This window comes from Dipteris shenzhenensis, chromosome 9 (genome assembly GCF_047967505.1).
Source record: "Dipteris shenzhenensis isolate YYH24624 ecotype China chromosome 9, Dip_SZ_1.0, whole genome shotgun sequence".
Taxonomy (NCBI): Eukaryota; Viridiplantae; Streptophyta; class Polypodiopsida; order Gleicheniales; family Dipteridaceae; genus Dipteris; species Dipteris shenzhenensis.
In genome coordinates, this window is record NC_141604.1 from 853,167 (window position 1) to 997,345 (window position 144,179).

The 144,179-nt window shown below is 44.9% G+C and overlaps 1 protein-coding gene across 1 annotated transcript; it reads right to left on the reverse strand.

The window, feature by feature from the left end:
• Positions 1 to 3,591: 3,591 nt before the first annotated feature.
• Positions 3,592 to 119,580, reverse strand: LOC147898048 (pyruvate kinase isozyme A, chloroplastic-like). Its single transcript, XM_087378988.1, has 7 exons — positions 118,660 to 119,580; positions 107,065 to 107,155; positions 63,463 to 63,656; positions 49,774 to 49,895; positions 20,177 to 20,420; positions 19,556 to 19,790; positions 3,592 to 4,216 (listed from the first exon to the last, which is right to left on the reverse strand). Exons 1-7 carry the CDS (start codon positions 119,392 to 119,394, stop codon positions 3,915 to 3,917), a joined length of 1,923 nt encoding a protein of 640 aa, XP_087235114.1. The 5' UTR covers positions 119,395 to 119,580; the 3' UTR covers positions 3,592 to 3,914.
• Positions 119,581 to 144,179: the final 24,599 nt, after the last annotated feature.

Here is a 144,179-nt window from a genome sequence, read left to right on the forward strand (position 1 = left end):
GGATGATATGCTATTGGCTAGCAAGAATACTTATGAGCTAGATGCATTAAAGGCCAAGTTGCATGAGGCCTTTGATATGAAGGATTTGGGATTTGCAGGTCATATTCTTGGTATGCGCATCACGCGTGATCGGAGTAGGAAACTCCTTTGGCTTTCACAAAAAGAGTATGTTACAAAAGTATTGCAGCGTTTCAATATGGAGGGGGGGAAGGCAGTGAGTACTCCATTGCCTCCATATGTGAAACTGAGTCATACAGATAGTCCCAAATCAGAAGAGGAGAGGGCCATGATGGCTAAGGTTCCTTATGCATCAGCGGTTGGGAGTCTTATGTATGCTATGATAGCTACTAGACCAGACATTGCATTTGCAGTGGGAGTTGTTAGCCGGTATATGGCTAATCCAGGAAAGAGGCATTGGGAGGCAGTTAAGTGCATCATGAGGTACATGAAGGGTACCAAGGAGATGTGCATTTGCTTTGGTAAAGGAGACATGCGTGTACTTGGGTACACAGATTCAGACTATGCAGGGCATGTGGATAGTAGGAGATCCACTTCCGGTTATGTGTTCACCTTTGCAGGTGGTGCAGTGTCGTGGATGTCTCGTGCACAGAAGTGCATTGCTTTGTCTACCACAGAGGCTGAGTATGTTGCAGCCACAGAGGGTTGCAAGGAGGCTATATGGCTTGATCGGCTAGTGGGAGATTTGGGGATTCATACAGGTGTACCAACATTGCATAGTGATTCCATGAGTGCTATTCAGCTAGCACGGAATCCGGTCTTTCATGCAAAGACCAAACACATTGAGGTCAGGTACCATTTCATCAGGGAGGTACTTGAGGACAAGCGCATAGAGCTTGTCAAGGTTCATACAGATGATAACCCTGCAGATATGCTGACGAAGAGTCTACCTAGTCAGCGGTTTGAGTATTGTCGTGTATTGATGGGCATTGGATAGTATGCTCACTTGTTATTCTCCCTTAAAGGCACATTGTCCTTTAAGTGGGAGGTTGTGGGGGTTAAAGGTCACTGTGCCTTAACCCCAGTTATGTACAATACTCAAACACATATATAAATGAATGAAAAAGAAGATTAGGGTGGTTCTGCACCCACCAAACTTGTGTGGCTCTCTGTCTCTCTCTCTTGCTCTCTCTCCCTTCTTCCGTTCTTGCTTCCGTTGAGAGCACTCTCATGGAACCACAGGCAAAGGAGAGAATATGATTGTAGGTGATGTGGAAAATGAAATGTGGTAGGTTACATTAGCACTTGCAGGTGATGTGGGACAATGGACAAAGTAGAAAGGATGATTGTAGGTGTACCCCTTGGGGTCTAGCTAGAGGAGCTCAAGTGGCAACATCCTCAAACCCCAAACCTATTACATATTCTTATAGAGACCCATTCTTTTATACATACACCCTTGTAATATATAGCACAAGAAGTCAACAATGATAAAATGGGAGAACTTCACGTGACTATTTTGTGGTAATGGCATTCTATTGTTTAGGAAATCTTATTGCTCCCAAAACAAGTTGTATCATCCTTTATATAGCCTTCATAACATCATTATTCAACCTACGACATGCTCCTACAAGACCCAAGGTTTTGGTTGTGCTTCATATCAAAATTTAAATTTAACTTTGTTTTTGTCATACTATATTTGCACAAAGTAATGTTATGATAGTAGTTACATAAGATGGTTTTATGTAGATTTTTATTAATTTGTATACTCCCATTTTCTCATTTGAATTCTAACCCCTCCCTTACATAAAAATTGAGCAAGTTAACTAAGAAAATTTCTTTTTTCTCCTTTTTTGAGTAATTATGGGATGCTAGAGTTATTAGTCAACAAGGACTGATATAACTTATTATTCTCCTATGGCATAATAGTACAGCAAACTCTTGATCCCTCTTTTGTCATTACTTTTCCAGCAGCACATCACATATCATGCCATTGGATTTACTAAAATTACCATCACATACCCTGCCATTGTATCCTTATTTGATTTATACACACCAACAATTTTTTATTGTAAAATCATTTTAGGACACTAGTATAGTTGTGACATATTTCCTCTTTCGATTTTTAGATAATATCTTTAGAAAAATCTGACATGTTCTATCCTTTGCCCTTCTCATTCTCACTGATCACAGGGATCCATTGTAGATTAGCACTCTACTCTTTATTTGAAAATTTGTTGGGGTAATGAAGATAAATACTTAAGCCAATTGTAAAGCATGTCCAACCTTCTAAACTTGCTAATTGTAAAGCATGTCTGCCCTTCTATCTTTTGCTTTCTCATTGTCACTAATTACTAGAATTCATTGAAGATTAACCCTCTACTCTTTATTTGAATATTTGCTGGGGTCACAAAGATAACAATTTCAGCCAATGTAAAGCATGTCTACCCTTTTAAACTTTTTTTCTTGGGAGGTAGCAAGTGAGTTCGTTCATTCTATAATTGATGTGCACCATGGTCTTTTAGTCAAGATTCCCTAAATGCCATTTTGATTACTTTGTACAGCTTTTTGATATGGGATCTACGAAATGATAGTGTAATTTTGTGGCAGTATTGTAAATTCTATAACGACTTTGTTTCTGATAGATTGTGCTATTATAACCTAGGCTTACTAGCTTGGCAAAAATAAATGGGATATAAATTGATTAGATGCTCTTTTTTTAAAATAGAAATATTGATGACATTCCCAATAGGGAAGACTTGGAGTCAAAAAGGACTTCATAAGGAACGGATTAGGAAATAAGATAAAGAACTAACAAGGCTTGATGATGGGTTCCCATCATCACCTTAACGTACACCTCCCTTCCTTTTCCCAAAAACGATCTCGCATGTAGCACTCCCTCAAAAAAAGTGAATTTTTTGAAAAGTGTCAAAAGGGATTGAAACCCTTCCAAACCTTCCCCTAAACCACTCCTATGCACACAAATCATTTCTAGCCCTAAATCCTTCTTATCCTCAACTTATTACCATGTTCTAATCTCAAATCAACTCCCTCTTCTCGACCTATTGCAATGTTGTAATATGAAATCTTTGCTGCTTTTACTGCCTAACTTCAAATCTATTTCTCACGGTTCCATTTGACCAACAAGAATTGAAAAAACAACTACACATTGAAGTTACACTCGAGTATGCTACAGCTTGTCAATGCAATGCCAATGACAAGGCAAGCTTATTGCAAGAAACTCTATCCCTCAAGCATCAGCTCACTCCATTAGCTACCAAATTGGATAAAACTAAAAGCACGCCACTTGGTTACTAGTGTAAAAATAAGCCTCTGCAACCAACGGAGTGCTTGGTAGCTAGTGGAGGGTGCAAGCTACACCGTTTTGTATCTTCAAAACTATGTATTTTTGTTTGCTTCGAGTTATAAAACAGTTTTATTGTGATTTTTCTATGTCATCATTATGCTTCTGTAGGATCCTTATGTATTGTATAATGTAACGTATTGTGTTGCATTGTATTGCAAATTGCAATGTATGTGTATCAGGAACCACAAGATCGTAGACCCCGCTTCAAGCTTAGAATTGCATACGAAAGAAATACTACATATCACCAACCCATGAACGATAAGAGATAGCCAATGACAGTCCATTCTTGAATTCTACATGTGCTTGCAGTGAAGGCTAAGGAGCATCAAAGTCTTTTAGCACTTGTAAAGTAAGTAGGGTCCAATTTGCATTAACTCAGTGCAAAAAGCAGCTTCTTTTAAAAATTACAGACTTTCTTAATTCTCTCCTCCTTAAATTTAGGTTAAGAAAGAAGTACAACTGGGCCGATACTCATCTCACAACATAATCTATAAATGTCAGTACCTCATCTTCCTCACTGCATTGAAAGATATTAAATATGCAGGAGTGCAAATGGCCCATATCTGAGAAAGAAGATGCTACAGTCCTTATTTTACGGAATTGTCATGACCTGAATTGATTGTAGCATGTCTGAGACGGCAATTACAAGATCTCCTGGGTTAACCATTCCCCTTGCCTTTAATAGTGCAAATGTGCGATTCAGGTTGCTCTCCATATCATCTGTGAAGTCCAATCTGAAAGGAATAAGACCCCATTGTAGATTCAAGCATCTCCTCACATGTGTCGAAGGGGTGAAGGCAAAGATAGGGCAATCTGGGCGACATCGAGACAGAAGAGATGCCATGTCACCTTGTCTTGTGTATACAAATATGGCATCGACTGCAAGATTATTAGCTGCAAAAGGACAAATATTACAGAAATGTCAGCCATAAGTTTGCTTGAAGTTGTGGGACGCAATAACACCCTCTCACTCAGAAAGAACAGTATAAACTAGTTACTACATGCGAGTTAGATACATCAAGGCCTCAACATGAAAGCCCAAATATGACGTGCGTGCTCCTCTCTCCGTACTACAGATATGAATGGTCTCAAGTGTGTTTTGAAGAGGACAGCCACGCCTCCATATCCTCGTACCCCACTGTCTCTCCTCAATTCTCTCCTATGAGTTGACTCCCAGATATATCCTGCCACTGTGGGCAGCCCTCTCTCTGGACTCTCATGTGTCTCGGTGTAGAGGATAATGTCTCTGAAAATCCACCTGGATCTGACCAAATACAGTTCCAAACAGCCATATTACACCACACACACACATACACACACACAGTTGCAAACAGTATCGTCACTATCCTTCGTCTCCAAAAAATGAGTGGAGTGTCAGATTTTTTCAATTGTTTCAGCATGCTTACCTTAATCACTTTTTTACTGTCTCTGAACTTTCAAGGATTTGAAGGGCAATAAGTAGGACCTTCTAATATAGCATGCCTTTGTGCAAGCCACTTTCTTCAGCTTGAGCCTTATCCAAGAGAGTATAATGTTATTTTGGACGATTGTCACCATGGATACGAGTCCACCTACCAGATGCCCAACCGATCTTCATTGCGGTATGCTACTTCCCCCCAGACACATCATCATCATGCTCATGAGGTCACCACAAATGGGCACAGCCCATTTGAGACAATACATGATGACATCGTAGAGTTCTCCAGGCATCTGATTCCACAAGATGAGATCAACCATATCATATAGTTGGACCTACTCCAGCTCCACACGTTGCGGATTTGGGAGGAGGGAGGGGGACAGGAGTTCCCCACCAAGATCCTTTTCTATCGTGATCACTTCCTCAGAGTATCGGTGGATGGAGTGATTATCAGACCCCAATACTTGGAGAACAGAGGAGTCTCACATGCCTTGAGGATCGCCATCAGATAGATGCGGCTCTCGTCCCATCAGTTGAGGATTGAGGTAGAGAGAGCCACAAGTACACCGCGAGAGCAACATATCTGTAGACTATGCACCTTGAAAGACATGGAGACAAAGGAGCACTTCCTGTGTACTTGCCCTGTATACCATGAGATCCGAGGACAATATCATTGCTTATTTCAGTAGGGACACGGGTTTAATCCTCTCTCTTGGTTGATTCACTGCCAGAACCAGGTTCGCATTGGTCTCTATTTGATCGAGATGCGACAGTATAGAGAGACCTTGTTGCGCCGTATCACAGAGCAGGAGGAGACAATGAGATGTGTGACCGAGCTAGATCGAGCCTAGCGACATGTTACAGATATCTACACATTTGAGTCGGCCCCTAGACATAGCGGAGCTTAAGAGGAGGAGATAGATGACACGAGGACTGAGTGGGTCAGTGGGATGAGACGACGACATGGAGAGACGCAGCCAGAGATGCAGGGACAGACCAGGGCACACACGATGGAGGCACGTATGATGGAGGTACAGCCCGTCACAGCAATATTTGGAGGGGACCGGCCGACCAAAGGGGTCACTATTGACATGGCCCACCAGATACAGAGATCACAGAGACCACGCCTCCCACCATCGACAAAGACAACTCGGATACGAGATCTTTTTGCAGCTCGTAGGAGAGCCATCCTAGCACCAGCTATGTATTTTGACCTTGAGTTTAAGTACTAGTTTTGTTGTCTTGTACTTTGTTTTAGCTTAGTAATCAGCAAAGGGTCTTAGTACCCTTTGCCTCAGCCCACAATGGCTTGTATGTGTTACTTTTGTGATTGTATTTTGTCTCTCAGCCTCTCCTCTCAGCCCTCACCTTTCCTGCTACCCCCTGCTACCCCTCTCACTAACCCCTCCGCTACCCCCTGCTACCCCTCTTGCTACCCCCGCCCCCTACCCTCTCAGCCCCCCCCGCTACCCCCTGCTCCCTCTCGCTACCCCCTCCCTACCCCCTACTCCCTCTCTCCCCGCCACTACTGGGAGGCATCTTGCACCTCGCACAACTCCTAGGAGCTGGTGCGACTGAGGCACCTGCCCCCCTAATGAGCTGCTGCTGCCTCGCGACCCCCTTCCGCTACCTCTGCTACCCCCTCCCCTGCTACCTCTGCTAACCCCCCCCGCTACCCCCTCGCTAACCCCCTCCGCTACCCCTCGCTACCCCCCCGCTACCCCCTCCACTACCTACCCCCACGCTACCTCGCTACCCCCCCGCTACCTCGCTACCCCCCCGCTACCTCGCTACCCCTCTCGCTACCCCCTGCTACCCCTCTCGCTACCCCTCTCTACCCCCCGCTACCCCCTCCGCTAGCCCCCCCGCTAGCCCCTCGCTACCCCCGGTTTTTTTTTTTAATAATATAAATTCCCAAAAAACAAAAAAAAACAGCAGCTTCAACCTCCTGCAGTCCCTTCTTTGCCCCCATAATGAAGGGAACAAGGGGATGAGGACAGGAGACTAGGCAGGAGACCCCTCGATCCAAATCTGCATACACGTGGAGATGGGGAAGGGGAACGGTGACAAGGCGAAAACACAAAAGCAACTCATTTGGAGGACTTCAACAAACGCAGCAACCGGAGCGGTTTGACAATGGACAGCACCGCAGCCCAGAAGAAAGGGGCCCACCCAAAGCCCATGCCGCTCACCACATTCTCGACCTCTATGGTTACCACCACTATTTCACCACCATCATCCACTTGGCCGGAAGACCATACAATAGACATAATCCATGATAGCAGCCAACCTAACAGATTTCTTTTTCAGTTTAAGGAGTGCTTTTCTGACTCTCTTCCACAAGAGTTGCCCCCTGAAAGGCCAGAAGACCATACGATAGACATAATCCCTAATAGCAGCCCACCTAATAGACCTCCTTACAAGGTCAACGCAGCCCAGCAAGAGGAAATTATGAATCAGGGTGGATGTGCATTGACTACCAAGCCCTCAATAAAATAACAATTAAGAACAGATTCCCTATACCTAGGATAGATGATATTTTGGATAGGTTACAAGGGTCTGGAATGTTCAGCCGCATTGATCTGAAGAGTGGTTATCACCAGCTCAAAATTCAGCCACAGGATGTGCACAAACAGCATTTCGTATTACATTTGGCCTAATCTTCGCAAGCCTTTCGTTGTCCAAGCAAATGCATGTGGGAACAACGTAGGCGGGATACTTATGCAAGATGGTAGAGTGGTGGCATACAAGAGTAGAGTGCTCCAAGACGCTGAAATGAATTTCGGGATCTATGAGAAAGAGATGTTGGCTGTCATACATGCTCTTTCGACCTGGAAGCACTATCTTTTAGGCGCTGATTTTCATGTTCAGACTGATCACCAGTCCTTGCGGTACTTTCTCACTTAGAGAAAGTTGTCTGAGAAGCATATGAGGTGTGCAAATTTTCTTTCTATGTTTCATTTTCAGATTGTGCATGTGCCTGGGAAGAATGTTGTTGCAGATGCACTTTCACGAAAGCCCACCCCAGATGCAGTATCTGTTAAGCCGCAAGTTTCAGCTGTTACCATTGCATACCATGATTTTGATGATGCATGGCAGACTCTGTGTCATGAAACAATTGAGGCCAAAAGTTTTGACAGAGAGTCATGCCCCACCTTATGCACGACACAGAGGCATTGATGCCACCATTAAGGCTATGGAAGCCGGCTGGACTGCTGCAGCCTTTACCTATTCCTGATCAACCTTGACAAAGCATTGCCATGGACTTTATCTATGATCTTCCTCGTACACCATCGGATATGGACCATTATTTGCAGATTCAGCAAGCAGGCCCATTTTATTCATGTACAAAAGAAGATTACAGCAAACCAGCTGGCGAGACTTTTTAGTTCAAACATCACGGGATGCCTCAATCAATTGTCAGTGATCGAGACCCGCAGATGACAAGTCTTTTCTGGAGGGGCATCTTTGAGAATATGGGTACTACGCTGAATTTCTCATCCTCTTTCCATCCTAAAATCAGAAGAAGCCAACTCCACTGCCCTTGATCTTCTTGAATGTTATGTTTCAGACCAGCAATTGAAATGGGAGCAATTTCTGCCACTTGTTGAATTTGCACACAACAACACTGTACATTCATCCACAGGGAAAGCACCCTTTGAAATTGTGGCAAGAGAATGGAAGGTACCTCCCATCCTGCATATGAAAGAAAATTTTTGAAGCGGACAGCTTTGTGGAAAGTCTGGATATTGCTTACCAAAAGGTTAAAACAGCCCTCCAGAAAAGCCAGCAGAAGCACAAACGGGCAGTAGATAAGCATCGCCGCGAGTTACTCTTGAAAGAGGGTGATTGGGTGCTGCTGCGTTTCCAGAAAGCACGACTCGGGAAGCTGAAAGGCAAGGACAAAGTGAACGCAAAGCTGAAGATGAGATACTAGGTCCTTTTCAGGTTTTTGAACAGACTAATGATGTAGCACCAGGCATGCATGCTGAAAGTTTAGTAATAGTTTGGCCATGAGGAACTGGCTAAAGGAAGTGCAAACTTCCTAGAAGTCCCTAGGGGCAAATTCTAGGTGCACCACGAGGTCCTAGGGGCAAGGAAAAGGCAATAGAGAGGGGTCTAAAAGTTGGGCCCAAGGAATACCATCTCTCTCCCCTCACCCTCCTGGAGCATTCCAGGCCTAGCAGAAGCATTCTGGGCAGATTTTAACGTCAGGCTCAGTTTGTTTCCTGCTCTTTTTGGCTGTTGGCTGCACTCCTCATGTTTTGGCTGGCTTCCTCCCCCTTTTTCACTTCCATACAGGCCGTCAACTGCCGTCAACACCGTTAACACCTTCGTACAGCCGTTGTCACCGCCGTGCAGGACCCGTACCTCCGTACAAGGCCCGTATTGCCTTTCGACTAGGGCATCACTAGTAGCGTCGCCCTCTTTCCTACAAGCCTAGGCTGGGCTGAACCCCTAGCCCAGCTTAGGGGTTATCTTCAACAAGGGGGTTTCTCAGACTTCTGCAGGCCAATATCGAGTTTCCCAAGACTAAGTTGTTTGCGTCTACCCCAACCAACAAGCCTTTGTACTCCTCTGTTGCAGCCACACCTAGCCCCTATGCGTTGACATTCAAAAGAAAGATTGGATCAGATCCACAGGAACAAATTTACTACCTAAAGCAAAGAAGTTAAAGAGCTCAGGCTTATGGTTGCAGCTCTTGGTTGAAGGAGATAAAGAGTAAGGACAAGCAGGAGATCATTGCAGAGGTCATGGAAAAGTGCAGAACCTCTCCGCCAATACCAACACTTGTTTCTACGGTCAAAGAGATTATCAATACTCAGGTTAGCTCAGCCAAGGAAGAGATGGATATTGTGACTAGCAATAAAATTAATAGAGCAGGAAGCAGCAGTAAATAACAAGAAACTATTACACATTGGGGGGCTGCCCAAGGATTGCTTTGGCTGCTCTAGTGAGGATGTAGATTTCACAGAAGATGTGAAGATAATATGCCTCAAGAAGAATAAACCACAAATTGAATGGGATGAAACCCATATTAGCTACATCGCTCAAAAGGGAACACAAGGGCAGGTTTACTTCAATGAAAGGACAGATAGAGTCAATATCCTCCAACACACACAAATAAGTTGAAGGGTACAAAGATATGGATATCTAAGGACCTCACCCCGACTCAACTCAAACAAAGGAATAGTGAACTCACTAAAGTCAAGGATGCACGAAAAGCTGGAAAATGGGCAGTCTACCGAGACGGAATAGCATTAATTCGAGATTTCAAATCTAACTCTAAAGACCCTCAGTCTTAAACTGATGTAATGAAGGCCATTTTGATACAGGACTACAACTTAGATGTGTGCTACAAGCTCGAGCTGAGTTGCCATGTGCACTCCTCGGCCCTCTCTAGTTTATCCAGATGATGTAAGGGTTTTGTTTTGTACTTAATACTTTGTCCCATAAGCCCGTGAGGCTTTCTACGGACGTCTCTCTCTCTCTCTCTCTCTCTCTCTCTCTTCTCGACCGCTTCGCAATCGATCCCAAGGCATTGGAGCGTGCCTACTGGAGGCTTAAGCACCTAGCGGGGAAGTTTGCAGTCTTTCAAGTCGGTATGGCGCTTTTCGAGTGGGACAAGGCTCATGCCAAGTTAATATCTCATCCCTCCGCAGCTCCGTCCACTCCCGCAGCTCCGCCTCTCTCCTGCAGCCCACCCAGCGCTGTTCCTCCCCGCCTGTGAGGCTCATCCCCGCCCGCGCAGCTCCCTCCTCTCTGTTCCTGCTCGCTGCCCCCTGCAGCTCCGCCCCCTCCTCTCCTCTCCTGCTCGCTGCCCCCCCCCCCCCGCTGCAGCTCCGCCCCCTCCTCTCCTCTGCTGCTCGCTGCCCCCCCCCACTACAGCTCCGTCCCCTCCTCTCCTCTTTCACAGCTCCTCCCCACACACGCAGCTCCCTCCTTGCCCGCCCTGCAGCCCCACCTCCCTCCTTGCTTCTCCACCTTCATTCGCCTTCATCCCCACCATTTTCAGCCCTCATCTTCCAGGACTGGGTGTGCCTCCCGCCGCCCGGGGGGGGGGGGGGGGGGGGGCGCTCATGCTCATGCTCATGGTCCCGCTCCTGCACTAAGACCTGCACCGAATGCGGGATTAGCCAAACAAAGAAATGGGGAAAGGTCAGAACACACGCTACAACCGCAGTGGACTCGGAGTTGAAAGCAAAGCAAAGGCGGGGTCCACCTCAGCCTCAACCTCAGCTTCAGCTTCAGCTTCAGTTTCAGCTTCAGTCTCAGCTACATCAGCTTCAGCCTCAGTTCCAGTTTCAGCTCCACTTCCATCCACAACCACTACATCTAAAGTTACAGCTACTGGCACTGATATACCCCTACCCGTGACATCGATTGCTCCACCCTCCCCTAGGATAGAGGAGTTGTCACTGACACCATCTCTCCCTTCTTCTCCCGCTACAATTCTCTCTCCGATTATGACACCTACTTTGGAGGGGTCATAAACTGTTCTGCACTACTCGACCTTTTTCCAGTCATCACCCAACCTCCAGTCTCATCCCCCCACTCTCATGCCACAATCCTTTCAGTTTCCACTAGGGCACGGACGAGCTGGCCCATCAGAGGCTTGGGAGAACTTGCTGATGGAGGTACATAGCATCCGAGAGCGCGAGATGGAGCTGTCACACTTCGCACAGGAGCAAACACGTTTCACCCAAGAGCAGGCGTGTCTCATATAGAAGCAGTCTCAGGCTATCCGAGACCAAGCTGATCTTATTCAAGGGCTCAGACAGGAGATCTCACAGCTCTGACAGGAGGTCACTGCTATACGCACAGTCCCAAGGAGCACCCCAGTTGTGAAGGAACAGATTGCGAGCATGCAATCTGCCATCGAGGAGACGTCCAGATGGGTCGATGTAGCCAAACAGGACTTGCAAGGGTAACCGTTTCGACTACCCTCTTGGAGCAACAGCAGAGAGCCAGTAAGGCTCTCAACATTAGAGTGCGTGGGATCCCACGCACTGAGGCTACACTGATGGCAGATGTGATGGCCTTCGTGGCCACTACTCTAGGGAGAGCACAGGATTGAGAGAGCATGGCGGGTAGGGAGGGACCCCAACCGAGAGCAACCCCTTATCATACGGTTCCATGACGCTCAGGCACGACTTTCGGCTTTATGTCGTAGGTCAGCCTTATAAGACCAGCCAGCGATCTCCATGGATGAGGACCTCACTCCACTACATGTTGAGGAGAGGTGCTTCCTGTTGCAGCAGCGGGATCAAGCCCGCAAGGAGGAGAAGTGGGCAGAAGTACAACATGGACGACTCCTTACAGGCCCCCGTCGGACACCCACCTCCCCTCCCACATAGGGGGGCAGGGTCTATGAGACTTAGATATCCGAGACCCTATCTTACACCATCTGGAACTGTAATGGTACCTTATGGTCAGAACTAGGGAATTTCTTAGAATCCTATACAGGTCACGACATAGTCTTTTATACAGAGACACATCAGAGTCCAGGGCGCCCACTACCAGTAGTCAGCGGGTATACATGGGAGTCTGCCTATAGAGATGAGACGAGGGATACAGGACGGGTTCGAGGGTCAGGCAGAGTCGCAGTCCTTTACAGATCCACACTTTTGAGGGCCATTCCAGGTTTCTTTGGATCCGGATTCGGCACATTGACAGTCGGGATCTGTTTATTGTTGTTTGCTACTTCCCCCTAAGACTTCCCACTTTGCCATAGATATTCGAGAGGAGGATGAGACATCTCCATTTGCTGCTCTTTATCAGTCCATTGTTGACTTCTCCAGCTGCGGAGAAGTCCTCCTAGTTGGGAACTTCAGTGCGAGGACAAGCGCTCGTCAAGCACCACACTCGACAGGGATGATTCCACTCTACTGCCAGACATTGACCTTGAGGAGGCAGGTATACTACAGGTTTCGGCTGACAGACGCGGACCGTTCACATCTTATGGGCAGGCCCTATTAGACCTCGACAGGATGCATGATTTCATCATTTACAATGGTCTTGACAGATGGCCCGCCTCAGGTGGTTTCACGTGCTTTCCACATGAGGGAGGCTCCAGTGTTGTTGACTACATCATGGGATCCCCTGCCTTCACATCTCGCATTACTGACTTTACCATAGCACCTCTCCCTCCAGGGGCTGATCACACCTATCTTTTCTTTAGCATTTCCACTCCCTGTCGCGCAGCACTTTCCACCCCGCTGAGTTCTTACTCCACCTACCATGATATACGCTTTGATCGCAATCACTCATCTACCTACTCCGGGCGAGATCTGGGTGGACAGACGAGATCATGAGCACTATCGGGGTCAAACAAGGGTGTCCATTATCACCTACCTTGTTTGGCCTATACATTGACGAGCTTGAGACAGTGATGCAGACACAGGGGGGGTAGGTTGCTTTCTTGCGGGCACGCTGATCCGGATATTGCTTTACGCAGATGACGTGGCTCTCTTGTCTTCTTCAGCAGAGGGACTCCAGAGACACCTTGACGCACTGGAGTCCTTTTATGAGTCTCACGATTTGAAGGTCAACCTGGGCAAAACCAAGGTTATGATCTTCAATACATCTCGAGCTGTCATGCGCCAGGAGCAGTTCACATTTGAGGAATCACCTGTTGAGGTAGTTTCATCATACACTTATCTTGGGGTCGTCTTTTCCAGACCCACTTTCACTATGAGACCTGCGATGCAGGCACGCTTGAGCAAAGGATATGCTTCATTGGCTAGACTAGAGAGACAGTGCTTCCGCCTCCTATCACATGAGGTCAACCAGGTTATCCGTGAGGATCTATTACAACTACACACATTCCGGACCTCGCGGGCGTTTCTACTGCCTCTTCAGAGACAACTATGGGGTTTTGGCTCAATTCATCTCCTACCCAGACAAGCGATGTTTGGTAGGTTTCCTTCATGAGGCACTCAGACTCCACGAGAGGATACTTTGAGCACGGAGACAGGAGCAGACTTCTTCCTTGGATGATCCCTCTCAGAGTTCTATCACGGAGTTTTTCCAGCCAGATCACATGGACACCCATGGGACGAGGCCTCGACATGACCGGGACCCGGAGCCTGTGACCCGATAGCTCAGACAGGGGGTTGACACACAGATCACACTTGGGGACATCCCCTCCATGTTTAGAGTCGGCGGGTCTCGCCCGACGGGGGTCACAGTAGCCCTAGTTAGATGCAAAGCCATGACCAGGAGACATGCCAAGGCTGCACCTTTGAGTGGTCGACAGCACTCTATCGCCGATTTCATGCCCCCATTGCCACATCCACCCCGATGTCTTGATGGTGATGATGATGATGATGATAATGAGATAGTCGACTACCGACGTGACATGACTATGTTGTATCTAGGATTTAGTATTGACATCCTGCATATTTTGCATTTGCATTGGTGTGGATGCTCATTTAGTAGCTCCACCACCACAGCTCGTTTGTACCAGGTTTTTCACAGTCTCATAGACCCATCGGTCTTCTGAAGACTTTAATAAACTTTATTCCTTTCTTTCTCTCTCTGTGGTCAAGATTGTCTCCTCATATACCTACATAGCTGTCATCTTCTCTGGCTCAATTTTCATGATGAGGCCAATGATGCAAGCCCGTTTGAGCAAGGAGTATGCCTCACTCGCCTGGAGAGACAGTGCTTCCACTCACACTTTCAGAACCCCCGGACCAAGGCTCTTTGCTTTGACTCCTTGGTTCGACCAGCAAACGGTAGCCCTTGTTGGGGGGCCGGATCTCTCAAACACACAGTGGGCTCAGGTAGAGCAACTACAAATCACCTTGCTCTCACGGATAATCTGAGGCAAGCCATCAGTGCCACATCATATCATTCAGGCTGAGTTCGATGCATCTCCACTGCAGCTATCAATAGTCTTCCAAACTCGTGAGACAATTTTTCATGACGCTCTCTTACAGAGAGCATCCTCCCTCATTAACTCAGCTTAATGGTTACCTCATCACTTAAGAAAACCAAAAGGTAGAGTAAGAAGTTATGAAATTGGGATGATACTACATTTATGAAAGCAAAACCAGAAACCCCAATTCAGCCTTAAACCAAAGCACTTTACTTCTTGGTGTCAGCCTGGTAATAGAGATCATCATGATTAAAATGACACAACGGTGTGAATGATGAATAAAGACGTATGGGACATACGTAATGTTTTTCATGTTCCAAGTCTGAAGAAAACCGTTCTATCTCTTAGCGCGATCACTAAGAAGAATAAGAAGATGGAATTTGATGAAGGAAAAATGTCTCATATGAGACAAGGATGATGATCTCATAGCCAAAGGAGTCGAAGAAAACGGCATGTATATCGTCTAATCTAGAAGATGAGGCCTATATCTTTCAATTGAACAAGATGGCATGAAAAGTTTAGCCACTTGAACATGCATAGGCTAGTTCTCATCAACATGAAAGGCTGTCAGTGGCATGTCTCCTATTCTCAAGGAGAAGATAACTATAAACGATGTATCTTCGGAAAGCACGGCCATAAAAAGTTTTCAAAGAAAGGTTCAAGGAAGAAAGGTATTCTAGCTTATGTGATCCTTTGATAAAAGGATCAATAAAAGGTAAGCTCTACTTCTTAACATTCATAGACAATTATTTCAGAGAGACATTGGTGTACTTTTGAAAGTAGTAGTCTGAGACAATAAAATACTTTAAGGATTTGTTGCCATGGTTGAAAACCACACTAGCAAGCTGATTAAAGCTCTCAAATTGGATAAGAAGAAGAATATAAATCTAGGAAATTAATTGGATTCTGTAAAGAGAACGAATATTGAAAGACAACATTGTACTTCTCATAGTCCCCAACAAAACACCGTTGATGAGCGCATGAACCATACTCTATGTGAGAAACCAAGAGCATGCTCAAAGCCCAAAATATCCTAAACTACTTATGGAGTGATAATACAATAGTGTATCTCCATAATCAAAGTACTACAAAAGCCATATTGATCAAGACACCTGAAGAGGCCCTTACATGTGTAAAGCTTAAAATAGATTACTTGAGGATATTTAGCTACGTGACTTATGCTTACATATGTGATAGAAAGAGCATTGATACCAAATCAATTAAATATTTGGTGCTATAGTGATGATCACAAAGCCTACATGATTTGGAATCCTGAAGCACGTAATATAATCACTGGCTACATCATTCTATCCTATCATCAAACAAGTGTTAGAGAGCCAGACTAAACTGCCTAATGCCGAAAAACCTTATTCAAAGGAGTTTCCCCGATCCTTGCAGCCTCGGAGGTAGTATGGACCCATATCCCGGCAATGGTCTCCCCATTTATGGAACCATATCCTGGCATTGGTCTCCCCAAGTATGAGCAACCAGGTGGAGGCGCCTTTCATTGATGAGAAGATTTTGGAGGCTCTCAAGGCCCTCCCTCCGCAAAAGTGCCCTGGGGAGGATCAACGGACATCATCCTTCTTTAAGTGCTTCTGTGAGCTCATTCACATTCACCTTCAATTGGCTTGAGTAGCGGGCTCTCTCGGTGGGTGGATTTGTTTGATCCCAAGCAAAGGGGGAGGGGGGGCAGGTCTGACATCCATTAGTGAAGGCGGATCACTCTGTTGGACACCGCTTACAAGATCTTAGCTAAGGCCTTCAGCCTATGGTTGTGGCACCACCTCACTGAGATCATCCACGACATGCAAACAAGTTTTATTCGGAAACGCAGCACCTTGAACAATAGCTTCACCTTTTGAGAGGCAGTCGATTGGGCTCGAGAGGAGTCTTAACCTATCACAACTTTCTTTTGATTTCAATAAGCGTTATTGCACCATGCAGAGGATGGGTTTTTTAGATAAGTCGATTTAGCCATGTATGCAAGGAGTTCCAGTGAGATGCTTATCCGAGGTCACATGGGGGAGGCCTTTGCACTTTCCCGCTCACTATGGTCGTATCTCTCTTTGTAGCAAAGACTCTGGGCTACTTTCTGCATTCTCAGGCACCAGGCCTCGTGGGACTGCAACTCCCAATTCACTAGGAGGAGCTATTTGACTCAGTGTTTGAAGATGACACAGCACTCTTTATGAGGGCATAGCAAAAGAGCCTAAAGGGGGCCTCGGGAGCCCTAGCGGGTTCACACTTGGCCTCCGAGGCCAAGATCAACTGGACCAAATCGATTGGAATCTTCAAGGCGAAGGAGGTCCAGGAGATCTTGGATTGGAGAGCTGCAGTTAGCTCCTGATTCCACACAAGCATACATCAAGATACCTGGGCTGCCAAGTGGGACATTGACATTTCAGCAAAGCAGCACATTGCATTTGCGCTGGAGAGAGTGCAGCGCAAGCTCATGTATTTGTAGCTCAGCCAAACCCTCTCGCGCAGGAAACACCCTAGTGGCCTACCAGGTTCTCCTGGCTACAGCTTCGTACATAGCTTCTTCTTGGTGTCTTCACAGAGCTGCATGGGACAGCTCAGGCACCTAGTGCGCAATTTCTTGTGGGCAGGTTCAAATGGCCCCAAGAACATAGAGCCACGGTTGCTTGGCAGATGGTGATCTTGCCCTCCTGGCTACAGCTTCGTGGATAGCCTCTTATTGGTGTCTTCACAAAGCTACATGGGACAGCTCAGGCACCTAGTGCGCAATTTCTTGTGGGCAGGTTCAAATGGCCCCAAGAACAATACAGCCACGGTTGCTTGGCAGACGGTGATCTTGCCCCAAGCAGAGGGAGAACTTGGCAACATTGATCGCAAGATTTGGTATGCGGTCTTACCCCACGCTCCGAGCCTTGAAAGCCCTTGCTTCGGCGAGGGCTTTTCAGGAACACACACCGCAGTCCGCATAGAAGGACAATTGCAGCAGTCTCGCAGGTGGATCTCTTCGAAGGCTCCCCTCACTCTTCGAAGGCTCCCCTCACAAGGAAGGGCTCCCCCTGATGAGGAGTCTTCACAAGATATGGTGGCACTGGTTCAAAGAGCTCATTGGATCCAGCCCATTATGTTGTGAGGAGTTTGGCATTCAGAGGTTCAAGGTCATACACATGTCGGATGGGCACAGTGGGATAGTGGCCCTACTAGCCCTTTCAGGGCTTGGACCCCCCTTTGCTAGAGGCATAGGCACGAGTTTGGGCACAAGCATCCGTATGTTGGAGATCAACACTGCAATCTCAGAGTCTTCGTGGGAGAAGCTGCACAGAGCCTCACCCCAGTTCTCCTTGCTCCTATCATTCTAGAGTGTAGAGAGTAAGGCCTAGAGGCGTCCTTCAGCCTGAGACTATGGGTTGACGAGGCACAGGATTTGCTCAAGTGGCAGACGATCAGGGTAGTGGGCCACTTGGGCAAGCATTGAACCATTGGCCCAGTTCCAATCTCGACAGGGATAGGAGGGGGCAGGGTGGTGTCTTTGGTTATAGGAGGGCAAACCTCACCAGAAGATACAATGGGATCCACGTGCGTAATTTTTCGCATGTATGAGTAAGGCACTTGGACAGGGTGCAGCAGGTGCCCCTCTTCTCTATGGAGAAAAGCAGTAAAAGCCAACTTTAGTAAAAAATAGCCTATTATAGGCTAGAAAAGCAGGTCTAGCTTTTGGAAAAGCACAAGCTAGGCCTAGATTATAAAAGACGAGCATCTCAGCTCTAAGTTCTATTGAGAATTGTACTCAGCTTCATGCTCTTCCGTGAGCCAATTGTACAAGTTATTTTATTGTAATAAAGAACTTTGGAGGCCCCAATGCTGTGTCTTCTTTCTCTTCCTCCATCTCCCAGACCCTTCCTTCATTGCAAATTGTGTTCCAGTTACATTGTTGAGTTTTACCGCTGCTGTCCGGAGTTTCCAGCTTCCAAGCGATGACTATGCTGAAGTGCGAACTGATTACCGGTGCTGCAAATTGATTCCTCTTGTTGCCATTTGAATTATACAGCTATGAATTAACTAAAGGAGCTGCATATTGTTTGCTGGTATAGAGCTGGGAGCGCAATTCCATCTAGAGGGCCTCGACTACTATGTTTTCCTTCAATAGATAGTCCCACCCTTGGAGAGCATGGACTGCAAGCTATTGTATTGGAGCTCCGCCAAACTCTTCGTGCATGACGAACATGTAGATAGAGATTCTAGTTGTTCAAGAGAGTATCATCATGATACCACAGCAAGGAAACTTAGTCGCACATCAGAGGACACAGAGAGTCTACAGTCACATACTGCAGGCAATTAAAATGATTGTGTATGTTGGATAACCAAAATGGATGCGTTTTGAGGGATACACATGCTGCCCAAATGGTGGTGGCAATATTATCGTCGACTTCATCATGTGTTATCCTCGCGATTTAGGAATTTCAAAGCCAATCACTCACACTTATTAACAATAAGAACAGTGATTCTCTCTAGGGGAGTAGAGGGAAGACAAACTTGGATCAAAGCATCTGTTTACGGGGTTACAGCCAGATTGGAAAGTTGGTCATTGCTACATAATCATCGACTAATAGATGGTATAAACTTGGCAAACTGGTGGAAAGTGTGAAGCAGCACAGAACAGAGAAATTGATTTTTCAACTTGAACAAATTGTGTTATTCTCTCTTTTCCGCCCAATCAGGAAATATTTGTCCTTCTCTGCACAATCAGGGGATCAAATGGATCGTGCCTGATTGATTATACATATTTTGCAGACCGCTACAGCTGAATGTAAATTCCCCTCATGCAGCCCCCTTTTGTAAGAGTAAATATTCACTTTCTTCTACAAACGAGCACTCACACAGACCATTAGGGCACACCAGGTGATTCATTGGTATCCAGAAGTTAAGAGCAAGATGTAATTGTGTGTGTCCTTACCCATTTGAGCGGCTGAAATGCAAATTTGCTCAGAAATACGATCTGAACTAGACTCAGAAAGTTCCATTAGGTGCATATGTTCATGCCGCTTGGACTGACGCCACCACTTTTCAATACGCAAACTTACAGTGCGAAGCACACTCAATGCCTTCTCTGGATAAAGACCCATAGCTGACTCTCCCGATAACATGAGTGCATCTGCACGTTGCCTCACGGCCTCTGAGACATCAGCTACCTGCTTTGAACCATCCAGCACATCTATGTAAGACTTTAAGAAAAGAACAGAGTTTGGGCCCATCAGCTACCTGCTTTGAACCATCCAGCACATCTATGTAAGACTTTAAGAAAAGAACAGAGTTTGGGCCCAAACACACATGGAGTAGACATGTCCACCAGCTCAATTACAATACAAGAATGTTTGCTATGCTACAATCCATCATATAAAATCCCGTAATCACTGAACTCTGTTTCATAAGCTTTGCAATAATAGAAGTTTCATGGCTTTAATGTGAATTCTTAAGCGTTTGCACCTTGCATCACAAAACCAAAAGGATCCCTCCATATTCATTTATAAAGCCAAGCACATTCTCAGATGCAGTTTGAAACAGAAGCCAAAATCACCTCTGCTCTCGTTGGTGTTGGGTACTCAATCATTGATTCCAAAAGTTGGGAAGCAACAATCACAGGCTTGTTCAATTGGCGGCAAAGTTGCACAATTTGTTGTTGGACAGATGGAACCTGTTCAAGCAGGATTTGTGCCCCAAGGTCACCCCTTGCAACCATTGCTCCATCTGATACTCTCACAATATCTTCCAAATGCTTGAGAGAGTCACTGCTTTCGATCTTTGCAATCACACGAATGGACCTGTAGTACAAAACTCATTAACTACCTCACATGACAAGTTTACAAGAATAAAAAGGCACAGCTTCATGCCATGCAACCATTAAGTCACCCTCTCATTTTAATCTGTCGAATTCCTGTCATCCACAATATTTTTATTTCTACTTGAGAGCAGCACATGTCAACACTTAAGGAAGCAAGAGTATTCCAAATAGACTTTTAATTAGCTAACCAGAACCTGAGGACAGCCATTCTTGTAGTCAAAATAAAGCAAAGCAACAAAACTCAGAAGCATCCCTAAAATTTTCCTGTCAAGAACTGACAATAAATAACAAAAACAGCCTCAATATGCAGAACTCTTCAATGAATAGTATTCGCTATTCCTCTGCTTCAGATCACTTATTAATTTCAAGCTAGATAGAAATGCTTTGTTTTTCAATTACATTCAGATATTAGAATGCTCCAGATTTATACAAATCGGAGAATCACAAGCCTGGCTCCCAGCCCACCATAATTATTGCAAATCTGCAGATTAGCTCAGAGACACCAACATAGACATAACCTGCTAAATTCTCGTTTGACAATGTCCCTTTCAGTTTTTTATCTGGTTTTTGGCCGCATTAAAGGCACCACATAGACAAATGGACACCCAAACAATTTGGGCTTAACATCATACAGGTTTTGGTGTATGTAGCATGTGCAGGTAAAACAAGTGGGACTCAGAAGCAAGGAAGAGCCCTATGAATTACAGTGTGGTACTACATGTGTATATGTTTGAATCAATACAGCACTGAAAATCTATACGTAAAATTATGCACATGAAATTATGTGTCTGTACAGCCATTACATCTATGCATGTGAGGTGTGTGCGTTCTTGCATGCATATGAAACATAAAAATGTATGTCGTATGTATTGTACATATACTATTTACATAAAAACGCTTATGTCATATGTAGATGTGTGCATGTTTGCATGACAGCAAAATTGTTAATGTATGTAAAATGACACCATAAATGAGATGTGTATAGCGCAATAACATAGCATGAATATACATACAGATCATACATAGCACCCCCGTAACTACATGTATAAAGCAAGGGCATTAAAGGGGATGGGTAAAGCAATTATGTTACATGTGTGTACCATCCACCCTTCCCATCAGCATCTCCCTTCCCCACCTTGCCTCTCTGCAAACTGCCTGAGCAGCGCCCAGGTCTGTAGCAGCCCATTCCATCTTTTCCCCTCTTTCAAGCTCCTCCTCTCCCTTCTTCCTCTCTTGCCCTTTCCTTTTGCACTTATCCCCTCCCTTTCGCCCTAATACAGCAAGTGTCGTAGAGTTTTTGTTTGACTCAATGTGTTACGCTCTAGCCGAGGTAGCATGACCTCAGAAGAATCAGTCGACATTTCCCTTAAAGGATCTATCTTTGTAATATATTTGTTTGCGCTTCATGTAAATGATCGGGAGGGATTTAATGTCAAGGTCCTAGGTGAGGGCTGATAGCACCAGACTAGGTAGATCTAAGGCCAAGGGCCTAGTGCAAAGATTGTGCCTAGGGGCAAAGGATTTAATGCATCCCAAGAGAGGGGTGAAATGTTGCATTAGGAAGGCCCTATATGGACGACATGTGGCATCTAGATCTATCTAGGGAATTGGGGCTTGCTGAGGCTAGAGAGAAGAGAGAAGGGAATTATTCACGTGGATTTTTGAACGAAGATCTCTGTCTGCTTGTCAGCCTCAGCGAGATATGGCTGGGTGGTGATTCGTGGTGCTGCTCCCATGATCGAAGTAGAGAACTAGATGAATGATGTGTTTGACAATTGGTATCAGAGCCGAGGCTACGAAGTGGAGCGTTGGTGGCGAGTCGTCAACGGTGGCCTACGTAAACGGGTCGTAGAACGTGAGCGGGGAGATCATGTGGAACGATTGGCGGTGACCTGGGGGTCCCGTAAGGCGCTGACGGACAATTGGCCTACGCACTGGTGGACGCTGGACTACCTTAACGGAAGTCCCATGCGGGCATTCGACGAATAGGGAGGTCGTCTACGATTGACGAAGGCTTCGGAATTGTGGTTGGAGTTTAGGGCTGTTGGCGCTCCCGCGACTACAGCGAAATCAGAAAGGGGTGTGCCGTGATGACGGACAGCGGGAATTCGTGACGGTGCCTGGTGACGCAGTGCAGGCTGACAATTGGTCCGTGGTCTGCTTCGCTGGCGCACGTACGTGCAGTGATCTGCAACGCCAGCAGCTTGTCCGTAACCAGGGACTGGAGCGACGATCCAGCAACCATTGGGAACGCAGATAGAGCACAGGAGGGTCCTGCTACTCGTGACCTCCATGCGACAGACTCCTTCGACGAATTATAGATATATTAATTGGACGAACGACGTGCTCCAGTCAGAGCCATGCATGGTCACGTAAATAATTCGTAGACAGCAGGTTGGAGCGCACCTGTGACAGAGGTAAAAGAAAGGTCTTATTATTCGCGAGCAGGCAGTACGTGAAGGCTGCAGGATTCGGAGACTCGAATTGCATGGAACCAAAAGGGGTTGTGGCTATTCGTGGATGACCAGGGAGCTCTCTTCAACCTCCATTAGTTTCATGTTGTTTTTTTTCTCCTTGATTTAGTCTAGTGATGCTATATTTTCGTAGACAGGATCTCGTGAATAATCAGCCTGCATGAGGCTTTAATGCTGTAGCAAGGACAGATTATGCTTGAGGATATGCCTGTGTGCTTCAGTCAGAGTAAATTGCAGGAATTTCCCTAGTATAGGGAAAAGCGCCATCTATGATATATGCCTATGTTAAATGCCTGATCAGTGTGAATGTGGGATTGTAGGAATTCCCTAGTATAGGGAATTGTGTCAGACTGTTAGTACATTGGATTGTGTCAGCTGGTAAATACAGCTTGCTAGTGGTGTTTTATTATTATTATTATTTTTTTAAAAACCCCCCCAAATCAAAATAAACCAAAACACCCACTGAACAGAATGGAAGCAGAAGAAGGAGCTTCCAGGAGGGACCCTGGTGAATCAGGAGTCCGGCCGACCCAGTAGGGATCGCGCCCAGTAGCTCATACTTTATCTAGCAGGATTGCATTGCTGGAGGATGCCTTGCAACAGTTGTTAGCGCAGCAATTACAGGCCAATGCAGGGCAGTCCGAACTTAGGAGAGCAATACAGAGTATGTCTGCCAAACCTTCTCGAGAAGAGAAGGGAAAGACTCCAATGGAACTGGAGTCTAGTGTCCATACGGTCGAGCCTAGGAAGGCTAAAGTGCCAAATATTTCCAATTACAGACCGGAAAAGTATACTGATCGGATGAACGACCGTAGCTCCGATGTCATTGAGGCCTGGTTACACAAATGGGACGAGGCGTTCGCCATTTGTGAAATCAGAAATTACATCAAAAAGATCCGCGAGGCCACCCACATGTTTAGTGAGGCAGCGGACCAGTGGTGGATTAAACAACAAAAAGATGGGATAGCATCCCTACCTGGGAGGGGTTTAAAAGAGAGTTCAGGAAACACTTCTTACCTCTTGACGAAGCATCCCGATTCCCGAGCTTGGGATCAATATAGGAACCTTCGTCAGAGAAATTTATCAGTGGCAGAATACACTGATAAGTTTCGAGAGAGTGTAATGAAGGTTGACGAACCCCTGCCTCAATCAATCCAAGTGAAAGATTTCATATTTGGATTGAATGATCGAATAAAAATGAAAGTTCGGGCTAAGTACGCGAACACGTTAGATGATGCAATAGCTATAGCCCTAAACACTGAGGATGCCAAGGGCAGCAAACCAAGTGGGTTTGCACAGGTCGGAACCCAGTATGGGTATCCAAAGAAATCTGGGTTTAAGAAGAAGTGGGCTAGTAGAGGGAGTGGTTCGCAGCCGAGTAGTCAAGCCAAGCAGGCGAGACCGGCTGAAACTCCTAAACCAAGTACCACCAATGGAGTGAAAAGGAAAGTAACCCCAATGGCAGCCCGGGCTTGCTCTAAGTCTCCCTTGAACCCAGAACAAAGGGAAAAAGCGAGGAGAGAAGGCTTATGTTTTGGTTGCCTTCAACCTCACCAGTGGAAGGATTGTCCACGTAACAAAGATCGTCAGATGGCTGAGATGGTGATCTCAGAATGCGACGTGGAGATGGAGGGAAGTCCCAGAGCAGAAGAGATGCAGATTCAGCTAGCGGGATCTTCTCAAAGGTTAGTACCTTGTTTGTTATGTGTGTCTATTGCTAAGCTAGTGACGAGTGCACCTGATAACATCCTATCTAAGCCCGTAGCAACGGGATATACAGCCTTTAATGATACGGAGTTAATTAAAATGAAAGGGCAAGTGGCCAATCATGATGTCATTGTGTTGTTTGACTCGGCGTCAACTCACAATGTGATTAACTCCAAGCTCGTGAAGAGGCTGAAATTAAAGACAAGTCCATCTGACTATGCATATACAGTCAGGATGGCAGATGGAAGTTCAACTGAAGTATGGGACCAAAGGGTTACCCAATTGGAGCTTCGGATTCAGGACTATACTGAGAAGCTTGATTTTGAAATGACCAAGCTTGCTCATGCAGATATAGCCCTGGGTATGGCGTGGCATTCTAAGAAGAATCCAGCCATTGATTGGAAAAAGCATGTATATCAATTCAAGATGAATGATGTGCTTTATGTCTTGTGAGGTGAAAAAGATATACCTCAGGGACCGTTGGTTTCCGTGATGGAAATCCGAAAAGCCCAAGCAGAGTTTTTATTCCTTTGCACAGCATCAGTAGAGCCGGTTGATGATTCTTCGGCTAGCACTGATGTTACGCAGAGTGGTGAGATGGCCAAGCTGGCTAATCTTATAACAGAGGAGTTCTCTGAATGTTTTACGGATGAACTACCTTATGGGTTACCTCCAGAGCGGAAAGTTCAACATAAGATTGAACTGATCCCGGGGGCAGAACCTGTAAATAGACCTCCCTATAGAATGAGTTTTACTGAAGAGGCGGAGGTGCGTAGACAACTGGAAGAATACCTCAAGTTGGGGCAGATTCAACCAAGTTTCTCACCTTTTGCTTCGCCAGTGATATTAAAGAAGAAAAAGGATGATACGTTTCGCCTCTGTATAGATTACAGAGCATTGAATAATATCACTGTTAAGCACAGGTATCCGATGGCTCGGATTGATGATTTGCTAGATGCATTACATGGAGCCGTGATTTTCAGTAAGATAGATCTTAAGTGTGGCTACCATCAGATCCAGATTAGAGCCGAGGATGTGCATAAAACCGCTTTCAGAAGCAGGTTTGGTCATTATGAGTTTTTGGTAATGCCCTTTGGACTTACCAATGCTCCAGCGACCTTCGTTATGCTTATGAACAATCTACTACGTCCGTATATCGAAAAGTTCGTAGTACATTTTATTGACGATATCCTGATATTCAGTAAAAGTATTACTGAGCATCGTGAACACTTAAGAGTAGTGTTCAGTACTTTGAGGACCAGCAAAAAGAAATGTTTGAAGATGATAGGGCCTATCTCACATCCAACTTCCCATATCTAACCACTCTCTCTGCCAACCTCATAACCTCACTTACCCTTGCTGCTACCACCCTCTTAACATTCCCCGAGCTACATCCTAACATCTATTCCCTCCATCGTCTCTTTGTTCATGCCTCTTACCATTTCAACTAACCCAATAGTCACAAACTTACGAGCCCCTCACACCTAGATTCTTCCCTTCCCTTGCTAATCCTACCCTTGAGGATTACCAAGCTGCTCAAACCATTTGCCCAATTCTTCCCCCCCTCCCCTCTACCCCCCCTTCCACAACTAACACTCTTCCATATTTCTCCCCCATGTGTCCAAATTCTCTCCCCATGGAGAGAGTCAACCAGACTTTAGAGGATATGCTGAGGGCATATGTGTCATTGAGGCAACATATGTGGGACAAGTGGTTGCCATTGTTGGAGTTTGCCTACAATGATAGAAAACATTCCTCTACCAGGTTCAGTCCGTTTGAGCTGAACTATGGTTATAGACCGGCTAATCCAACTATAGTTGGGGTACCTCAGAAAGTGCCTAGTGCGGCGAACTTTGTAGTTCAGATGCGGGAGATGCTAGCACTTGCGAGAGCTAATATCTGCCAGGCTATGGATAGAGCCAAGGTGTATGCGGATGAAAACCGGTCTATAAGAGGGTGACCTTTTGGTCTAGCCAAAAGAGCTAACATGGCAGCATCTTCAACACGCACTGCTATCAGGATAGCCCTCTCGCTTGAGAAAAAGCAACAAACTCAGTAGGACTATAAGAACTACAAGATAAAGCACTACTAGGACGCATTGTTGCGTAACACCAACCAAAGACCAAGTTCGAGACTACAAGCAAGCTTATTACTGGAGGGTCACCATATTCAAGAGGTCACCATCCATGGGAGAGGATCTTATCACTCGAGGGGTCACCACATTCAAGAGGTGACCACCTATGAAAGAGGAATCTTCCTCATCCAACTTGCTTCCTCACAAGTCACTCGAGCAGTTGTTGGTGAGCAGAGCCCAGTACTTTTGGGTACTCATGTGGTTTCTTCACCCTAAGGTACCAAGGTTTCATTATGAATCGCATGGATCATGTGCCCCACTATCTATTTTCCAAGTCTCCCGAAGGACATCGTGTGGGCCCATAGCGACTTAGAGGCATACCAAGTCTTGTCCCATGGAGCTTCTAGAAAAGCTTGAAAATGTTGTGTTAAGACAGCCAAAGATTATAAACTACACTCCTATAATTTACAAGATCACCCAACATTGGAGATTGAGAAACAATGCATAGTCGAGAAATCATTCAATGCATTAGGCAAAAAGATAAATTTGACATTGTCAAGAAAGAGTGAGAGCAACCACAAATGAAGAAAGAGACATAGATATTATACACTGCAATGGCCAACATAGAAATTGTTGGTGTCGGTGTGGTCACCTCCCCATCTATAAACCCCCATCTGAAAGCATGGGGGGGTGAACCAAGGAGTGGTGTGGCTGCCACATGGGCAGCACCTTGGCTGTCATGTGGGCAGCATACAAACAACAAAACATGGAAGCATGGGGCTGCCACATGGGCGGCACATGGGCTGCCATGTGGCAGCACAACAAAGGTCATACCTAGCAAGCCAGGAGCAGTATGGATCTGCCAGGCAAGCAACTGCAGCAGTACGGCAGGTTATTGGGCAGATCTACGAGCCTGGGTCAACGCCTGTGGATCACAGGACCCTATCACACAAGTACGGACCTGTACATGGCTTCCTTTACCAAGAAGTCTCTTCTCATTCTCAGGAAGTTGGGAGAGCGTTGACTCACACTCCCGGCATGTTGCGGATGGACCTCTTGTTGGGGGAACCTAGGGAGGAGGGGGGAAGGAAGGGACTTGGAGGGGGGACATGCAACAGTTGGAGAGGATAAGCGGAGAGGAGGGAGAGGAAAGAGCAGGGACCGATTGGGACTAGGGGAGGTGTGGGGGGGAGGGGGTATTTGAGCTTACTTTAGGGGAAGTAGCCAAGAGGGGGTGTGGAGGAGGTGGTGGCGAGGGAAGGGGAATGTGCAAGAATTAGGATCAAGTAGCAAAGAAACCACCAGAATGGACCTTGATAGCGGTTGAGCCTGTGGTATGGGATTTGGCATGAGACATGTCGCAAACTATCTGAAGGGAGGTCAAAGAAGGCCTCCCTCTTTGGAGAGGTCAAGCGCTCGCGAGGAGCCTCAACTATTTGCTTGTCTTGTGAGGAGAGCATAGCTTGAGGTCTTGTCCTCACTTGTTGGTTGTGTCCGGCACATCGTTTCGCGTTCTTAGCCGCTCTTTTTTTTTTTCTTGCATTCTACTTTACGATGGAGCAACCCAGGAAGTTTGAGACTAAGGAAATTCGGAGGTTGACTTGGGGTGGGTCAGGGCCTTTACCCACCCGGTTGTACTAGTGAACTGGCTTGTCCTGAGGTCAAGAGGATGGGTGGCTCGCACAACATGTGCATGCCTTTGCCAGGCGGCTCATCTGTTTGCAACGGAGGCATTGCCTTGGTTAGGCTTGAAACCTCTGCTTGCTGCTGAAAAACCCCTCCATCCAAGGTCTGCAGCCTCGGGAAGTGTATTTGGGTCATCCAGGATTAATGCGTACCTTTTGGACTTCATCGATAAAAAATACTAAGGCTGTTGACAATAAGTACTCAAGTACTGCAATAGGCCCCATGGATGAGTTCGCAATCATCATGCAAATGGAACTGTACACCACTATTGGCTCATCCTCACTTGCATGTAGTTCTCTTTGCATCATATTTCCCCTTTGATGCAATTTCTGTTAGAAATGAACCAAACAGAGGGTATTTGCAGTGGAAGACTGATAGATGGGCCCGGTAATTCATGCAGAAGTGTTTAACTACGGAATCCAAAACTTCTTTACTTGTACGTACTTAACATGCATGCGTGCAAGCCAGTAACTAGACAATGATCCAAGAGAGAGATAGAACCATCCAAATGTTTGCGCCTCAATATTGCTTTGGATCAAAAGGACATGCTGTATTGCCAGGGCAGAAAGAAAGGAAAAAAATTGTGAGGGAGGGGACTATTTTGAGTGTGTGTGCCTTACCCTTCCAACTTTAATCCTTACCTTCTAGCCTTACCCTTCCAACGCTCTCTGACCCCGCTCTTTCTCAGAGCCTAGCCCTAGCTTCTTCAATTTCACCATCTCCGCGGTTTCTAGTCAATTCTAGTCTCAAGGATCAACCCAGCACACAGGTGAAAGTCTTGCCCAAGCTAGCCTATTACTGAGGAGTACCCTATTGCTTGGAGGTTTTAATGTTGATCTTCCAACCCTTAAAAGGGATCCCTATTGGAGCAGCAGCTAGCCCCTCCTGTCCTTTCTAGGGATTTAAGGACAAGCTAGCACATAGCCACACTACCACTTTCCAAGGATGATGTGTAGTGGCATTGATTGGTTTGGACGCGGGCAAGAAGCTTTGTTAACCTCAAACACTTGCATAAAGGTGGATTTGCATGATCACGAAAGGGAGTGACCCTATAGATATTCACCAGGAAGCCCAAATACCATGCTAAATACCACCCACAAGTACCCTGCTAAATACCACCCACAAGGTCTTAGCCAAGGTATTTAGCTTGCGGCTCTGCCCTCACCTCTCCAATATTATCCATGACACTCAAAGAGGTTGTGTTCAAGAGAGAAGCATCTTAGAAAGAAAGAAAGAAGTTGATTAAAGTCTGTGAAAGACTGAAGGGCCTCTAAGTGTTTCGTCCACGACTGGACCAACTAGGGTATAGGCTTTGATAAGCCTTTACCATAGTTAGTCCAGTTGTGGACATTTCCTAGATCTCAGGTTATTCAGGCCTAGGCTTTGATAAGGCTATACCCTCGTTAGTCCAGTCGTGGATACAACATAAGACTGCAAAAACTAGAAACAACATGAAAACTTGAATGGGTGGGGCCACTAAGCGTGCATCCACACCGAAGAAGGATACTCTAATACCTTTTAAATGCATTTAGAAAAGATAGATATACAATGTGATAACATTGATCATCCAATGCTAGAATGGAAGCCTTAGGAGGAAAGAAAGAGTCTAGAATCGCTATCCCAACCAAGTTACAATATCGGGACTGCTGAATATGAGCATTCGATGGAGGTCGGCATCAGTGAGAAATTAAAATCCCTGATGTAGCATTGCTAATGATCGACTTGCATGGTTTTCTATGGTCACCTCGCAGAACCTCTCCGTCGCACAAGTGCCATTGTCACCCCAATTGGCATCACCCCAGTCGGCTATGTCCTCGGGCCATTCAATGGAAACCATTCTTTTAATGTGAAGCATTACCAGACTTTGTGGAATACAAAGTTGAAAACAAGGGGAGCGTTTGAAACTAACTTTTGCTTCATTGTGACTTTATGATTGTTGATGTATGCCATGATTGCATAATATGTCATACCACGCAACCGCACCACAAGATGATGGATCAGTAAAAGCGTTTCAAAGCTTGAGATTGTATTGCAGCTTTGTGATATGCATCATTTGAATGCTCTGTAACTTCATATTTACTACTAGCAAATTTGATTTTTCAATTAGTTTTAGGATTCAGTCCGTATTATCGTGTGCGATTTATTCTCTCCATAACTTCCACCACGGAACAATAAGGCATCTTGCATTCAGGTAGACTCTTGTTTTAACATGATACACAAGTACTTAGAATACGTCAGAATGAATTTTACCAACAGGCATTTACCTCAAAAATCACAAAAAGATGTTAAAACTCTTCTTCTTGTGCATTCACCTTTTTTTTTTTTAAAGTGAAAACTTTGTTGCTTTATATTACAAGAGAGATTCCTAGAAAGGGAAAGCTTACAATACATCAATAGAAAATCTCAGTGTAGGAAAAATATACATCAGAATCTATGTAGTGAGTTTGCAGACAATCAAAGAGAGATTGTTGCAAATATCTGCGGAAAAACAAGAAAAATGATAACTTAGGATCACCAAAGACTCTATGATTGCGATCTATCCATAGGGTCCAAAGTGTCCAGTATCTAACCCAAGTAAAAAACAAATCAAACTTTGGTCGCCGTGGATGAATGCCAAAGAGCCAAAAGAATTTCCAAAAACATTTGGAAAACGAGCTCTCAGATACTGTCCAATGATACCCAGAAAAAATCAGTTGTTATGCATTCACACACACTTTTTTTTTAAGTGAAATCTTATATTTCTCTATGGGAAACCTCAGAAGAGGTGAAAACCCACCATGAAGTACAAAAGTAAAAAGATTACAAATAGGCCCTTGGGAAAAGCCAGGAGGCAACAGTAAAAAAGTTTACAAGTCACTAGGGGGGGCATCTGGTAGAATATCCTGCATAGTGAGATTGTTTGCGTGCAAAAACTGTTGTAAAGGAACCACATCACCATCAATTAAATGAAGGTGTTTTTTACCCTTGTGATTCTTCTTAAGATAAGCAGGCACCCGAAATTTTTGAATCACAGGGTCAAAAACCTATTGCAACCAGAGAAAATGGAGAGGCGGGTGCCAAATCCGACAATGGTGGGGCATCTGTATTCAGTCTTGCACAAGCATCCATAGTATCAACCCCATTCTGAGTATCTTAGTCTTGCAAATCCACATCTGTTGCCACTTCACGATCATGAACTATATCCAAAGGAGAGAGATCCACTTGCAATTCAATCGACTCCGTCCCATCAACTGGTAAGGCCCGCTGAGAGTCAATTCCAACCAAAGAGGATTCTTGAGCTGAAGAGGACTCTTGAGAATCGGAAGCATTAACACCAGAAGATTGCCGTGTTTCAAGCATAAGTGTATCCGGCATTGACAGAGCTTGGAATGGATTTGACCAAGGAACCGAAAGAGACGGCGAGATGATCTCTTTTCCTGGGAGGTGTACCCGTCTCCATTCTTTTCTTGTTGTGTTCAACTGTTGCATCTTGTCTAAATAAAGAGTAGTAGCCTGAGGAACAACATGAGTAGATTGACATGATTGTGAAGGGCAGCTCCGAGTAAAATGACCAATTTGTCTACACTTGTAACACGCATTTGGCACAAAAGAGAAAGATAAGGTAATGCGAACAGGATGCTCGAAACCATAATCAATATCTAAACATGAAGGTACGGGTTGCTCCATATCCCACAAAATGCAAATTCAGATATCTCTGCTGAAGACCAAAAAATCCCCCTTCGAAAGATGCAATACTCTCCCCAAAAGAGCTGCAATAGAGGATATGTGCGGGAGGAGAGATACTGGCAAGGCTTTTAGGGTGACCCATACAGGACAATAATGCATGAGATTCTTTTTAAAAGAAAAAGTGATATATTCCATTCAAAACGAATTATACAACAGGTGGGAGAGAAAGTACTCTATCCCTAGCCTCAACAATGTGGCAAAAAAGCCATGGTGGTGGTCTAAAATGCCACGACATCCCAAAAGGGGTCAAATGAAAAAATGAGCAGTCCCATGTCCTCATGAAGGATAAAAGTCTCCCACGACCTGCCAAAGAGGTGCTTGTACACCGCTCCCACTGACTCTTGAGAGTGAAGATAATCTCCACCCAAATGGAAGCGAGAGTGTCAGCCTCCGTGCATAAATGGCCCCCAAGGACAAAAGAACATCGCGAACACCAAATCCGCCATAGGGTAATGCTGGAAATCACCTCCCAGGCTGACCCTGCAGCTGAAGTAGGCATGGAATCCTGAGCTGGTACAGGTACCAAAAGTAAATCCTGCGGCTCCATGATGCTAGCCTCTGTGGGACCCCGTCTCTGGCGACGCTGCATGAAGAAACCGTGGTCTCTTGGCTCTGACTCAAAGAGAGCAAAGGCTCCAGATCCTCTCCCCCAAAGGGCAACGCCCCATGTCATAAAAAAGGACTCGGATGTAACATGTGAGAACAACCTGAAGATACCTGTCCATACCACTCTAGAGCTGGGGCAGCTCCATAAACAATGCTTGCTAGATTCCTCTGCAAGCTGACAACGCATACACAAGGAGGGTGTACCCATCTGCTGAAGCCAAGTGCCCACAGGTACGCCCCTATGTATAGTGAGCCAAAGAAAGTAGGAGACTTTCCTGGCTCTACTGATGCCCCAAAAGTGAGTCCAGTAGCTCAGCAAGAGCTCTGCAGTAAGTCCCTGTGCGTGCCAATGCTGTGAGGAAAATGGTAGGTGATGAGAGTCTCTCTGCTGAAGCCTGTAACCTGCCCTCGTCGAGTACTGGAAAAAAGAAAGAGGACGAACTCCTGCCACCGGAGCAGGCCACGCCCACTCACCTGGGTCCCAATCGAGCTCCACAAGAGGTCGACCCTAAAAAATCCAAAGTCTCCATTTAGGATCCTCTGCAATGGTCAACCTGGAAGGATCTGTGGCCCATTCCTTACCCAGGCAACCAATGACCCTGACTCTCTGCCAAAGGAGCTCTTGTCGATCCAGGGGCTGAGTGGGATACAATCTGTGAGAGGAGTCCGTCTCAAAATAAGTAAACGGTGCCGGTCCTAAACGAACTCCAATGCATAGCCCAGCCTCACTAAAACAACCTGACCAAGTAGAGATGGGATGAACATAGGCTGGATCTGTAAGCATATCCCTCCACTCCTGAGGAATAGCTCTCATGATCAGTAATCCGGTGACAGCAATCTGTCCAAGTGGCCCGTGTCTATCTCTGATCTCCTCCTCTGACATCTCCGCACCTCCTCTGAACCAATCTCCGACTGTCACAACCCCCTGAGCATGCCATCTGGCCAAGGGAGTCCTAAGTTCTGTACCAGGGAAAGATCCCTGATATCGAACCAGGGGGTTATGATAGAGTGGCTGTCGGGCGATTTCCTCTTTGGAGGAGGGAACTGCTCTGATGAGTTGTTGTCGAAAGTGATCCCACATCTGAATAAGCCTTTTCACAAGTGGTGAGGAAGGCTGAGAATGCTGGTCCGCCAGGAAGATCCAACTGACTCTACCTGCCCACTGGCCTGCTGCTCTGGGGGTGCACTGGTGAATCTAATGCAGTAGGAACTGCTTCCACGGCTGATCTCCTGGAGTCAAACCTCTAGCAAGAAGTTTGACTAAAAGGGCTCTGCTCTGCATCTCAGGATCAAGAACCCCAAGTCCTCCCTGCGAGGAGGGTAAAGTGATAGTATCCCATGAAACCCTGGCCCTAGTGTCCTCAGAACCGTCGCCACCACTCCACAAGAAGTTCCAGAGCAATCTCCTCACCTGACGGATCGAGTCAGCATGAAAGCACCAACATGACGCAATGTACCACATAGTCGCTAGTAGAACCTGGTTGAGTACCAGCGCTCTTCCGGCCAAAGAAAGTCTAGCCGTGCTCCAGTAGGCTAGCTTTCTCCGGATGCTCTCAAGAACTGGGGCAAATTGTTGCGTCGGGGACACCTCAATGCCAACCTGGAAGCCTAGATATCTCGTGGAGGTGCCTCTGGGAATCCATACAAAGCCTCTGTCTCCTCCCCATGCTAGGGTATCCAGCTGAGCTCCTGTCCAGATGCCGTCAATTGGGATTTGTTCCAATTGACAAGTCCCCCTGAGGCTAGGCAGAACTTGTCAATTGAATCCGCAGCAGTGGCGAGACTATATGCATCTCCTCTGATTGTCAGTGCCGTGTCGTCAACAAACTCAGTGTCCAGAAGCTCCTACTCCTTCCCGATAGGCAGATGGAGGCCCAAAGTGCCATGACTGGTAGCCTGCATAAAGTATCCCATAGCCTCCGCTACGAAAAGGAAAAGGTAAGGTGCAAGAGGGCATCCCTGTCGTACCGATCTGGATAGCTGAAAAGCCGGTCCTCCGGTCCTCTGCCTCCACAAACCACCATCCTGCTAGAAGAGTGGGAGTAAATTGACGAGACCCAAGAAATCCATCTATCACTGAAGCCTAGCCTCCTCATAGTGCCCTCCAAGAAACCCCAGTCCACCCTATCATAAGCCTTCTCAAAATCGAGAAGAAGAACTGTAATCTCCTGCTGACTCTCCTTCGCCCAGTGAGTGGCCTCCCAAAAAGTGAAGATGTTATCCAAGATACTCCGATCTTGGACAAATCCTGTCTGAGTAGCTCTAATCATATCTGGCAGCATAGGCTTTAGGCGAAGAGCCAAGGTCTTCGCTAGGATCTTGTAGGCTGTCCCTAGAAGTGTAATGGGTCTCCAATTACGTAGGACTGTCTTGTCTCCCCCTTTCGGGATGAGACAAATCATACCTGTGCATAATGTCTCGCCCAAAGATCCTGTATCGAGAGCCTCTGAAAAGGCAGAGAGTAGATGAGGCCCAATCGTATCCCAAAGAGCTCTAAAAAGAAGTGGCGACAAACCGTCCTCCCCCGGACATCTGTCTTTGGGCAGCTCATGTAACGCGTCCGTGATCTCAAGAAGTGATAGTGGGCTATCCAAAACACGACTCATCCTGTCTGAGACCATCAGGGGGACATGATTCCAGATCTCCTCTCTGGCTCTGATCATCTCCTCGGTGACTGGATCGGCGGTGTAAAGAGTGGAATAGAAATCAGAAGTGATCTCAACAAGACGGTGAGGGTCCGTCTGAAGAGACCCGGCCTCATCCACAAGTCTAGAAAGACTGTCCGAAGAGTATCTCTGACCCACTGCCCTGAAGAACTCTCTAGAGCATCTATCCCCCTTCTGAATCCAGAAAGTCTGCTGGGAGTAAAACCTGAACTGGGCCCTCCTGCCATGAATCTCCTCTAGTCTCTCCTGAGCCTCCGAAAGCTGCCCTCTGATGAAAAGAGAGTGAGGAAAACTCTGAATCAATCTCTGAAGTCTGGATACCTCCGCTCTTGCATTCCGATCTCTGATTCTGAGCTTTTCCTTCTCCTCTTTTTCCCTTAATTGGCAGGCCATGTTGGCTCTAGCCAAAGCCCCCTCTACCCACATCAACCAGCCCTGATCCACAGGAGTGTCCACTGACAACCAAGTCTCTCTCAACCGTTCCACGAACTCTGTATCCTGAAAAACAAAGTCCGGAACTCTCACAGAGCCTGTGCTCTCCAATCGAGAGGTAGGAAGAATCTGTAATAGGACTCGAGCATGGTTAGATAAAACATAACCCGGGTGGATCCCAATCTGTCCTCCTCTTGCCTGACCCCATTGGCCAATATAAAACCTATCAAGTCTGACCAAAGAAAGAGAGTCATGGAAAACCCCGGACCAAGAGAACTGAACACTGTCAGCCAAGTGACGAAAGTCGTCCAATCGAGCTGCATCATGAAGTCCAGCATGCAAAACAAAACTATCCGACTCCACTCTCTCCCTATCAGAAAGGCCACCCTCTGTCTGACCCGACTTGTCTTCAGCGAATTCAACCATGTTGAAATCTCCTCCAACAATCCAGGTGTCTACCTGAGGAAGGGACTCTCTGAGTTGTCTCCAAAAAGCGCGTCTGTGGGAGCATACACATTGAGAACACCAACTGCTGTGCTCTCAATATGAAGAATAACATAGCATGCTCTACTCTCCACTAGTGTACCCTCTTAGGTGATCTCTGAGGCCCACCTAGCTGAAACTGAAATGCAAACTCCTCCCCTCGTGCCATCCGCTGGGCTCCAATATGTCCGGCTCTGTCCTCTGAGTAAGGATCTGCATCTGTCAATCCTATCCTGGGAGAGCTTATGCTCCTAGATAAGCACAATGTCTGGAGGGGACCCTGAGGAAATAAACCGAAGGGAGTCCTTAAGCAACTGCAATTTAGGAACTCCCAATCTACGACCATCTGCATCTGAGGTAAATCTGCGGCCGTTCAGTCCTCTCACATTCCAAGAAATGATGGACAACCTAGACATCGGATGGAAGTGAGGGTGTGCCAGTGGCAACGGCACAAAACTCTCTCTCTGACGGCGCAATCCAAAGTCGGTCTCTAATCAAACTCCAAATCTGCCCCAACTCATGTAAAATGGCTCCATCCAAGGGAATAGTACTCTGGCGTGAACCGAGGAGCTGAAAGTCAAACCAACCAGCACTCCTGGGCAAATCAAAGTCTCCCTGAATCTCAAAAAACAAAAAAATAGAAAGGCCCTGCCACCGAAGCCAGGTCGAAGAGTCCTAGGGCAAGAATGACTCTGCGAGCCGACAATACGGTGAACCGATGAAAACTGAGTCATGCTCATAAGTTGTCTAGCAATCTCGCTGTCAACTACCTCAGCTAACCAGCTTTCGCTCCCCCGAGATCGAAAGCTACCTGCGGAGAAACGAAGAACGTGCCCCTCTCTGGAGAGAGTAACAGATCCCAAGTACAGGCGCATGAGATCCTGGGAACCTTGTACAGGCGCATGAGATCCTGGGACGGGCTCTGACTCTGACCTGTGTCGTAAAAAACCACTCTCTCAACGGACTGCTGGGGAGAGGCATCCATCCCAGTAACTGCAGCCTGAGCAATCTCCTGCTGAATAACTGTCTCCGTAACCAATATCTAAACCTCCGGGGTAGTAGTGTCTAGAGTCATCAAATCCTGAGCTACTGTCTCCTGCACAGTGTGAAGACCTGCCTGTGGATGGTCCTCCCTCTCTCCCCTTTCCGGGGTCTCTTGCACATGTGTCTCAACTCCCTGAGCTACCGTCTCCTGCACACTGTCAAGACCTGCCTGCGGATGGTCCTCTGCATCTCCCCTTTCCGGGGTCTCCTGCACATGTGACTCGACTCCCTGAGCTACCGTCTCCTGCACAATGTCAAGACCTGCCTGCGGATGGTCCTCTGCATCTCCCCTTTCCAGGGTCTCCTGCACATATGTCTCAACTCTCTGCCATCTGTGAGCTCGTACCTGGGGCTGCTCGTACTGCTGGCTCTCCCTCTGTCTCCGTCTCCTCCGAGCTCTCCGTGAAAGCTGTTCCACTGGAGGCACCTCTAGGTCCTCTGATTCCACTGGAGGCTCCCCTAGAGGAGTCTCCTCTCGTTCTGCTGAATGAGTCGAAGCAGGCTCAGAGACCCCTGGAGGCTGAACTGAAGGCTCTGGGTCACTCGTAGGATGAGAAGGATCCGGAGTCTCTGATCGAGGCTGACGACTGGGGCAATCCCTAATAAAGTGACCTCTCTTCCGACAGAAAACACATTGATCAGGAAGCCCCTCGTACAAAACCCTCTGATGCATCTGGACCCCATCTCCCGTAGAGTACGATATCAAAGTAGGCAAAGGTCGAGGAGGGGGGAACTCTGAAGTGAGTCTGACCCTCGTAACACCTATACCAGCAGGTGACTGAGCATAGGAAAGTCTAGCACCTGATGGGATGACTGTACCTGCCACGCTAGCCATATGCTCCACAGCTCTGCGACAAGAGCTGACCTCATCAGGAAGTCCAGGGAAAAGCATCCAAAAAGAGACCTGACGTGGTCCCGGGGAAGTAGTACCGAAGTGCTTCCGCCAAGGCCACAAATGGATGACTCTGCTCTGAAACTGAATCGGTGAGCTCATAAGTACTCTTTGAGCCTGCTCTGCATACTGAAGGCCAAAAGAAAAGTACCCTCTACCAAGAAATCGGAAAACCGTAACTGAGACACCCAATGAGGCCATGCTGGTGTACACCCAATCACGTAACTGTTGGCCTCACCGGGTAGAAAGCCAATGATGTGCGTCAAACGAAAACCCTCCTCTGCTACCTCAATCATCTGCACAATGTCAGGAGGAAAAGAAAATGTGGCTTCAATCTCCTCAGGTTCAGCGACGGGAGTGGCATTAGTGTCCTCCATTGTCTCAGCTTGCGCTGTCCTGAGGGGAGGAGCTACCTCTGCTGAAAATACCCACCAAGAACTCGCAACCAACCTCTAGAATCCCCAAAAAACCCCTGGTTAAAGAATGCCCCAAACTTCAGCCTGTGTGGAATGAAAACAGGCCGCTCAATGCAGAAGCAGAAAGCTCCGCCAATGCCTGGAAGCAGCCCAGGAACTCAGCTCCCCAGAACACGAGCAGAACTGTCCCGGAGAGGGCCCTGAAGCAGCCCAGCCTGAAGCACAAGGGAGGGGCAGACAGCAGCTATTGGCGGCCTGAAGGGCGGCCTAGATGGCAGCCTGGAGGGGCGACCTGAAGGGGCAAGGGGAGCTCGACCAGCAGGGCGCCACCAGCAGCAGCCAGACGGGCTGAAGGGGGGGCGCAACACGAGCGGGCTGAAAGGGGGGCTCGACCACCAGGGCACACCTGCAGCAGCCAGACCGGCTGAAGGGGGGCGCGATGCGAGAGGGCAAGGGGGGGCGACCTGAGCAGGGGGCGCTGCCAAGGGAGCCTGCGCTGTCAAGGCAGCAGGGCGCTGCCAAGGGAGCAGGTCGCGGCCAAGGGGCAGGGCGCTGCCAAGGGCTGGGTGATGGCGACGGACGGTGGCGGGGGGCGGCAGCAGACGGAGCTCCTCCAAGTTTTTGATTTGTATAATATAAAATTTTTATGCATGAGATTCTGGGCCGGGTCGAGAAGAGGGTCCCAAGGCATGACATAAGCAAAATACCCACCTCCGTGTACTCCTGACATATTAACTAGCTGATAAACTGTCTCCACATTGACACAATCAGCATAATAAAAACCCCTACCAAGAAAAACAAAGGAGTTGATTTTATTTGCTCCAACGGCTGCTGTCGACCATGCATGTAGCATAGGTGCTGTCATAACTCGTCCCATAAAATAAAGACAAATACCGAGTTGTTGGCCCTGAGAAAGAATCTGGAGAAAGGATTTAGAGAAAAGAACCCGACACATAGATGAACCCAAGACTTGCAACTGAATGACGGACTCCTTACATAAACAATGAAGGAGATCCAATTGCGTAGACGTAGAAGGAAAACTGCCAGAAGTAAATCGCTGAGTCTTCTCATGCTGAGCAGATGTACAAAAGTCAGCAGGCCGCTTTAGAGTCCGAGAACATTGTCGTGAAGCAGATTGTACCGCAACAGGAGATTGGAAAATGAACGGGGCCTCTGAAGCAAGAGCGAAGATTTCAATCGGGTTGGAGGCTAGAGGCAAAAAATCAAAAGAAGCGACGGTGACAATACCAAGCGTGACGATAGAGTGGGTTGGAGACGAAGGACTAGAAACTAAACAAGGCGATGAAGGGCCAGGCTGAAACACAGAAGCAACGACAGGCTGAGACGTATCACGCTTGACTGGAGATGAAGGACCAGATGGAAACTTGACTAGAGACGAAGGATCATACAGATTAGGAAACGAAGGCATGGAGGTCTATTGCGCCATCTCGAACCTCTCACACACACTTTTTTAGTGAAAATTGATTATATTACAAGAGTAGTGACCTCAAAATGAGGCAGCCAAAATTACATCAGCTGAAAATCTCGGTGTATGCTAGATATACATCATGATCTATGCAACGCGTCTGCAAGCAATCAAAGAAGGATTGTTGCAGAGAACGCTTTAAAAGGCCAAACAAGGAAAATATAGGATCACTAAAAACTTTACAGTTCCTGTCTGTCCATAAATTCCAGAGTGCCCAATAGCGAACCCAAACAAAGGAAAGATGAAACTCCGGTTTGGATGGATGAAAACCAAAGAGCCAAAAAGACTTCCCAAAAGGAACAGTCGGGAATCTCGCTCTCATGCGCTGCCGAAGAAGATCAATTAACTTCACACACACTTTTTTTTTTAGTAATATCCAGTGCTGTATTTATATGCTCTTAAATTTACAAGATAGGAAGTCTCCAAAATGGAGAGTATCCCAAAGATCAGAAACATAAAAAGAAAAGCTCTATGCAAGAAGCATCTATATCACCCTCATGGCAGGCATCATATAAGGATTGCCACAATGAGGCTCGGAAAGATTCATATGACTTGTGAATCTGCCGACCCAAGTATGCCAAATTATGCTCACTCCAGATTGTCCAAAGAGCCCAATATCCCACCCAAGAGAGAAATAGTGAGTATTGAGACAAAGACCTCATAAATCTGCCAAATAACCAAAAATGTTTCCCAAATCTGTGACTCGGGAAACAGAGCCAAAGATGATCTGAAATTCTCCCGAGGAGGTTCCTAGAGCACTGGCAATGCCAAAGCAAATGAGGGACAGTCTCTGAAGGAGCCTAATATCATAAACATGTGGATGGTGCAATGCGACGTTTGGCAAGTGTGACTCCCACTGACAATGTGCCTGTCATGCATCTCCAAAGAAAAAGTCTTTGTTTCAAAGGCATTTTACACTTCCATAATATCCGGAGATTCTTCCGCCACCATGAGAGAGGCTTCCTGATATGCCACAGAGTATTAGCATATTGCTGAATCCATGGAGCAGGCTGAAGAAGCCTGTAGGCTTTGATGGAGGTCAAGGCAGGCAGAGGAACAGGATGAGAGCATGTAGCAGAGGGTTGCAATTGCCAATCCATAAGCCTCTCTGTGTCAACCACAGGGGGAACAGGTAGAAAAGGATGTAACAAATCAGCAATTTTCTTCCATATCGACCTATGGTGCATTCCCAATGCATAGGAAGCAGTGGCCTGAGGAAAAGATAAAACATAGCCCTGATTATCTACCACATCATGTATGTATCTAATTCCCAAATTCATGAGATTGTATGCCCGAACAGGTTCCTGTAAAGCAAGTGGAATGTCAAAGATGGCACTCCAATGAATACTTTCTTGCCTCATTGAGTTAGCCCCCGAGCAATTATCAGGAGCCCATTTGACCTTAGAAAGGACTTGTTTCCAATCAAGTATCAGAGCAGTAGAGAAAGGACAGCCAAGTATCTTCCCTACAAATCTCCCAATGACAACCTCCCAATGATCAGTAGTCCAATGACCATAAGCAGAAGTCCTCATGTTGACACACATGGATGCTATCATACAAGTCCATGGCTGTTGTTAGCGGAAAAAAGCATGGAGCATAGTCGCCGTCCTTGCAAGTACATGATATCTTATGTTGAGGATATTAAGTCCACCATGCATCCTAGGAGAGCACACCATTTCCATCTTCATCAGTCTCAATGCTTTCACAGCAGTTTTTGTCCTCCATAACATCTCCATAGCTTGAGACATAAAGGCTGAAATATCTCTGGAGGACCAATGCAGCAAAGGCAAAAAGAACTGGGCATAGGACATTACAATGGAATGTACTATTCTGAGCCTGACATGAAGTGGCCAAGTAGAAATTTTCCAGTATTCCAGTTTATGTTGAAGTCTTTGAAAAATCCATTTTAACTGCTGCTTCCTGGTGATATGCCATCCTATAGGATATCCCAAATGCCTGACTACATCATTGGAATGCACCACCTGACCTGGCCAGAGAATAGAATGCCAATCACATTGTTTCAGAGGAAGCAATTTAGATTTGTCAAAATTGACATGCAATCCCGCTGCCAATCCATACAATGATAGAGTCATCATAAGCATGTGAACTTCTCGGGGAGAATTCTATGGCATAAAGAAGGAATTTATTAGCATATGCTTGTGCCAAAAAAGATGCAGCCCCAGGGATTTTAAGACCAGTCATCTGTCTTGTGTTTGTAAGATGATCAAGATACATTAAAAGGGGATGGGTCGCAATGGCATAGAAGAGAGCACTAAGAGGGCAGCCCTGTCTAACTGATCTACCCAATGTCCATGACCGAGATAGATGACCCCTAAGAATGCACTGAGAAGTAGAGCCAGAATAAAGCCAGTAAACTGTATTTGCTATCTTTGGACCAAAGCTCAATTTGGTCATGATTTGAGAGAGAAAGTCCCATTGAACAGTGTCAAATGCCTTAGCAATATCTACCTGCAATATGAGCACATCTTGATGCGAGTACTTACCATATTCAATTGCAGTCAATGCATTGGAGATATTGTCATGGATTTGTCTTCGCGGCACAAACCCATACTGATGAGGATGAAGGCCCGCATTCAGTATCACACAGATGTTTTTTGGGCACAAGTTTGACTATGCCATGCTTCCAAGAGTGCGGTAACTGATTTTCTTGCCAGGCAACATTGATCATTTGCAAGAGGACATCTTTCAAATCATCTCAAAAAGAAATATAAAATTCCAACGTAAGGCCATCCCAGCCAGGGGACTTGTATTTGCTAAGGTGGAACAATGCATTATCAAGTTCTGTATCAGTAAAAGGTCTCTCCAAGTAAGAGCATCATCCATTTCCACTATTTCAGAAACATATTGGAGGAATTCAGTCCTCGCATCAGTCATTTGATTTGATGGGGAACCAGGAGCAGAGAACAATTTCTGGAAATAATTTTGGCATTCATCTTGGAGATCAGAGAAAGAGTGCCTCCAAGAGCCATCTAGCTTCCCTACCATGAGACATGAGTTTTTCTTTCGAGTAGCATGCAGGCCCTGGAAAAAGGTTTTTGATGAGCAGCCCTTATCCATGAGGGGCTTCATTCTTGCTCTAATCTGCCATTTGTGCAATTTCCTCTGATCATTAGCAGTCAATTTAATCCGGGCATGTGAAAGGGAATCATTTTCTGATTCAGAGAGAGGCCTTAAATGTGAAAATTCAGTCAATTGTTGTGCTGTCCTTTTTGCCCATTTAACCTCATTCCTCCATTTAGTCATATGCCAGTTTCCATACTCCCTAATGATATTCTGTATACGAGAGAAAAAGCTGTCCCAAGCATAATCTATGTCCTCCTGGGCATGCAAAGGCCAGGGATGAATTGCAAATCTGATCATTTGCTGGAAATAGTGATGTCGGAGATAAGCCTGATTAACATGCAACAATCTACTGGAAAGGGGTGGCAAATCATCCAGTGGCATACCAAGGTGCAGATTCATCCATAATGGGGCATGATCTGACAAGCTCAATGAGAAGTCTATGAGGAGATGAGGGCTAAAATCTGCATATTGTTGTGGGTAAAACAAATACCATCTGTCAAGCCTTGCCCAATATGTAGTAAGTGCATTATGATGAAAAGTATATCCAAGCACTGACCCTTGGAGAAGCAGCCATAAATCTTCAGCTTGCACAGAAAGAAGCATGCTATCCCATTTTTGCCTTTCCAATGATAGCATATGAGATCTTGAAGTGGTGTTATCTCTTGGGAGAGGGGAATTATTAAAATCTCCATAGATGAATGCATTAGATCTCCAGGGATATTTGCTTAAAGAATCCCATAGAGAAGCCCTCATGGCAGAGGTTTGGGAGGCATAGACTGATGCAAACTCAAGATTATCACCATTGACATTACATTGTATGACCACTATCTGCCACTGCTGTCATTGAAGGCTAACTGAGGCTCTAGCTCATGCCTAACCATTATGCATACACCTGAGTAGGTAGTGGTACCAGCATAGTATATGTCATAGCCGCCAAAATAATCATGATGACCAACCTTAGAGTGTTGATTATGCTCTTGCAAACAAACAATATCTGGCTGCATTTTATGTACATAATTCCAAAAAAGCCTCCACTTTGAGACATTGCAGAGGCTCTGTACATTGTATGTAAAGCACTTAAGTGTTTGATGCATGAAAGAGGTATATACAATAAAGTATAAGTATAGAACAAGATGTCAGAGAGGTAAAGCCTCTGCCTGCATGGGCTGCGTTTCCTCATGATCCATGAAAGAAATAGCATTCTCCCCTTCTTCAGAGTCACATATAGGGATGCCTTTCTTCAAAACCCCCACCCAATTTTAAAAAACAGGAGCTGAAGTAGAAGTCTATCCTGGTGAGGGAGAAGAAGCATCCCATTGACGAGATTGAAAGGGGCGTTGCTTCAATACAACTACCTTCTTAGGCTGTTAAAAACCATCCCGATCAGTTCCCGGAGATTCCTTCATCTTCTCTTTTTCTTTATCTTTTCCTTTTCCAGCAAGTGATTGCACCTGATTAATTGGTTTGGCATTCTTTGCTCCATTTCTATTTGCTGTCTTAGCTTGCAAATTCTCATTCTTTTCCCGTGTCTGGGGCGGCAAGGCATTGGGAGGGGGCTGATGCAGAACCATTGGGCATTCAGAGGCTAGATGCCCAAACTTGTGGCAGGTAAAACAAGCTCCTGCAAACACACCCCATTTCAATTCAAAAAACTTTTTTCCCAATTGCACTCCCTCAACTTCCACTGCAATAGAAGGAGGGGTAGGTGTGTCAGTGTCCCAGAGAATGCAGAACCTGTTACGGTTTCCCATAGGGCGTGGAGGACAAATGACCTGTCCCAAAGAAGCAGCCAGGCCAGGCAATTCTTCATGCATATAATCCGGGAAGTTAACAACCTCAACCCATATAGGACAATGATGTCGTATAAGACTTTGATAATCCTTGTTCGGGGACCAGGGCATCGCATGTACCATCTGCTTCCCGTAAAAGAGGGGAGAAAGCTCAAGTAGCCTTTGCTTGCACAAAGCATCTGATAAATGCACCTCATAAAAACCTCTAGATGCAAAATATACTCCCTCTACAAAGCATCCTCCAAGGATGGACTTAATCCACTGTGCAACATCACTGGCTGCTGGGATTCTTCCTGGAAAGAAAATTATAACCGCGGTTTGAGATAACTTCCTGAGAGGATTCACAAGGGATGGCAATTTCAATTTGTATGTGACCTCTGGAACTGGTTTGCCCCATTCCTGTCGTGACTGCTGAAAGTCATCCTTCAGGGTATCAAACACGTATTGAGCTTCCATAGTAAGTTCATCATCTTGTGTTGCAGGCTGTGAAGGACGTCGCTTAGCATCTCCAAGATAAAGGCCTATCCAAATTCCAAAGAGTGTTGGCATGCTTATCAATCCATGGCGGTGGAAGAAGAAATCTGTAGACCATCGAGGAGGCCAAATTATGCATTGAAAGTGAACAAGTAGCGGGAGATAAGGAAGTCGGATTCCAGTCCAGTAATCTGTCCTGTACAAACAGTGGAGGAACAGGAACAAATGGCTGCAACATAGTTGTAAGTATTCTCCAAATGGGCCTATGATGCACACCCAAGGGGAATGTCCTGCAAGCTTGTGGAAATGAAAGCACATAACCATGTTGATCCACAACATCTCCGACAAATCTTATGCCCAATTTCATAAGATTATATGCTTTAATAGGTGCCTGTAAAGCAAGAGGCGATTCAAACACCTTGCTCCAATGGATGCTTTCCAAGCGAAGAGAATTACCATGATGGGAAGAAGCACCTGACCATTTAGCATAAGAGAGAATTCTCTTCCAATCATGAATAAAAGCAGTAGAAACAGGACAACCATGAATTTTTCCCTGAAATGTGCTTCCCAGTGATCTGTAATCCAATGCCCATATGCATGGGACGTCATGTTTCCACACATAGCTGCTAACATAATAGCCCATGGCTGTTTTTGCTGAAAAAAATCAGCAATCATAGTGCTCTTTCTTGCCAACATATGAAACTGAAGATTGAGAATATTCAGTCCCCCATGAGTCTTAGGAGAACAAACAGACTACATGGGAAGTAGTCGCAAAGCTTTTTTGTGAGATTTGCTTTTCCAAAATATCTCCATAGCCTGGGACATATAGGAAGCCAAGGGCAACCCTGTCTCACTGAGCGGGTCATAGTCCATGTTCTTGACAACCCACCACCAAGCAAACACTGCGCAATGGCATGAGAATAGAACTTGTAAATAATATGGACCAGCCGAGGGCCAAATCCCAATTTATGCATAGTCTGAGAAATAAAATCCCAATGGACAGTATCAAATGCTTTCGCAATGTCCACTTGCAGAATGAGAACATCTTGTTTAGAATATTCGGCATACTCAATTGCAAGCAAAGCATTGGAGATATTGTCAGTAATCTGTCTTCTGGGAACAAACCCATACTGCCTGGGATGAAGTCCTGCTTGCAAGATAAATCGAACCCTGAGGACAATCATTTTGGCAATGAGTTTGTAAATGACTGGCATAAGAGATATGGGCCGCCAATCAGCCATTGTCTCACACAACCTTTTTTTGGGGATCAATTTGACAAGGCCATGTTTCCAAGAAGGAGGAAGAGATTGTTTTGCCCAAGCATGATTGATCATAAGAAGAAGAGTGTTCTTGAGATCACCCCAAAATGCACGAAAAAATTCAACAGTCAATCCATCCCAACCAGGAGAGCTGCCTTTACGTAAATGACTCAAAACATCATCCAGCTCATTAAGCATAAAGGGCTGCTCCAATGCATGAGCCTGTTCCCAAGACAATATAGGCTGAACATGCATAAGAAATTGAGACCTAGCTGCATTCACTTGCATTGAATGATCAGGCTGAGGAGAAAAGAGATGCTGGAAATGACTAGAGCATTGCGATTCCAATTCTGATTTGGAGGTGGTCCAGGTGCCATCATCTTGCCTGATCCTGCAAATATCCTCCTTTCGCCTATCCGCATGCAGGCTTTTAAAGAAGGCTTTAGAGGAGCAGCCCTTATCCAAAAGGGGTTTCATGCGAGCTTGGATTTGCCACTTCTTTAATTTGCGAAGATCATTTTGATGGATGATATGAACCGCATAAGCACAAGAATCCTGTTCAGAGGAGGTGAGCTGCCTATAAGAGCTTATTACATCCATTTGTTGCTTGTGAGATTGAGCCCATTTCAGCTTAAGCCTGAGGTTTCCCATGTAACTCCGTCCATAATCTTGAATAACAGCCTGTAAGCGATGGGCAAGACTGATCCAAGCGAAATCCATGTCCTCCTGAGCATGCCAGAGGAGGGGGCGGACAGCCACTCTCACCATGTTCTGAAATTGTTGATGAAGCAAATAAGCACTATTAACATGGAGTAGGCGATGACCAAAAAAAGGCATATCATCTGTCAAACGTGCTATAGATAATGTCAAGCATACTGGAAAGTGATCAGATAGCAAGAGGGAATGATCAACCCATAGTGCACATGTGAAACTAGCATACTGTTGAGCATGCAACAAATATCATCTGTCAAGTCGAGCCCAGTAATGAGTAAAGGCATTGTGATGGTATGTAAACCCATGTCTCTATCCCTTGTTGAGAGCCATAAATCTTCTGCATGCAAGAAAGAAAGCATATCCTCCCAATGTCGAAGCTCAGTGGGGATCATGTGAGAACGATGAGTGGTGTTGTCTTGGATGGCACACGAGTTATTAAAGTCTCCACACAAAAAGGCATTAGACAGCCAGGGATATTGTTTGAGGGAGGCCCACACTCGAGCTCTTGTCGCAGAAGTTTGAGAGGCATAAACAGATGCTATTTCATAAAGATCAGCATGACAGATGCATCTGATCACCATCCATCAACCCTGGGGGTCATTGTAAGCAACCGTGGGCTGCATATCATGTTTCACCAGCATGCATACCCCCGAAAAGTGCATTGTACCAGCATAAAAGATGTCATAACCAGCAAAGTGGCCTTGCTGGCCAGCCAAGAAGTGTTGGTTGTGTTCCTGTAAAGAAATTACATCGGGGTGCATTCTATGTACATAGTGTCAAAAAAGTATCCACTTATTGACATTGCAAAGACCTTGAACATTGTATGTAATGCAAGTAATTGAAGTAGACATAGAAGATATGTACAGCCGAACCAAAAAGCATAGTAAAGGTATAAGCTGTCAGGCCTCAGCCATGACATCGACGTCCACCTGGCCCCTGGATCATTAGCTCTATAATCCTCATCATTGTCACATACAGGGATGCCCCTCTTGAGCACATCAACCCACAGTTGAGAAGTGAGGCTATCAGCAGGGGTAGAGGCCTGACCAGGGGTGGAAGTAGAGGCATCCCAATGGCGAGATTGTAACGGTCATGGCTTGAGCGCAAATACCTTTTTGGGTTGCTGCCAGGTACTCTGGGGAAAGGCATGAGATTCTGAAATTTGCCCTTTCCCTTATCCTTTTGCTTGGCTGAAACTTGAACCACATTTTCTTTGGGAGGGACAGATTTAGATGCCACATCACCTAACTTGCTAGGCATAGCCTTAGGCCCCAGACCATAAGTTGGAGGGGAAGTATTTTCTGGAGCAATAGCTGTAGGTGGGAGCTGATGCAGGACTGCAGGACACTGTGAGGCTAGGTGGCCAAACTTATGACATGTGAAACAAGCACCTCCAAATACTCCCCATTTCAAGTCAAAATATTTTTCGCCCAAGGGAACATCCTCCACCTCTACCGCAATGGAAGGAGGGGTTGGGTGATCTCAGCTTCAGCTTATACTTAAGGGCCGGGGGAGGTTTGGCCCACTCCTTCCGGCTGTGGTGAAATTCATCCTTGAGCATGTCGAAAACATAGTGAGCATCTACAAAGGCTGAGGTAGAGAAATCGACTTGCTATCTTTTGGAGTCCCGGGACAAGTCTTTCCCAGAATAACTTTTAAGATGGTCCTCCATGGAGGTAAGCAGGGCACGATTGATGAAGTGGCAAAAAAAACCAGAACTGTACGGCAGGGTTTGTACATGGCAAACAGTACGGGAAAAGTACAGGGCAAATAGTACGGGCAAGACGGGACTGTAAGGACTGTATGGGGTGCTGACAGGGCACGCGGAGACTGTACGGAAGAAGAAGAACTGGACGGATATGCTGACGGGGCACGGGGGGACTAGACTGTATGGAAAAGGGCAGGGGTGTACGGACGTACGGAAGGGGCTTCAGAAAAGGTACAGCGATGGCGATGCCAACAGGAACGGGATTGCTCCGGGCTGCGCAGGGATGAGGCGGGCCTGTTCGTACGGCCGTACGGTAAACGTATGGCGACCATACAGGTGTACGGACAGGAGGGGGAGCTGTACGGGACCCTCTCTCTCTCGACCTCCTCTCTCTCACGCTCTCGAGCTCTCCTCTACACACACACACACACACACACACACTTTTTTTCACACACACACACGAACACACACACGCACACACACACACACACATGTACACAACAACTTGGAATACTTCAAAGAATTAGAATGCAATTAACCAACACGGCATATTGGCTGAAAACTCAAAAAAAATTCCAAGTAAAGGCGAGGAATCTTATACACAATACATACCCTTCTAAAGACCTAGCAGCAATGTAGCTCTTTAGGTGCTTGATTACTTCGGCTGATTTCACAAAAGATATCGCAATAAAATCCACTCCTTCAGATATTCCAAAATCAATGTCAAGCCAATCCTGAGAGTTCAAATAAGAGAGTTAGGCGTTGTCCTCCACAACAACATCAACTTACATCCTTCAAGAAATAGGATCAGGGTTCACAAATTAAAATCTGTTACATATTAAACTAAGCAAACCCAATGTGCCAACCAGCTTTCAAACAATGGGTTCTAATGCAACACAGTTATCAAAGGCACCTCTGTTTTGTATAAAAGAATCAGCTTTCCAAACAAGAGGTCTTGTAAAACACAATCCCTTCGTAGCAACGACGTTTGGAAAGTAAAACCATACTTAAACACACTCTATTTTCACAAGGACAGGTTTTCCAAACAAAAAACTAGCATATTATAAAGTACACTCACACTACGGCAAATATTGGTATGCATTTATACCATTCCAATGCAACCCTTTCGCCACAAAGGACTATATCAGATGTTCTACATATCAATTCTCATCTTTTTACAGACATTTTGAACATGTCTCAATTCAATGCTTTAGGAATATGAGAAAGAAAGATATATTAACTTCCGCGGGAGGCCTCGTGGGCCTATGGGACAACGTGACAAGGAAAAACTCACACAAGCCACAAAGGGCTGAGGCAAAGGGCACGCTAAGACCCTTTCCTGAGTATTGTGCTGAAATAAAAAGAGCTCAATGGCTCAAGCAAATCAAGTACAAAAGTATTATCATATCATATCATATCATGTGCTGTGAAAATGTCTCGAATCTGAGTCTGTCTGGCTGTCTCATGCTGTGGTGTCGGAGGGGGTGCGGTCTCCTTGATCTTCAAACCCATTGAGCTATGTTCAAAGTGACCCCTCATCTCGGGCGGTCCCCTCCAAGGAAAGCTGTGATAGGGCGAACCTCAATCAAGTGTGCTATGGGCGCTCTCCATGTTGTGGATGGCCTTTGCAATCCTCTCTCGGTAATCCAGACTGCCCGCATAGCAGCTAGCTCCTCCTCCTCCACCCCACTGTGTCATGGATTTCACTCAAATGCATAAAAATCTGTGACGTGCCATTGTGTGTGGTCAGCCTCTGTATCCTGTGGTGTGATCGCCTCCTGTTGGGGGGGGGGGGCTGTCCATCTGAATCCCATGTCTGGTAAACCATGTGGATCTACGTGCATACCATGTGTCGGGCCCACCCTTAGTGAGTCGTCTGGGTGACTCCAGAGCCAACCTTGGTAGTCTCCAATGAGGTAAGTCCCAGACGTAGTGGTGTCATGGCGAACTCTGCCTGTACTATCTCATGCAGGATTGAGGGCTTGCTCCGAATCATCCTAGATCCCATGGTCACCTATAGCCGGTCAAATCTCTTCCACACTGCTATCAGTAGATCGCATCCCCAGAAGGGTGCTGCATACATGGCAGTCGGTCGCACCAGCATATCAAAAAGCCAACACTTCATCGGTGGATCCTAAAAGTGTGCCTGGAAACATTGTCCCTCCAATCGGGCCAGAGCACCCCGTCCCTGTGTGAGTCGTGCCTGAGCTGCATGTGTCATAGTGAAAAGGGGTCCTATGAAGGCTGCCTCGATAAGTGGTTATGATTTCAATTTGGCAATGTTTTACTATTGCTAGGATGGTAACTTTTAATAATGCTCCAAGATTGCAAAAGCTTATATAACATACGTACACTTGTCTCTACTACATTTTTGGATCATTGGATATCCTAATCCCATTTATTATGATCATACGTTTACTGATCACATGTTTGAGTTTTCTTTGTGTGAGTTCTTGTGACAGGACTTCACACCTTGGCCGGCTATCTTTTACAAATCCTACATGCATGGTATTCACAATTCAAAGCTCTTATCATGACTGATCACCATGTGTGCTATCTTCAGTATAGCTTTTGTTACCTTCAAAGTGACCACATTATCTACAGTACTAGCATATGACACCTACAATGCGTCCATGTCATCTTCATTCAATGTGACTTATCGCCTTCAAAATGATCTATCACTTGTCATCTTAAGTATGACTTGGCCATCTTCAATATGGTTTACTTTTGCCGTCTTCAGTACGGTCTTGTTTACAGGCCTTGCTCCTGAGTTGCGGTCGATAGTCAGGGACCTGGGTTCCCACTTACCATCTACAACATGGTGATGGATCTTCAATATCCATGATAGGTGGACTTCACATCAGTGAAGTTACAAAATGTTTGACTATTTCCTACCATATCACCCTCCACCTGGTATTTTATTATCAACATGTTGTAAGAGACTGATGATGCTTCGCACATCCACAAGCAGTCTTTGGTCTCCAGTACCCATGGTTTATTCCTAACACCTTCAGACTAGCTTCAGGGGTGAGTCTTGGTGTGTTGAGCAATGATGCTTAGCTTAATGAGGGCAGATCAAGATCACGTAGTGTTTAACCGTGAGGTGGATGTGATCTTCAAATTCTTCAAGCGTTAGGTGTAGCACCATGATCGCTCACATGCACATTAGATAGGGCAGCTGGTGCCCCTTGCTTTGATCATTTGTTGCCTCCCGGAGGTGTTACAGCCTCGAATTGAGTCCTTGGGAGCTGGTTGAGTGGGTTTGAGCTCATTTGCTTCTGTTTCATGACTCTCTCGTGGTTCAAGGTCATATGTGCGTTGCTGGGGGCCTGGACAGAGTATAGGTGCGAGTCCGAAGATCGCCCCTCTTCCATGAACAGTGGGTACAGTCGTTCTAACCTTCATTTGGATTCTTTTGATCACTTTTGAAGCTTGTTGTTGCTCCTTTATCGTTCGAATTTTTTCTCTTGGCCAAATTGGTCTGTGAATAGAGACCCAGATACAGAGGATGTGCCTAGATTGGTGCCAGAGGGTTAGTATTGTGAGTTACATCTTGCCTTGAGGCCACTTGTGCATTTTGGGATTTGTTGTTGCATGCTCAACATTGGATCGTGGGACTGCCAAACACTCTTTAGCAAGCTAGATGCCTTGTGGAATGCATTGTCAGCTTTCATTTGGTCACAAACACTGCGAAATGCCTTAGCCTTGCCTTGGCAGTTGGGTGCTAGTTTGTGCTTGGAATTGGATTCCTACTGAAGCAAGAAATTGACTTGGACAGTGGAAATTGCCAGTGAAGCAAAGTGCAAGGGTGAGCCCTTGTTGTAAAAGCATATTCCATTGACAGAAGAAATAAACAAATACCGAAAGGGGCGCCAAAGAATTTGGGGCCAATCTTCGTCTCTTGTGTAAGGTGTTTTGAGCAGGCGCATTCTAGCCTCCCTTCTAGTTTGTTTCACAGTGGTATTTAACTTATAGAGGTGGCTAAAATTGATGCATAGAGATTGTGATTAATGTGGATGTCTAGTTAGTTATGGATTACTGCTCTTTAGCTTGCTAGAGGCCGGTTTCAGGTACACACACGTACAACAAGGGAGCTTGAGGTGGCCTTATTATGTGGCCTAGATCTCCGTTATGGGGCTTTTGACTGCACCCTCAGGTCTGATAGAAGAAGTCATGGCAATAGAGGAACGATGGTAGGGGATGGTATGGTTAGCTGCAGCCCATTTTGGTCGCTATAGACTTAGTTGCCCATGGTCTAAGAGTAGATGACTTGCTGTATATTTTGTTCAAATGGTTAGGAAGGTGCTTCTTGGCTCCTTTATGGGTTTAAACAAGGCTTGTCAAGTTGGAATATTGATTGAAGTAACTTGATTTACCTTCCAGTTTTTGCATTTTCATGTAGATGACAGTATCTTAACAATGTCAAAGTTATATAATGAGACTGATGAAAGTAAAACCTTGCGTGTGAATAAAACAATTCATTGTTCTATATGCTTTTTATGTGACACAGTCTTCTGAAAATGGGTCTTCTTAATATATTTTGGGATACTCAAAACAAACCTGTTTTTGGCCTTCCAAAACTTGTAATCATTTCACTTGCTGATGAAAGTAAAACCTTGCCTGTGAATAAAACAATTTATTGTTCCCATTGTTACATCTATATGCTTTTTATGTGACAGTGTCTTCTGAAAATAGGTCTTGCTGCATCTTCAGCTATCGGCACTCGTTCACTTGTTGAATTTATTGTCTGGCATAGGCACAAATCGCTGTGAAATTAATATAATTTGGATACTCAAAACAAATATACCTTTGTAAGACTAGAATAAGTCCAATCATACAAATTTAGATTTTTTGTTGTTCTAAAGATAAGTTTAGCTGTTGGGGCTTCTGCACCTATGTAAGATAAAACGATGTAGTCGAACAGCTGATCACCTTCAAAGAATTTGCATGTCCGCTAAGGTGATAGAAAAATATACCTTTGTAAGACTAGAATAAGTACAATCATACAAATTTAGATTTTTTGTTGTTCTAAAGATAAGTTTAGCTATTGGGGCTTCTGCACCCGCGTAAGATAAAACCATGTAGTCGAACAGCTGATCACCACTTGGACGAAAATTCAAAGAATTTGCATGTCCGCTAAGGTGATAGAAAAATATACCTTTGTAAGACTAAAATAAGTCCAATCATACAAATTTAGATTTTTTGTTGTTCTAAAGATAAGTTTAGCTGTTGGGGCTTCTGCACCCATGTAAGATAAAACGATGTAGTCGGTCGAACAGCTGATCACCACTTGGACGAAAATTCAAAGAATTTGCATGTCCGCTAAGGTGATAGAAAAATATACCTTTGTAAGACTAGAATAAGTCCAATCATACAAATTTAGATTTTTTGTTGTTCTAAAGATAAGTTTAGCTGTTGGGGCTTCAGCACCCGCGTAAGATAAAACGATGTAGTCGAACAGCTGATCACCACTTGGACGAAAATTCAAAGAATTTGCATGTCCGCTAAGGTGAGAAAAATATACCTTTGTAAGACTAGAATAAGTCCAATCATACAAATTTAGATTTTTTTTTGTTCTAAAGATAAGTTTAGCTATTGGGACTTCTGCACCCGCGTAAGATAAAACGATGTAGTCGAACAGCTGATCACCACTTGGACGAAAATTCAAAGAATTTGCATGTCCGCTAAGGTGATAGAAAAATATACATTTGTAAGACTAGAATAAGTCCAATCATACAAATTTAGATTTTTTGTTGTTCTAAAGATAAGTTTAGTTGTTGGGGCTTCTGCACCCGTGTAAGATAAAACGATGTAGTTGAATAGTTGATCACCACTTGGACGAAAATTCAAAGAATTTGCATGTCCGCTAAGGTGATAGAAAAATATACCTTTGTAAGACTAGAATAAGTCCAACCATACAAATTTGGATTTTTGGTTGTTCTAAAGATAAGTTTAGCTGTTGGGGCTTCTGCACCCGCGTAAGATAAAACCATGTAGTCGAACAGCTGATCACCACTTGGACGAAAATTCAAAGAATTTGCATGTCCGCTAAGGTGATAGAAAAATATACCTTTGTAAGACTAGAATAAGTCCAATCATACAAATTTAGATTTTTTGTTGTTCTAAAGATAAGTTTAGCTGTTGGGGCTTTTGCACCTGCGTAAGATAAAACGATGTAGTCGAACAGTTGATCACCACTTGGACGAAAATTCAAAGAATTTGCATGTCCGCTAGAGTGATAGAAAAATGTACCTTTGTAAGACTAGAATAAGTCCAATCATACAAATTTAGATTTTTTGTTGTTCTAAAGATAAGTTTTTCGCTTCCCAAAACTTGTAATCATTTCACTTGCTCACTTTCAGTTTGGCAAGCGAAGGAGCCATTCACAGATACAGAAGTAGAATGCTTGGAAAATTAGACAAGGCATCACCTTACCATATGCTCTTAGCATATCATAATAGCATCGGATACATCAAGACACTTACCATGAAACATCAAAGCAAGATGAGGTTACTAAAGTGGATCAAGTTAAAAGAAAAAGAGTTAATTGCTGATAGGAGCTTGGACTTTAGTCGTAGGGCTAATCCTGACAAACAAAGTTTGGCAGATGTACTTTTCGTCTCAATTGTTGTAAACTATTCACTTGCATGGGTACTCTCAATCTTATTGTATCATACTATTTATTCGCAATCGCCCCCACATTTTAACCACCACGTGAAAGTTAAAGCCTGATGAGGCTTCTGCTGAGATTCAAATACAAACCAAGGAAGAGTTAATTGATCATTGTAGCATGGACTTCATGCATGTCTTCTCCCAACAAGTGAACCTTGCAAAGGAATTCTCAGTCTTGATAGACAGCATTATGAGCAGATTTGAGAACTGTAAGGAGCAGCATCACGTCAATATTTAAGAAAGGGTGCCAACCAATCGCTATGGGCTTGTCTCAGGAAAACCCCCTTCCTGAGGACAAGCATAGATAATCAGCCCAAAGATACAATATATATAGCCCTCCCCCAAGTAGAATGCTCAACCAGCAGTCACAAGGCCAATTATGAGTCGAAGGGTAGTAAATCAGAAGTACACTTATGGCACAAACCAGACACGAAGCAGGAACTCCATAGCCTGTAAGAAGAAACAGCAGGTTCGCAGCCAATCTTTTAGGCAAGCTGGTAGAATTTCCTGTATTTAGCTCAATCTAGGTCTGCATCAGGTTATTCCAAGGAGAAAAGTACCAAACGGACTTGCAGCCAAGGCAGCACTCCAGCTAACCAAGGGCCAAATTTCCTGAGCCCATAATAGCGTAACTTGGACAGAACCATCGAGGTGAGGAAAAGAGCATGTGTAGTAAGTCTCAGTACCTTGATGTACAAATTTCCTTAAAAGGTAGGATTGTGGATGAATGATAACATGATCCTTTATCGACCACATACTTTGCACTAAGTGAAATATTGCAGCACAGTTTCAGCACATAAAAAAGTCATGCTATCATTTCACTTGATAATTACAGCACCTTGATGGGTACAACAGTACTTCATCAGATGTAAGTCCTAGCTTTAAAGAAACTAGAAAGATAACTCCGCCATTGGTATACCCATTTTAATATTAAAAGTGACTTCAGCTTAGCAGCATGAATCAGCTCTTCCAAAAGCCGTTGGAGTTGTGTGTCACCTCCCCACCTGTGAGCCCCCAAATGAGGAGAGCATGGGGGAGGTGCACCAACAAAGACTCAGAGATGCCAAGGGAGAAAAAAATGAGAAAAAATGCAGGGCTGCCACGTGGGCAGCATGCAAGCTGCCATGTAGGCAGATAGGCAGCATTACCAGGCTGCCATTGGAGGGCTGGACAAGCACGGAAGACGGGCCCACACCTGGGTCAATACCTGTGACCAGGACCAGCAGCAAAGGCTGCTCAGAGAAAGGAAGAGATGGACCTGCAATGGAGGCTGCAACAAGCAGCAGCAGACTGCACAGCACCCAGGGATTGGTTGGAGCAGTAAAAGAGTAAAATAGAGGCATCTGGAGCTTGAAAATGGCGACGCAGCAGCAACTGCACAGTGCTGCAGACAGGACAGGTGACTGGAGTAGCAGCAAATGTCTGCACAGACGGAAGGCAAGGAGGCGTGAACCTGCAGACAAGGGTGCGACCAGTAGCAAGAGTCTGTGCATAATCCAGGGGCAACTTGGGGTAGAGAAGCTGGTCGGAGGGCTGCACAGACAAGCAAGACAAGCAGGATTGACACGTGTCACAAGGGCACTTGTGCTGGGGCCATTTGTAGGCCTGGTCCAAGTCAGTTGGCTGCAAATGAACCACAGACTAGGTCAGCCCAGATGGTGAGATAGTCAGGCATTTTTCTAGCCCTCCAGCCCTATATAAAGGGCCCCAAGGGAGGCACTTTACATTCCACTTTGCCAGGTCTTTGGTGTCACATTTGGCTGCCAACACAGCAACAGGGAGGTCCAGAACACTAGCAGCAGGTCTTCAACTTGGGCTGCCTACACAGCAGCAAGGAGGACAGGATTCGCAGGAAACTTGTGCCTCACCATTTGCTGAAGACGGAGGCAGCAAGGAGGTCAAGGATCAAGCAGCAAACACTGCCTTATGATTCGCTGTCCAAGGGCAGGAAGGTGTGTTTGCCGGGCACCACTACGAAGCCCACAGAAGCTGTAGGAGAACAGCGTGGGCTTAAGTGTTTTGAAGGTCACAAGGAGCTAGGAGAACAGATTTTGGGAGTCACTGGGGTCCACATCTGGATAGCCACCCCACTGATAGATGGTGCCACATTGTGCCCACATTTGTATATGATTTGGTCCATCCTTGGAAAAATATATATTATTATAGTTACTCTCTTTCTTCAGCATTGTTCAATTGCTGTTTCCACATCTCTCTCTTTCTTTCTGTCAATGCGTTGCCACTGCCTTTTTTTCAATGCTTTAGCACCGCTTTTATTTGTGACTGTTTTGTTTGTACTTTGCATGTGCTTTGGCACTTCTTTATCCATGCTTTGTCAATGCCTGATCAATGGATGCTTTGACTCTGCATGAGACTGCTATAGCACTGCTTTCTACCTGCTTTGTGATATGCCACTGCATTGTGCCTGCTTTGTATGTCCCTCTGTGATTCCCTAGTGTGTGGAATGTGATTGCTTTGTCAATGCTTTAGCACTACTTTGTCTGTGCTTTGGCACTTCTTTTTCAATGCTTTCGCACTGCTTTCTATTTATGACTTCTTTGTTTGTCCTTTGCATGTGTGGAATGCGATTGCTTTGTCAATGCTTTGGCACTACTTTGTCTGTGCTTTGGCACTGCTTTTTCAATGCTTTGGCACTGCTTTCTATTTATGACTTCTTTGTTTGTTCTTGGCATGTGCTTTGGCATTGCTTTGTCAATGATTTGTCAATGCTTTGGCACTGTTTGTGAATGCTTTGGCACTGCCTTGGAGTCATCCAGAAGATTAGTTGAGAGCGGGGCGGACACGTGGTATGCACGTGTATCCACATGGTTTGCCAAACACGGGATTCAGATGGACAGGCTCCCTCCCCTTTAGTACAATATGGATGCACCCCCTGAGTCGATCCCGCGAGATGAGATTAACCATATCATACGGTTAGATCTCCTTCAGCTCCACACATCTCGGACTTGGGGGGGGGGGGGGGGGATCACAAGCTCCCCACCAAGACCCAGTTTTACCGCGATCATTTCTTGAGAGTCTCGGAGGAGGGGTTCATCATCAGACCCCAGTATCTCGAAGACAAAGGAGTCTCACATGCACTGAGGATCGCTATTGGGCAGATGCTGGTTTCTACCTATCAGCTGAGGATTGAGACAGGGAGAGCAGCACGTTTACCCAGAGGTCAGCGGATCTGCATGCTATACACATTGGGAGTGATTGAGATAGAGGAGCACATTCTTTGCACCTGCCCAACCTATTACGAGATCCGAGGGCGATACCACTCTCTCTACAAGGATGGGAGTGGCTTCGGTCCACTATCATGATTGATCCACTTCCATGACCACGTCTGCCTTGGGCTCTTTTTGCTTGAGATGCGCCGACACACGAAGACCCTGCTACGACAGATCAGAGAGCAGCAAGGAGTGACCAGACCATAGGATACAAAGGCTGCCATCGATGGGCTACCTAGTGCAAGCTGTTCTCGGCTTCTCTTTCTGTCTAGTTCACAGATTTTCGACCACCAGGTTCAACGGGATGCTGGGTGCTGTGTGTTGAGGTGTTCTTCTGTCGACTGTAGTTTGTTTGTGCGTTGATCGTCTGTTTATGGTTCAAGTTTGAAGCAAGTGCGATGCTCAGCAGGTTTGCAGCTGGACGGCAACTTCCACAGAGGCGGCAGTGAGGCGGGCTCGCAAAACAGAGCAACCAACTTCACAACTGCGCCAACGTTGCTCCCTGCCGGTTGTGACCCGTTTCGAGCAACAAAATCGATCATTCACTTGCTTACAGCATGCGTGGAGCTTCCTGATCTTCACCTCTTTCTACTCAGAGGAAACGGAGGGCTCCCCAATTTCCTCGATCTCCACTATAATGGCTTTCAGCAGCGCCGTCAAGTGGTAAAGCTCATCCTCTCTCCGGGTCACACATTTCTATGTCTTTGAGTCCAGCCACAGGACACAGTGGGATGGAGGAGGAGGAGCTAGTTGATATGCGGACAGTCTGGATTTCTGAGAGAGGGGTGCAGAGGCCACTCGCGACACGAAGAGCGACCACAGCACCCTCTATTGAGGTCAGACCTATTACAGTTTTCCTCAAAGGAGGCTGCCCGAGACGAGGGGTCACTCTGAACATAGCTCAACGAGCTCAGAGATCGAGGAGACCACGTCCTCCTCTGCCACCAAAGCAGATCCGAGACATTTTTACCGCTCGTAGGCGTGCCATCACGTTGCTGGGTTTCTGAGTTCCAACCCCAGTCTCAACCTACCTCAGATAGCATGTGACATATTTTGTACTTGATTTCGCTTGAGCTATTGAGCTATTGAGCTTCTTTATTTTATTTTCAGCATCGTACTCAGCAAGAGCCTTAGCACGCCCTTCGCTCCAGCCCTTTGTGGCTTGTATGAGCTCTTTTCCCTTTTTGGTGTGTTTTGCACTCTGTCCCTTAGGCCCGCGAGGCTTTCTGACGATCACCACCTGCACATATATATTGTATCTCCCCCCTCTGCCCGATTTTTGGTGCCCCCCCCTTCTTTTTTGTATCATCTGGAGGTAGACACATATTTTTTGTATCAGGACTAGACACACCGTCCTTCATAACCTCTTTTTTGTAGAAACAGTTGGCTGGCCCGTTTTGAGACCGCCACCGTTATGCTCATTGTATCAGTTATCTTTAGTCTCATAGACCTTCACGGTCTCCCGAAGACTTTAATAAACTCTCTCTCTCTCTCTCTCTCTCTCTCTCTCTCTTTGTAGATCGTCTAAGTGGAGAGGGTTCACTTCTGGCTGACCCGATGGTGCAGATACTGCTGTTCGCAGATGACATTGTCCTCATATCATCCTTAGCAAAGGGATTGCAGAAACATCTAGAGGCTCTGGAGATGTTCTGCAGAGAGCGAGACTTCACATTTAACCTTGGAAAGACCAAGGTTATGATCTTCAACACCTCGCAAGCAGTCTCTCGTTGCCATAGTTTCACATATAGAGGTGAGCCAGTGGAGATAGTGCACTCTTACACCTATTTGGGGGTAGTGTTCACCGAGCCAGGTTTCACGATGACCCATGCAAACCTCGCAAGCAGTCTCTCGTTGTCATAGCTTCACATATAGAGGTGAGCCAATGGAGATAGTGCACTCTTGCACCTATTTGGGGGTAGTGTTCACCGAGCCAGGTTTCACGATGACCCATGCAGCCACAGCATGACTCACACGAGGGCGGGGTGCTCTAGCCTGATTGGAGATTAACAATCATGTGAGGATTCGCACCTCGGGACAGAGTTGTATAACATGCACATGAATGAGGCGGACTCAATTCAGAAGCACGTCACCAAGATGAAGGTGGTGAGGGATCAACTCTCCACAATTAGTCAAAAAACGGATTCATCACGGATTGCTAGGCTCTTGGGCATGCTCCCTAGGAGCTACAATGGGTTTTTTACAACCAAGGTGGCAGGGCAGCGGCCAGCACCAATGACTTTCGAAGAGCTAGTGCCTCTGCTTCTGCAGAAGGAAGCCCGCCAGATGAAGTATGAACAGATCCGAAAAGGAATCCATTAATGTTCAAGACAAGAGTAAAGGCACAAGTAAGGGCAAGCAATGGCAAGCTCAACAACAACAAAAAAAGGAATGAAAAGACTGACGATGATGATGATGAAGACTCTTCTTCCAATGGGAGCAAGAAGTAAAAATGCTTCCACTTCGACCAGCCAAGGCATTTTGCCAAGGACTATAGAAAGAAGAAGGCTGAAGAAGTCCAATCAAGAAACAAAAGAGTCTAAACCAGCAGCAAATCTGGTGATAACTAAGGAGCTTTTCTTTATAACAATTCCAAGTGTTGTTGAGGTAAGATGTTGAGGTAAGATACGCAGATCTTGGTGTACAGGTATGTATGTCTGACATTAAAAGGTGGTCTGGAGAGGAGCCAACCACCTTTGTGGAGGTGAAGGACAGCAAAGTGTGCTCGGATTGCTGTGAGTGCAAAGCTGATATCATTGGCATGAAGGAAGTATCTTTGAAAGGACCTCGAGTCGAAGTCATATGGAAGCTGGGACACTCAAAAAAGCACTAAAAGATTACCTACCGAAGCTGTAGGTTCCTCCATGAGGTACATGGCTTGTTTTCAAAGCAAGCACACAAATGGGTGGATCTACTAGTACGTATACTCTTTAATTGTTCATTCAGACCTTAATAGCATGCCTTGCTTCATGTTTCTCAAGTGATGAGAGATTGGAGGGTGAAAGCCTTCCAGGGAGGCAGAGAGGGAAGACTTGGTACTTCTTCAAAGCTCGGTTGCAGGTTACTGGAAGGTGAACTTATAAACCTATTGAAGCCTTGGTGGTGGAGGCAGGGACATCTACAGGTGAAAAGAGTATGCTGAGATCAAAGAATAACCTACTTGAGAGTTCATCTGGACTGCCATGGACTTGTGGTACTGCTGGCATTGTACCAGTGTACTAAGATAGTTCTGACCGACCTGGAGGAGCAAGAACCAGGTTGAAAGAACTAAACAAGGTATGTCTCCTAGTTGTTCCAGAGGGCTTCTCCTCCATGGGAAAATCTGCATCAACATATGGGGATTGGCCCACAGTGGGTCAGTGAGAGGGGATGTTGGAGTCATATAGGTCACCTCCCCACCTGTGAGCCCCCAAATGAGGAGAGCATGGGGGAAGTGCACCAACATGGACTCAGAAATGCCAGGGGGGGGAAATAGAAAGAATGTGGGGAAGCGATATAGGCAGCATGCAAGATGCCATGTGGGCAGCATAGTATAAAGGGCCCCAAGGGAGGCATTCTACATTCCACTTTGCCAGTCTTTGGTGCCTCACATTGGGCTGCCAACACAGCAACAGGGAGGTCCAGAACACCAGTAGCATGCCTTCAACTTGGGCTGCCTACACAGCAGCAAGGAGGACAGGATTCACAGAAGACTTGTGCCTCACCACTGGCTGCAGACAGAGAAAGCAAGTACGTCAAGGATCAAGCAGCAAACACTGCCTTACAATTGGCTGTCCAAGGGAGCAGCAGCAAGTTGTGTTTGCAGGGCACCACTACGAAGCCCACAGAAGCTATAGGAGAACAACACAGGCCGTACGTTTTTTAAGGTGCCACAAGGAGGTAGGAGCACAGATTTTCAGAGCCACAAGAGTCCCATCTATGCAGCACCTCGCTAATTGGTGGTGGCACACTGTGTCCATATTTTGCATATGATTTGGTCCATCCTTGGACAAATATATATTATTGTTTTTACTCTCTCTCTCTTCAGCATTGTTCAATTATTGTTTGCACATATCTCTCTCTCTCTCTTCAGACTAGTACACACTAAGCAAAGAAGTTCAATTTGAAATTACACCATGTGATTCCTGGGCGCTATCTTTTAATTTACCTTCCGCCGCGGGGAGCATTGGCTGTAGCAAGCAACCTCCACCTCTGTTTTCTAACAAAAGCAACTAAGGCAATACACCACTTTGCTGTTGTAGATAACCTATTCCAGCAGCTATCAATTTCAAATCCTTGCAAAGTTACTTCATTAACAAAATATATAATCTACACAAAATATGAATCGATCTACAGGCTGTCCTTTCCCAAGCAAATTTATTTCACATTCAAAGCTAATTTAAAAAAGTTTTGGCAATGTGCGCACCTTGGATGAAATTGTTGGCAGCATTGCATTGCGCTCTCGAACAACACGTCCTTCTCTCCAAAATGTCAAGTTGGCTCGAGGTAACAATAGTCCAGGGTCAGTGCACTTACACTTCACATCAGGACCAATTTTTTCCATGACTTCAAATCGCACCATACCACCATCTACCATCAACTCATCTCCCACTCTGACATCTGTTTCACAATTCTATATCAGAGGAGGTCACATCAACAGCAGAACTTCTTCCCTTCGCTCTATCAACCAACCCAAATGTAATGAAAGCTTCTTATTCGGATCCCTACTAATACTGTAATTTGTAACTGCTTTGAAGTGAGATGGATCAACCTAATGAGAAGTTCCTCCAAAATGGGCAAAAACCCACCAACCAGCAAACACATTTTGAAAATGCTTGTAGATCAGTTGCTTTAGTGCAAAGAATTAAAAGCAAGTTCATGAGCAAACTTTATCAGCCTTTTCATAAAGTATAAAAACTAGGGCGGTTTGACAATACAAGTAGAGAACAGACAGCCAGGAACACGACCAGAAAAGTGACCAAATATCATATCAGAAATAGCCGGAACCCAATGGCCAAAAGCATCCATACGCAAAGAGGTAAGTAAACAAGACAACATAAGGTTCCAAGGCTGACACTACTCCAAAAAGATGGGCAAGAGTGTGGCCTTGCAGGTGAGCAAATGAGCGTGAAGATCAAGAATGTTCAAAACCCCATGAAGCCTGGGCGAACGGACATAATTGCCTTTGAGAAGGCGGAGAGCCTTACAATCATGCTTGGTGCGCCAAAAGCATTCCATAACCTTAGTGATAAACTTCTGAATATCCCCCACACACACATTTTTTTTGGGTGAAATCCATTGAAGATTATATTACAAGGAACTGTCCCAAAAGCTGGGACCTCCAGTTACAAGCATTACACACAGTTTTTTTTTTTTTTTGGGTGAAAATTTTTTATACTTTATATTACTGAGTAACTATCGCAAAAAGGGATGTGCCAAAGTACAGCAGCAAAGGATTCGGTTCGGAGGAGGAGCTCCCGTCTGCAGCTGCTCACCACCGCCCGTCGCCATCACCCAGCCCCTTGGCAGCACCCTACTCCCTTGGACGCGCCCTGCTCCCTTGGCCGCGCAGGCTCCCTTGGCCGCGCCCTGCTCAGGTCGCCCCCCTTCAGCCCGGGCCGCGCCCTGCTGGTCGCGCCCCCCTTGCCCTTCAGGTCGCCCCTTCAGGCTGCCATCTAGGTCGCCTTTCAGGCCGCCAGTCGCTGTTGTCCGCCCATCCCTTGCGCTTCAGGCTGGGCTGCTTCAGGGCCCTCTCCGAGGCTGTTCTGCTCGTGTTCCGGGGAGCTCAGTTCCTGGGCTGTTTCCAGGCATTGGCGGAGCTTTCTGCTTCAGCATTGAGGGGCCTGTTTTCATCCCACGCAGGCTGAAGTTTGGGGCATTCTTTAACCAGGTTTTTGGGGATTGACTAGTGGTTGGTTGGTGGGTATTTTCAGCAGAGTTAGCTCCTCCCCTCAGGACAGCGCAAGCTGAGACAATGGAGGACACTAATGCCACTCCCGTCGCCGAACCTGAGGAGATTGAAGTCACAGTTTCTTTTCCTCCCGACATTGTGCAGATGATTGAGGTAGCAGAGGAGGGTTTTCGTTTGATGCACATCATTGGCTTTCTACCCGGTAGAGGCCAACAGTTACGTGATTGGGTGTACACCAACATGGCCTCATTGGGTGTCTCAATTACGGTTTTCCGATTGCTTGGCAGAGGGTGCTTTTCTTTTGGCCTTCAGTCTGCAGAGCAAGCTCAAAGAGTACTTATGAGCTCACCGATTCAGTTTCAGAGCAGAGTCATCCATTTGTGGCCTTGGCGGAAGCACTTCAGTACTACTTCCCCGGGACCGCGGCAGGTCTCTTTTTGGATGCTTTTCCTTGGACTTCCTGATGAGGTCAGCTCTTGTCGCAGAGCTGTGGAGCATATGGCTAGTGTGGCAGGTACAGTCATCCCATCAAGTGCTAGACTTTCCTATGCTCAGTCACTTGCTGGTACAGGTGTTACGAGGGTCAGACTCACTTCAGAGTTCCTGTAAGAAATGCTAGATTTACTATATTTAGAAATGTGCTAAGGAACAGAAAGGAGACTGAGATAGCAGAGAACAAGGAATAATTGTATTGCTTGAATGTCTGTAGGGTAGATGTAGTGTCATCCATACAATTGGGCCTCTCTTATATAGAGAGTGATACGATTGGGCCTCATCTACTCTCTGCCTTTTCAGAGGCTCTCGATATAGGATCTTTGGGCGAGACATTATGCACAGGTATGATTTGTCTCATCCCGAAAGGGGGAGACAAGACAGTCCTACGTAATTGGAGACCTATTACACTTCTAGGGACAGCCTACAAGATCCTAGCGAAGACCTTGGCTCTTCGCTTAAAGCCTATGCTGCAAGATATCATTAGAGCTACTCAGACAGGATTTGTCCAAGATCGGAGTATCTTGGATAACATCTTCACTTTTTGGGAGGCCACTCACTAGGCGAAGGAGAGTCAGCAAGAGATTGCAGATCTTCTTCTCGATTTTGAGAAGGCTTATGATAGGGTGGATTGGGGTTTCTTGGAGGGCACTATGAGGAGGCTAGGCTTCAGTGATAGATGGATTTCATGGGTCTCCTCACTTTACTCTCACTCTTCTAGCAGGATGGTGGTCTGTGGAGGCAGAGGACAGGCTTTTCAGCTATCCAGATCGGTACGACAGGGATGCCCGCTTGCACCTTACCTTTTCCTTTTCGTAGCGGAGGCTATGGGATACTTTATGCAGGCTACCAGTCATGGCACTTTGGGCCTTCATCTGCCTATCCGATAGGAGCAAGAGCTTCTAGACACTGAGTTTGCTGATGACACGGCACTGACAGTCAGAGGAGATGCATATAGTCTTGCTACTGCTGCGGATTCAATTGACAAGTTCTGCCTAGCCTCAAGGGGACTTGTCAATTGGAACAAATCAAAAGGCATCTAGACTGGAGCTCAGCAGGATACCCCAGCATGGGGAGGAGACAGAGGCTTTGTATGGATTCCCAGAGGCACCTCCACAAGATATCTAGGCTTCCAGGTTGGCATGGAGGTGTCCCCGACGCAACAGTTTGCCCCAGTTCTTGAGAGTATTCGGAGAAAGCTAGCCTACTAGAGTACCGCTAGACTTTCTTTGGTCGGAAGAGCGCTGGTACTCAACCAGGTTCTACTAGCGACTATGCGGTACGTTGCGTCATGTTGGTGCTTTCATGCTGACTCGATCCGTCAGCTTACGAGATTGCTTCGGAACTTTCTGTGGAGTGGTGGTGATGGTTCTGAGGACACTAGGGCCAGAGTTTCATGGGATACTATCACTTTACCCTCCTCGCAGGGAGGACTTGGGGTTCTTGATCCGGAGATGCAGAGTAGAGCCCTTTTAGTCAAACTTCTTGTTAGAGGTTTGACTCCAGGAGATCAGCCGTGGAAGCAGTTCCTACTGCATGGGATTCACCAGTACACCCCCAGAGCAACAGGCCAGTGGGCAGGTAGAGTCAATTGGATCTTCCTGACGGACCAGCATTCTCAGCCTTCCTCACCACTTGTGAAAAGGCTTATTCAGATATGGGATCATTTTCAACAGCACCTCATCAGAGCAGTTCCCTCCTCCAAAGAGGAAATTGCCCCACAGCCTCTTTACCATAACCCCCTAGTTCGGTATCAGGGATCTTCCCCTGGTACAGAACTTAGGACTCCCTTGGCCAGATGGCATGCTCAGGGGGTTGTGACAATCGGAGATTGGTTCAGGGGAGGTATGGAGATGTCAGAGGAGGTGATCAGAGATAGACACGGGCCACTTGGACAGATTGTTGCCACCAGATTACTGATCATGAGAGCTATTCCTCACGAGTGGAGGGATATACTTACAGATCCAACCTATGTTCATCCCATCTCTACTTGGTCAGGTTGTTTTAGTGAGGCTGGGCTATGCATCGGAGTTCGTTTAGGACCGGCACCATTTATTTATTTTGAGACGGATTCCTCTCACAGATTGTATCCCACTCAGCCCCCGGATCGACAGGAGCTCCTTTGGCAGAGAGTCAGCGTCATTGGTTGCCTGGGTAAGGAATGGGCCACAGATCCTTCCAGGTTGACCATTGCAGAGGATACTAGATGGAGACTTTGGATTTTTCAGGGTCGACCTCTTGCGGAGCTTGACTGGGGCCCAGGTGAGTGGGCATGGCCTGCTCCGGCGGCAGGCAATCGTCCTCTTCCCTTTTTCCAGTACTCGACGAGGGCAGGTTACAGGCTTCAGCAGAGAGACTCTCATCACCTACCATCTGCCTCCCAACATTGGCACGCACTGGGACTTATTGCAGAGCTCTTGCTGAGCTACTGGACTCACTTTTGGGGCATCAGTAGAGCCAGGAAAGTCTCCTACTTTCTTTGGCTCACTATACATAGGGGCGTACCTGTGGGCACTTGGCTTCAGCAGATGGGTACACCCTCCTTGTGTATGCGTTGTCAGCTTGCAGAGGAATCTAGCAAGCATTGTTTATGGAGCTGCCCCAGCTCTAGAGTGGTATGGACAGGTATCTTCAGGTTGTTCTCACATGTTACATCCGAGTCCTTTTTTATGACATGGGGCGTTGCCCTTTGGGGGAGAGGATCTGGAGCCTTTGCTCTCTTTGAGTCAGAGCCAGGAGACCACGGTTTCTTCATGCAGCGTCGCCAGAGACGGGGTCCCACAGAGGCCAGCATCATGGAGCCGCAGGATTTACTTTTGGTACCTGTACCAACTCAGGATTCCATGCCTACTTCAGCTGCAGGGTCAGCCTAGGAGGTGATTTCCAGCATTACCCTATGGCGGATTTGGTGTTCGCGATGTTCTTTTGTCCTTGGGCGCCATTTATGCACGGAGGCTGACACTCTCGCTTCCATTTGGGCGGAGATTATCTTCACTCTCAGGAGTCAGTGGGAGCAGTGTACAGGCACCTCTTTGGCAGCTCGTGGGAGACTTTTATCCTTCATGAGGACATGGGACTGCTCATTATTTTTTCATTTGACCCCTTTTGGGATGTCGTGGCATTTTAGACCACCACCATGGCTTTTTTGCCACATTGTTGAGACTAGGGATAGAGTACTTTCTCTCCCACCTGTTGTATGATTCGTTTTAAATGGAATATATCACTCTTTTATCAAAGTACATCAACAGAAGATGTCACTATATGACAAGTACACGCGCACACACACGCTGTTACACTCAAGATGAGGCAACATGACCTCGGAAGGGTCAGTCGACCTTTTCCTTTAAAGGATCAATGTTTGTATTATATTTGTTTGGGCTTCACGTAAATGATCAGAAAGAAATCAAGGTCAAGGTCCTTGGTGAGGGTGACATGGCACAAGACTAGATGGATCTAAGGCTAAGGGGTCTAAATGCATTAAATGTGCCAAGAGGCAAATGATTTTATCCCAAGAGAGGGGTAAATGGTGCATTAAGGAGATGCCCTCAAATGTAGACATGTGGCATACTAGATCCATCTAGGAAATTGTGGGCTTTGGTATTCAGCATGCAGGTACTTCTCACATGGTAGATTGTAATGAGCTTGCTGAACCAGAGAATGGCTGGGTGGTTATTCATCGTGCCATCACCTGTTAATTTGTATTCGTCTAATCAATGGTCTTGGCTGAGCATATAGTTTTGGCTGTGATAATTTGGTATCAAAGCGATCAGGCTAGATCGTGGGTTCATCGTAAGGCCTTCCTGACAACACAGATTGCATCGCCTTGCATACTGCCTTTGAAGATATTGGCTATAACAAGAAAATTGTCTTGGATATAATTTGGATATCATCTGCCACCGTAACCAACCGCAGCATCATAGCATCCGTGAGACTTACCTCGAGAAATATGAAGAAGACCTTCTGCAACACTTGCGATCAGAACTACATGCCAAGCTCGAGAAAGCAGCTCTGCTCCGGATGTCTGATCCGGCCGAGAGTGACGCAATGATCATCAAGGAGGCTTTAAAAGGTTGGAGTAAAGACGACCTTGTGCTTGCAAAAGTCATATGTTCGCGACGTCATCGTAGTTGCAGGATATCACGCTCGCGTACAGTCGTAGGTTCATGACTCGTTGCATTCAGGGCTCTTTGGCATCGTAGGGGGCTAGCTATTGCACATAGATTGATTAGCTGGCATTGTGACGGGCTAGCGGAACTTTGGTTAACACCAAAGGCTGGAGCAGAACATCATATGGTTGCGAGAGGATATTGGAATACAGTTGGCGTTCGAATCGTGGGCTCGGCTATTGGGCCTGGTAGCCTGCAGAGTTACGTGCATTTGCGGTGAACTTTGAATTCAGCTCTCCTTGGAGACCCCTATGGTAGGTTCGCATCAGCTTGTACTATCCTGGAGTGCGCTGGAGGTTCGTTGTGATCAGCTGGGTCAGCTGTAGCTGTCTCATATGTACCTGGGGCAAGTCTGCAACCTGCAGGTGGTTCCACGTAAGGGCCTGGAGTAAACCAGCTATCTCTTGAGTTGTGGGTTGATATGCGATGGGCTAATTGGACCTCGATGTGTTGCAAGTAGCCTTGGAAAAGTTGATCGATATATTTTGGGCAGAGTTGATCGTTGTAAAGAGTTCTGTACGATTGCAGTTAGCATATGACGCACCATCCATGACACCAGTCTAGCGTGTGTTGATCACGTGGAGATACCAGGGGGCTTTTGATTTCTTTTTTCCCTTCATTTTATTTTGTGGCTAAATTTCTAAAGTTTCAAGGTGTGTGAACTAGATTGGGAGCGAGATTATGCTCTTTAATTTATGAATTTGGAAAGGATTTGAGGTTTCTGAGATTGCAAGAGTTTCCCTAGCATAGGGAAAAGCGGTTTTGGTTGGTAGTTGATATATGTTTGGTCAACTGTAATTTTGAGAGTTAGACTTTCGATTGTAGATACAATTCAGGTGTGAAAAAAAAAAAAAAAACCCCATATATACACCCATCGACCTAAATGGAAGTAGAAGAAGAAGCTTCTAGGCTGGATCCCGTAGAGTCAGGAGTCCGGCCGGCCCCGCAGGTGTCGCGCCCAGCAGGTCATACACTATCTGGTAGAATTGCATTATTGGAGGATGCCTTGCAACAGATTTTAGCGCAACAGTTACAAGCAAATGTAGGGCAATCCGAGCTCAGGAAAATGGTTCATAGCATGTTTGCTAGACCAGCTCATGAAGAGAAAGGTAAATCTCCAATGGAGCCTAAGTCCAGTGTTCATACGGTCGAGCCTAGGAGGGCTAAGGTGCCTCATATTGCCAATTATAGGCCAAAAAAGTATTTTGGTCGGATGTCTGACCGTAGTTCCGATATCATAGAGACTTGGTTGCACAAATGGAACAAGGCCTTCACCATTTGTGAAATCAGGAATGATATGAGAAAATCCGTGAGGCCACCCATATGTTTAATGAGGCAGTGGATAGGTGGTGGATAAAACAGCAGAAAGATGGAATGACATCCACTACTTGGGAGGGGTTTAAAAAAGAATTTAGAAAACACTTCTTACCTCCTGACGAAGCATCTCGAGCTTGGGATCAGTATCGAAACCTTCGTCAGAGAAATTTATCAGTGGCGGAATATACTGATAAGTTCAGAGAAAGTGTAATGAAAGTTTATGAACCTCTATCTCAGTCAATCCAGGTAAAAGATTTTATCTTTGGACTGAATGATCGGATCAAGATGGAAGTTCCGGCTAAGTATGCGAACACGCTAGATGAAGCAATTGCCATAGCCCTGAACTATGAAGATGCAAAAGGAAACAAACCAAGTGGGTTTGTGCAGGTTGGGACTCGGTATGAGTACCCGAAGAAAATTGGGTTTAAGAAGAAGTGGATTAGCAAAGAGAGTGCCTCACAGCCTAGTGGTCCAGTCAAGCAGGCGAAGCCAGTTGAGACTCCTAAACCAAGTACCACCATTGGAATGAAAAGAAAAGTAACACCAATGGCAGCATGGGCTTGGTCGAAGTCTTCTTTGAACCCAGAGCAAAGAGAAAAAGAGAGGAGAGAAGGCTTGTGTTTTGGATGCCTTCAGCCTCATCAGTGGAAAGATTGTCCACGAAACAAGGATCGTCGGATGGCTGAGAAGGTGATCTCAAAATGCGACGTGGAAATGAAGGAAAGTCCCAAAGCAGAACAGATGCAGATTCAGCTAGCGGGATCTTCTCAAAGGTCAGTACCTGTTTTGTTATGTGTGTCTGTTGCTAAGCTAGTGCACCTGATAATGTCCTATCAAAGCCTGCAGCAACAGGATATACATCCTTTAACGATACGGAGTTAATTAAGATGAAAGGACAAGTAGCCAATCATGATGTCATTGTGTTGTTTGACTCAACGTCAACGCACAATGTAATTAACTCCAAGCTTGTAAAGAGGCTAAAACTAAAAACTAGCCCATTTGACTATGCATATACAGTCAGAATGGCAGACGGCAGTTCAACTGAAGTATGGGACCAAAGGGTTACCCAATTGGAACTTCGAATTCAGGACTATGCTGAGAAGCTTGATTTTGAAATAACAAAGCTTGCTCACGTTGACATAGCCCTGGGTAAGGCTTGGCATTCTAGGAAGAATCCAACCATAGATTGAAAAAAGCACATTTATCAATTCAAGATGAATGCTATGATGTATGTCTTACGAGGTGAAAAAGATATACCTCAAGGACTTCCATAATGGAAGTTCGAAAAGCTCAAGAAGAGTTTTTGTTTCTTTGTACAGCATCGGTAGAGCCGATTGATGGTTCTTCGGCTAGCACTGATGTTACCCAAAATGGAGAGATTGCCAAGTTGGCTAATCAAATAGCAGAGGAGTTATCTGATTGTTTTAGGGATGAGTTACCTTATGGGTTATCTCCACATCGGAATGTTCAGCTGATCAAATAGCAGAGGAGTTCTCTGATTGTTATAGGGATGAGTTATCTTATGGGTCGGAATGTTCAGCATAAGATTGAACTAATCCCGAGGGTAGAACCTGTAAATAGACCTCCCTATAGGTTAAGTTTTACCGAAGAAGCGGAGGTACGAAGACAACTGAAAGAATACCTCAAGCTGGGATAGATTCAACCCAATTTCTCACCTTTTGCTTCGCCAGTGATATTTAAAAAAAAGAAAGATGATACCTTTCGCCTTTATATAGATTACAGAAAGAAAGAAAGAAAGAAAGAAATTTTTTTAGAGTCTTCGGAAGACCGATGGGTCTATGAGACTGAAAGAAAACCTGACACAAATCACAGTAAGGGTGGAGCTACTGAAACGAGCATCATCACCCGTGCTGAATCCTAAGTCTGATCATACATAATCAAATACATCTGGATGTAACAATAAAAAGAAAAGGACTGGAGCGGAGCGGAATCCTCCGTATGTCATGTCCCCCTGGCTGGTGCATAGCCAATGATGGAACGCTAGTGCCCGTCAAGGGGTGCCCTGCGTCTCGGTCTCCTGGACGAGGCTCGACGCAAGACCAGAGCCACCGTGACTCCCGCGGGACGTATCCCGGGTCTAAACAATGACGGGAGGTCCCCCAGAGTGATCTCTATGTCCCATCGATGTCTCGTGTGTCGTGCTGCGATCATCAAGTCGGGGTCTCTGTCACATGGACGGCTAGAGATTGGACGGTCAATGTCACTCGATGGGAAAAACTCTGTGATCCTGCTCTGAGAGGTGTCTGATGATGTGGCAAAGCCCCATCGCCTGAGTAAGTACTCTCTATGTCGGATTCCCTCGTGAATGAAGGCCGCGAGGCATCTCTGATCTGGGTAGGTGAGGAATCTAGAAAGGAGTCCGGAGCCGTCTCTGAAGAGGCAATGGTAGCGACCTCGGATCTCGTAGTACACTGGGCACCTAAAAATAAAATGCTCCTCCGACTCAACCTCCTGACAGTCGCACAATATGCATAAGCGATGCCTCCCTAGGAATCCCCTCTGCTCTGTCACTCTCTATGCAGAGGCGGTGTGATGATACCCGAAACTGTCCGATGGAGATCCGTAGTGAGTGAGGCATATGAACCTCAGTGTACCCCGGTGGTGCGATGAATCCCTCCTCTGAAATGCATTAATAATATCACTATTAAGCACAGGCATCCGATGGCTCAGATCGAAAATTTGCTAGATGCGTTACATGGAGCCGTAATTTTCAATAAGATAGATTTTAAATGTGGCTACCATCAGATCCGTATTAGAGCCGAAGATGTGCATAAAACCGCTTTTAGAAGCAGGTTTGGACATTATGAGTTTTTTGTAATACCGTTTGGACTTACCAATGCTCCAACTACATTCGTCATGCTTATGAACGATTTACTACGTCCGTATATCGGGAAGTTTGTAGTACATTTTATTGACGATATTCTTGTGTTCAGCAAAAGTATTGCTGAGCATCAAGAACACTTAAGAATAGTGTTCAATACTTTGAGGAAAGCCAGCCTTTATGTAAATAAAAAGAAAACTGTACTATGTATGGTAAGACTTGAATATTTAGGATTCATTATTACTCCTGAGGGAGTAGAAATGGATCCAAAGAAAGTGGCTGCGATACTGACTTCGCCTATCCCTCAGAGTTTGACCGCTTTGCGATCATTCTTGGGATTTGTCCAATTATATTGAAGGCATATCAAAGGATATTCCGAAATAGTATCGCCATTGATTGATCTAACCTCTGAAAAAGTATCTTTTATATGGGGACAGAATCAACAAGAGATTTTTAACACCATAAAACAAACGGTAATCTCAGGACCGGTGTTAAAAATAGTTGATCCCCAAAAACCATTTTTTCTTGAAACCGATGCAAGTGGCATTGCGGTAGAAGCACTTCTCCTCCAAGAGGGAAGGCCAGTAACCTTTGAAAGCAAGAAGCTTTCTCCCTCTCAAAGAAATTGGCCAACTCATGAATTAGAGTTGTATGCTGTTATCCATGCTCTGAAAACATGGAGACATTATTTATATGGGTCAGAGTTTTATGTTGATGTTGATCATGATACTCTGAAACGTTTTTGTAAACAACCTGACTTGAGAGGCCGCCAAGCTAGGTGGGCAGAACTCATGCAGGAGCTTAACTTAACGATTCGGTACCGAAGAGGGAAGGATAATAAAGTTGCTGATGCATTGTCACGCATTATGCATAATATGAGTTTCACGGTATTAGAAAGTACTCTAATGACCGAGATAAGGGAAACTCAAAAGGTGGACGAGTTCATCTAGAGCCTTTGGCCAGCCGTGCCTTGTACATGTCAATAGACCCATCTGGTTTCCTTTTTACCTTGAAAACCCACTTGGTACCAATGGCATGCTTACTTGGTGGCAAATCCACAACATCCCAAGTCTGATTTTTCTCTATGGACTGCAACTCATTCTGCATGGCTTGCATCCAATGCACATTATCCTTTGCTTCTTCAAAAGAGTCAGGCTTCTCTTCATCAAGAAGAGTCCCTGCATAAGCTGTCTCAAGTGAAAGAGACCCCCCTGCGTGCCTTACTGCACTACGAGTCCTGCTAGGCAATGGAGCCTCAAGCCTACTCTCTCTGAGAGTCTGAAGCAACCAATTCAGGACTGTTTTGGCTGCGTGTATCTCTTGAGTCTCTTGCCTGACAACTTCATCCACACCCTGAGGTGGTACAAAATCAGCCGGTGGCTGAATCGGGGCACGTGGATCTAGAGGAGGTTTCTGTGAATTCTGAGTTTCAGCGAGGGAACCAAATGCTATAGGAAGCATGGTTGTAAGACACGTTAGACACGCTTCAAACACGAGTGTCTAAAGTGTCTTAAAGATAAGACACGTCATTGTGGTTATAATAATAAATATTTAATTAATATACGTATAAGTATACAAATGTACAACTTGCTAGCGTAGCTAGCTGCTAGATTCTAGAAGTACAATAAGCTACACTTAAATAATGCAAGAAGAAACAATGCACTTGTACAATGTAGTTAAGAGTCAAGACTTGTCACTCAAGTCTTAAAAGTTAAAGTTAAGACTCATGGCTGAAGAGCTCGCAAGTTTTGAGTACTTACAGGTTTAAACTAATAATTGAATCTTGTCACATGTGACATGAATGAAAACTGCATCTCGATACATATAATTGAAAGGAAGCTTTCGACTCTCAAGACTTAAATCTCTAAAGATTCATCCTAATCTGAATCTATGAGGTCACCGCCACCGCTAGATCCAAAGTCACCATCAATGATAGCATGGCTAAGTCAAACTCAATGTGTGTTGTTACTCCCCACCCACCCAAAAAAAAAAAAAAACACGAGTGTCTTAAGGTGTCTCAAGGTAAGACACGTGTCTTAAGTGTCTTATCATAAGACACGAGTGTCTTAACAACCATGATAGGAAGCATCCCCTCAAACACATCGTATGAAGAAGCTGGAATCGGAAATTCAGCATGTGTATATGCTGAATTTTCAGAGAAGATAACATCTCTACTAACAAAAATCTTGCGTGTATCACGATTGTAGAGACGATAGCCTTTGCTTTGTGAACTATATCCCATAAAAATGCATTTGAGTGCCTTATCTGACAACTTGTGTCTAAACTCCACAAGCACGTGGGCATATGCAACACAACCAAAAACTCTGAAATGGTCCACTGAAGGCTTTCTCCCATGCCATGCCTCATAGGGAGTGATTGTCTTCAAAGCCTTTGTAGGAGCCCGATTCAAAATATAGTTGGCACACATGAGGCCTTCAAGCCGAAACCTGTGAGGCAACTTCTTACTTGTGAGCATGCATCTATCCATCTCCATGGCAGTGCGATTCCTCCGCTCAGCTCTGCCATTCTGCTGAGGTGTAAGCCTCACTGTAAGCTGATGCATCATGGCTTTCTCCTTCAAAAATGCCTCAAATTCATGAGACATATACTCTCCCCCTCGATTTGTGCGAAGTGTCTGCAGCTTGAGTCCTGTCTCATTCTCAACCATAGCCACAAAGTGTTTGAAATGCATAAACACTTTTGATTTTGCCTTGAGACCATAGACCCAAGTGTAGTTGGTGAAGTCATCTATGAATGTAACAAAATAGAGATAACCCCCAAAAGTAGGTGTCCTCATGAGACCGCAGACATCACTGTGAATAAGTTGTAATTTCCGTGTAGCTTTCACTGCACCATCCTTCTTGAATGGAAGTCTATGCACCTTGCCAAGGATGCCACCTTCACATGCATGAGGAGCAGGCGACTCCAAAGGAGGCAATGCATCAACAATATCATGCCTCTGAAGTGTCATTAAGCTGCCATAGCTCATGTGCCCATACCTGGCATGCCATAACTCCACATTCTGCATCGCAGCAGTGGGAGTGCTAACTGATAATGCAAGATCAGATCTCAATACTTTGCACACACCTTCAACTAGGTGGAATTGAATTACATGCAAAGTGGCATTCCCATCGCATGAGTACTTAATCGGATAACACACCTAGCAAGGTAAAAATGGTATTTAATGCTCGATCGACGATGCAAAGCATATCTGATGGGCACAATACTTTTCCTAGACCTTAAACTAGGTGGTATAGAAGTGTTCTCAAAGAGGCACACCCATCTGATAAGTACTTGGTCAGATAACATACCTTAGGGCATGTTTTTTTGCAAATGTGCATATCACTACGGGAAAAACGTTGTATAATGCGTAATCGACCATGCAGAGCATATCCGATGGTGAATATAGTCATTCTCTTTGTCTCTGACTGCGCACTTGTCATCATAAAAAACAACCTAAAATCCTCCTCTATTGAGTAAGGACACTTAAAGCAAATTCTTCTTTATGCCTGGCACATAGAGAACATCTGAGTTGTTCTAGTGAGATCAGTGCATGGGAAGGCGGTGATTGCAAGCGGTTGCAGCTCTACATACTTGCTGGCGACGCTTCTCTATGCCTTTTTGTCGAGGCCACGGGCCTGCTGTGTCTACAGCTGCTAGTAGGTGTCGTAGGCAGATTTGTAAGGCAGAGCTCGGTAGAGATGAGCTGCCCAAATCCCTGTGTCATAGTTTGATTGTCTTTAGAGTTATATTCATGAAATATGTTTCGTCATTTCATGTGGGTTTCTTATAAGTTCTTTACTCAAATAAATACGTGATAATTAAGAGTCAAAATCTACATTTGATATCAGAGCAAGAACGGTTTGTCTTGTGAAGTAGTTCGTCATGGATTCTATGAAGAAGGACAAAGTGGGTTCAGGAGCAATTGTGCAGTTCAATGGACGTAATTTTCCTTCCTGGCAGTTAGCATCACATCTTTATCTTATGCAAAAAGGACTCTGGGGCATGGCAGCCAGTACAGAGAAGAAACCTAAAGGTGGAGGAAATGAAGCTGAGAAGGTTCCAGTCTGGGAAAATAAGAATGAGAAAGCCATCAGGATTATAGGACAGACACTGGGGTCAGAATACTTTCATCATATTGATGCTGGAAAGACTGCAGCAGAGAACTGGGTTATTCTTGAGACACTGTTCGATGTACGTATGAAACATTCGAAAGCCTTACTGAAGCAAGAACTTTTTGATTTGAAAATGGAGGAAGGAGAGAATTTGGGTGTCATTCTAAATCGCATGCAGACTCTCCTGAAGCAAATCAGCAATGTTGGGTCCAAAGTAGAAGATGAAGATAAGAAGGCCATCCTTCTAAAGAGCCTACCTCCAAAATACCACGACACTAAGAAGATACTTCGTGTAGATGACGATGTAGGGTATCTCGATTGTGTAGCCATGCTATTGAGTGAAGAGAAGCGTGAAGAAACATCTTCTTTGCCTGGTGAACATGCATATTTTGCAAGTGACGAGAAAAATTTCGAGAGACGCCAAGGAAGAAAGCCGTTTATGCTACTACTGTGGGAAGCCGGGACATGTTGAGAGGTTTTGCTTCAAGAAACAAAAAGACGAGGAGCAGAAGAGCTTACGAGATAAAGCTTGTATTGCGGCTGAGTCTCCTTCAAAATTTGTTGGTTTAGTTTTAGAGAATGTCTCAGATAAAGACTGGGCGTTTTAGTGTGTTGAGGAGTTACCTATGTGGTAACTGTGCCAGATGATCGAGGAGGTCATGTATTAGATGCTCTTGGTAGGTTCAGTTTATTTCTCTGATTGTTTGTGTTGTCAGCTCCCCATTTCGGTTGTGGGGGGGGATTGTTGGCATTATTGGTGTATGCACTCCCTTTGGGTCAACTGAATAGAAGTCGAGGGGATGTCACCAGGCTGCAAATATTCCAAAGTCAAAGCATAAGTTGACGATTTATTGATCATAATTAACAAGTTCTTCATTTATTTTAATTATTTGAAAGAGCTACTTTTATTTGGTCAAAGTCTTGACTAAGATACTTAACCTCGGTTAAGTAAGCCTAACCCCTGTTAGGAAGATCTAGCTTCGTCGAAGATGGTTAACCACTATTAACCAAGCAATTAAAGTGCTGACTTCGGTCAGAGAGTGTTGACTTCGGTGAACGAGACTTGGCTCACGCTAAGAGGGTTAACCTCGTTAACCAAGATGTGCCAACTTCGGTTGGAGAGACTTGGTTGTAATTAAGGCGCTTTGATTGTCGGTCAATGCTCTTAATTACGACCAAGAGGGTTGACCTCGGTTGACCAAAGAATTTCTTCTATGTTATGTGCACATGTTTACTTGGTGGGGACGCCCACAGTGACTAGGATTAGTCCACAGATTCTTATTTGCATGCAAAGCGCTAACCATTAACGGGTGCCATGGTTGTGCGCTTTAGTTAATTATTGCAGGTACCAAGCGGGGTTGAAAACCCAAGCGCTATGAAGCTCAACGCGCAGCCAGAAGGTGTCCAAGTAACCAAGGGCTACGAAGCCCCTAGAGCTTTGCCCTTTGTGGCATGTAACTAGATTTTAGTTAGTTGAATTGACAAGTGGCATGTTGCCAAATGATGAGCCTTGAGCTCTTTGTAAATTCATACATGTCTTGATTTTTGTAACACAGCTTCCACGCTGAACTCTCTGTACTCACGCCTTTCAAGTAATAAAAATACCTTCGAGGGGGGCCCAGCCAGACGATTGTCTTGGCCCTAAGTGTGTTTGCAGAGAGAGAGAGAGAGAGAGAGAGAGTTGGTCTGCAGAATGAATGATGGTAGAGAGGTGTGAATCGTCGCAGGGAATCTCTAGGAAGGTTTCAGCAGGAGCCCCAAGAATCTGCTCAGCACGCCACAAGGCAAACTGGAGTCATCCTCTCCGCCTGAAAGAGCTGGCTGTAGAAAACCGTTGTCAACTCTAAAATCTCCAATTGCCCTAAGGGCCTTTGCGTACAGTATGGTACACAATCTACTCTAGCTGAGGGACCTCCTCCAACTCATCCACTTCTGGTGGATCCTCTATTATTGGCTCTGTAGGCTCTGGCCCCTGGAATTTCTTTAGAAGACTCACATGGAAAGCATTGTGAATCCTCCAATGCTCTGACAATGCTAACCTGTATGCAACCTCATTAATCTTTTATGTAACCCTGAAAGGGCCAAAATATCTGGGAGAGAACTTTGCATTCACTTTCTGTTTGCATTTAAACTTGCGGAGCCTAGCTTTCTCGAACTTCAAAAGTACCCAATCCCCTTCCTTGAGATCTAACTGTCTCATATGCTTATCTGCAACTCTTTTATGCTTTTCTTGACACCTTTCAATTGCTGTCCAGACTTGGCTAAAAGCCGTCTAGATGTCACTCATAGATGACCTCAAAAGGGGCTTTCCCTGTGGAGCTGTGAACTGTATTATTGTAAGCAAACTCCACCAATGGTAGGTACTTTTCCCAGTTTGGACCTTGGTCACCCACGTAGCATTTCAGCATATCCAATGCTGCAAAATTTGCTACTTCACTTTGACCGTCTGGGATGGAAGGAAGAAGAAAAATTCAGATTCGTCCCCATATTATCAAATAAAGCTCTCCAGAATAGACCGGTCATTTTGGGATCTCCATCACTGACAATGGACTTAGGCATACCATGGTGCTTAAAGATATGTGCCATGAAAAGCTTAGCTGCCTTTATGGTTTTGTGAACCAGAATGAAATGAGTTTGCTTGCTGAATCTATCAATGATAGTCCAAATCCCATCATTCCCTGACTTAGATCTTGGCAAATCAAAAATGAAGTCCATTGCAATACTTTCCCACGGTGCTTGAGGCATGGGAAGAGGCATAAGTAGGCCAGGTGCCTTCCGTCTATCATACTTCACTTTCTAACAGGTAAGGCATTCGGTTAAAAACTGATGTATATCTTTCCGCATCCCCTGGCCAAAAGAAATACCTCTCTAGTGCTTGAGTTGTTGCTGTAATTCCTCTATGCCTAGCATAGGGAGGTGCATGGCATTCTCCCAAAAACTTTTTCTTCATCTCGTGGGTGATGCATAGGGTCATCTTTCATTAGATACCCATCTTTCAAGGAATAGTGACTGGTGGACTTCCCTCTTGCATTTGCTGTAAAATCTCACCAAAATCTGCATCATTAGCATATTGCTCCCTCATGTCTTCCAAGTCCTGATCATAAGCAATAGTCACATTGTTGACCTGAGGTCTTCGGGACAAGGCATCTACCACTCTGTTCCGAACTCCTGGAGTATGGACAATCTGAAAATGGTACATTGACAGCATATTTGCCCATTTCATATGCTTCTTGGAGAGCTTTGTCTGAGTCAGCAAGGATCTCAAACTTTGGTCATCTGTTTTAATAGTAAAATCTGCACCCAAAAGATAATGCTTCCATGTATAGATGGCATGAATTACGGCCAGCAACTCTTTCTCATAGATTCCCAGATATCTCTCTACATCCCGGAGTCTCCTACTCTCACAGGCCACTACATGACCATTCTGATGCAATGCAGCTCCAACACATTCCCCACAAGCATCACAATCCACATCGAATGACTGATAAAAATCTGGAACTATCAAGATTGGCTCTGTGGTCAGCCTCTCTTTGAGGGTGGTGAATGCTTTCTTTTGAGGAATTCCCCATCTGAAAGCTGCATTTTTCTTAGTAAGATCGTGGAGTGGAGCGGCTATATCCGCAAAATGCCTCATAAATCTCCTATAGTAAGAACACAGGCCTAGGAAACTTCGGACTTCATGCACAGTTTTCAGCTCTGGCCATTCTTGAATGGCTCGAATCTTTGCCGGATCCATGCGTATCCCATCTTTGGATATTATATGCCCCAAGTAATGGATCTCTTCCAGGAAGAATTCACTTTTCTTGTTTTTTGCATAGAGCTGGTGATTTCTCAATTCTTGAAATACTGTAGCAAGATGTTCCTTGTGCTCTTCTTCAGACTTAGAAAAGACAATTATGTCATCGAAGAAGGTACCAGTGAACTCTCAGTAGGGTCGGAAGATACAATCCATCATCCTATTGAAAGTAGCTAGGGCATTAGTCAATCCAAAAGGCATCACCAAATACTCATACAACCCAAAAGTAGTGCGTAACGCTGTCTTATGCACATCCTGAGGCTGTATCCTCACTTGGTGATAGCCACTCTTTAAGTCTATCCTGCTGAAAACTGAAGCCCCATTTAACTGATCAAGCACATCATCAATGCACGGAATCTATTCTTGATGGTATTTTTATTTAGGGTGCGGTAATCGACGCACATACGGAATGAACCATCTTTCTTATGTACCAACAGTACAGGGGAGCAAAAAGGAGAAGAACTGGGCTGAATCAGCCCCTTGGACAACAAGTCCTACACCTGAGCCATAATCTCCTCTCGCTGAGTTGCACTAACTCTGTATGGGAGCCTATTGGGTGGCTCACTAGTGGCCAGGAATGATTTCTATGCCATGATCTTCAGGTCTCTCAGGGGATAACTTGTCATGTGCACGGATTAGTATCTGACGTGTACTGGGGTACACAAGACTAGCTCGGGTAGCCTGGGGAGGCTTAGGGTTAGGCAAGCTTGATTCTCGGGTTGAGTAGCAAGGGTACGAACCAGTTATAGGTCTTTGCTACTTTTGGTGCATGGGGCCCGAGTCTATACAAGGTACCTAGAGGTTCAGTTCTTAGAGAGCCGATGGGAGCAAGTTGTTAGAAATGACCCAACAGAGGATACACACAGCGGAAGACTTATAGTAATGCCCAGGAGCTCACACAGTGTGGTGTGGGTATGGAATCACAAACTTCTTTATTTAATGTCCATACAATAGGTGTGCAGACTCATCAATAGACAATGAACCAGCCAGATAGAGAAACCACCAAAATATATATTTTCGTCCAAAACTATGGACACAATACAAAAGAGATAGATCCAGAGTCCCACCAATGGTGTGGTCCTCTCATCTTACCACAAGGTCCTTCTCCTATCTGCTGGCTATCTCTAGACTCGAGCCCGCGTGCTCCACCTCAAGCTTATGTGGACTCTCCGTCCTTTGACCTCAGCTCCTTGCTGCCCTAGAAGACAGCCAAAGTCTCAGCCTCACACTTGAGCTAAGTCTGCAGCAACACTGGTACTCCTTCAGCTTCTGGATGTAGGCCCCAAGGGTTGTGCTCTGCTGCTCCTTTCTGCTCTGCTGGAAGCTGCACTGCTGGATGCGAAATGAGGCCTGTGGCCTCTGCTTTTATAGGCCCCCAAGGGCCCCTTGAAGTAACGGACCAGCCAGCCCTAAATGGGCCGACTGGCTGGTCTGTTTGGGCCAACCAGTCTGCCCCAAAACCAGCCCTTTAAGGGCTCCAAAACTAGGGCCCTTTGGCCCACACTTCTAGGGCTTTTGGCCCTCCAATCTAGGCAGGGGCCCAGCCTATATAAGGCATGCCACTGCCCACTGTCAGCCCCGTTTGCTGCTCCACCAGGCCTGCTGGTTCTGCCCTCTGCCAGGTTCTCTCCAGCCACCTGTACAGCGCCGTACACTGCTGATGTCATCGCGCCCTGCCAGGTCAGATCTAGGGCTTGCTGTCCCCACCATCTGCACTGTAATTCACGCCATCTGTTGCAGCCTTCTTCTCTTGTGAGGTGCTGCCCATGTGGCAGCCCCCTCTCTCTCTCTCTTCTCTGGGCATCTTTTGCCCTAGGTCTCCGTCCCCCACGCTCTCCTCATTTGGGAGCTTACAGATGGGGAGGTGACCTTTCCAACACAAGTCTCGTTCCCAGGTACTAGGTCTGATCTTGGATTGAGTCGCGAACACGCACCTACATGATAGCGTAGCCCAAGGCCCAGCAGCAGATCCCAAGCTTCACAGCACCACCTGGTGGTATGGGACACCAAACTGATAAGGGATTTGGTTGGGAGTTCGTGACAGTAGCTCAGCTTGTGGCTCCGAGGGGACATCTCTTGATTCCGGATCATATCCCGTAGATGTCATGGTTGGGTGGTGAGCAGCCTGCTCAGATTCCTCACGTTTGGTGTGTTCTTGTGTTTGCTTGCAGATCAAAGGTTTCAGGAGTGCTAGGGACATGTCAATTAGTATCAAAGCCAACTCCTGAGGTAGGAATCTCTGTTATGCGAAATTTGGGCGAGATTTTCTCCAGGTATGCCTCAATTTCGAAATTCATGTTCATGCCCTGCAAGTGTGAGCTGGTTCATCGTTTAAGGGTAGTGGTTCTGGATTGGAAAAGAAGGAAGGAGAGAGAGAGTAAGAAGGGTGAATTCGTTTAAGATGAGAAGGGGCTAAGAGAGGGAGAGAGAGGTGTAGTTAGGAGGAGGTAATGAGGTCCAGGTAGAGGAGTGTGAAGGGAGTCGTGAGGGAGCGTGAAGCTGATGCGAACCAAGGGGATCTCGCATACGGCTGGCTGCTCAAGGGACACGATGGCACGTAGAAGAGGAGTGCAGGAAGGTGCGCAGTAGAATGGGGCTAGATCGCGATCTGGGCCGGGTGCTTTTCGGAGGGGCCTAGAGGCTTAAAAAAGCACCACCCCTCCAAACTTGGAGAGTGGGCTTTTGAAAAGCAAGGCTTTACTAGAAGCCTGCTTACCCATCTATAACTCAGCCACTTTGCCTTCTACTCCAACCTGTGGACTGCGCATGCTCCAATCTCCTCTATGCCCTCACGTTCAGGAGCCAGACACGTGGTACGGCCTGCTACAGACGTCCGTACGGCACAGCCAAGAGCGGGGGTTCCGAGTCCTGTGATTCAAGCTGATTGTCAGCTCGGACCAGCCTATCTTCTTCATCGGCCAGCCTTTCCCTTCTTCTGTCATCTCCTCACTAGCCAGCTTTCACTTCGTCCCTACCTCCTAGCTCCGAGGCCACCTGATTGTTTCTCTTCTCTGGCCTATCTTCCTCTTCAGATCAGATTTCAGTCATGGCTGATTCCGTAGACCCCGGGCTTGCGATGGGAGACCAGGATATGAATTACCATGCAGATGATGACCAGGGCCTCTACGATGATCTGATTACGAAGACTGCCTTTAGTGAATTTGCCACCACTCTCGATGAAAAGTTTGAGCGCATCAATGCGAATCAAACGGGGTTGACACAGCAACTCTAAGGGATTCAGACTTCACTCTCACTTTTGACTAGCACTGTTCAAGCCCTCACGCATGTGGATGCTTTGGCTTCAGTGTTACGTCCGAATATCACTCTAGATCCTTATCCCGGTGATCAGAAGTCTCGTACCAAGGAAGTGGTAACACTTGGTTGCACAAGTGGCAAGTACACTTCCAGTTTCACCCACCCAAATGACAAGAAGATGTGGATTGCAGCAGGGTATATGTCAGGGAAGGCTTTATTGTGGTGGAAGGAACTCTGACCCAAGCCTGCAACATGGATAAAATTCGAAGAGGTCTTCGGGAAAGAGTTTCTGAAAGAGGAGGAAGATTACGATATCATAGGCAAGCTCAAGGCCCTCGATATGTCCAAGCTAAATTTGACTTTTGAGGTCTATCTTCAGAGGTTTTGTGATTTGCAGACCAGAGCTACAAAGATGGATCCAATTACCTTGTTAGTTTCTTTGTGGATGGTTTGTCTGACTCGTACAAGCTTTAGATTAAGAAGAACAAGTGTACCACTTTGCAAGAGGCCATGAACTATGTGCGCATCTATGATAATACCATGGCCAGCGCAAAGGGAACCACCATTGCCGACACAAGTGGGAAGAACAAGAGGAAGTTCTTCCAGTCTACCACTGGTACCGGGCGGTTGAAGTCTATAGAATACGCCTCCAAGAAGAACTCAACTCAGACGAAGAATGGTCATGCCCATTTCCTACGCATGTTGAAGTTAAAGAAAGAAGGATGTTGCTTCATATGCAAGGAGCGGGGCCACACTCGGAATGATTGTCCTAAGCACAAGAACCAGATGCAAGTGTCGGGACCGAGGCTCCATGCGGAACAAGGTACCAAAGCTAAGGGAGCTTGCCAAGTTTCGATGACAGGTATTTCTGTAAATGTTATTTCCCGCCCACTTTCTTGTAATTGCACTTTTAATAATTTATTATTTGGCCTCCACGACCTTTTCCAAGTTTATGGAGACGTAAGGGACCAAAGAGTTCACATTCTCTTTGACCCAGGCAGCTCCCACAAATATTATTACAAACTTGTGTAGAGGATGTGGCTGTCCACGATACCTAGCGATCACACCTACGAGGTGCAGCTTCCAACTGGGAAACAGTTTTGGGATCACAAGGTCGATGCACTTTCTATCCGGATTCAAGACTACACAGCTGCTGTTACGTGCTATGTCATGCACTTGGAACATGTGGACTTCTTAATCGGAATAGAGTGGTTTAAAACCCAGAATATTCGGATTGGATGGAAAGAGCATACACTCTCTTTTTTGGATAAGGACACCGAATTTTGTATTCAGTGTGATAATATCCCCTCTTCTCAAGGACCTATTGTATCTGCGATGCAGCTTCGGAATATAATAAACGCTTCTCATTATGATGAGTATTAGTGTGTTTTGCTTCCGCTTTCTTCATTTGTTGTTTCTGTTGATAACGAAAATGATTTAAGCGTGCTTGAACACCGTGAATTGAGAACACTGTTGGACGATTTCATGGATGTATTCCTGTTAGAATTATTGTTATAATTTAGCAGTGACCAATGTAATGTAATAAGTAGGTTAGGGACACTTTTCCCTCATTTAGAGGTTTTTTCCCCTAACCACGGTTAGTTCACTAACTACGGTTAGTTAAGGATAAGGTTTTGTCACTTAGAAAAAACCTATCACTCTCTTCAGTTGTAACACACTCTTCTATTTGCAACTATCATTTTCAGCTCTCACTCTCCTGCTCTCTCACTCTGCTCTCTCTCTCCCTCTACAACTCACATTTGGTATCAGAGCGGGTTGACCCTGCTCCCTGCTTCCTTGCTCGCAATCTCCCTGCTCCAAGCTCAACAGCTTGCTGCCTATCCGTACCAGCTCCTGCACCGTGCAGCTTCCGTCCCGTACAGCCATACATTTCGTACGATATCCGTACAGATCGTCGTGCAGCCGTACAAAGCTGCCAATTCCGTACATCGCCGTACATTCCGTCGGCCCGTACAATCCTCGTACATTCCATCAGCCCGTACAACCGTCGCACGCTTGTCCGTACATGCGCGTGTCAGATCCGTACATCGCCTATACAGCTCGTCGTCCGTACAAGCTGCCAGTCAGATCCGTACAGCTCGTCGTACATCGCTGTCAGATCTGTACATCTGTACAGATCCGTACATCCGTACAGATCTGTGCACTGTACCGTATGCCCGTATCCTTCCATACAGCAAGAGAGCTACTGGTTGGTAAATTAAATTCGAGGCAGATTTTTACTTTGCAGGCCATTTTGTGGGCAGATTTGGACACATTTTGTGTATTGGGAATTTTGTCAAATTTCGGGGCTTTTGCATTTGTTGCAGAGATTGCAAAAATTTGGGGCTTTTGCAATCACATTGCAATTTTGCAGTGAAATTTGGGGCTTTTGCAGGCAGAGAGCAATTTGTGCAACATTTGGGGCTTTCAGACCATTTGCCCCTTTCTGGTTGCAATTTCAAGCCGCAAATTGGGGCTTTTGTGTTGGGAGAGCAATTTTGCAGGTTTCAATTCACACTACCTTTCTATAAGTGTTTTGAAGCACTTTTGGCAGGTTTTGGGAGAGATTGGATGCTCTGGCAGATTTCTGACAGAGACATTAGGGAGATTTGAGTTGCATTTTTTAGCCGGTATTTGGCTGTATTTTTTGGGAATTGCGCACTCCATTCCCAGCAAGGGAATTCAGATTTGCATTTGCTGTATTTTCTTTCTCAGACATGGCCCAACAAAATCAGAATGATTTCCAGTTTAGTGGTCTCTCACAAGAGGATAAGCTGGATGGTACCAACTTACTCCCTCTGGAGTTTTATGGTACGCAATATTCTGATTTCCCGTAATTTGTGGGACTATGTAAATGGGGATGAGATCCGGCCAGCAAATGTGGCACCTAATACCCCTCCCCAGCAAGGAGGAGGCAGAGGTCGTGCACAGAGTACAACTGCAGCACAAGTTATTGGTGCAGTTATACCTACCACTCCAGAGTGCGGTTGTTTTGCAGATCAGGGGTTTCAGGAGTGCTGGGATGTGTCAGTTGGTATCAGAGCCAACTCCTGAGGTAGAAACTTCTGATGCGAGAATTTTTGACGGATTTCTCTTCCAGGTATGCCCTAAATTTCGAAATTTCTTGCTGCGTTTTCGCTGGCTACCTCGGATAGAAGGGGTGGAGAGATATCTGGAAAAGAAAGAAGAATAGGAGAGAGAGAAAATCGAGATTTCTGAAGGCCTCTGAGAGAAGTTTAGAGGGAGGAGAAATAGAGCAGAAAAGTAGGAGAGATGGGCAGGAAAAAGGCAGCAAGGGAGGCGGGGATGCAGTGCTCAGGAAGGTACGGAGTAGGCGGGGCAAGTAGAGGCTTGACAGCCTGCGCAACAGGCTGTCAACAGCCTGCGCAACAGGCTGCGAACAGCCTGCGCATAGGGCTGCGTGCAGCCTGCGCAGGGGGGTGCTTTTTCTCCAAAGCTGGAGGGGCTTGGCCTTTTTTGGAAGCTCAGCTTCCAAATAAGGCTGCCCTGCACCCTATATAGGTGAGGGCAGGGTGCTAGTCTACCCACAAGCAGCCTAGATCTTCGAGCCTTCACCTCGAATCCTGCGCCAGCCAGTCAGCCTCGTCCGTACCCTGCCTGCGCCAGCATCGCCCTGCCTCGTGCAGTCTTATGCATCCGCCCCCTGCTTGCGTCAGCCTGCGCAGCCATCGAAGGCCCTGCAGCAGCCCGTACAGCCTGTACGGACTACTTTCGCCAGCCCCTGCACCTGCTGCTGCTTCAAAATTCGATTGCGCCTGTACCTGCAGCACTGTACGGATGCCGTACAGTTACGTCAGCACTGTACGGCCTCCGTCAGCCTTTGTACGGCCTGCGTCAGCAGCCGTACAGCCACGTCAGCGACCGTACGGCCTGCGTCAGCAGACCGTACAGCTACTACAGCAGCACGCACATCCGGGTTGCGGGTTCGGGGAGGCCTCGGGATTCGTGGGCTTCCGATTCGCCAGATTTCAGCATCTCTTTCCGTCAGCATTTTTCGGGACGGTTTTCTTCTGCTCCATCCTCCTCTGTACTTTGTTGCAGTCAGTTATTTCTCTCAGTTTGTATTCAAATCAGATTTCAGCCATGTCTGATGCTCAAAATCCCGAGTTCACCATGGGAGAGCAGGACTTGGATTACACTCCTGTGGGAGAGGACGATCAGGGTCTCTATGACGACCTGATAACTAAAAAAGCCTTCAGTGAATTTACGACTGCTCTTGATGGCAAATTCGAGCAGGTCAATGCTAATCAATCGGGGTTGACACAGCAACTCCAGGGGATACAAGCAACTCTCACTCTTCTGGCTAGCACTGTACACGCACTCACGCATGTGGATGCCATGGCTTCAGTGCTAGGCCCGAATATAACTCCAGATCCTTTTCCGAGTGACCAAAAGTCAAGAACAAAGGAGGTAGTTGACACTTGGTTGCACAAGTGGCAAGTACACTTCCAATTCCACCCCTATCCAGATGAGAAAAAGATTCAGCTTGCAGCAGGGTTTATGTCAGGTAAAGCCTTGCTATGGTTGAAAGAACTCCAGCCTAAGCCTGATACTTGGACAGATTTTGAGGGCATCTTCAGGAAGGAGTTCCTGAAGAAGGAGGATGACTACGATATCGTTGGCAAGCTCAAGGCCCTCGATATGTCAAAATTGAACTTGACCTTTGAAGTTTATCTTCAAAGATTTAGGGATCTGCAAACCAGGGCCACTAAAATGGATCCAGTAACCTTGTTAGGTTTCTTCGTGGATGGTTTGCCAGACTCCTACAAGTTGCAGATAAAGAACAACAAGTGCACAACGTTGCAGGAGGCCATGACATATGCGCGCATATATGATGATACCATGGCCGGTACCAAGGCAACCACAGTTACCGATACCAGTGGAAAGAACAAACGCAAGTTCTTTCAGCATACGACTGGTATTGCGGAGACGAAGTCTACGGACAACGCCTCCAGGAAAAGCTTAACTCCAGCAAAGAATGGTAAGGCCCGTTTCCTTCGCACTCTCAGGCTCAAGAAAGAAGGCCGATGTTTCTATTGCGAGGAGCGGGGCCACACAAAGAATGAGTGTCCTAAGCGGAAGAACCAAAAGTTGGTGCTAGGACCGAAGCTCCAGGCGGGTCCACGTACCGCAGCCAAGGGAGCAAACCAAGTCACGATGACAGGTATTTCAGTAAATGTCATTACCTGCCCCCTTTCGTGTAATTGTACTTTCAATACTTCGTTGTTTGGTTCCCATGATCTTTTCCGAGTTTATGGAGAAGTTAGGGACCAACAGGTTCACATTCTCTTTGATCCGGGCAGCTCTCACAATTTTGTTAATTACAAATTTGTGCAGAAGATGGGGCTGTCCACAGTACCTAGCGACCACACCTATGAGGTGCAGCTTCCAGCTGGGAAGCAGTTTTGGGATCGCAAGGTTGAAGCGCTTCCTATCCGGATTCAGGCCTACACGGGAGCTCTCAAACGTTATGTTATGCATCTAGAGCATGTAGACTTGTTGATCGGAATAGAGTGGTTTAAAACCCACAATATTCAGATCGGATGGATGGAGCATACGCTTTCTTTTGTAGATAAGGACACCCAATTTTGTATTCAGTGTGATAAAATTCCCCCTTCTCAGGGGCCTATTGTATCTGCGATGCAGCTTCGGAATATATTAAACAATTCTCATTATGATGTCTATCAGTGTGTTTTGATTCCACTTTCTTCATTTGTTGTTTCAGTAATTAACAAGAATGAATTAAGTGTATTTGAACACCGAGAATTGAGAATGTTGTTAGATAATTTTAAAGACGTATTCCCAGCTCAACTACCGGAACGTTTACCTCCAGAACGGGCAGTAGATCATCGCATAGACTTAGTCCCAGGGGCTCAACCTATCAGTGTACCACCTTATAGGATGAGCCAGGTAGAGGAGGATGAGTTAGCTATCCAGCTTCAGGATTACCTGAATATGGGCTATATCCGCCCAAGTAAATCACCTTGGGGTGCACCTGTCGTCTTAAGAAAGAAGAAAGATTCTTCCTAGAGAATGTGTATAGATTATAAACGATTAAATAAAGTCACAATTAAGAACCGCTATCCTTTACCTCGTTCCGATGATTTGATAGACCGTTTGGCCGGAGCGAAGTATTTCACTAAGATTGATTTGCGTACGGGTTATCATCAAATCCGTATCTATGCTAAACACATAGATAGGACCGCATTCCGGACTAGGTATGGTCATTACGAGTTCCTCGTATTACCTTTTGGTTTGACCAATGCTCCTGGTACTTTTCAGCAGATGATGAACGATTTGTTCAGGGATTTTCTGGGCAAATTTGTTGTAGTGTTCTTAGATGATATCTTGGTATATAGTAAAACGCTTGAGGATCACATAGGACACCTCCGAGTTGTCTTAGTTGTTCTAAGACAGCATAAGCTTTATGCCAAGATGAGTAAATGTGACTTCTTTATGAAAGAGATCATTTACTTAAGACACAAGATTTCTTCTGAAGGTATTAGCATTGATCTGGATCGTATCCAGAAGGTTTTAGAATGGCCTATCCCTCAGACTGTGAAACAACTTCGTTCTTTCCTAAGATTTACGGTATTTCTTCGGAAGTCAGTGCGTGATTATTCACATATCACGGCAGGTCTACCCAACCGATCTCTTGGAATGATGCAATGAACAAGGCTTTTGAAACCTTGAAGTTTTCTATCAAGGAAGCACCCGTTCTTGCATTACCCGATCCTACCCGGCCTTATGTTTTGGAGGCCGATGCGAGTGATTATGCGATTGGGGCAGCTCTATTCCAAGAGGGCAGACCTGTAGCTTTTGAGAGTAAGAAGCTAGACGACACTCAATATCGTTGGCCCACACTCGAAAAGAAACTTTATGCTGTAGTGTATGCTCTTAAGGTTTGGAGACACTACTTGTATGGTTCAAAGTTCCTTGTATTGACTGATCACCAGTCAATTAAGTATGTGTGTGATGGCTCAGAATTGAGAGGAAGGAAAGCTAGATGGGCAGAGCTAATGCAGGATTTTGATTTCGAAATACGTTATCGTAAGGGTTCGTTGAATAGTGTGGCGGATGCCTTAAGTCGAGTTAAGTTTGTAAATGCTTTGTCATTTACGGAAATATCCTCAGACCTATTTCAATCCTTGAGAGGGCTATACGCAACTGATAGTCATTTCAGTTCTTATTGGCAGAGAGTCCAGGATGGGAGCTCCATGGTTGACCAGGACTCAGGGATTGTGCCACCTAGGATACAGGCGGCGGGAGGTCAGTGGATGATTAGGAACGGCTTGCTGTTCCGGAATGAAAAGATTTGTGTGCCTGATGTTCTGGACCTTAAATCCAAGATTCTCTGGGAGTGTCATTGATGCTCCTAGTGCGGGACATCCAGGTATACATAGGACTCTGTCTCTTGTAAAGCATACCTTTTATTGGCCTAAGATGCGTGCATTTATTGAGAACTATGTAGTAGGTTGCCGAGTTTGTCAGGTTACTAAGGCTGAACGCCTTAGAAGCGCGGGCTTTACAGCCTTTACAGATTCCAGGTAATAAATGGGACAGTATTTCCATGGATTTTATTACTGGTTTACCTCGAACGCGCAAGGGTCATGACTCTATTTGGGTCATAGTCGACCGTTTGACAAAAATGGCTAGATTCTTACCTACAAGAACAACTATTTCAGCTGTTCAGTTGGCTCACGAGTTTGTGGACCACTTGTTCAAGCTGTATGGTTTGCCATCTGACATAGTCAGTGACAGGGACTCAAAGTTTACAAGTAACTTCTGGACACTTGTATTTGAGAAGTTGGAAACTACTCTAAGCATGAGTTCCTCGGATCATCAAAATCCGATGGCAGTACAGAAAAGGTCAACCAGTTGGTTGAAGACATGCTTCGGGCATATGTATCTAAGAGACAGTCTTCATGGGAAGATTATCTACCCATGATTGAATTTGCTTACAACAGTGCAAAGCATTCTAGTACAGGTTACAGTCCTTTTATGCTTATGTACGGGTTTCAACCTAAGTCACCAGTTATGGTAGGATTAAAAGGGATTCAAAATGATGATGCTAAGAACTTCTTGCTAGATATGCAGGAAATGTTGCAGTTTGCCAAGGAGTCTATTAGAAGTGCCCAAGATCGGGACAGATTTTATGCTAATAGACATCGTTCACCCAGAGAGTTCTCTGAAGGAACGATGGTATATTTGCGAATTCCTAAGGAATCCAAGAGCCTAAGTACTGGTTTGGTTCCGAAATTATCCCCCAGATACTGTGGCCCATTCAAGGTCATTAAAAGAATTGGACCAGTTGCATATCGACTAGAATTGCCTCCTGATGTTAAAGTACATCCAGTCTTTCATGTCAGTAGACTGAAAGAAGTATTGGGTGTAGATGATCAACTTGTTTCTCCTCATGAGATTATAGAAGTTACAGATTTGACTTTTATTCCTCACGAACCTGAATCTATTCTTGAATTTCGTGAAAGACAGATTCGAAATCGTACTATCATGGAATACAAGATTAAGTGGAAGGATCGTGTTGAGGAGGATGCAACATGGGAGACATTACAAATCCTCCAAAGAACATTTCCAGATTTCTTAGCGAACTCAGGAGTGAGTTCTTAGAGGAGGGGGAGTATGTCATGTGCACGGATTGGTATCTGACGTGTACTAGGTACACAGAACTAGCTCAGGTTAGCCTGGGGAGGCTTAGAGCTACGCAAGCTTGATTCTCGGGTTGAGTGGCAAGGGTACGAACTATTTATAGGTCTTCGCTATTTTTGGCGCCGGGGCCCGAGTCTATAAAAGAGGCCCAGGGGGTTCAGTTCTCAGTGTACAGTTGGGAGCAAGTCTCGTTCCCAGGTGCTAGGTCTGATCCTGGATTGAGTCGCGGACGCGCGCCTACATCTTAGCGTAGCCCAAGGCCCAGTGGCAGATCCAAGGCTTCACAGCGCCACCTGGTGGTATGGGACACCAGGCTGGTTTGGATCTGATTGGGAGTTCGTGCCAGTAGCTCAGCTCGTGGCTCGGAGGGGACATCTTCTGATTCGGGATCACATCCCGTAGATGTCATGGTTGGGTGGTGAGCAGCCTGCTCAGATCTGATGTTGTGTGTGGTTGTTTTGCAGATCAAGGGTTTCAGGAGTGCTGGGATGTGTCATTGGGTGCTTCATCGTGCGGCATATACTCTGAGCGCCGAGCGGGTGAAGCCACCCGGACTTTTACAGCCCTTGGAAATACCACTAAGTAAGTGGGAGAGCATTTCCATGGATTTTATTGTAGGGCTACCTGTAACACAAGGAGGATATAATTCTATCCTTGTGGTGGTTGATCGTCTAACCAAGATGGCTCACTTCATTCCGACTAGAGAGTCTGTTAGTGCCCCGCAAGACATAAAGCACATCATTCATCTTGAATTGATATACGTGCTTTTTCCAATCAATGGCTGGATTCTTTCTAGAATGCCACGCCATACCCAGAGCTATATCCGCATGGTACTGACACATCCCAGCACTCCTGAAACCCCTGATCTGCAAAACAACCACACACAACATCAGATCTGAGCAGGCTGCTCACCACCCAACCATGACATCTACGGGATGTGATCCCGAATCAGAAGATGTCCCCTCCGAGCCGCGAGCTGAGCTACTGGCACGAACTCCCAATCAGATCCAAACCAGCCTGGTGTCCCATACCACCAGGTGGCGCTGTGAAGCCCTGGATCTGCCACTGGGCCTTGGGCTACGCTAAGATACAGGCGCGCGTCCGCGACTCAATCCAGGATCAGACCTAGTACCTGGGAACGAGACTTGCTCCCAACTGCACACTGAGAACTGAACCCCCTGGGCCTCTTTTATAGACTCGGGCCCCGGCGCCAAAAATAGCGAAGACCTATAAATAGTTCGTACCCTTGCCACTCAACCCGAGAATCAAGCCTGCCTAGCTCTAAGCCTCCCCAGGCTAACCTGAGCTAGTTCTGTGTACCTAGTACACGTCAGATACCAATCCGTGCACATGACAATTTCAGACTCTCAGTTGGCTGCTCCGGATAGTACAGCCACTTGTAATGATGACTCTTATGCTTTTGTGACATGCAGTTATGATTCTTCCAAGGATGCATCAGCTTTCAGTGTCAATGAGACACAAAATACATGGTATTTTGATAGCGGTGCCTCAAAGCATATCACTTCCAGGAAGTGTCTTTTCACATCTCTGCATCCATCACCCGTTGGTAAAAAGGTCACATGTGCCAACAACTCCTCCTATTCAGTTCGTGGTACAGGAGAAGTTGAACTTACAGCCATTGATGGCTCAATATTCAAAATTTCTGATGTCTTGTATGTGCCTGGTATCACAAAAAATCTACTTTCAGTGTCCACTCTTAACAGAGCTGGATTTCAGGTCATTTTTGAAGATGACAAGTGTGCAGTCCATGACAGAGAGCATGACTATGCCTTGAGATTGTCTGGCACTTTGTTACGTGGTCTTTTTCAGCTTGACATGTATGAGAAAAGACCAGCACATGCTCTTGCAGTTTCTACTCCCACTGCTGCTATGCAGAATGCGGAGTTATGGCATGCCAGATATGGACACATGCATTATGGCAGCTTGATGACGCTTCAAAAACATGCTATGGTTGATGCCTTGCCTCCTCTTGAAACACCTCCTCCACATGCCTGTGAAGGGTGCATTCTTGGTAAAATGCATAGATTTCCTTTCAAGAAGGATGGATCAGTAAGAGCTGTTCGAAAATTACAGCTTATCCATAGTGATGTCTATGGTCCCATAAGGACTCCATCATTGGGTTGTCATCTTTACTTTGTCACTTTTATAGATGACTACTCCAACTACACTTGGGTTTATGGGCTGAAATGCAAATCAGAAGTGTTTATGGTTTTCAAACACTTTGCAGCCATGGTTGAGAATGAATCAGGACTCAAGATACAGACATTATGCACAGATAGAGGAGGGGAGCATTTGTCTGCAGATTTTGATGCTTTTTTGAAAGACAAGGGCACTGCACATCAGCTTACAGTGAGGCTAACCCCTCAGCAAAATGGCAAAGCTAAGAGGAAAAATAGTACTCTTATGGAGATGGATAGATGCATGCTAAAAAGCAAAAAATTGCCTCACAAATTTTGGCTTGAAGGTCTCATGTGTGCCAATTATGTTTTGAATCGGGCACCCACAAAAGCTTTGAAGACCAAGACTGCCTATGAAGTTTGGCAAGGGAGAAAGCCTTCTGTGGATCATTTTCGCGTTTTTGGATGCCTTGCATATGCTCATGTGCCCGTTGAGTTTCGGCATAAGTTGTCTGATAAGGCAATCAAATGCATTTTTGTTGGGTACAGTGCAGAGAGCAAGGGCTACTGTCTCTACAATCCTGTCACACGCAAGATTATTGTCAGTAGAGATGTTATATTTTCAGAAAATTCAGCTCACACTCAAGCTGAATTTGATTTGCCTACTTCTTCCGATGATGTCTTTGAGGGATTACTACCCATTGCCTTGGGTTCCCCTACTGATATATCTGATGCAAATCAAAATTTTCAGATACCTCCACACGCACCGATTCAGCCACAGGATGTCTTACCACCTCCACAAGCAGTGGAAGAGGTTGTTCAGCAAGAAATTGCAGATATACATGCAGCAAAAACAGTCCCAAATTGGCTGTTACAAACTCTCACGGAGAGTAAAATTGATGCTCCATTACCTGGCAAAACTTGGAGTGCAGTAAGGCATGGGGGGGAGCTCTTTCAGTTGAATCAGCTTATGCAGGTACTCTTCTTGATGAGGAGGAGCCTGAGACATTTGAAGAGGCACAGGATAATGTGCAGTGGATGAATGCCATGCACGATGAGTTGCAGTCCATTCAAAAAAATCAAACATGGAAAGTTGTCGATATGCCACCAGGTAAACATGCCATAGGTACACGGTGGGTTTTCAAAGTTAAAAGAAAGCCAGATGCGACCATTGATCGGTACAAGGCAATGTAACTATATATAAATTTGCAGGAAATCATGGCAAAGTCTGTGGCTCCCAAGGTCATTAACAAGGAAATCACGGCACAATCTGTGGCTCCCAAGGTCAATCATGTGTGGGCAAAAGCTATTTTTTTCTTATGGAAAGTGTTGCAACACTGGATTCCCATTAGAGGGAGGCTATCTACGGTTGTAAAAGGATATGCTCAGAAAAAGGGCATAGACTATGAGGAGACTTTTGCTCCTACATCTAGAATGACAACCATCCGGTCAGTTATAGCCATGGCTGCAAATTTTCAATGGAATGTTCATCAGTTGGACATTAAAACAGCCTTCCTTAATGAAGACTTGTTGGAAGAGGTTTATGTCAAACAACCTCCAGGCTTTGAAATTTCAGGACATGCACTTCAGGTATGCAAGCTGAATAAAGCTTTGTATGGGCTGACACAAGCCCCACGTGCATGGTATGCTAAAATTCATGCCTTTCTGACCAGCAAGGGGCTGCACAATAGTCCAACTGAGAGCACCCTCTACATCAAGAAGGATGGGGGGGATATTTTAGTCATCATTCTTTATGTAGATGACTTACTGCTCACAGGGTCAAATGAAGATAATATAAAGCTGAATTGCAAACCACTTTTGACATGTCAAATTAAGGGCTGCTACACTTTTATTTGGGGATCCAGTTCACTCAAGAGAAAAGTGGCATCGTTATGTCTCAATCCAAGTATGTGTAGAAACTCTTGGACAGATTCAACATGCAGGATTGTAGCCCATAGCTACTCCCATGGAGCCGGGGCTGAAGCTTACAATGCATGATGCAGGTGAATCAATTGATGTCACACTCTACAGTCAGGCTGTTGGATGCCTCATTTATCTCTGCAATACACGACCTGATATTCAGTTTGCAGTTTCTCAGGTGAGCAGATATATGCACAGCCCAAAGACTATGCATTGGCAGGCTGTAAAACGCATCTTCCGTTATTTGCAAGGTACCAAGTCTTTTGGCTTGATGTTTCCCAGGGGGGGTGACTTGCAGATGCATGCCTACAGTGACTCAGATTGGGTTGGAGACTATGACACTAGGCAGTCCACAAGTGGCAATTGTTTCTTTTTGGGCAAAGCTTGTATTTCTTGGTTGAGCAAGAAACAATCTACAGTGGCTACCTCTTCATGTGAAGCTGAGTACAGGGCAGCTTTCACAGCGACAGTTGAATGTGTTTGGCTGCGTCGTTTAATTGCTGATCTTCATCTTTCATTGGAGGTTCCTTCTCCAATTCTCACTGATAGTCAGAGTGCTATTGCAGTGGCAAAGAATCATGTGTTTCATGCTCGCACGAAGCACATTGTAGAGGTTTTTTCCCCTAACCACAGTTAGTTCACTAACTACGGTTAGTGAAGGATAAGGTTTTGTCACTTAGACAAAACCTATCACTCTCTTCAGTTGTAACACACTCTTCTATTTGCAACTATCGTTTTCAGCTCTCACTCTCCTGCTCTCTCACTCTGCTCTCTCTCTCCCTCTACAACTCACAATTCCTTGCTCAACTACCAAAAGGGTTACCTCTAGAACGAGCAGTAGACCATCGCATAGATTGAGTATCTGGGGCTCAACCTATTAGTATTCCACCTTATAGGATGAGCCAACTTAAGAAGGATGAGTTAGCTTCACAACTACAAGATTATCTGAATATGGGCTATATTCGCCCAAGTAAATCACCTTGGGGAGCACCTGTCCTCTTAACAAAGAAGAAAGATGGTTCATGGAGAATGTGTATAGATTATAAACAATTGAATACAGTGACAATTAAGAATCGATACCCTCTTCCTCGTTCTAATGATTTGATAGACCGTTTGGCCAGAGCGAAGTATTTCACTAAGATTGGTTTGCGTATGGGTTATCACCAAATCCGTATCTATGCTAAACACATAGATAGAACCGCATTCTGAACTAGCTATGGCCACTGCGAGTTTCTCGTATTACCTTTTGGTTTGACCAATGCTCCTGCTACCTTCCAGCAAATGATGAGCAATTTGTTCCGAGATTTTTTGGGCAAATTCGTTGTCGTGTTCTTAGATGACATCTTGGTATATAGCCGAACGCTAGAGGATCACATTGGACACCTCCGGATTGTCTTGGTTATATGGACACCTCCGGATTGTCTTGGTTATACTAAGACAGCATAAGCTCCATGCCAAGATGAGTAAATGTGACTTCTTTATGAAGGAGATCATTTACTTAGGACACAAGATTTCTTCTGAAGGTATTAGCATTGATCTAGATCGTAACCAGAAGGTTTTGGAATGGCCCATCCCTCAAAGAGTGAAACAACTTTGTCCTTTCCTAGTATTCACGATTTTTCTACGGAGGTTTGTTCGTGATTATTCGAACATCATGCACCCCTGACCAACATATTGAAAGGCCGTGGACGCAGGTCTACGCAGCCGATCTCTTGGAATGATGCATTGAACAAGGCTTTTAAAACCTCGAAGTTAACTATCAAGAAAGCACCCGTTCTTGCATTACCCGATCCTACCCGACCTTATGTTTGAGAGGCCGACGCAAGTGATTTTGTGATCGGGGCAGCTTTATTCCAAGAAGGCAGACCTATGCTTTTGAGAGTAAGAAGCTAGACGACACCCAATATCGTTGGCCCACACTAGAAAAAGAACTCTATGCAGTTGTGTATGCTCTAAAGGTTTGGAGACACTACTTGTATGGTTCGAAGTTTCTTGTATTGACAGATCATCAGTCAATCAAGTAGGCGGATACCTTAAGTCGAGTCAAGTTTGTAAATGCTATGTCATTTACGGAAATATCCTCAGACCTATTTCAATCCTTGAGGGGGCTTTGCGCAACTGATAGTCATTTTAGTTCTTATTGGCAGAATGTCCAAGATGGGAGCTCCATGGTTGGCCAAGACTCGGGGATTGTGCCACCTACGGTACAGGCGGCGAGAGGTTAGTGGATGATTAGGAACGGCTTGCTGTTCCGAAATGGAAAGATATGTGTGCCAGATGTTATCGGATCTTCGATCCAAGATTCTTTAGGAGTGTCATGATGCTCCTAGTGCTGGACATCCAGGTATACATTGGACTCAGTCTCTTGTGAAACATACCCTTTATTGGCCTAAGATGCGTGCATTTATTGAAAACTATGTGGTAGGTTGCCGGGTTTGTCAGGTTACTAAGGCAAAACGTCTTAGAAGTGCGGGTTTATTACAGCCATTGCAAATCCTGAGTAATAAATGGGAAAATATATCCATGAATTTTATTACCGGGTTGCCTAGAACGCGCAAGGGTCATGACTCCATTTGGGTCATCGTAAACCGTCTAACAAAAATGGCTAGATTCTTACCTACTAGAACAACCAACTCAACTGTTCAGATGGCTCACGAGTTTATGGACCACTTGTTTAAGCTGTATGGTTTGCCTTCTGACATAGTCAGCAATAGGGACTCAGTTTACAAGTAACTTCTGGACACTTGTTTTTGAGAAGTTGGAAACTACTCTAATTATGAGTTCCTCAAATCATGCACAATATGATGGCAGTATAGAGAAGGTCAACCAATTGGTTGAAGATATGCTTTGGGCATATGTTTGTCTTCATGGGAAGATTATCGTAATCTTCCCATGATAGAATTTTCTTATAACAATGCAAAGCATTCGAGTACTGGTTATAGTCCTTTTATGCTTATGTACGGGTTTCAACCTAAGTCGCCAATTATGCTTGGGTTAAAGGGAATTCAAAATGATGCCGCAAAGACATTATTGCAAGACATGCAAGAAGTGTTGCAGTTTGCCAAAGAGTCTATTAGAAGTGCCCAAGATCGGGACAAATCTTATGCTAATAGACATTGTTCACCCAGCGAGTTCTCTAAAGGAACGATGGTATATTTGCGTATTCCCAAGGAATCCAAGAGCCTAAGTACTGGTTTGGTTCTGAAATTATCCCCCAGATACTGTGGTCCGTTCAAGGTTGTTAAAAGAATTGGACCAGTTGCATATAAACTAGAATTGCCTCCTGATGTTAAAGTACATCCAGTGTTTCATGTCAGCAAACTAAAAGAGTTACTAGGTGCGGATGATCAACTTGTTTCTCAAAAAATAATAGAAGTTACAAATTCGACTTTTATTCCACACAAACCTGAGAGTATTCTTGAATTTCGTGAAAGACAGATTCGTAATAAATTTATCACAGAATACAAGATCAAGTGGAAGGATCGTGTTAAGGAGGATGCAACATGAGAGACATTAGAGAACCTCCAGAGGACATTCCCTGGTTTTTTAGCAAACTCAGGAGTGAGTTCTTGGAGGAGGGGAAGTATGTCATGTGCACGGATTGGTATCTGACGTGTACTAGAGTACACAAGACTACCTCAGGTAGCCTGGGGAGGCTTAGGTTAGGCAGGCTTGATTCTCAGGTTGAGTGGCAAGGGTACGAACCAGTTATAGGTCTTCGCTATTTTTGGCGCATGGGGCTCGAGTCTATATAAGGGGCCCAGATGTTCAGTTCTCAGAGAGCCAATGGGAGCAATTCTCGTTCCCAGGTGCTAGGTCTGATCCTGGATTGAGTCGCGGACACGCGCCTGCATCATAGCGTAGCCCAAGGCCCAACGGCAGATCCCAAGCTTCACAGCACCACCTGGTGGTATGGGACACCAGGCTGGTTAGGATCTGGTTGGGAGTTCGTGCCAATAGCTCAGCTCGTGGCTCGGAGGGGACATCTCTTGATTCGGAATCGCATCCCGTAGATGTCATGGTTGGTTGGTGAGCAGCCTGCTCAGATTCCTCAAGTTTGGTGTGTTCTTGTGTTTGCTTGCAGATCAAAGGTTTTAGGAGTGCTGGGGATGTGTCACAACTCCCCTAGCAAAGCGTCAAAAAAGCAATCTTAAAATTTTCAAGAAATTGAAATTTATTCTGATCTGCCTCACTTATTTCTTGACGGGCGCCAGCGTCCCATCACTGGCTATGCACCAGCCAGGGCGACATGACATACGGAGGATTCCGCTCCACTCCAATCCTTTTCTATTCATTGTTACATCCAGATGTATTTGATTATGTATAATCAAACTTAGGATTCAACACAGGTGATGATGCTCGTTTCAGTAGCTCCACCCTTACTGTGATTTGTATCAGGTTTTCTTTCAGTCTCATAGACCCATTGGTCTTCCGAAGACTCTAATAAAATTTCATTCTTTCTTTCTTTCTTTCTCTTTTACAAAAACCATGTAAGCTGAAACTACAGACTTTATTTCTTTTCCAACAGAACTATTTAATACAAAAGGAATAGTTTCCCCTTTATTTCTAGCAATGACACGATTTACTTTGCCCCTATGTACAAACTCCAACACTCTCTCAGGAAGAGTCAACTTCACTGCCTTGCGATGGAACTAAGGCATACCCAAGACTACATCACGGTGTTTCAGTGAAAAAATGAAGAAGTCTTCCTGATCCACATAATTCTGTACATGAAGACGGAGCTTCCCTATCAAGGGAGTGACTGGCACAAGGTTCCCACAAAACATCTGATCAACATTTAGAGCCCTGCCCAACTCCTCCATCTTTATTCCCAGCCTCAAGGCTAAATCCTCTTATATAAAGTTATATGTAGCCCCTAGATCCTCTGACTTTGCCCCATGATAGCAGCAGGTCTCGTTCCTCTAGGTTTGAAACATGACCCAGTATATCAGAAATTCCTCCCGCCATTGGCTTATGCGGTCCTTGTGGCTTCTCTGCCTCTTTTCCCTTCGGAGTTGAAGGCTTTTTTGGGCACTGGGCAGCCACATGCCCCTCTTTGCCGCATCTGAAGCATTTACCCTCTTTTCTATATGTTCAGGGGTAAATTGTGGTCTTCCCTTATAGGGCCTTTGTACCTAGTTTCCCCTCGGCTTCTGAGGCTGAAATCCCCTCTTCCGAGCCTTGGGAAACTCTCTCTTGTTTCAAACTTGGGGGCGCTGGCTTTTTATCCCCCAGTATCCCTGCCTGTAGTGAAGGCACACTAGTAGGATCCTGCATGTATACAAGACTAGCCACATAGGCTGAATGCATAAGATCTGAAATTTCTTTGATATCCTTAGTGTTCACTTGGGCATGTATCTTTGGAGTGAGTCATGCCTGATACTTCCTGAGTTGAGTCTTGTTAGAGATTTTCTTGAAAGGTGAAACCTGCAAGTAGGAGTCCCTTGTAAGACTCAACTGTATCTTGTGCTTCCTGGTATGTGCCTTGTAGGCCTAGTTATAGTCAGTTAGGACTAATGGTACAGTTAGTACATGTACCACCTAGGTCAGTTAGGACACTAAGTCCAGTTAGGACAGTTAGCCCTAGGGTTTTGTTATGTTGGCTCCCCCTTGAGCCTCCACACTTAAACTTACAGCATTTTCAATACAGCAGCTCGTTTTTTGCCTTCTATCACTCTTTTTCTGAGTTTCCATAGGGTTCCACCCTCTAGCCATTGGCAGCCTCCCCGAGCTTTTGTACTCATCTTTGGAGCTGTTTTGGTAGTCTTTGGAGCTGTACAGAAGCTTTTCGTCACACGTGTGGGCATTGAATGCTGTTTCGTACAGTTCTGTCACCAAAAATCACTTCTTTCAGGCTGCTGCTGCATTTTCGACTGCCACAAGTGATCTGTCGTCATTTGAGCATTTTCGGTGCATTTGAGCCTACACGTGTGGTATACAGCCTCTCGTACATCCTGCACGGACTGCTGTCAGTGTTCTCCAGCATTGGCTATGTCTACCATCTTCAGTATGTTCTTTTGTTACCATCTTCAGCACGGTCTCTCTCTTTGCCATCTTCAGCATGGCCATGGATCTTCAATATCCATCATAGTCACATCCAATGACAGGATGTCGGAAGCTAGTGCATGGGGTGGACTTCACACTAGTGAAGTTACGAGTCGATTGACTACCTTACCGGATCACCCTGCACCTGGTATTAAATTACCAACATGCCATATGAGACTGATGACGCTTCGCACATCCACAAGGGTTCTCAATACCCCACCATTCCTCCCTGACACCTTCAACAGCCTTGGGGGTGAGCCTTGGTGTGTTGGGCTATGATGCTCGAGAGGGGATTTTGTCCAAAAATCTGTACTACCATTGTAGTGAGGCTAAGCATCATTGAATACATAAAAAATGCAACTAGGTTTACCCAGTTGGGGGGAGCAGCCTCATTCTCACCCAGTCGGATGCCGGTATACTTGTCTCTATCTCTTTTATTTTTCCCGTTGTTATGTGGTGTGAATTCATTTAAAATTGTGGTATTTTTTTTTATGGAATGTATAAAAGTTCTAAAATTCTAATTTTATTAAGTTATTTGACTCGAAATCATGTTTCTATGTAAGCACGACTCTGACATCAACCATACACCATCCATGCTAACTCGGTAAAGTCTGGAGGTTGTTCTACATAAATCTCTTCCTTCACATCACCATTAAGAAAGGCGGATTTGACATCCATCTAGTAAATCGGCCATTGCTCATGAGCAGCAACTGCTAAGGCTGTCCAAAGAGTGGCCATCTTGGCAATAGGAGATTATCCACAGTACCATCGAATGAGTACTTGGTCTTGTAGACCCACTTGACACCAATTATCAAACAACGCTTAGGTGTGGAACCACTCCAGGTCCCATTTCTTTCGATGGATTCTAACTCCACTTGTTCCAGTGCTCCTGAGAGAGCGCTTCCTGGATGATCGAGTGTTCTTTGTCTTTGAGAATGCGGGACATCAAGGAGTGGTTGAACTGTAGTGGGCCTGATTCCAGAACCTTCTCCTTATTCCGGTGAGAGCTACATGGACCGTGCTCTTCTCGAAGCCATGAAGAAGGAATATATGTTACGCCTGAGCCATGGAGAGTTTCATTCAACCATCACGGTACTTTCTAAGAGCCTGACCCTAAACTTTCCCCTGCTGCCTAAGGAGGTAGGGAATCATCTAGATCACCATCGGTGACTCTCTATGTAAGTATCTAGAACAGCTAGTGGTACCTAAGGAGGCTCAAGAATAGGATCGTCACCACTATAATCATCATCAAATGGCTCTGTAATAAGGAGTGGCTCTGCTTCAATCATGGGAGATGGAATCTCTTCATCAAAGACAGCATCCATGCTAAGGACAATCTCCCGCCTCAAAGAGTCATACAACCTGTTCACCTATCGACTGAGAGTTTGTAACCCACATATATCATCTGAGTGGACTTAACATCTGTCTTCCCCCTCTATTTCTTAGGAATGTCCAACAGAGGATGCCAAAGAATCAAGAATGTCAATATGGACAAAGGCAGGAGTAATGGCTGCAAAGAAAGAACCAGTACCCTTATTGGCTGTCTGTAGAGGGCACCTCGTCCTTTCTAGCCACAGTGATTGCACGAACACTCCGCCATCAGTGCTTCCTTCCCTACATCTGTCCTCGTATCAAGGGTCCATCGTCCTTGATTCTTTCCCTAAAGCGGAGCTGCCAAGGCTTCTGAGCCACCGCCGTGGGAGGAACTCTGAAATCTCTCCTCTTGCTCAGTACCAATTCTTCCAAAGTCAATGTGTTCATCTTGCCACTAGTAATTAATGACAAATAGAGTACTGAGAAAGTGAGAGAGCAGTGGAACGGCCATATCCTCACAGGAAATCTCCTTCCCCGCCTAAAGAATCTCCTGTTGAAGCTCTTGGAGCTTGTTGATATGCTCCCGCATTGATGAAGACTTTGCAGGATCCAACACCCGCATCTGAACTTCGAGAGAAACCCTCTTCATAGGGGAAGTCCTATTATACAAGGATGCCAGGTGATCCCAAATGCTTTTTGGCTACCATCATATGCTTTACATGATTTGTAATTTGAGGAGTACAGTTTAGAAAGATGAAAGAATGTACCCTTGCATTGACTCTATCCCAGAGCTGAGCCAAATTCTCGCTCCTGATGATCGAGGATCCCTAAGTTTTTTGCAAGGGGGTCTGGCCTTTTGACACCCACCAAAATGAGGTCTGCTAAGTCATATGATTGCAAAACAGACTCCATCATAACATAACAAACCCATCTCAGACAAGGTAGCCATTTTGAACAGAAGAGGAAATAGAACTGAAGTAGAAGATTGGAGGGAAGGATAAGAGAAAGAGATATGAAGGAGAAAGAGAGGAGAGGGCTGTTAGCAAGAGACAAGAAAGAAAACTTGCAGCAAACACTACCTGCAAGCTCCTACAGTCTGGCCCTTACAAACACCACCTCTCAGATCTAAAAACACCTTTCAAAGTAATCACCCCTTTGCTGTACTCCCAAACCGTACCTCATTCTCCTTCTCTTTGAAACAGCTCCAAACAGCACCCAAAAATCCTTCACAGCTTGCTGGTTTAAGGCCCATCAACAGCACAGGTCTCTAGCCAGCCTTTGGCTCTGATACCATGTGAGAAGTGCAGTGGACTGAACAACAATGGAGAAAGAAAGAAAGAAAGTCTATTAACATCCACGGGAGACCAGCAGGTCTACGGGACAACGTGAAAACCAACTAGTACATCCGCTTAGGGAGGGAACAGGGCAGCTCCCAAGGAGTGCAAAGGAAGCTCCATTTTATTTAAAGATTGTTTAGTCGATCCACCCTTTCAGCTTGTTTGTATCTGGTTTCTCACAGTCTCATAGACCCATCAGTCTTCCAAAGACTTATAAACTCTCTCTCTCTCTCTCTCTCTCTCTCTCTCTCTCTCTCTCTCTCTCGTATGCTTCCGCACTCACAACTCTCACATATGGTTAGCACCACAAAAGAGAAGGACATTTTATACTTTCATACACAAAGTCAACTCCAGGGCTAAAACTAAAATACAAAAGCTGCAAGATTAATTGTAGTAGTGTTTTCTCAAAGTTCTACTACTTTAGAAGAACTTCGCGAATAGAAGCTTATGACTGAATCACCCTCTCGATAAACCCTAAATCAGGCCTACTAAAATCCAAGCCAATTGTAAATACCACTAAAAAAGCCATCTTACTAATGCACAGTAATGGGCCTTGACAAGTCTAGTATACAATCATTAAATGTCTAACATGCAAAAGAATGTGAAATCTAGAACATCCTTCGTTGTAATCAAATCACTCTACAAGCCACAAGTGGGTCTAGATTTAGGGCCAAGGGTTAACAAATGCTCACCCTCTGTGAAGCCATCATAGTTGACTTGGATAGTATGGTACGGTAGAGGCCCTTCAAAAGCACGGACTGTGAAAGTCCAAATCTCGCCATCCTATTGCAAAACAATAGTAAATGCTTACATTGAGGTTCAACAAAACTCAAAACCACCAAACAGCTTAAATACTATGCGCAAAATGGACATGCAACGTTTAAGTAAAAATCCAATGCAAAAACCTGATTGGATTAGTATGATTCAATGGTTGTTCTTGTGATACTTATTGTAGATTTTCTTATATATAACTTCTTAAGACTCGAATATATTCAATCTTGCAAATTTTAAAAAATATATATAGAGAAACCTAAAGACAAAGGAACGAAAGGAGTTTGTAAGCGACTTTAAACAAAATTATGAGTAAATGAATAATTTAAAAAATATAATGACTTAGTAAGCAAAGCTATGCTTATGTTCTCATCAGTATCCAAGCATAAACTACCATCTGGGTTTCAAAAGATTTTGGACTCTCTTGGGTGAACCCATTACTAAGCTTTGAAATCACTACCAAACAACCAAAACTTTGAAAGCAAAAAGGAGAAAATAAAGCAGCAGAAAATTGGAAGAAATGTGAAGAGAGAGAAAGAAAGAAAGAAAGAAAGTTTATTAAAGTCTTCAGAAGACCGATGGGTCTATGAGACTGTGAAAAACCTGATACAATGAGTTGTGGTAGTGGAGCTACTAAACGAGCATCCACACCAATACAGAATGCAAAAAAATGCAAAATGGCAGTACTAAGTCCAAAGTACAACATAGTCATATCTGGACTATATATATCAATCTCAGCATCATCGTCGGCATCATCATAACCATCATCATCATCAACAGCAGCAGCAGGACATCACGATGGATGAGGCTGTGGAAGTGGAGGCATGAGGTCAGCAATAGAACGATGTTGCCCCCTCAAGGGTGCAGTCCTGGTACGTCTCCTGGTCGTAGCTCTGCGTCTAACCAGGGCCACTGTGACCCCCGTTGGTCGGGCTCCGACCCTAAACAAGGAGGGGATGTCCCCAAGTATGATCTATGAGTCAACCCTCTGTCTGAGCTGTCGGGTCACAGGCTCGGGGTCACGGTCTTGTCGAGGTCTCGCCTCGTGGGGGTCTATGTGATCTGGTTGAAAGAACTTCGTGATAGAGCTCTGAGAGGTATCAGTCGAGAGAAAGAAAGAAATATATATTAACGTCTTCAAAAGCCCTCAAGGGACTTTGAGACAAAGCGCACACATCAAAAAGGGGTAAACACCAAACATCAGTTATAGACTGAGAGCCTCTTTGGAAGTGCATATACCACTCCCAAAGTTATTATAGATTAGCTACATTGTACTAGGTAAGATAATCAGCCTGTATTACATCAGTTTAAGACTAACAGTCCTTGGGTTTGGATTTAAAGTCTTCGGTAAGTGCTTTTCCATCTCTATAGACAGCACATTTTCCTTCTTTGCGAGCATCCTTCACTTTGTTCAGTTCTGTGGACTTCATCTTGAGCTCAATTGGGGTGAGCTCCTCTGATATCCATACCTTGGTACCTCTCAAATTATTTGTTTGCATAAGAATCTTGGTTCTTGCCTTCCTGTCATTGAGCACCACTTTAGCTTGTGTTCCAATAGGAGCCACAATGGTTATGTCCTTTAAGTCCCTACTCAATATGAGGGGTTGCTGCTTCGATATTATCATTTTTTCCTGCTCTTGTACCTCTCCATATACTTCACTCTTGTTGATTTTATTGTCCATTGTTGCTGAGATTTCCTCTTTGATCGATTTGACCTCATTGGTAACCATGTCTTGGACTTTGGTTACCAACTGTGGTGTAGGTGCTGCTTCCCTGTGTATAAATAGTGCTTCCTGTATGATGTCTTGCTTGCAATTGTTCTCCATCTCCTTCACTTTCTTCCCGAGAGCTGCAACCATAAGAGCTCCCTTACATCCTGCTGTAGAAAGTATATCTGCTCTTGTGGGTCTGAGCTAACCCTCCGCTTGTAATGCAATGTGTATGGGCTGGGTGTTGCTGTGATGTCGGAGTAGGAAGGTTTACTAATAGGGGTTGTAACAAAGTTCTTCACCTTTGGGAGCTCCATGGTGGCCTATGAATAGCTAGGGGCCATTTTGTTGTCTCTTACACCCCAGACTAAGCCCAGGGCTCAACTCAGCATGGGAGCTAAAGATAGGTTGTTCTTGTGCCTCTCTTAGGCTGATGACCTGCAAAAAAAGAACTGCCCCCTCCCGCGTGACCTAGACTTCAAAAATGGGCTGCTGTTGAGCCGCCGCCACCTGGTCCTGGGCACCACCCTTTGCTGGTGTGCCGCTGCTGTGCTGTGCTGCTGTTACTACAGCAGACGGGAGGAGCGGAAGAATATAGGCGGGAGGAGTGGGAAAAGAAACAGGGCCGGGAGAAGCTGGGCACTAGGTGGGGGCGCACATGGAGGAAGAGCGAGAGGGGAGGGCGGAGCAGACGGGGACAGAAGGGAGGAGCAGATGGAGAGAGAGAGAGAGAAGAAGAAGAAGAAGAAGAAGAAGAAGAAGAAGAATGTATTATTGTCCTCTGGGGGCCGAAATACCGACCCATGGGACCCATAAAAGTCACGATACAAGTGTCTCCTTCCTTTTATGGAAGGGGGGGAGAACAATTATTTTGAAATACATTGAGTAATACAACATTCACAATATTTAAGAACCTTGGCAATAGTTACCAAGAGTGGCTATATGGCTATGTGAGAGCAAGCTTGCTAGGGTGTCGTGTTCCTCTGTAAATTGTTAAAGTCCCTCTTTATGCAGGCATACCGTGTGCATGTAAGGAGGACATGTGCTTCTGTCTCTACTTGTTCTTGGTCACACAGCTTGCAAAATCTTTGTTCCCTTGAGACATCTCCCCAAACGCCTTTCTCTATCTCCAGAGTGTGATCGGGTGCGGATGAGTGCAATGCTTCTCCTTGCATTTGCAGGTATGGGCATAGTTATGTATTTTTGTGCATTTTCTTCCTCCTTGGAGTAGGTGTCCCAATAAATGGGATTGACATGCGTACAATAGTACTCATACTTATACCTAGATGAATCCAGGAACATTCCCAAACTCATCCTCTAAAAACACAACATAGTGCAGTTTCAATCTCATGAGAGTCACTCACAAGGTTGAAAACCATAAACTCCATCATGCATAGCAGGGACTAGCTACTATGACATCCCCACTGACGTCATCAGCGCCCAACAGTGGGTATAGACCATAGTATAAAAATATGCTCTCACACATACAAATCCACACACCCACACATACTTGAGCATCCATTTATACAAAGTCTTCGTACTGAGTTTCTGTCGGCACTCCGGAGGTGAAGGGCATTTTTGCTGATTGCCATTTTTGCTGCAATATTCCCGACAAAGCTTTATGAAATGCCTTCTCATCCATTTCCCCGGATGACATCTCCAGGTAGGATGTTACTCTCCATCTTTGGAACCATCTCTGAATGTCTTGCCACCAACTAGATGATAGCGTCTTGCTTTTGTTTGTCTTTTGAGGCCTTTTGAGAGAGAGAGAGAGAGAGAGAGAGAGAGAGATGATATGATATGATATACCTTTGTAAGACTAGAATCATACAAATTTAGATTTTTTGTTGTTCTAAAGACCAAAAATCTACATAGAAAATAAAAGAGAAAATCAAAGAGAAGAAAAAATAAACCCATGAAGTTCTTCATCTTCATGAATATAAAGTGCATGCATGAAGTAAGATAATTAGAGTCATTTCCCTTTATAATGCATTGATGCAGATCAAGAATATTAAAAAGAAAAGGATGGCAAGAGAAAGTAAGAAAATTCAATTGGAATTGCCCTGTACAGGAAGTTCAACTCACACAGAATTCTTCATATGTCTGCCATCTTGGACATACTTCACCAAATCCAGGTTCAATTTCTCCCCAGAAAAGTTGCATTCCGAAGGGAAATCAAACAAGTTGTATACAAGTTGATATGATATGATATGCTTGTAGCCCACTGTGAGACCCTTCAGGATATATGGGACTGGCGATCACTATCAACTAATAGTGCTCCCTTACAACCAATGAAAAATATATTACAAAGTGAGTCCTTGTTGGGCTGGCTTGTGTGCTAGACCCAGTACCTTGTTTCGATGTTCCAACACCTCTTTCAAGTAGCTTCCTAGGTTTTTGGTTAAATTTCCATCACAAAATTTAAATTGTAGAAGCAGAAGAGACAACTAATGTGCTGACACAAAGGAACAAAGATAAACCAATGTACATATAAGAAAACAAATGAAACACCAATGCCTACACAAGGAAACAATTGTTATCATTATCTTTTAATTGGTTCATTATTTATTTATTTATTTCAAATTTAAAATAGATTATTTGTTTATTATCATTATTTTTTAATTAGTTCATTTTTATTTGTTTATTCCAAATCAGATTTTCTTCTCCTGAAGCCGTGTCCTTAAAGTTATGTAAATGTCTTCTGCACATAAATGCCACATCAGACATGATGCACACATACATGTACCTTTGTAAGAAATATTTTGCACAGATCACATATGAAAAGTATTGTTTTGATTTAAGCTGCTACAAGGCACTTCCAAACAGCCAGAAGTCTCCTCCATGGAGCAATGTCAACAGTTCATTTGATCACATCAATGCTAATCATGGTATCAATCTCGCCTTCCACCTGCAGCCTGCCACTTCGACAAGCCTGAGGTCTAGATCACCCCTGAAGCTAGTCCTTTATTTGATCCTAGGTTCTTAAGTAGTTCATTGGGTACTGGGTGAACAATTGTTGGGCTGCTTTGCATACGGTACACAATAAGTAATTAATATACTCCTCATTGGTATTGTACTCATTCACCAACACTTGATAAAAGCTATGTATGCGGCTCAAGGGATCCTAATGCTCCATGGTGTATTTCTTGGTAGTCAAGCTTCTTGATCTCTGACTCGCGATTCTGGCCTCCTCGTTGGCAGACCGGGGTAAGAAATCTTCTCTTTGGCTCCTCTAGAGTCTTTTCCCAGTCATTCTTCACAGGGCTCCTGCGTCCTCAACATGCTCGCATCTTGAGCCAGTAAATAACCAGAAAACTCAGTAGGGACTTGTGGGGACACTCCATTTTTGGCCAGCTCCTCCTCCCTGGGTCTTCTCTTGCATTCTTTTGGGGCCTCTATAGTGCCTGCATCCATTACTCCTTACAAGATGTCCGACTCAATGCAGACTACATCCAATGGAATCGCCTTCAAGTTCAGGCTCCATGGTTGCTCAGCCGTGCTCCAAGAACGTTCTTGACACATTGAAAAGCTTACTGCAGTCTTTCTTTCATTTATAGACCATCTGCGAGGCATACCAACTTCACAATGGCTGACTAGTGATCAATGGTGCATTCTATTCTTCCCATTGCATAATGAGCGAACTGCAGAATTACTAATTCTACATTGGGCAAGAACCTCACAAAGGATTGGGTAATTCCGAGGACTTGTGTACGTCCTTCCTTGGAAGCACCATACGTGTCAATTCTGCAGGTCCCAACTTAGTGGTTGACTCTTCTTTCTTACTCACCACTGAGATGCACAATAATTTGCCGATGCCCATATAGTTACTTGGATGATCAATGCCTCTACTCGGGAGAGTGAGTTCATTCAAGAAATTACAGGGGGAATAGTTGTGGATGTGCATATGTTGCCAAGATCCTATGCACCATGATTCATTCTACCGCGTCAAGTGCCACTTGCTTAGTTGGTAGCAAATGCTTTGTGCCAAGGATTAAGTTACTCTCCCATAATGTTGTTCGGGCATTGTATTCGTAATTCACCTTCATGTATTGAAACAAGGGCACATTCCACTGTACCACTTACAAACACCTTCATGCTACTCAATGTTAGAGATTCACTGTTCCCACCTGTGAGCCCCCGTTTTGTGGGGACAAGGGGCAGTGAGAGTAAGGAGGGATGGGAAAGAGAGACTCAGCAAACAGCAGAGATTTTGGGGGGGGCTCCTTGCCTTCCTAGAAGCAAGGACTGGCTGCACAGGGCACCCTTTTATAGGGGCCTGTGGCAGGGCCAGTCGGCCCAACCAGGGCCACCGACCAGGGCCGACCCTGGTCGATTTTCCAGACTGATCTGGTCGGTCACCAGTCAGGGGACCGACCCTGCTGGTCGGCCATACCAGCAGGCCTGGGCAGTGCCTATAAAAGGCCCACACTTCCCTTCATTTTGCCATCCAGTGCAGGACAGAAAGCCTCAGTTTCAGGCTGTGCTGTGCACTCAGATTTGGCATCTTCTGACAGAGAGAGTTCCTTCAGTTTGTCTCAGCACTTGGCTGAGTTTTGTATAGCTCTCCTGGAGCCAGTTTTCTGCCCACCATCCGGTGGATGAATATATTCTCTCTCTGTCTAAGTTTTCTCTGAGTGAGTATTGTATCTGTGATCAATTATCTGAGTTGAGTGTTGCTAGAGCGGGAGAGATCTTGGCTGGAGGTTGGAGTGATTCTTTCCTTCTGTTTTTCTAATATGGTATCAAAGCTTCTCCCAGGAAGAATCATTGGAATGCAGGTTTACGAGTGCTGAGGTATCTGAAGGGTACTTGCACTTTTGGGATCAGCTACACCAAAGGCATTGAACTAGGCGGGTTCTGTGACAGTGATTGGGCAGGTGATGTTGACACCAGAAGATCGACGACTAGATATTGTTTCTTACTTGCATCTGGAGCCATCTCTTGGCTAAGTAAGAAGCAACCCACAGTGTCCCTTTCATCTACAGAGGCAGAGTACAGAGCCGCGTGTACAGCAGCTTGTCAGACATTGTGGCTGAGATGGATTCTGGAGGACATGGACATGTGTCAGGAGAATGCGACAGTGCTGATGTGCGACAATCAGAGTTGCATAGCTATTGCCAAGAATCCAGTGTACCATGCGCGGACCAAACACATCGAAGTTCATTACCATTTTGTTCGAGAGCTCATCATCGACGACGTGATCGAGCTTACCTACTGCCCGACCGCCGACAATTTGTCCGACCTTTTCAGTAAGGCACTCCCTCGAGAACAGATGGAGCACCTCATCAAACGCATGGGGATTGGCCCACAGTTGTGACATTGAGGGGGGGTGTTAGAGATTCACTGTTCCCACCTGTGAGCCCCCGTTTTGTGGGGACAAGGGGCAGTGAGAGTAAGGAGGGATGGGAAAGAGAGACTCAGCAAACAGCAGAGATTTTGGGGGGGGCTCCTTGCCTTCCTAGAAGCAAGGACTGGCTGCACAGGGCACCCTTTTATAGGGGCCTGTGGCAGGGCCAGTCGGCCCAACCAGGGCCACCGACCAGGGCCGACCCTGGTCGGTTTTCCAGACTGATCTGGTCGGTCACCAGTCAGGGGACCGACCCTGCTGGTCGGCCATACCAGCAGGCCTGGGCAGTGCCTATAAAAGGCCCACACTTCCCTTCATTTTGCCATCCAGTGCAGGACAGAAAGCCTCAGTTTCAGGCTGTGCTGTGCACTCAGATTTGGCATCTTCTGACCGAGAGAGTTCCTTCAGTTTGTCTCAGCACTTGGCTGAGTTTTGTATAGCTCTCCTGGAGCCAGTTTTCTGCCCACCATCCGGTGGATGAATATATTCTCTCTCTGTCTAAGTTTTCTCTGAGTGAGTATTGTATCTGTGATCAATTATCTGAGTTGAGTGTTGCTAGAGCGGGAGAGATCTTGGCTGGAGGTTGGAGTGATTCTTTCCTTCTGTTTTTCTAACATGGTATCAGAGCTTCTCCCAGGAAGAATCATTGGAATGCAGGTTTACGAGTGCTGAGGTATCTGAAGGGTACTTGCACTTTTGGGATCAGCTACACCAAAGGCATTGAACTAGGCGGGTTCTGTGACAGTGATTGGGCAGGTGATGTTGACACCAGAAGATCGACGACTAGATATTGTTTCTTACTTGCATCTGGAGCCATCTCTTGGCTAAGTAAGAAGCAACCCACAGTGTCCCTTTCATCTACAGAGGCAGAGTACAGAGCCGCGTGTACAGCAGCTTGTGAGACATTGTGGCTGAGATGGATTCTGGAGGACATGGACGTGTGTCAGGAGAATGCGACATTGCTGATGTGCGACAATCAGAGTTGCATAGCTATTGCCAAGAATCCAGTGTACCATGCGCGGACCAAACACATCGAAGTTCATTACCATTTTGTTCGAGAGCTCATCATCGACGACGTGATCGAGCTTACCTACTGCCCGACCGCCGACAATTTGTCCGACCTTTTCACGAAGGCACTCCCTCGAGAACAGATGGAGCACCTCATCAAACGCATGGGGATTGGCCCATAGTTGTGACATTGAGGGGGGGTGTTAGAGATTCACTGTTCCCACCTGTGAGCCCCCGTTTTGTGGGGACAAGGGGCAGTGAGAGTAAGGAGGGATGGGAAAGAGAGACTCAGCAAACAGCAGAGATTTTGGGGGGGGCTCCTTGCCTTCCTAGAAGCAAGGACTGGCTGCACAGGGCACCCTTTTATAGGGGCCTGTGGCAGGGCCAGTCGGCCCAACCAGGGCCACCGACCAGGGCCGACCCTGGTCGGTTTTCCAGACTGATCTGGTCGGTCACCAGTCAGGGGACCGACCCTGCTGGTCGGCCATACCAGCAGGCCTGGGCAGTGCCTATAAAAGGCCCACACTTCCCTTCATTTTGCCATCCAGTGCAGGACAGAAAGCCTCAGTTTCAGGCTGTGCTGTGCACTCAGATTTGGCATCTTCTGACAGAGAGAGTTCCTTCAGTTTGTCTCAGCACTTGGCTGAGTTTTGTATAGCTCTCCTGGAGCCAGTTTTCTGCCCACCATCCGGTGGATGAATATATTCTCTCTCTGTCTAAGTTTTCTCTGAGTGAGTATTGTATCTGTGATCAATTATCTGAGTTGAGTGTTGCTAGAGCGGGAGAGATCTTGGCTGGAGGTTGGAGTGATTCTTTCCTCCTGTTTTTCTAACACTCAATACCAACGTGTAACAACATGAATACAGTGTACACGAAGTGTGAGCTAGAGAAGGAAAACAAGTTCTGTGCCAAATAAAATATCCATCCTAGTCTTCAAAACAAAATTCTCACAAGCTGGACACGACAGTCTGCATAACCACAAAGTTCACAACCCATGGGCAAGACTTAACCAAATCTGCCTTCCAAGAGACAACAAAAGCTTCTTTATCTCACCGAGTGCATACTTAGCTAAGAACAAGACATTGCAGACTCCAGAAAGTTTACAGAACCGGGTTCCTGTATGAGCAACCCACATGGCACGTAAGGTGCCCAACATTTCCTTGCCAGCTAACACCACTTACTGTCAGCAGGATTCCAAGTTGCAAGTATACCTTCGTGGCCTACTAAAGGCTTGTGCTAGGCTGAAAGGGGCCAAAAAGTATCCAAGAATGCCTAAAAACGTCTCAGAAAGGGCTTCTTTTTTGGGCAGTGCCTTGGTCAATATGTATGCCAAAGGTGGCTGGCTTGTGACAGCATGGGAAGCTAACCACAAATCTGAACATAAATGCAATGAAAAGATTGATGTGACCAAGATGAAAGATAAACCTAACACAAGGTTGAACACTATGGAATAAACAACAGAGTACAAGTACTCATTATCACTGCCCTTAGAGGGATAAGTTGATTGGGAGGGATGAGAGAGAGAGGGGGGACGAGTTGATTTGGGAAGGGGGAGGAAAGAGGGAGGGGGAGAGAGAGAGAGAAAGAGAGAGACAGAGAAAGAGAGAGAGAGAGAGAGAACTCGTGAGAATAGGAAGTGGCCAAACTGGCCTAAAATAAGTGGAGAGAGACTTTTGAAAAAAAGGCTCACAACCACAAAGTTGAACATGAATGCAATGAAAAAGTTGATGTGGATGAGAGAAACGGATCAACTTAATGCAAGGCAAGGGCCAGTTCTCAAGTTTTATGATTTTGACACAGAGGAAGCATGCCAGGTCGCCCAAGCCTGTCGGTTAGTTTATTCCTTTCTTTTTATCCCGTTGGACTTTGGGTCTCCATCTGCATCCACTATCCATCCTCAAGCCTTTTCTTTCCTCTTCAAGCTGCCCCTGCCCCTTACGCTTCCTCTTCCTCCTGCCAATGCAATGCCCACATTTTCCTTCCCTGCCTCCCTTTGGCTCTCCCCTGCTCCCCGCACCCATCAGCAAGTACTTTCACTACATGCTGACGCGGGTTTCTCTCAAATGACATGTATGAACCTGAACAAAATAATCTCAGCAACTACTAAACAATGAGCTTTTGAGTAAACACCCAGGCATTTGAGGCTCATTTTGTTTACTTGGTTACCACCTTGAATGAATTGCACATAAAAGCAACCACTGCAAAGTTTAGCATTGAAGAACTTCATCTTGTGAGTACTCACACTTTTACACCTTTATGCATTTGATTCACCTCGATATTGATTACAAGAGTGTGAATACTCTTGCACTACTATCTGTTTGATTCAAGTAAATATTGATTGCAAGAGTGGACAATGAAAGACGCTTCACTACAAACATTTAGGAGAAAGAAACGAAAAACAATCGCTTCAGCCAGGTCGTGGCCTTTTTCATAGCCACTACTCTTCATGATGGGGAACTGTGGGTGCGAGCTTTATTATAAAGCTCGATTACTTATCATTTTCTGGCAAGACTGACCTCTATGTTGACTGAGCATCAAACTTGAAAGACGTAGAGAACAGTCAATAGAAGCCCTCTACTGTCTCATGAACACAATCATCAGTGTGTACATAGCAACCAATACCTGGAGTGTATGTCTTGCTTGCAGCAGACATTTTACAGAGCATACTATGTGCTCTATGCACCGAATCATGATCGAGCCTGCTGCCTGTACAACACGAGTTTCCTCTAATCTGATACTGTCGTTGGTCCCATAAGTCAGTTTGGTTCTACAGTAGATGTTAAAATCATAATCTCTCTCTCTCTCTCTCTCTCTCTCTCTCTCTCTCGTCCCCTACCCACTGCTATCCTATCCCCCTTCCCCAGGGCCCACACGTTCCCCTTGCTCCTCACTTAATTCACGGCCCCCTCCCCCCTTCAAATTTTCTAGAAAATAGCATGGCTGCAAGAAGCTCTCTCCAATAAAGCACCCGATCTCAAAGTCTTATATCGAAGATAAACAGAATGAACCCCTCCGTCTACCTTACCTACTCTTAAATCTCCACATCATTAACAGTTGATGTAGCAGAGATATCCTACAAGGGGAAGGATACGTATTTACATGGCCCGAAAGGGACTTGGAAGCAAACAAGAAGCATCACAGGACGATGATGCACGTTTTGCCGACTACTTACAAAGTTTGCATTGTACTACAGCTGGGAAGTTCATCAAAGAAGAGGTTTTTAACAGGAGGTGGGCAGGTGAACTGGTCTAAAGGAAAGCTGCAAGCATGCGCATTAAATATCCCTTTGATATCCTGGTCATGCAAGCGGAGACGGACATAAAATTTCGGGCGGAAGGAGAGACTAAATGTCTCAAGAGATTCGGTTTTTCGCAATTGCACCCCACAGGCTTCACATTGTAGCACCCCTTAATTGATACAGCCCGCCACCAGCTTATTATTCGAGAGATTACCTCAGCTTTGGCCGACGGAGCTCCTCCCAGATCCCCCATATGAATTTCGCTGCCTTCGGTGTCCATCATGATTGCAACAGCGTAACCCTTTTCCATGTTCAATTTGCGGACGTTTCTTATCACAGTGCGGTGCCATTCTCTTGTCCCATGGCACATGTTAAGTCTAGCAACGTTCATTCCCCCGCTAGCCAGGGCTTCCAGCTGATCGAACTGGCAAGAAGCTGGTCCAATTGTGCACACCAGCTTTGTTCTTCTCGTACTCCTAAAACCATTCTCCTTCAATTCTGCCTCAGAAACAGCATCCACTTCGATTCCTGAGGAAGACGCACTTCCGTTTCCCGAGTCCTTCGTCTCCTGTACCGCGACTCCCAGCTTTGTAGATGATCCGTTCGCGGAAAACGGCTTCCCGTTACCTGCTTTCGAAGACTGCGGGAAAGCAACCTCTGTCGTTGCGTCATCCGTCTGCAAAATGTCACCTGTGCTTTTCTCGAACTCGAGCACCGCAGTTATATTGCGGGGACATCTGCTTTGCCCTCTTTTCAATAAAAATCCAGGTTCATGAGATAGGTTTCTTTTACTTGAGACGATAAATTGACGATCTCTGAGGCTCGGATAGACAAAGTGGCTGCAGGGAGCCAGAGAATTCTTCTTGGCGCTGGGCAACAAATCGGGCTGGACAAGAGGCGAAGTGGAGTGGGCGTAGGAATGCACGAGGGCGTGCACTGCCTGCGTCATCGTGGAGGTGAGCCAAAGCAAGGGAGGATGGAATTCCGGAGATGGGAGAGTCAGAGAGCACCCAAAATTCGCAATTCCAGGAAATAGAGAAGGAATGCCGGAAGCGGAACGAGAGGGCAGGATACTAAAGGAATGAGAGGGGGGGTAGGCAGAGCCCAAAGCAGCAGCTACGATGGGAGGAAGCGCGAGCAGAGCCTGGCATGCAAAAGAGCAATTATTATTATTATTATTATTATTAATTATATTGTGTATACGGATTCTTTGCTTTGTCGGCTTGCTTGCGCCGCAAGGTCTCTCTCTCTCTCTCTCTCTCTTTTTCCATAGGACCTCCCTCGAGTTCGTTGTGTGTCCGTGTCTCCACATAAATATCCCTTGCCCTTCCTCAGCATATGCCTCCTTCCCATAGCATCGCCTTTCCATATTCCAATCTGTTCGAGGCTTTCTCCCTTCAAGAATTAGGAACATACATCATGAGATGCTTATAAATTAACCTCTTACGTGATGCATTTGTGGCAATGTGTGTTGCTCCAATTTCATCATTTCAATTCATAATTTTGAAGTGCCAATAAGTACAATCATGTTAAAATTATAGACTCTTAACGTATCAATGAGTTTTTACATTGCAATTTTGTTGTGGAAGTGTTACATTGATCATTGCTCACATATTTGAATAATTTTATCTATCGTTTCTAGTGTGAAATATTAACATTTATTTGAACTCTTAAGCTGAACAAACAGACTTCCATGAAAAAACAAGTTCAACTTGATGGTCATTCATAGTATGGTAAATGCTAAGTTTATGAATAACTCAATGATTTCTAATGTGTCTTGTAATGATGTCATGACAAATGTGATGTATTCAAACTCTTTATGTTTGAACAAGAATCTTGATGTTAAAGGGAAAGCAAGGTAAAAGAAAGTCCGAAACTCAAGAGCCTAAAGTATAATAGGATGGTACACAATGTTGCCGTGCTATGTGGAATGATTATAAGTCCTATTTCTCTCTCTCATTTCAATTAATTAACCCAAGCATTTCAATTAAACTAACCTAGGATAATGCCTCCCTCATAGCTTCTACCGCCGTCGCGGCTCTCCGTCGCTCCCTTACCTTCCCTCATAGCTCTTCCTCTCCATCACTCCCTCAAACACTCCTACTCTCCCTCTTCGTCGTCGCGACTCTCAGCCACACCCTCTCCCCTCCTCACCTACCCTCCTCACGGCTCTCACCCGCTCCCCTCTCCCTCTCCTCTCCGATATCCTCCCTCTCCCTCTCCTCTTCCCTTCTTCGCTCTTCTCTCCTCTCCCCTTTCCCTCTCCCTCCCCTTCCTTCCTCTCCTCTCCCCTCTTCCTCCCCCTCTCTACTCAGCCCTCCCCTCTCCCTCTCCCTCGCCCTCCCCCTCTCTCCCTCGCTCTGCCTCGCTCCCCCCCCTTCCCCCTCATATACCCGTTGAGGGCGCGCGGCTACGAAACTTCTCAAATCACTAGGGTCCATCGAAGCTTACCGACTGATTAATCGATGCGCGACATTGATAATCCTACGTTAATCGAAACATCGCCTCGCAGCTTACCTTAATAAGACATTGCACCCTCCCCCCGCATAAACAAATATATTAATACACATATATTCAAACTGGGGGGCCCTATTAGGCTGATTGTCAATTCAAAAAATCACACCAAAGAAAGAAAACTTAATACAATAATGTGGCCAAATCATCAATTAGCTCAATCAAGTCAACCACATGTGTGATAGCCAACTTGGGTGCAATAGTCAACTTTTTTATGCAATGCTCTCAAGGGATCAAATGGTGGACTACAATACAAAATAAATTGAAAGCCTTGATAGTCAACTGGACAAACTAAACTATTGTTGGCCGATCTTGCAATATGTAATTGTAATTCACTAATTTTTTTGAAATCATAAATGTCATTGTTGTTTTATTTCCTGCTTTCTTGCAACTAATTTTTCAAAGAACAATAAAAGTTTAGTTCCTAAAGGGAAGTCTCTTGAAGACATACTCAGCACTTTGTTCTTGTTCTAGAAAGTGCATAGCAAGGAATAGTTGTGAACAATAAGATTTAATTCAACATAGTGCATTGGTCTAAGTAATATATATTGCAAAAAGGAGACTACTTAGTATCCAATAGTAATTTCAACTTTTCACTTTAATCTTATCTATGATTATACAATATTCAAGATGTTGGAGATGGAAGAGAGTTTTTGTTTTAGAAAACTTGTCGAATATATTAAATGGGTGGTCAGTCCTAACAAAAAAAAAAGACCAGATTTAAAAAATTTGCCCAAGGTGGATTGTACATCCAAGGCCAACGTTGCAAAAGCAGCCTACCTCCTATAGAAGAACCACCTAACTTCCAACAGACCTTGGATCCTTTAGGCAAATAGCGAGTCTAAAATCCCTAAGGTTTGCGCCAACCACCAACTTGATGGCATGCACTCTCTCTCCCACCGTGATCTTTTTTTGAAAGACCTACTTGTTACGAATCCCCCACACCACTAGGAGTACTGCTACCCTTAAGTACGTCCATCCCACCGCCAAGGTGGATGGCATTCCTATAAAATCCCCCACAAGAGGAACCTCCCATCTTCCATGTATGTTGAACTTTGACATGAGTCCTGCTTTATGTACCGTGCTTTCCAAGCTAAGCCAAACTTCAACCACCATCGGATAGTTCCAAAAGACATGACAGACTGATTCAACGTGTTTCTCACACAGCGGGCAGTGGGGGTTCACCTGAATTCTTTTTCGCCAATTTGCCTCTAAGGGAAAGCCACTGATGCATGATTTTCCACATGAGGAAGCTCGCCTTCCCAATCCTGCAACCCTTCCACACCTCCCTAAACCTAGCCTTCCACCACGCTGGCCCCCTCCACAGTGCACATTTCTTGTTGAGGTCAGAGTTCACTGGGATGTCTTGGGTCAATTTCTTGTAGACGATCCTATAGGAAATTTTTTAAAGCTAGGCCTTGCTTATTTTCCACTGCCCAACTCTATTCTCTATAGACTTGACCATGTTTGTTGGCCAACTATCTGGGATCCTTTCCATAACTGCCCTGATAACGTCTGTTTTGCCAAGGTTGTGTTTTGAATCTCCTTCACAGATAGCCAGTCTGCTTTTGCCTCGCTCCACACATCCTCCTACCTTCTGATACCCTCTTTACAGGCACTACACGCTTTGTGCAGGTTGTGTTCCACGAATGGTATTCCGCATCTACCCGATGCGTGGCTCCACCAGATGCCCTCCTTTAGGCTTGCATCACCCCTCAACCCTTGCATGCTTGCCCATGATGTTAAATTGGCACCTACCTTCCATGCTCCTACTAGGCCTGGAATCAAGGCGGAGCCCTTTATCTTGACGAGGAATAGGGAGAGCAGCTTATCATACCAAGTTAACTCGGGCCATGCCCCAACCGTTCTTCCCTTACCTCTATTCAGAAAGTCCTTGACCACCTCAACCTAGGGGGTGTTGTCAGAGAAGAGCCTCAGGAGCCATTTGCAGATCAGTGCAGGATTCTTCTCGTGTATATCTAGTAGGCCCAGCTCCCCCTGAAGCTTTGGGGCCTTCATTGCATCCCACGATACACTGTGAAGTCTCTGCTTCCCTACTTCCTCCACCCACAAGAAGGATCTAAGGATTCTTTCTACCTCCATCTAGTAGCCTTTGTCGAATCCTCATAAATATAAGTGGTCGATGTAGCTAGCACATGCTGGATAACTAACAAACATGCATTCCATCCCAACGTGATTCCACTCCACCTTCTCAGCTTGGCCTTCAGCTTGTCTATGTACCAGTCGAGAGTCTCTGTTTCATAGAAACATCTAATTCCAATGGGAGCTCCCAGATACCTGATTACTTGACCTCTCTAGGTTACCTGCACATGCAGCTCACTAATCCATGGTGGGGTGGGGTTTGCGTCTATCCGTATGAGGAATGTCTTGGGCCAGCTACACCTCAAGCCCAAGGCAACAAGGCAGAAGAGCTCAACTTCTTCTAGCAGATAGGTGACGCTTTCCTTGCTCTCTTGGCAAAATGCCAGTGTGTCATCGGGAAACATTTGGACACTAAGTTGGTCGCCTGAGGGGAGATGAATACCTTGGATTCTACTAGAGCTAACACTTAGCTTGAGCTTGTGGATAAGTAGAACTATCTCGATAGTGAATAGCAGTGATGCTAGCGGGCATCCTTGGTGTACCGTTGAATCGACCAACTACTCCTCCATTGATGTAGAGGATTGTCGCGGCATTACCAAAAAGGCACCTGATAATTGCCCCAAATCTTCTCCAAATCCTAGCTTTCCCAACACCTCGAGCAGATGGTCCCATCTCACACAATCATAGGCTTTGTCCAAGTCCAAGCTGAATGCAACCACTTTCTGCCTCGTAGCTTGTGCATACTCCACGGTTGCTGCAACGTTAAGAATGTTCTCGAAGATATCCCTTCCTCTCCTGAACCCTGTCTATTTAAAGTCCACCATTGATGAGAAAATGTCTCTGATTCTTGAGGCGACCACCTTGGCGATGATTTTATAAGATGAGTTAAGCATTATGATTGGCCGCCAATCCCCTATGCTGATTACTAGGCCTCTTGTGGAACAGCTTCATAAGGCTTGTATTAACGTCTTCTAGCAGTGAGCCTCTTTGGACTAACTTGTTAGCCATGTTGGTTAGTTCTGGAACCATGACGCCCTAACATTCCCTGTAAAATTCAATCGTTAACCCGTTTGGGCCGGGTGACTTGTCATCTTTAAGGGACTTTAGAGCTTCCTCAAATTCATCAACTGTGAACGGCCTAGCCAACTGCCTTCTCTAATACTGTGAGACTCTATATTCAATGCACTCTAGAATCTTTTGCATCCCGTCCGGAGATGGAAGAGAGTTAGAAGACAGAAGTGCACACACATACTATGTACGAAAATATAATGAAGAAGAGAATGAGTATATGCAATGTCACCCTTTAGAGTTAGGGTTTGCCCCTATGCACTTTGGAGATGGAAGAGAGTCAAGGAGAGAAGTGCGCACACATACTAACTATATACAACAATATAATGAAGAAGAAATTGAGTATATGCAACATCACCCTTTAGGGTTAGGGTTTGTCCCTATGCACTTTATAGTCCTCTCCTAGATACACCAAAATAGTGCAAGTACACTATTCTTAACATCCCCTCTTAGATTACGTTGGGAACAATATAGCGTTTTGGATTCCCTGGTTGCTAAAGATGGCTACAAGCTAAAAAAGAAACAACTTATAATGTCAGAATAGTATGTGCCTAAGGACATTAAGTAAGCAATGGAAGTCTATACATTAAGTACGACTTAATCTTCACTTCCCTCTCTTAAGTTGTAGCTGAAAAAGACCAAGCTTTTGTACAAAATAAGAGAACTTATCGAGGGAAAGTTTCTTTGTGACAATGTCTGTTACAAAAATTGAAATTAGTCAGGATCAAAAATTCATGATCTACCAAAACCATAGAAACCAAGAACAAGGAAACAAGTGGGGGAGAGAAGAGAACGATAGAGCAACACTGCATGGGGTCCAATCTGCCCCCCCTAGATGATGGCTCTTGTATCCCATCTATAGTATTTATAATTGTAATTCTAAAAAGCAAAGAGCCACATCCAAAAGAATCCCTTGTCCACAATTAGAGGAATTACTCAACATAGCTCCACGAGCTTAAAATGTCACAAGGCTTAATATGCCCTCATCCACAATTAATAAAATTAATTAGCCCACGGCTTAATATTCATTACTTTACAATATGGCCCATGGTCTTTGGCAACCATTCAATACTTCGATCAATCCAAATCACCTTCACCATCTCTGTTCCTCGTTATCCAACTCATCATCTGTACTAAAGCCACCAATTATGGTAGTTGTTACGATCAATTGATGAATCCTCACACCAACTAATCCCATCACAATTGTACGCTTCATTTACAGACATCAAAATACACACCTTGCGACCAATTGCAATAACAACAGTAACACTAGTGACATTAGTATTAACATGGAATCACCCACAATACTAACCATCTAGCCTGGCAAAACACAAGTAGTTAGGCGTCTCCAACTAAACCCCATAAAGCATCCACTAGGACTCCCACCCCATCCAATGCACTCCTATGGAATACTTTGCCATAGTCACACTTGACTAAAATAAAATAATTTCCATAGCAAGAAATATTGGAGATACGATTTCGGTAACATCCCTCTTGCTTGGGTTGCAACTGACCTCAATTGTGTATTTGACTTTTTGAGTCAATAAGTAGAGATGTGAAGATTACTCTCTTGGATATTCATCAAGTATCATCATGCTCAAAAAAAATCTTCAAGAGATCTTAAGCTCTCATTAACCAAGAGATAATGAATCTCTCAAATTCAATACTTATGAAATATTATATTTATTCTTATCCTATACCATGAGAAAGTACTATACCACATCCATTCATTGCTTATGTTATTTTGGTACAAGTCCAAGCATTATTTATCATATTCCTCAATATCTATACCGCCCCATACCAATATGATATGGAGAAATAATAACAAATACAAAGCATAATTCTTTTTCCTTTTGATATGAGTAGCAATAAGTGACATGTATCATTCTATGATCAACAGAAGGGTATATGTGCATCATTGTCTAATCACACGTCAAAGTTCGTGATTTAACTTGGTAGCTAGTAATAGTCCAATTTGTATTTTCTTTAGTTGCTAGAAAATGCATAGAAGATATTATCTAACATACCAATAATTTTTCATTATTTATAAAAGCAAATTTGTAAAGACGAGGAATGGAGATGGTGAAGGTGATTTGGATTGATCGAAGTATCGAATGGTTGCCAAAGGCCATGGGCCATATTGTAAAGTACTAAATATGAAGCTATGGGCTAATTTATTTTATTAATTATGGGTAAGCCTTGTGATATTTTAAGCTCGTGGAGCTATATTAAGTAATTCCTCTAATTGTGCGCAAGATGCTTTTGGATGTACTATTATTGGCTCTTTGCTTTTGGAATTACAATTATAAATACTCTAGATGGGAAGCAAGAGCCACCATCCAAGGGAGGCAGATTGGACCCCATGCAGTGTTGCTCCCTCTTTCTCTTCTCCCCCACTTGTTTCCTTGTTCTTGGTTTCTATGGTTTTGGTAAAATCATGAATTTGTGATCATGCCTAATTTTAATTTTTGTAACAGTGGTATCAGAGCTTGGCTACACTCTAGCTTGACTGTGGGAGGCAAGCGACATGATTTTCTCCAATTGGATGACATAGTCATTCACAGAATATTTTTCTTGAGCATTTCGACTACTTGATCACTAGGTTTTGAGTTTGTATGAAAAGTTATCAAGTATGCTTCAAAAATCAACGGTACAATTGTGATTGATGAAAATGGCTGGCGTTGTCTTGCTCAAAGGGTATGCATTGGTTCTTTTCAGTGGTTGGATCACTATATTCCAACTTGAGGTAAGAAATTTATGGTTGTTTCTTTTCATTGCCTACTGTCAACAAATTAGTAGAAGCAGTATTTGGATAGGAAGATGAACAACCACCACGACCAGAGATGACGTAAGCTTAGGGCATGAGGATAAAAAAGATTCATATTCTTATAGAATGAATATTATTGAAGTAATAATAGCATAATGTGATTTCAAGAATGGAAGTCATATGAAAATTGCAACAAGGATGTCGCTCTTCTAAGCCAAAGACCACAGCAATTTAATTTGGAAGAAAGCAATAGGACTAAATCAAGAGTCGAAAGCTACAGATGAAGGAAGAACAAATAGATGCACTATATGCATGCTATTTCTTTGATAATAATCGGCAATTTCTCTCATCACCTTAGTAGACACAATCAAGAATACAAGCATTGTGACGAGATGACCAAGGCATCTCTAAATACATCTTTTACTCTTCTTCTTTCTTTTTACTTAATTGATTTTTAAAGTTGAATACGATGAGGTCACTATGAAAGAGAGGCTCTGAATCTCTTTTGAACCACAAAGTTATCAGACGGACGATGGAATGGGAAGTAAAAGAAAGTTGATTGGGGCTCAACCAAGCAAGCAAAGATTTGAAAGGACAAAGGAGATACATATCTATTCCCACATTTTTATTTTTTCATATTTTCATTTTTCTTGCTCTCATAGAAGTACTCATATAGAGACAAGAAATAATGGTATGGCGACGTAAGGGAATAATTGAATCTAAAGAAGAGTGATAGATCATATTAAAATATTATGAAAAGGATAGAACAAAATTATTATTGTGTGATCCATATGGTATGCTTTGATAAAGTGGTTTGTTAAAGTGAATTGAATTGGAGAAAATTAAAGAGAAGAAAAAGCATATGACATTTTTGCTAAGCAAGAGGGAAGGCATGATTGTTTGCTCGCAAGTTTTTTTTGCTTTGATACTATTGTTATGAAAATTGACATTAGATATGATCACAAATTCATGATTTACCAAAACCATGGAAACCAAGAATAAGGAAACAAGGGGGGGAAAGAAGAGAAAGAGAGAGCAACACTACATGGGGTCTAATCTTCCCCCCCCAGATGGTGGCTCTTGCTTCCCATCTAGAGTATTTATAATTGTACTTCCAAAAAGCAAAGAGCCAATAATAGTACATCCAAAAGCATCCCTTGTCCAAATAAAATAAATTGGCCCATGGCTTAATATTCATTACTTTATAATATGGCCCATGGCCTTTGGCAACCATTCAATACTTTGATCAATCCAAATCACCTTCAACATCTCCGTTCCTCGTTATCCAGCTCATCATTTGTACTCAAGCTGCCAATTGTGTTAGTTGTTACAATTAATTGATGAATCATCACACCAACTAATCCCAACACAATTGTATGCTTGATATATAGACATCAAAATACAAACTTGCGCCAATTGCAATAACACCAGTAACACTAGCGACATTAGTAGTAACATAGAATCACCCACAATACTAACCATCTAGCTTGGCAAAACATTGGTATTTAGAAGTCCCCAACTAAACCCAACAAAGCATCCACTAGGACTCCCACCGCATCCGATGCGCTCCTGTGAAATACTTTGCCATAGTCACACTTGACTAAAATAAAATAATTACCATAGCAAGAAATTATCAGAAATACAATTTTGTAACAATGTCTACAAGTTTTTCTTGTGTTGGTGGAAAGTGAACAAGGTATAATTCTTCACTAAGGACTTTTTCTTGGATGGCATGGTAATGCATTTCACATGTGCTTTGTTATAGCATGAAATATCCGGTTCTTTGCCAGCTAAAAGTTACTCATATTATCTGCATAGAGCACTATAGGTTCTCTTGAATGAATTTTAATTTTTTATAAAAGTCTTATGAACCAATCTATTTCAAATGAAACATTTCTTGATGCTCTATACTACTTTTGTTGGATAAGGCCATTATCCGGCTGTTTCTTGGTTTGCCAAGTAAAAACTATTTATTCAAGGCTAAAGCTATATCCACTAGTGTATCTTCCACCATGTACTCTTCCTACCCAATCCAACATCAATATATCCACGAAAGTTGAAAGCTATAAACCTATCATAAAGTAATCCATAATCCCATGTGCATTTCAAGTATATATTGAAGTCTCTTTTACTTGAAAGGCGATGAGGCTTTTTGGGCTTTTGCATTAGAACACTGATTAAGTAGAGATGTTTGGCCTTGGCTAATCAAATAGATTAAGCTTCCAATAAGCTATCTATATTTGATGAGGATAGCAAGAGAATTGACATGAGTTGGCTATGTGTCGATAATTAGAGTTAGAGATGAAGTTGGAGACAATGCTACTAAAACTATTATGGGCTGATCAAAATATGATCTTCTTTCATCAATAACATTGTAGACTGGATCAAAGAGGTGGTATGCCTTTGATTCTTCACTAGAAAGCCTATGAAGATGGATTTCATATCCAACTTGTTACAAAGTTCATCTAGAATGTGATAAATGTAATAGAGCCAAAAACGCTCAAATGAGTAACTAAAGGCTCTACACTTGTGAAATATAAACACTGCAAGATGGTGTCATTGGTGGAATTCTATTCGGTACACATCACATGCTTCTATCCAAAATGGATCTTTTCATCTAGCATGCATTTTTGTTCTTTCTCTCTATATTCTATTGAGCTGTATGCTTACATGCAAAGTGTCTCTTTATGCCATGTTGTTTGCAGAACTGATTGAACTCTTATGAATTGTACGCTCTTCCATTGTCATATCAGAGTTCTTTATGTACTTTTTAGTTTACTTTTCTACCAAAGCTTCGAACTCTTAAAATGCATTAATAGCATCTGATTTTTGCTTTCCATCCAAATTTTTTCGGAGTTATCATTAGTCAAAGTGATGAAATCCAAGGCTTTGTTACTAATAAAGTTGAGGCACAACACCAAATGTTAGAGTGCATGATTTGAAGTATGTTAGTAAAATGCATTAAATATAGCATCTAATTTTTGCTTTCGATCCAAGTCTTTCTGGAGTTATCATTAGTCAAAGTGATGAAATCCAAGGCTTTGTTACTAATAAAGTTGAGGCACAACACCAAATGTTAGAGTGCATGATTTGAAGTATGTCAGTGGTCATAGACCATGAAGTGGGAAAAGGCCTTAGTGCCTCTATCCCATATAGCATGACTCACAAATATCATCTTGAAAATAGACTTGCAAAAGTCCTTGAACCATGTTTGTTTGCTTGAGTGAAATAAATCTTTTAAAATTAAGGTGTGCAAACTTTTTGTGCCATAATTCGCTTAGACAAGCATCCTAGTTTTGATGGCACACTCTCAAATCTCTTTCAATAGTTGCTTATGAATCTCATTTTGGCACCTTTTGTAATGCTTGTCATCTTGGGGCTGATTTTAATTTCCTACATTGGGAAAATTGGCAAATTTTGTATTCTATTTCAATGTTGGTTTTCAACTCCATTGAACTGCCGATTTGTAATGTCTCTCTACTTTTCTATGCATTTGGATTGTGAATGACCTAGTGTAGCACATTAATTGCAATTGCTAGTTCTCTTTGGAACACTATATTGATAACTTCCTCTATAACTCTACCTCTCAAATCCCATGTTGCCCTCTAATTAGAAGGACCATGATGTTGATGTGAGGAAGATGATGCTTGATAGTTTTAATAATGTGTACCAAGGATATCTAAATGGTTACTTTGTCTTGATTACTATTAATGTATGAGTTACATTGATTTTTGCCTTTTCCTTTTTGGGAACTTTTGTATTTCATAGGGAATATGTGCTCATGATTTTTTGAATCTCTTCTCCTAATTTTTTATCACATAAGAATGTTGGACATGGCTACAAAGGTCAATCATGGAGCAGATCTCGTGACCACGGTTGTAAAAAATTGCTCATAGTCCTTGCTTGGACATTTTAATGCAATTTGAACTAGCCTTTCATTCTTTATTTCAATTGATATTAATTGATATGCAAGTCTTTAAGTCTGACAAGTAGTCTGAACCCATTTGTGTTTGTGACTTCTTGCATCATTTAGTTGATTCTCTAACATGGTAACCCTAGATGTATTCTTCAGATTGAATCTATTCTCTAATGCTTTCTATGCATTCATCATTGCTGATGTCTTTTCTCTTATGATCATAGTCATGATGTCCTTGACATTGAAATTGACGAGGTTGCATGCTAATTGAGCTCTTTCATCCTAGCGTGCTTGTTGTTCATTAAGCTCTTTTGCTTCATTTCAATGTGTGATCGTGTGGTGCAACCAAGCTATAGGTACATAAAGACAGGGTGGTTTTCTAGGGTTAGGTTAGATTGATGAAGGCACCTATCATTAGCTAGATTGATGAAGGCACCTGCTATTAGAGTAATTGTATAATTGATGTGAATTGAGTTTGATAACTGAAGGTAGTTTGGTTTTGTGGAGTTGAATCTTTGGACTAACGAATGGGTCTAGCTAGCTTAACATACTCTCGATAAAGGTTAACCACAATTTTAAAATTTAATGCAAATAAAAGGACATGTGACAAATAAAGACGATGTGTCATAATGTGTTCATGTGCAACCTTTAAATGTGTGCCTGTGGAGGAATATGCACTTAGCAAGCATTATGCTAACGTGTCAGTTGTTGATGGTCTTTTTCCCTCTCTCCTTAGTTGGCTAACACTTGTATGCTTGGTTGCTCATTACCTCTGCTAAGATGCCCTCTCTTGCAATCCTAGGTAGCTAGTCTAGTGTTGTGCTACTACAAATACTGCTGGTTGAAAAGTGTCAATGGTCCTTTTTTAACACCCTGAGTTTGACTAAATCCCAATGTGTAGGTGTGTGCACAACTCACAAAAGGTGCTCTCTCTTGCAATCCCGATGTTGCTTTGCAAGGTTTCCTACTCTGTGCAAGGTTTTTGGAATTGATGCCAACATAATTTATAAACAAACATGGTTTGTGCTATGTGGTCAAACCATATTATGATGGTGATTCAATCACTTAAGCAGAACGGGTGTTGTCTCTGTGCCAACATGGACTTAGGTAGAACAGAATAATGTGTGTGTAGAGTAGTGGCAAAGCTTCGCTTGTACTTGCATAAGTCTAGAAATAATCCCTTTTAGAAATCCAACTTGCATGTTCTACATGCAAGTTCTACATACGATTCCTACATGCAACTCCTACATGCAAGTTCTACATGTGAGTTCTACATGCAACTCCTACATGCGAGTTCTACATGCGAGTTCTACATGCAACTCCTACATGCGAGTTCTACATGCAAGTTCTACATGCGAGTTTTACATGCAACTCCTACATGCGAGTTCTACATGCAAGTTCTACATGCGAGTTCTACATGCAACTCGTACTTGCGACTCCTACATGCAAGTTCTACATGCAAGTTCTACATGCAACTTCTATATGCAAGTTCTAAATGTAGAGAGAGAATGTCTTACAATTCCTACATGCAGAGAGAGAAGCTCTCCAACTTGTATAAATACCCCATAATGGAATGAAGCCCACACTCTTTGGGGCATTGTGATGAGTTCTACTTTGGTATTCCAAGCAATTGTCTCAAGTGTCCATGCTTCCTTGCACTCCACATCCAAAAGCATGTCCTAACCTTGCAACTCCTTCTCCCCTCTCTTCCAAAACCTTAGAACCCATCCTCTCCCTCTCCTCCTCCCTCCTCCTTCTCTTTTCTCCTCCTCCCTCCTCCTCCTCCCTCCTCCTCCTCCTCCCTCTTCCTCCTTCTCCTCCCTCCTCCTCCTCCTCTCTCCTCCTTCCTCCTCTTTCTCCTCCTCCTCCTCCCTTCTCTCTCTTCTTTCCCCCATGCTCTTACACCTTCTTCCTCTCCCACTCCTATGCTCCCCCTAAACCCTTAGTTCCTCAACCCTTAATCTCCATGATCTATAAGGGAGACGAGTTCTCCACCATGTACTCTACTCTAAACCTTGGAATCTCTTCTAAACTCTGGAACCTCCTTCTAAACCTTGGAACCTCCTTCTAAACCTTGGATCTCCTTCTAAACCTTGGAACTCCTTCTAACCCTGGAACCTCTTCTAAACCGTGGAACCTCCTCCTAACCCTTAAACTCCTCCTAAACTCTGCAACCCCCAATGAAGACGAAAGCCTTCATTACCTCAACCATGATGATACACGTTCCTTTTACACATGCATGCACTATGTTTGCTTACCACACTTAAGCCTACGTCTCTCACTGGAACATGACTCGAGGTCCTAAGCTACACGTATATTACAAACGACAACCCCAATTTATCTATAGGTGACAAAAAGCCTCAAAACCCTGCAAACTGAGAATACCTTGCTCTTCCCATGGAAGCCGTGGGAAAGAGCCAACATTTGGCATCGCTATCGGGGAGACAAGCGTCTCAAGTAACGAGTAAACATACGCAGGTATGTGTAAAAAACAAACTACTTCAAACTTTTACAAACATAACACTCAAGGGCAAGGAGAGTAAAATTTTTTCCATTTCTAGCCAAACATATCAACCCCAACGAGCTAACCATAAAAAGTCATGGCTCGGGAAGAGTTTAGGGTTTAACCCTAAACCTAAAACCATTTCTTATAAAAACCCACTCCACCCCCTCATTCTTCATCTTTCACATCTTGCCTCCATCCTCTTCCTTATTCCTATTAGATATCAATGCTCCACTCTCGTGTAACTATGCGGAAACCAACTAACTCTACTTGTAACCCCCCCATATGAGGAGAAGGCATTTGAGTAGCTCAGTTATCTGGTAGGTCCTGGTTTGGACATCAGGTGGGGGCCATGTGTGGCTTGATGGTTGGATGGCTTTAGATAGAGTTGGCACACCACCAACTAGGCTACATGCAAGTGTGGGAAGGCATCCCTTGATTGACTACACTGAGGGTAGGCAGAGCATTTCCCGGGGCAGCCCACTCTCGGGTTACGAGGCGCGTTTGGAGCCTCAGATGATCTCGGATGGCTCTGGGCCAAATGGTGAGCGTAGGTCAGTTGCTCTGTTTTGCACATCGGTTCTATCGTATGGTCGGTGGCCTATTTCGAGACTGACCCCTAGTCGACTGTTTTGGGTGGACTGGGTCGGTCACCCAATTGAGCCTAACCAACTACGATTGGTGGCTATATAAGAGCAAGCCCGTGAAGCCCATTTCATCACTGGCTATAGCAACCGTGATTCCTTAGCATCCAGCCTCTGTCTTCTACTGTTTCCAGCATGCCATCGAAGCTTCTTTCACAGGGGCACATAGTTGGGAGGCAGCGCCATCTATTGTATCAGTTCTATAGTAATCAAATTTTTGATTCTCCATACTATCTTGTTTTCTCTCTTGCGTACGAGATCTTGTTATCTGTTGAGCACAGACATATTATTTTCTTACATGGTATCAGAGCTTGGACTCTAGCAAGAAGATTGGGTAGTGTGTTTCTGTTTGCGAGCAGATTGTGAGAGATGGCCCAGCCCGCAAGACTATGAATCCCACCGTTCGGCGAAAGCGAAAAGTTGGACGGCTCTAACTATCCACTCTGGAAGTTCAAGATGAAGACCATCCTAAGCATATACAAGCTTTGGGACACTGCTACTGAGGTGGATGTGAGGCCGGTTGCAAGACTGGATCCAGCCAATGTAGGACAATAGATAGTACCAACTGCAGATGAGATTCTCGCATGGATAAGAAGAAATGCAGATGCACTGTGTTCTATTATCTGCAGTGTTAGTAATTCCATCATGGCGTTAATTCAACATGTCACCATAGCGGAGGAGGCATGGATGGTCTTGAAAATTTCAGTACGAGACCAGGAATCAGACGCGGATTCAGAATCTGGAGACTCAACTCGCGAAAAAAAAATTATCTGAGTCTGAAGCGGCAGAGACGTTCATCACCAGGGTGAAGAATCTGCACGATCAGATGACTACGATTGGCATCACCATCACCAACGAGAATCTAGCACGAAGGTGCATATAGATTCTCCCACCAAAGTATGATGGTCTTTTTATGGCGCTAAATACGCAGAATAGAAATCTTCCCCTCAACTTTGAGGATTTTAGCGCGATGCTTCTGGAGGAGGAGATGCGTCAAAAGATGAGGACTGGAGAAGATTCGGCTTTCTCGACCAGATCAAAGAAAGGTAAGGGTAAGGACTCTGGTAACCCATCTTCTTCTGATGATAAAAAGATAAAGAAGAAGATCAAGTGCTTCTATTGCAACAAGGCAGGGCACAAGCAGAATGAGTGCCGAAAGAAGATTGCAGATGAGAAGAACGGAGTAAAGAAAGAGCCCAGCAACATCGCGTAGGTAGTACCAGTAGAGCTATTCATCGCAATTGAGGAGATTTGCACGTAGGCAGTTCATGTACCTGCGGATGAACCGTGGATCATTGACAGTGGTGCATCATGCCACATGACCAGTCGGAAGGATTGGTATACCTCTCTACAGCTGGTAGGGAATGACATCTTGGTAACAGCCGGCAATGATGCAAAATGTTCAGCAAAAGGAAAAGGTACGATTGCGCTCAAGTCAAATGGAGATGTAAAATAGTTGTCCGATGTTCTTTATGTGCCAAGTATCAAGAGGAACTTGTTGTCCATTTCCGCGATCACGGATCGGGACCTCAAAGTTCAATTCGATAAGAATGGTGCACAGATTCTGGATCTTTAAGGGAAGGTCATTGCTAAAGGTACACGGTGCAACAACATTTATGAACTCTCAGCTTTCAGTGCTCGAGCAGATGTGAAGAACACTAAGCTGTGGCATGAGAGGTTTGGTCATCTAAACCTTAGTTCTTTGAAGGAGATGCATAAAAGTGGAATGATTGCAGACCTACCAGAAATTTCAGATCTGCCCGATGTATGTGAAGCTTGCATGATGGGCAAGTAGCATCGGCATCCCTTTCCTAAAGAGGCCAGTAGGGCAAAGGCTCCTCTAGAGCTCGTTCACACGGACCTCTGTGGAAAGATGGAGACGGAAGCTTTGGGTGGTTCGTACTACTTCATGACATTGATCGACGACTACAGTAGAAGGATATGGATATACTTCCTGAAGACTAAAGACGAGGCTTTTAGTAGGTTCAAGGAATGGCATCTAATGGTCGAGAAAGAAACAGGGAGGAAGGTGAAGAACTTGAGATCAGATAGAGGTGGAGAGTTCACATCATCTGAATTCAAAAGTTACTACAAAAGTCACGGAATCAAGAGGCAGAAACCCCCGCCACATACATCACAGCAAAATGGAGAAGCAGAAAGCAAGATGCGCGTCATCTGTGAACTGGGCCGGAGTATGATGAAAGGGAAAGATTTGCCAAAGACTTTCTGGGCTGAAGCATATAACACTACAGTTTACATCCTGAATCGTAGCTACATGAAGGCTGTGAATGGGATGACTCCACTACAAGCCTTTTCTGGTAAGAAACCTTCAACTACACATTTCAGAGTTTTTGGATGTGACTGTTTTGTGCATGTCCCTGATGCTACCAGGACCAAATGGGAATCGAAGAGCCGGAAGTGTATTTTCTTAGGCTACAGTGAAGAGGCAAAGGGTTACCGTCTCTATAACCCTGTTACCAAGAAGGTAATTGTAAGTCGCGATGTGGTCTTCTTAGAACAGCCGCATCAATTGGAGGAGGATGCTTCCTTCCCAGACAACCAAGACTAGGATATCCGTCCAGTACCGCCACCAATAGCAGACCGAACTCCCCCAATGGTGCTTGGGAGGATTCAAGACAAAGAAGATGAAGAAGAGCCTGCAGAACCAGAACGGTAACAGCCATTCCTGAAGTGGGTAAAGCAGCTTTTGGATGGTAGACAACCTCCAGCCATTGAGGAGGAACCATTCGAACACTACTGGTCCAAGAGATTAGAGGAGCAAAGAAGGGCGCAAGAACACTTAGTCAACTATGCTTTGATGACAAAAATGATTCGTGCTGATGAACCCAAGTGTCTTGAAGAGGCACAAGGCGATGATAGGTGGATGGAGGCTATGCAGTCGGAGTATGGCTCCATAATGAAGAACAACACTTGACTTAGGTCACGTTAGCTTTAACTATAGGATTGGTTAGACACAGTTAGGTCAGTTTAACTTCTAGTTAGCTAGCTTAATTGGACAATTAGGTTAGCTTAACTAACTGTGGTTAGTTTTTTTAACTCTCCTCAGTCTTAACCTAGAGTTACACACCAAACCTTAAGACCAAGGGTCCCCCCCCAACCCCCACAAAAAAGGTCCATTTTCCCCCTTCTTTAACCCCTTGTAACTCATCCATTTGGGACCCAAACTGGACCCCATTTGAACCAAGATTTCACATACAAAAACACCACGCTATGGGGTATTTTTCCAGCCCATTACACACCATTTGGACATCCCTAGTACTCACTCATTCGCGCCCCCATGTGGGCCTCGTTTCGCACAAATTCGCTCGTATCTTTACGCTGTGACCTTCGATTGACGATCTGTCTACGCCAGCACAGTTGCCTACATATGAACAATCTTAGGCACATTATTAACATGACGATCCCTACAAAAACTAACACCACTCTAACACTCCCAACAAAACTACATCCATACTCGCACTTTGCGGCGACAGAGACACCCTTTGCAAATCTCGCCCAACCTACATGCAGCTATGTTTTGGCCAATGCCTCCGATTCCAATGCTCGCCAAATCTGCATACAACTCTGCTGCAACCACCACCCTCGACAATCCTCTACCTCGAATCCCCCCCTGAGATTCAATCACTCCCTTTAACTCCTCCACGTCACAACATGGCTGGACGCTGTCGCGACAATGATGGGAATATCGACCTTGATGCAGAGGTTAATAATTTCTTTAATCGAAGAAATAATAACACTCAAGGTAGGTGCCCCTTGGGAAAACTGGAACTTCTCAAATATAATGGTAGGGGAGATACAGCCCGATTCCTCCAAAATTTTGATGTCGCATGCTGAGCAGGTGGAGATCAATCCCATGAAACCAAGGTGGCTTGGTTTCCCATGGCCTTAATTGATGAAGCATCTGAATGGTACCTAAACCTTCTAGTGGAAGAGCGTGCCACATGGAACTTGCTTCAAACAGAATTTAAAAGACGCTTTCAAACAGAGAGGCTACAAGATGATCCTGCTCTCCAACTAAGCAAGATCGAACAAGGCTGTCATGAAGATGTACACACGTACCTAGGTAAGATGAAAAGATTAATTGCCAAATGTGACCCACGCCCCGATGCAAAGTACCTCACGGCATGGTTCATTGCAGGATTAAGAAAGAAAATCCGAAAGGATATGAAAAAGATTAGCAGCTTTGAAACATTCAGTGTTGCTCATGCGGAAACCATTGACATTGAGGATGGCATGACTGACTTAGACACTAGCAATGATGACGGCGGTAGATCTAGTACATGAGATAAGCGCTCAAAAAAAGGAAAATCCAAGTGCACTACTGAAACATCAAATGAAGATCGCCTAGAGGCCATGACCATGAAGCTGAAAGAAGACATGATGCAGGCCATGGAACAAAAACTTCACTTGTCTCAGCCGCCAACTCAGACATATCCATGATGAGAAAATGTTTGGTGTCCACATTACATGGCCAATCATACAGCAAATGAGTGCCTGGTCCTAAGAGCTAGGATCACTACACAAGCAAATCCACTGCCAAGGTTGTGGTGCCATATTTGTGTCATCGACAGCCATGATAAAAACAGTTGCATCTTCAACATGCGCAACAACCCGCCTCGACCTCAACAATACCAAGTGACACCCATGCCAGTGTACAGGCAACCGATACTTGTATAAGCACTACCAGCTTCGAGGCTAAATCCTATCCCTGTTCAGACACAAGTCCCACAACCACTCAGGAATTCGAATCCATGACCATATCCAAGAGCACCAAATCCAGCTACTCAGGCAGTTCCAATACATCAATTACAAGCCGAAGAAGAAGACTCGTCATTTGAGAATGAAACAGAGAACCCAGTGTACTATGTTGAAGGTGCAGAGGGTCTAATACTAGTTTATGCAAATCAAGTACGTCCCAACACATATCGAGCACCAATCAAGTGCTGTGGTTGTGGTGAAAATCACCGGATCGCAGAGTGTCCTCATCGTGGGAGCCTCGCTACTTTCCAACCACTCTGCAGAGATTGTGGCATAGGACATGCTTGTATGGATTGTCCCATGAAAAGAAAGTCCCCCAACAAATAGAGGTTAAGCCTGACGTCATTGGAGTGGACCATCAAAGTCTGGGTCTGGCAAGTGTAATATCACAACCTGTAAATGTAATTACACGCCAACAAAAAGAGGCCACCAAGGACCCTAACATTCCAATCCAACCAAAGTGACTTCTTAAAAAGAAAGCACAAGTACCTCCACCTCCGCCAAGCAATGAGTAGCCGAGCTCATCCACATCAACTCAAGAGCCTCAAATAAAAGAAGCTCCATACCCAAATGCAGAGGTGGAGAAGGCTCGCTTTCAGGCACTTCAGCAATGGGTACAAAAGGAACAAGCTCAATTTGAGGTTGAGAAATAGGCTCAATTTGAGGCTGAGAAACAAGCTCAAGACCCAATCCATGACTTGGCCCCACAAAGTATTGATATTGTGCTCGAGCCTCTGTTCCAACAACAAACTCAACATAATATACTGCCACATCAACTTGAAGGAGCCACACTCTCTAGCATCCTGAGTTGCCCTGTGTCAATTTCCATCGGAATCCTCCTATGAAATTGTCCCAATCTCTAGGAGAGTTTCAAAGGATGGATTGAACTCACAAATCCCCCTCCACCTATGAATGACATTGAAGATATCCCTATGTGGATGGGTGAGAGAGATGACATATGCAACATTACTGTGCCTTTGATCCACAAGACATATAATGAAGTCCAAGCCACAGTGGATGGTGGAGCAGGTGTAAAAAACCATTTGAAAAATGGGGGATTAACTATGTGGGTCCCATACATCCAGCAGCAAAAGGACTGATTACTTTACAAAATGGGTTGAAGCTAAAGCAAGGCAGATGCCAGAAGCACAGCAAGATTCTTATACGAAAATGTGATCACCCGATTCAGATGCCCCATTGAAATTGTGTCGGATAGAGCCACACATTTTGTCAATGAGGTAATCCAAGAACTCTTGTCTGGCTTTATGTTAATCCATAGAAAAAGCACACCCTAGTACCCCCAAGGGAATGGACAGGCTGAATCCACCATTAAAATAATATGCATTATCCTCACCAAGGTAGTAGAACCACAGCATTCTGATTGGGCAGAGAAACGAAATGTAGCCTTATGGGCATACATAACCACACTCAAGGTTAGTACAGGGAACACACCTTTTCAATTGGTGTATGGCCTTGAAGCTGTGGTGCCACTAGAATTTGTAATACCAAACCTATGCATAGCAGTACAGGAACGCATGGGAGACCATGAATTCTTGAAAGAAAGACTCTATCAGTTGGAGAAGCATATAGAGACAAGACTAGTCACCTACCATGCCATGACAATAGAAAAACGCAGAAGAAAACATGGTTTGACATAAATCTTAAAGCTAAAGACATCAAGGAAGGTGACTTGGTCCTGTTATACCAATGCCAAAGTACACAAGGGGAAACTGAAGTATCTAGGTCAAGGACCCTACCGAGTACAAAAGATGAATCCCATCAGAGCTTTGCTACTAGAAACATTGGATGGAGTCCAATTCAACACAACAATAAACGAGAGTTGATTGAAGCACTACTACATCAACCTGCAAGCCATCCCCAACAAAAATAAAGATTTGGGAAACCAAGTCTTCCTTAGTTAGGATTAGATTGTATCACGAGCACTCACTTGCATATGTACATCTTTGCACATACAGGTAGCATCAATCGATTTTAACCTAGGGCTTAGAAGTGATGCTTGAGTTCTAGCTACCTATGAAAATCCCAACAACAAAAAAGCATATAGTTAGTCCCTACCTTGCTACTAGGTCATGTGTACTCACACACTTTTGCTTAGACACATAGATGATTGCATGAATAACTGTACCACACACTTTCGTTTCACACTCTCAAAGCATGTATAAAAATAAGATCTCACACACACACACACACACACACAAAGGTCATACCGGCATGCCAACCAATCTAATGATCAATGGTACACCACATGCACATGGATGCATGTTCAGAAAAGATGCCACCACTAAAGAGGATGCGCAGAAAGAGCCCACCGCCTCAACCACGAGATCCCCTCTAGAGTTCGCAACCCTCTACATCCTCTCAACCACGGTGACCACAGGCATTTGTGGTCCAGAGCGATAGCTCAGAAGAGGATTCAGTGCATGACCACGAAGAACAAATGCCACCCCACTCACCACTGGCTTACACAACCATTGACGGGGCTCAATCATTGGAACTTGTTTGGCCACCCACATCGACTTATGCTCTTTCCCAAGAAGCAACATCTTACTTAGAGCAAAGGGGTCTAGGAAGTTTGCATGAGAGCCTAAAATCCTTGGAGGACAGTCCTATAATGACCACATACATCAGGGATTTTCTCCATTCTTACCACTCCAGCAATGCAAAGGTTGGCAAGTACGGTACAATCACTGTACATCAGAGTCCACTAAACATTATCCTCGACAGTACAGTCATTCAAAGGGCTTTCTTTCCATAGGGACAGCATATTGCTTCGCACAATCCTTAACCATCGCCTCACGGAAGCAGCACAATTCCTATCCACAATCCTGGGGGTTAAATGCGGCAATAATCGATCCCTTCCACTCCACACATTTGTTTTGCTGAGTAGGAAGCTAAAACAAGATTGGGAGCACTTAGTTATCTTCTTTACAAAGAAACTAGATGGTTCATTAGGCCCAAATTGTAAAATTCCACACTTATTGGCTATAATCATAAAAAAAGAACTACAAGAAAGAGAAATGACTCTACCCCAGTCACCAAAACCAATTGAGGAGTTGGACATACCCTTCTCACCAGTATGGGAGCCGTCACCCACTTCTCCTACTATCACATTGATAAGTGCAGATGTTTTAGAAGAAATACCTATTCTGGAGATAGGTAGAAGAAGTGCACATGAACCAAGCTCTCCAAGCTCAAGAGAAGGTAGTGAGGGATGTGACCTCTAACCTCCACCAAAGTCAAAAACAGCTGGACAGTAGCAGTACAAGCAACGGCAATCCTACAGACCTACTATAACTCCTTGACATCCACACATGCTTAATAGACAGAGGTAGTGGCACAAGCTCGACTCACTCTAATTCACAAAAAAGAAGAGCTCCAGGATTGCAAATACAAGCTTAAAGACATGAAACAATCTTTGGCAGTACGTGCCTTTAGCATTGACGAGCTTACAAGGGAATGCAAAATCTTCCAGCACACCTATATCATCAAAGCGTAGTTGACCAAGTGTTCCTGCGTCCTTTGCTCCTCTAATCTCTTGGACCGGCCAACAAGCAAAGGTCACCTTACAAATGAGAAAGCTTAAGGAGGCATATACAACCATGTACCAGCAATACAAAGAAAAAATGAATGAGATGCACTCCCAAAAGATAATCATCTCCAAGCTTGAGCTCCAATTGCTAATGCACAACAATGAGGCATTGGAAGACAACACTAATGAAGCCCCACTACAATGCACAATGGTGGTGTACCAAGAGCTTGTGTGGTTGCTCTACAAGTGGAAGATCACCTCGACACATGCGTGCTTATCCAATGGAAGCAACTTCAAATCAGGATCGTATCTGCTCATCCAAAAATCAAATGGGAACATTCCATAGGGACCAAAACCCTATGAATAATTTGCCAAGTCTTGTCCAAAGATGAGAAAAATATCTTCTACCTGTCTACACATGCCGGGTTTATACCACTCAGGATGGATGCTTTCATTGCATATGTATGCCTCATGGGTAGTCCTCCCCTCAGGGTTATTGCAGGTTTGTTGCCATTGCTACAAAGGCCATCACTATTATTTGCAAGGCATGACATAATCGACATCCCACCCATGCAGTTGATGATCCCATCGCATCAGCAAAAAGAAATGTCAGAAGATGACAGGGCCTATCTCACATCCAACTTTTCATATCTAACCACTCTTTCTGCCAACCTCACAACCTCACTTACCCTTGCTGCTACCACCCTCTTAAGCTTCCCCGAGCTCCATCCTAACATCTATTTCCTCCATTGTCTCTTTGCTCATGCCTCTCACCATTTTCAACTAACCCAACAGTCACAAACTTACAAGCCCCTCACACCTAGCTTCTTCCGCTCCCTTGCTAATCCTACCCTTAAGGATTACCAAGCTGCTCAAACCATTTGCCCAGTTCTTCCCCCCCTCCCCTCTGCTCCCCCTTCTGCAACTAACACTCTTCCATATTTCTCCCCCATGCCCCCAGATTCTCTCCCTACCCCGTCATCACCTCCTCCGCCCTCCTCCTCCTCCCTTCTCCTCCTCCCTCCTCCTCCTCCTCCTCCCTCTTCCTCCTCCTCCTCCCTCCTCCTCCTCCTCTCTCCTCCTCCCTCCTCTTCCTCCTCCTCCTCCTCCCTTCTCTCTCTTCTTTCCCCCATGCTCTTACACCTTCTTCCTCTCCCACTCCTATGCTCCCCCTAAACCCTTAGTTCCTCAACCCTTAATTTCCATAACTTCTCTACATAGTTTGTTTCTTCTTTGCATTACACTGTGTTGGTATTGAAGGCTGAGTTTTCTTGTCAAGGTGTTCCCTAAAGATAGGCATTGGAGCATGTACCTAAAACAAAATAGCATCCAAGAGACAAAGATTACCCGATGTCAAAAAATGTTATTCTCTAGTATATTCAAGATGCATTGGAAACATTTCACAAGGTATTTACCATGGGTGAAAAAGGCAATCATGGCTTGCAAACACACAACTGATGCAAATTAGATGGAGTTGTTTAGCTAATAGAGATACCAAAATTTGGAAGCTAAATACGAGCAATGGTAGTAGCCAAGCATTTTCAAGAGCTAGAGTGAAGTTTGGGGATGGAGCTGAACTTGATAGAGATATAAAAGCTAAAGATGAGTAGAAGTAGGAGAAGTAGCTAAGTGTTCTCAACAACAAAATGCAAGCATCATGAAGGATTGGGAAGCTCCATGGAAAAACTTGCCACATGTATTGCAAGCACAAATGAGTGCCAAATAGGATGGTTATATTAACTTACTAGCCAGTAAGCTCCTTGGATCAGTCCTCAATTTCACCCTAAATAGGACATTCGTCAATTGGTGAAAGTTGTTCTATCTTTGCACTTCAAGGCTTCTATTACTACCCCATACCTAGATGTACTTGCCAAATCTCTACTCGCATGG

Bases quoted from the DNA above. Each gene is read 5' to 3' on its own strand.
- LOC147898048 (XM_087378988.1), bottom strand. From the start codon at position 119,394: ATGACGCAGGCAGTGCACGCCCTCGTGCATTCCTACGCCCACTCCACT. The intron at 107,156-118,659 runs GTAATCTCTCGA...GTTTTGCAATAG, and splicing joins CTCCGTCGGCCAAAGCTGAG to GATGGCGAGATTTGGACTTT. The intron at 63,657-107,064 runs GTGAGCATTTGT...ATTGTGAAACAG, and splicing joins CTATGATGGCTTCACAGAGG to ATGTCAGAGTGGGAGATGAG.